At 40.5% G+C, this 144,179-nt stretch overlaps 1 pseudogene across 1 annotated transcript; it reads right to left on the bottom strand.

The window, feature by feature from the left end:
- Positions 1-58,836: 58,836 nt before the first annotated feature.
- LOC306799028 lies at positions 58,837-142,313 on the bottom strand (annotated as a pseudogene). The gene is made up of 12 exons: positions 142,226-142,313; positions 141,161-141,290; positions 140,597-140,609; positions 136,507-136,682; positions 134,356-134,416; positions 132,242-132,381; positions 128,785-128,967; positions 116,750-116,824; positions 100,509-100,579; positions 84,475-84,654; positions 71,832-71,919; positions 58,837-59,553 (listed from the first exon to the last, which is right to left on the bottom strand). The product of its transcript is annotated as an uncharacterized misc_RNA (transcript).
- Between the last annotated feature and the right edge of the window lie 1,866 nt (positions 142,314-144,179).

Genomic DNA, 144,179 nt, shown 5'->3' with positions numbered 1-144,179 from the left:
AAGCCATTTCATTGTAAATGAAATGTTGTGGTTATTTGCAAAAGCAAATCAGTTGTTGCTCCAATTTTTGCATCACTTTCTAATTTCTCTGGGATTCTCTTAATTAAAAAGTATCCTGAATATTGTCTTGCTGTCTATAATAAGAAAGATTCTTATTTTCTTCTTTAAAGACGGTCTAAATCCAGTGTAGTAACCAACTGACTAACACAGGGAAATCCCAATCTTTCAGCTCCATTGTATAATTTATACAATATGTTCAACACTTTCCCACATAATAAACGTGGGAATCCCTTACAACCAGTCCAAGGTCTGAGGTTTTTGTATGAATCATGTTCGCTGCATCCTGGCTTAACCACACCCCCAACTACTTCTGCTGGGAGCCAAAGAGTTACTGCAATCACCAGTGGTAGGAGATACCATGTGCAAAGGCATTATTTACAGCAGGATGCAGTGAAGATGAGAGACAGAGACTGATAACTTTATCTCAGGGGTTACCTGGGAAAGACTGCTCTAGGTCTATTTAAAAGACTAACTTTAAATAATGAATAAATTAAGAGATATTATCATTCAAATATTACTTCTTGCTATGACAAATCTTTCATGTAACCCTTAGCCAGGTTCTGTTTATTTAAGGTGATGCTCATTTGAATAGTTTGGGAAAGAAGTGCTTTCACTGTACCTGTTATTCAATTTGACAGTTCTTTGCAACATGGGAGAGTCATGTTTGAACTTGTACAGAGAAATGTCATTGTCTTGTCTTAGGAAAAGATATTCAAGATACTGCAGATAATGTTCACATGCATTTAGCCTCCCTGAGTGGAAAATTAATGTCTGGCAGAAGTTTTTATGTAAGGGAGAGGCAAATGACAATTTGCCATTATGTTGTCCCATTATTAATGCAAAACTGGAAATTTTAATCAGCCTTCAAAAACTAATGTATAGTTTCTGAGTTATGCTCAGTACTGCAAATCCAGCCAGACAGTTGCCTGTAACATAGATGTCTCCACTCTATGTTTATTCCTATTGCTCAGAGCCCTCAGAGATTCACAAACATCACACAAGACATAATCACCTCTTGGTCTTTTCTCTGTCGGACATATTTCACTTCTTTTATACTGTGTTGTCAGATGAATCCCAGCTCCACCTTTTGGCAATCGGGAACAAGAGTCTGTCAAGGCTTTAGGCATTCATTCAGCTCAAATCTGACCACCTGACTTGGACTTTTGCTCTGAATCATGCTCTGGAAGAACCTCCTAGATACACACCTGTCTGTTGACTCCAGAGGGAACTAAATCTAAAGGTCAGTCAGCTAACTCAGCCACCTAAATCAGAAACTGGATTGTGAATGTTAAATAAAGCCACTCACATTTACATAGGGGTAAAAAATTGAGGGCAGAAATTGCTCAGTGCTATGTTTGTAAGAATGAGTTTTTAGAGCATTTTCCTCTCACTAAAGATAGTTTTTGAAGAAAGAAGGAGGAATTCACAAAAGGGATTGCTTTTGCACTATCATGCAAAGGTGCTCTAGTCCACAATCCAACCACTTGTTGAATATTGTGAGTTTGCCATGTCTGCATTCACTGCATGAAACAAGGAGGTCCCCGAGTTTGGTTTTTATCTACATCACTGATTCTGTTTGTAATATTAAGCAAGTCAAGTAAGTGGTGTCAGGTAGGCATCACAGGTTTTCCCACATCACAGAAATGTTGTTTGGCTGAATTAATTTATGCTTATGAAGCACTTCAACTTTTTTTCAGAAGTCAACGTAGTAGTATGAAAAGGAATTTCTCACACGTTCCAGAGGTGCTGGGATCCAGAGGAACTGAGGCAATTAATCAGTGTTCTTACAGAGTGAGAGCACTGTGCCTCTCTGAAAGACAAGCATACACAAAAGTTAAGGAATTGTTTATTCCAGCCGTAATAGGAAACTTTTGTATATAATTTCCCTGCTTACTCAGAGGCACTTTAACATCTGTCAGGCCAGGCCTAGCACTTAGCACACAGATCTGAGGGCAGAAACACATGCCCCATTTCCTGATAGCAGCTCACCCGCCACTGCTGCCAGACTCACCATAAGACACCAGGCTTGGTTCCACCAGTGTGTAGTTGGGCTCCATGGACCAAATCCAAACTTGTGCAGGTGTAAGTGAGAGCCACACAATCTGTTCCATGCCTTTCATGAAATTGCAGTTCTGATTACATGGTACTCTATTCTTTTTAACCATTTGAGAAGGGATAAGGATTGAAGCCAAAAGCTACTCACCTTCCATTCCTTGCTTCTTGAAGACATGCAGTATTTCCATTAGAATCCTTCTCAACAGCTCCAAACATCATTCCCACCCCTTCCCATTCAGACAGTGCCAGTCAGGTCAAACAGCAATCACTACAACATTTAGAGCTGTTCAGGGGAAAAATGTGTAAGGGCATCCATTCTTTTCTTTTAAATCCCTGATTTCAGTCAAAATCTCTCCAAGCTCTGCAATAGAAAAATTGCATCTTTCACTCCAACACCACCAACCCACTCTTTTCTTGTATTTAGTCATAGTTCCTGTTCACTGAGTTGTTCTTTCTCCTGGGTTTATACACCTGTGCTCCTCTCTACTTTTACTCAATCTTTAAGCATCTGGTAACATCCAGTGCTGCCAAGTTTTCCTATGAGAGCAAGCACACTCAGAGGCCAATAGTGACAGTAATCACTGTAACAGACAATTTCAAATATTGTGTGTTCCTCTAGCACTACAGGGACTGCTTTCCCAGCCCAAAGGGAAAAAAATAAAAACTGAAACCTTAGAACTATCCAAAAATATGTATTTTCAGCTAGTCAGGAAAGACAATGCAGTGCTAGTTTTTTTTATTATTCTTTACACCTACAGACCCCTACATGTATTCACACATCTATACTTCAGAACACTTTATCACTTCAGTCATAATTTAGAATTTTTAAAAGGCATGCAGTGCAAGGCATTGCAACTGATGCAGTCCTTTTCTATCACCCAAAAAGTCTGGAAGCATAATCAGTGTTGTATTCCTTATCTGCTGTATTTCCTTGTCTCCTTTTGCACCCTGACAGAGGATTAATCACCTGATGGGAATACCACAGGCTGCAGAGATCTGGTGGGAAATATATTTCTGAATGACTTCACACTAGTCAGAAGTTCATGATGTCTATGATTTATTGTCTCTAGTGAATTTCTCATTGCTTTTGAGAATTTAAACTAGTTCAGCTGCTCCTAGTGATGAGGCACAGAATGCAAATACAAGGCCATGGTAACTCTGTGAAGTTCATATTTGGAAAGCAGCTTTTCCAAAATACGCAGAGAAATTATGACTTTAGACCTAAGGAGAAAAAGAGCAACTTACTTTTCAGCTGTTTCCACGTTCTCTTCTGGCTGTGCTGTAAGGACTCATACATAAGGAAAAAAATGTAGAGCTGTGGCCAAAATCTGAAGTCCTCCTTCCATTTTCATCACATTTTTACATGGCAAACTACCCCTCAGCATATTTCCCTGTAACAAGATACACACGTGGAAGAGCAGAAAGAAAAACAAGGCCAAGATGTCCAGACTGCTCTTTGGCATATTCAGGATGTACCAACTGGAAGCTGAAAATGAGAGCAGCTCAGGTAACAGACACTGTTGGACAGATGGGGTTTATATACCCCAGGAGAGTAGAAATGCTCAGTAGGATCATTCAAAAGCAAAGGCAGATGGCAACATCATACAAATTCTACCCTGAATAAGGATTTCAGGTTCAGAGCCCTGATGTGAAGGAGCAAATATAGTTTGGCTGCCATCACTCAATGTTTCAAATATTTTTAAAGCATTTTTGTTTCTTAATATCTTCCTCCCTGTTCAGTTTTGATATTCAGCACTATGTCTCCACTTCAGCCTTGAATATGGTTAGTCATTTATTTGGGATCACAAAATTATAAAAGCAATGTTTAGTCATGCAAAATAAACACTTAACATTTTACAACCTCAAAATACACTTCTGTAAACATAGACTATCTTCTTCAGCCCAAAAAGACTTTAAAGGCTGTCTTCACTGAGCAATGTGATTAAAAGGACGAAAAATATTCAATATATTGGCAGTGTTTTAAGTGGTAAAAAGTAAAACACATTTGAGCATGCATGTGAGGAAGGGTCTGACTGTGACTGGTCTGCCCCTGTGTAAAGAGGCATAAAGCCCTACTGTTTTGATATGAACAACTGCAATTGGCAATGCTATGCAAAAGTACTGGAAAACTAAGGTTATCAAAAAGTCAGTAAGCTATAACCAAGACAGTAAATCAGGCAGCTGTTTATCCATAGTAGTGTCTATATAAATACCAGAGACTAAAACCAGAGAACTGTCCTAATGCTTGACTCAGGAGAAAAGAGACACTGTGAGACAAATAATTGGTTAGGCTTTCTTCCCTTTGTCACTCCCCTAACAGTCTGGATGTGCCTGTCCTCCATTTTGAGAATTTATGTGTTCCTTGAAACGAAGAGAGGTTTCATCTCCTTTCAGCTATCACATTCACCTCTTTCAGAAGGTTTCCTTTGCCCAAGATCTTTGACAAGGAGTGAGTGAAATCTCAACCCCACTGAAGGCAGTGGGAAATTTGCCATTCACTATAACAGAGCCAGGGTTTCAACAGAAAGTTTATATCCGTAGAAGACCAGACTGAATCTGGTCCAGTGTTTGTGAAGTGCTTTGAAGTAGAGAGTGTTGCAGCACAGAAAGTATTGGTATTATTACTATTGCTATTGAGTGCATGACAGAGAAGAAAGGTAGAAACCTCAGAGTGAACTGGAAGGAAACACTGATTTTTGAGATCTTTCTCAGAGGTCAGTACATGGCATTTTTCTAAACAGTTTCCTTTAAAAGTGTCTAGTAAAATTCTCTTTCAACCTAAGTACTTTCTTGGCATGTTAATCAGAAGCAGATCTTCCTACCAAGCCCAGCCATCCTTATGGAAAGCGTCCTATCTTTTCCTTTACATACTTTTCCTGAGTTTTATTACTGTTCTCTAAAGATTAACTGAAATACTCTACAGAGAGGTTTTTTTGTTTTGTTTTTCTGTTGGTTTTTTTTGCAGAAGCACTGCAAAAGCCAACGCTGGAAGGGAAAATCTATGTTTTGCTTTCAGCCTGTCTGTTCTTCCTCTGAACTACAGTGTGGCCCATGCACTGCACTGGCCCATGGAATAGAAAGCCTGGGATCCAGTGTTGTTGTCAATTATAAACTCTTCCATTACTTGTGGTTGTGTATTTATTGCTACCAGACAAGACAACGGTTGGTCATCAAGGAAAATAAAGCCCTCTCCCATGATCTCACTAACTAGTTTATTCTGCCACAGACTCATTCAGAATTCTTTTCAAGTTACATGGACAACACTGCAGTCAGGAAATGTGTTAGCTGCTACCAAAGGAACTAACATTTGGGTCTTGGCTGTTGCTTTCCCCCAGTACTCTCAGATCACAGTCCCTGCAGTTTCCTCAAACATCTTGCTCATTGGAAAAAACACTCCCTGTAAGGTTCAGACACCCAGGGACTGATCTTCAACTGGTGCAGACTGTCAGGGCTCCCTTAACCTCAGGCAACCCAAAGTTTTAGGCTTCAGAGGATTTATCAGCAACTCAGCAGCTGTGAGAAGAGCACAGCGTTAGGTCAGAGAAGGAACAGGCCAGCAGTTGTGAATCAGCCATTGGCACACTCAGTTCAGCTGAGAATTCCCGACCACAGCCTACAGAAGGGAGTTGTTACATCTTGATTAATTTAAAATCACACTGTCTTCTTTCAGTCTCTACCTTTTTTGGTTATCTCAGTGCACAGCAATGGTCCCAGTGGTTGAGATCTGCTCAGTTGTGTTCTTGACTCTCATCCTGTGGCTGCGATGGAAACAGTGACAAATAACTTCTATCACTCAACTAAAAAGAAAGGACAAGCTTGTGTAGCCTTCTAAATTTAATCATCTACACTACAAGCCAAATAAAAGTGGTGATACAAAATATGCTATTAAATACTTCACTATTTAGTAGGTATAATTGCAGATACAAAGAAATTTGAAATACCATAACCTAGGAATCTTCCAAAAACAGTTTCTTCTTCTGTTTTTAACCCAGATGTCACTTACTAACAAGCTATTGCTACTGAGACACAGCACATTAGCACTGAATTAATGCACCTATACATCTTCTAGAATGGAATCTGGAATGTATCCCATTTCTATATGAACAACTGTGATCACGTCTATACACATGCAATCATGTCAGCACCTCGCTTGATGCTCATACAATTATTTTTCAAGAAGTCTCTTAGTCTCCCAGTGCTTTGGAAAATGAGATAACTTATTTGTAAACTGAAATATGGATCTGAATGCTCAAGTTTATACAGATAGATTTAAAAACATTGGCAACATTGAATAACTGCATTAACAAGAGCAAACCCAAACATAACCATCTATTTAAGCATTTGCTGCAAGTATATATGTATTCCCTATTTAAACTTACCAGTAAAACATGGTATGTTGGGATGTAACATTTCAACCAATAAACACATTCCTAAGGGAAGATATGGCATGCTTTTCCACCACTTATCACAGTCAAACACTCCAGCTGCATCTGTTCAGGGTAGTACATATCTCACTTAGTGCTACTTTTCATGGCCTGTGACATAAAAAAGAAGATACCTGGGCTCACCCTCTCTTCTTAGGAAGATCCACAACATTGCACAAATCAGTATTTCCTTCATGCTGCACTGCTCTTAAGCATCTGTGGGTGATTTCAACATATATTGGTTTTTGACTCCAACAGAACAGGGAGACAAGGGGAGAATTTAGAAAAGGAGAAAGCTGAACAGAGTATTGATCTCTTTCTGTGCCCTCAAAAACCACATAGGCAGCTTGAGCTAGAGAGACTTAGCAAAAGGGGTAGGTGAGGGTTTTACCACTCTCTGAAATCAGCTGTAACATCCCTATGGATTTAAGGGGATCATTCTGTTTTTTCCTGACAGAGAAAGTCCAGTGGTTTGCAAAATCAACTTTTAGTAGGGCTATTCTTCCTTTTCTGGAATTTGGGGCAGCAGCAGAGCTGGTGCTGTTAAAGCCCTTGGATGTGGCAGCCCTCTCCAGCTCCCTTGGGCTGTGCCTGTCGGGTCTCACCTGCTCAGCACCCATGGCTGATCAGCCCTGGCAGCCCTGCATTCCCTGCTCCAAACACACAGCACCCTCCAGCCACGCACCTCGCCTGCCCAGCACCTCTGGGGGCCTGTGGTGGGTCAGCTCCACTGATCAGCCACAGATTTTATTTAGAAGGCTTCTTTATGCTGTTTATGCTGCTGTCAACACCACAAACCTAACACTGCCACCTCCTTGTTTACATACCTCCACTCCAGGACACCCTCTGCTAACAGTGCCCGGTGTGTGAGGGCGCAGCTTCTCTTTTTTATTTGTATAAGGTTTGTTAACCACATCGCTATAAGATATTCATTCAGATTTCACCCAAACAGACCTCTTGCTGTCAGCATTTGATTATGCTTGCATTCCTATGTAAATAGAGTGTTAGCCAAAATAGAGCTTTTTATAGAAGATAAGGTCAGGCACATCTTTACAAGAACAGGAAGCTTTGGAAGCTTCTGTACTTCTGACAAGAATAAATTTCTAAATGCGAGGGAAAAATGCACAGAATTGAGCATGTTCTGTTGGTGATAAATCAGAGTATTGAAAGAAGTACTCTTTATATATCTTTATTTGAAGGCTTAAAAGTACATATTTAATGTGTGTTTATAAAATATGTCCTTGTAAGCTACAAAGTCTTTTCAGACTTCCATTGAAAAATACTGTGCACTTAAGATTGCTCTTTTTAATGAATCACAGTTCAGAAAAGATTTCAACCAAGTTTTTCTCCCAAGCTGGGTATCAAATTATTTGACAATCTCTTTTCTCAGTTTGGCTCATGTATGTAAACATCTGGAGAAACATTATGTTCTAAGCTTAACCACAGATTTTATATCATAAGATAAGCATACATTTTAAATAGTAATTTAAAGCTTAAAATACTGAAATCTCATAAATTCAAAAAGGTCCCTAGTCTTCCAAGTATAAATGTCCATTAACCTTTCAAATAGTTTCAGAAGGATAACACAATCCTTCGAACAAAAATACCAGACCCCACTGTGTTTAGATTGATGGGAACTGCAGCAAGCCTCATACAATTTTTCCTCACCACCATGAGTCTTAACTCAATTGTCAAGTTTGCTGTCACCTCCAATCTAGATTCCCGTGAAAGGTCACACAGATCTAGTGCATTGGCTCAGCTTTTCTTGTACTGGGACATTGTGGTTAACTTCAGATGTCCAGCCAGCATTCCCAGTAACCACACTGAGAGACAGAAATGAAATCATATTGAACAGAGCTATTTCCATGATAACAGCTTTTGAAGAATTTGTGCAAGTTTCTGGGTGATAAGAAACTGCATCAGCTATTTTGGCTCTTAATTTGGTCAAATTTGATGCAGCTGAAGAGAAATTAAGTATCAGTTAACCCGATGCTGCTCCAGAAATCTATATAGAACACAATTCTCAAAATGAGACTTGACAAGTTATTTTCTTGTGGCAAATTTGCCTCGACAATACAATTTTGATTTGTCCAAAGGTTCCTATGTTTCTAGTAGTGTCAGAAGTATCACAATAATTTGGGGACTGATAGTTCACATCGATCACCCAATTTCTTCTTCTTGAGACACCATTAGGAAATCAGAGAGAAGAATTTGTTTCACCATATTTTCACTTGAAAACCTTTAGGCACCCTAAAACTGCTTCATGAGGAAGACAATTAATGAAGCATTTGCAATTAACTTCTTTTATTGCTGAGTACTGCCCCAGTAGTGTGATGTAATTCACCTGTTCTGTTTGACCTAAAGGGGAATCTGGCACTGGAAGATGTTCTCACGGATCTGCCCTATTACCTAACTTTACCCACTGCTACATTAGAGAAGTGTAAAATGATTTACATATAAATATAAAATCAATTTTATACAAAGCACTCTGAACAAATGTCTTGTACTACATGATTTAAAAAAAAAAAAATAAGACATTTTATTTGGCTGGAGATGCTTTGATAAACAAAAGGTTCCACTGACTACACATTGAATTTTTAATATCTTTAGTTGTTTAACTGGATCTTATTAAAAAGAAGCTGAAGACACAGGAGTATGATGTTTCTTTCACTGGCACATTTATGAAATCAGTAGAGGCATACCAAGAAGATGTTTAGGTTCCAAAACTCAACTGTGGGGAAAAAATAAAAAGCATTTTGTTGTTGTTTCTTGAATTAAACTACTGCTGCTGATTTGAAATGTATATTACCCTTTCTTCAAACTGACTACACTTGGTTCTGTCCTTTACCTCCCTACTGGTATGATATTGCATCTGAGGCTGGCTGACAGGTGACAGAAACTGATCACTTTTGGAAACAAAGGTGAGAGATCTATTGCTGCACAGACAGTAGGAGGGAAATTCTGCTGTTATAATCTATGTGCCATTTCCCCATGAAGTTAAAAAACTTGATTTCCAAGATGCTGACATGCTTCACTTCTAGCTGCTATGGCCTGCCAGCTGCAGAGATCCTCCCTCTCTGCTTAGTAACCCTGTACTGATTAACAAGATTGAACTGGGAGAGTTCACCTTACACCCTTTTGTCAGGTCCCTCATTTACTAGCCATGTCCCCATGTCTGCTGCAGGTTTTAAATCTTATATGCACTCCCAAGCTATAGGAACTCAAGCACAATGAGATGATAAATCATTACAGACTCCTCTAGCACTCTGCTGTTTTTCTGGTGACCAACCCGCTGTGCCTTGAGAAGCCCCCCAGCCTGCATGGAGGCTTTCTTTGCTCTAAGAGCCTATGTATTATCACCAGCAACAGAACAATGGAGCTGGCTGCACAAGCAGTGGGAACCCAGTGCACCACTGGAGAGAAGAGCCTCTTGCAGAGCAAGGATCATGAGGAGTGTAACACAATGAGGCCAGCAGAGCACTAATGCACGTAGGGGCTGCTGTGCCAGGGCTCCACTCAACAGGCTGCTTCTCCTGGCAGAGTGACAGGGCAGGATTAGTGCTGATCAGAAAGGCAAGCTACTTGCTCAGTTTCCTCATCTAAGAAGGAGAGGAGTAATACAGCAGGGATAGGAAGAGATTCAAAGCCTGCAAGGACATAAGAACTGTTTCCACACTTAAAAAAAAAGGAAAAAAAAATGAGGTGCATCTTCCAGCAATTTCTTCTGAGCACATAGAAGAAGGTCCCAAAGTTCACTCGCCCATATATTTCCCTGAATGAGGAATAACATGTAGAAAGTGGGTGTCTTCTTCCCAGAACACACTCCAGAGTGTTTGAGAATATACCTCATCCTCCCGCACATTTGTTTGTTTTATCCATCTGTTATTGCCCCATATTTGATTATGAATTGAAAGCATTCTCCTGGAGCTGCACTCTCAGCTTTTCAAACTGAAGTGTTTGAATAAGGCTTGTCACTACAGGAAGGATAGAGGGCATCACATTCCCCAGCTGCCTCCCATCACCCTTTCCCCCTCCCTGCACCTCAGGGCCAGCAAGCAGCTTGGATGCAAAAGGGGAGAGCTCTACACAGCTGCTACCTCTTCCCTGTTTCTCCTGCTGAGCAGCTTCCATGCAGGAAAGTGGCTCTGTTGCTTGATTTCAAGTTGGAGGAGCCTGAGGGCAAACAGAATGGTTCATTGGGCTGTCTAAGCCTGCAGCAGCACATTAGTAGAGGATGGATTCCCCCCCCGTCCTACACAGCCACAAAGGACAGGAGAGAGAGGTCATGTGGCTCCCCAGTTCTCCCTGCCCCAGCCACAATGCCTGATTAAAGAAATTATCCTAATTTTTCCCAGATGAGTGTCCCAGGGAAATGCACTGTCTCACAAAGCATTTCTTCTGTTAAGAGTCTGCAGAAATAGGATGTTCTGGCAGTACTCTAAAGTTGGGAAGTTCCCTGTCTTCCAGAGGACTTTCCCAGAAGGGGCATTTGAGGGTGATTTTCACTTCCTCTGCACTAGCTGAACTGACACATGAAATAACCTATTCAAGTCCTGGGCCATGGAGGACTTTCTTTGCTCCAGCCAAGTGTCCTGCAGAACAAGCTAAAACTCTTCAGCTCTGCCTATAGGAGATCTCTGTGACACTGTCAGAGTGTGATAAAATCGATGGCACCCAGCAGAGCTGGGAGAATCCATATTGTTTGTGCACTGTTCTTGAGGGAGAAGGATATAAATCTTTTAAATGCCTATTTCTTAAGAAGTAGTTTTGGGATTTTTTGCTGAAATACTCCAAGAAGCCATTTGCATTTGATAATTTAACTGATACAGGGGCTGCTTCAGGTAGCAAATTTGCTGCTCTGATCTTTACAACAGGAGGAAATTTATTTTAAAAACAAGTTTTCAACTTCAAAGCTTTATAAACTGACACAAAACACAGCACACACACACCACCCATGCTTCACATTTGAGCCATTTGCAGAGCCCAGGAGCGCTGTGGAGACTGCTGACAGTGAGGGATTGAAAGAGTTTTTCTGTGTGGGCTCCTGCTGCAGCCAGATTAGCTGAGGGAATTAGAGACAGGGTGCGGTTCCCACCTCGAATGCCTCTCCTGCAGTTCACAGACCTTCACACTGCCTTATTAACACGCACTTCCCTCTCTCCTTCCAAACATGCAAACTGCACCCTCTCCCAGGTCCCTCCTTAGCTTAAGGGCGCTGGCATCTTCTCTGCTGACTTTCTGGAACCCAGGGATTTCCAATTATTTCCACATCCTCCTCCTGTTTCTCTTCTGGCTGTGGTGCCTTTGGGCTGCCTGCTTGACTTCCCACTGCACAGGTCTGCAAGGCAAGGGCAGGAAGGCCAAAATTAAGAGAGCAGAGTAATATTTGCACGAGGCAGAAAAGGAACAAATATAAATCGCCTGGGGCCAAATCTGCTTATTCTCTCTGTCTTGCTCCTTTCTAAAAGGCAGCCTTTGTGTCTCCTCAGGTTCTTGTTAAGCTTCCCAGAGCATCCAGCTTTGTCTCTCTCAGCTCTTTGGATGCAATGAGGAGTGTCTTCTTTGCTTTTAGGCACAAAGGGCTGCATCAACAAGGTGAGATACAGGCAGCATGTTTTATTGGAGTGTGGCACCACACTGCAGCAGATCTGAGAAGCCTTGAATTTACTATTGCAACATTTTAAATTCTTGCATTAGATGACATCTTCCCAGAGCAAAAATTGCCCCCATTCTGATAAGCAGTTGTTGCAGAGCCTGCCCCTAAGGCCTGTCCAGCACTCAGTCTAGCATTCCCTCACACAATCCTAACACACTCCCTTGGCTTTCCTGTGCTTGTTTAACTGCTCTTCTGCTTTGCTGTGTATCAGGGACACTCCTCACTCCATTCCTTCCAGGCTGGAAAGCTGGTGGCTGTAAGCATTCTCCTCCAAGCCCTTCCCTGGCCAAGGCTACAAAGGGTCTCCACCCTCTTGCTTGCTGTGGGTACTACCACAAAAAAAAACCCTTCACCCTGTTCCCAGGGCAAGTATTGCAGGGAGGGAAGGGGAAGGAAGGAAAAGGAGATAGCAAATGGACTTATTGTTCACAAGAAGGGTGGGGGAAACGTAGAGAAAAGCTGACCTGGGATGCAAGGCTCTTTTAGTTTCCTCCTTCTCCTGTAAGGATGATTTCTGCTATTTCCACTCTTCCTCGCTCTAACCCAACTCCTACTCTTCTCTAGGAGGTCAGTCAATCAGAGCAGCTCTCCACACTGGCCATGTGGTGAAGGGCCAGGGTGAAGCTATCCATAGCACTGCAGGTCTGTGTCTGTTACAGTAGGACAGACAGCAAGCATTTATCTGGTTAATTACTCCTTTCATTTTCTGCATTATTCCCGTTTCAGAATCTGTGTGCACACATTTGCAGCCCCTAACAATAGCATGTTTGTGTGATTCCAGCTGACCAAACACCAGAAGTTATTTATAACTACAGATGACTGGACTCTGCCTCTATTTTCATTTATGTAATTTTCCTTAGATCATGCATTGGAAGGGGTCACACTTTCATGTTTCTCACACACAGAGGCCCTGTAGGTTAGCACACAGGAGATGAACCTTGGCAGCCTGCTCTGCTGGACTGCCTGAGGAATTCTCACTGCAGCTGCCTGAACCAAGAGCACACAGGGGCTGGGGTGAGGAAGTTGTTCTCAGTGCCACGCCAGGCAGCAGGTGGCTGAAATGGCAGGACCAATGATTCTCAGATATAAAGCTTTTTAAAAAAACTACTCATTTGTGGGATTTTCTTTTGTCATGGCTCACTGGCATTTCAGAGGAACAGTCAGTGCCTGAGGAATTTCAAAATAAGTGAGTGAAATATGGAGAAGTGGCATTAAGTAAACAGGGTAAGTGACCATAAGGTGAAAGCTCTTATTCTCAGGTGGGAAACAGAGCCACAGCATGTCCATCCACAGAGCATAATTTCCCATCCACTTCAATGCACTGAATTAAAAAACACTTTTAATATTTATAGATGCTTCTCTCAGTACAAGCTTAAATGGGGACAGGCTTGAATTTACTTTGGTAGTTAGGACATCAAAGGGTACCTCTTTGAGCCCCTTCTACCTAACTTTTCACATTATATGGAAGGGTCACAGTAGGTAAATCACTTTCTGTAGTCCCATCACCATGCAATAATACTATCCAAGGCAAATTATTTTAAACAAACATACTATAACAAAAAAACTCCTACAGTTTGCAAAATCCCTTGTTTCTATCTAGTAAATAAGGCAGCTGTCCACAAGGCTTCTAGAAGAGGCAGGAGTCGCAAAGGGAACTGCTATGTCCAAGGTCTCCTTTTAGGGTTGCATATCAAGATTCAGAGCAGCCACATGAAGACAGCACCATATTTTACAGTACACTGATGTATGAAATAGGCCTCACAACTAATCCTAGCAGATACATACCCAGCCAGAGCATATCTATAAAATAAAGCCACAATATCTTTTCCTTAAAATAGAGAGTATTAAGGAACTTGGTGATTAGAAATACACAATAAAACTCAAAGATGGCAGTAAACAGGACAGAAATTAGTCATCGAGGTTTCATTCCTTTATGTTGAAGCACCATAGGCATTTTTAATTGGTCCAGCCCAAAGAACAGAGAAAAATGTATCCAAAGAAAAAGCAGGGGTCTTCTTTGGGGTCCTTTAATATTAACCTACACTGAGGAGGCTGTGTCCATGCAAGAGAATAGTGATGCTGTTCTCTAGTACAGAAACTTTTCCTACTTACAGAGGGTTATCTTTCCCATTTGATTTTCTTCTTTATCTGTGGGAAATTTAGGCATTTGCTGAAGATTGCAGAAAAAGGAAGTCGCCTGATATTGGGAATTCTGATATCACAGCCATGGAATGCCACACACTTATTAGCCTAATGTTTCCATCCCTCTGTATACATGACTCCTTCCTCAAGCCAATAATTTTCATAACCTTTTGCCCTTTCCATGGCATCATAGCTATTTAGTAATATTTACTTTTTTTCCCATCTTGTAAAATACATGACGCCCTTGCCTTGCTGGTTCGTGACTGATCTGCACATAGATCAACTCAAACTCAATGAGTAGTTCACAGAGTTTGTGTTCCCATGTATGTTAGTCAATAACCCCTAATTTATGTAAGGAAAAAGACATCCAAATGATTAAGGAGGAGATACCACAGCTTTTTAAAGCTTCTGTCTGGTGCCATCAGTCTCAGGCATCAGTCTCACAACTGAATTTCCTGGAAGAGTTTTAATCTTTTGGAAACCAGTGTCTTCTGGGCTAATATTGGGAATATGTACTTGGCACCAAACCCAACATAGGGCTGTAATTAGCAGCCAGTATAGCACTTCTGTTCAGCAAATAACCAGTTTATTATTAAGGACCTATTTGTAATATTACTATCTACTAAAAAGAGACATTATTATAACTGCTACATGGTCTAGGCCAGATAAAGTCCCATTGTCATTCTTATGTTCACTTGCAAGAACCATGACCACCAGCTAAAGTGCCAATTTGTCAACAAGTTACAGACTTTCTTTAGAGAAGAGCAGGAAAGATTCAACTGCTGTGCTTACATCAGAAAGAAGACTGAAGTTGCTTTTAGCCTAATTCCAAATGCAAAATGGATTGTGAATCATTTTTATCAACATGTGTTTTAAAATTGATGAGTTTTCTGAAGGACATTCAATTAATCAACTTAGGTGGCTACACCTTCAGTAAGAGAAAACTGTTGCCTACTGACTGTTGAGGAATCATCTTGTAGAGAATAGTGAACATTTAAGAATGTTCTGAAACGGAAAGAAAAACTGATTTGAAATACGCACACCTAATTTTTACTGAGTCCAGAATATGTCTGAAATAATATGTGCTTTAAAATGTTTATTTTGCCAGGAAACTCCAGGAATATAGAAATCCTATATTGCAAATCAAAACAGAAGGGCCACAAACCTGCCAAGCTCCACGTGGTGCCCAGTGAGTACCCCAGAAGCTTTGTGCTTTGCATCCTGTCTCCTCAGCATGAGGTCATCTGCAACCTCTGCTCTGAGAAAGGTCCTTTCCTCTTACTGCCTCTAGCAGACTCGTATAAGAATCTGAAGTACAAAAGCACAGTGTGTGAAGAGAGTAAATCAGAGTAGAGCTATTATCTCTCTAGTGTATTGGATTTTCAAAAGTGTGAAAACTTTCTTAGAAATCTTGCAGACTAAAAAAATTTACCGAATGAAGTGTAATACTGACCCTCAGTCCTTCTTTTTCCCTTGAGCAGAAAAAGTAAAGAAACAGTTGTCTATGGGGAGGAAGCTGTACAGAGCAGGGCCTGCATTTTCCTCCAGGATGCTCACACTTCATGACACACTGCCTCTGGTATTGCTGCTAGAGACATTCCTGAGAAGCCTGAAAGAACACAGCAAGTGTCTGGTAAAATATGCAGGGATCTCTGCAAGGTTCAGGCCAAGCACTGAACATTTTCTTTCTGTAACTCTCCTGCCCTTTTTTTTTTTTTTTTCTGATTGGTAAAAAATGTGCTCATTCTTCTCTGCGTGGCCAAAGAATAGAATCATAAAATCATAGAAACATTTTGGTTTGAAATGGCCTTTAAGATCATTGAGTCCAACCATTAACCCAGCACTGCCAAGTCCACCACTAAACCAACAGAGACTATTTAGGCTGCCCATCACATCTGGGAAGCCTTGGGTAGGAAATCTGTCACACAGGTTTGTGTAGCACCTCTCCCCCAGCTCCAGATGTCAGAGCCATACAAGACAGAGTTACAAACCTCAGAAATGTGCTTGGTCTTGTCTATCCCTCATCTGCCACCAGTACTAACACTGCAGATCTGTCCAGTGTGGAAATGTGAGTTCAAAAGCCTTTCCACTCTCTCTGTTGACTTCAATACAGCTGCTAAGCTTATGCATGATATGTTTATGTTAAGGGTTTGGTGTAAACGGGGCTTGTTTTGCATAGCTGTCTGAAAATGTCCCATCCCCTCCTTTTCAAAAATGGGCAAAAGACCAAATATTTCTGTAAAGCTTTTAAAATCCTATAGTCTACAGAAGACGTTAAACCTACTAAAGCAAAATTGAAAATTTGCAGAGAGAGGGGACACTTTTTTATGGTAGAATGTTACATTGTTAAAAATGCTGAGTTTAAAAGCTAATCCTAATCACCAAACTACACTAAAAAGTAGAAAGGATAATTCTGCATGAATTCTGCACCTTCCAAGTGGTTATAGATTCCCTTAAGGATTTGTCTAACACAGGCAGCATAGTGTAAATTCTCAGTAAAAATGAGGATGAGTAACAGCATTACACATAGTGAAGGGTTTGTAATGTACCTCCTGTTTATTTGGGTCTCAGACTCATCAAGAGAAGAGAAAGAGCTTGTAATTTCTTGATGAAGTAATTTAGTGAATGAGGGGCAAAGAAAGTAATTTAATTACTGGCTTAAATAATTTATGTGACAGCCATGCAGTTCTTTTATCTTCTGTTAGGCAATGTGTTCATTTTTTCATGTCTAAAGCTTTAACACAGTGTGTCACAGTGCTAAACTCAGAATGTGTGGAAAGCCCAGGGTCTCTGTGACAGAGGATCAGACTGCAAATTAATTAATTCCTCTTTGCTGCTTGGAATTGGGACTGATAAGCACAGCTTTTTCCAAGCTTGTTCCACCCTGAACTACATATGTACACTTAAGGGATTTTCCAGTGGGCAATACAGTATCACAGCAACCTTGCACTGAGCAGTACTGAGGAACTCCAGAGTCAAGGTGGGGATTGGTGTGAGCTGGGCTCACACAACCTCACATGCCTTTCTCTGGCCAGGGAAAAGTCTGGTGAAGAGGGCCACAGTTCAATGAGACCTCATAAAAAGAATCTAGATCAATAAGAAAATACCACAGGCTAATCCAAGGCCACAGCTGGCTGAAATCTCAGTTGGAATACCCCCATTAGTGTCATTAGGAATATTCATCAGCATCAGTGAATCTGGCTCTCTTTACCTCCAAAACTTGCAGACCCTCTACAGAAACAATTAATACCCATTTAGTAATTCTGGCCCATGGTTACTCTTACTCTGAAGTACAGACTGGATTCAGGAGGTCTTGTTAAAAAATCAAAGAAGTAATCCAGTGTTATTGCTTCTGTATTTATCTTCTAGGCAGGAAAAAATGAAGCACGAGACATCAGTGAACCAAGCCCCGCTACCTCTCAGAAAAGATTACACGGGAATTCACATGTCCTGGTATAATTCACAGATTCCTGAGTTCACATGAACAGCAGCAAAAGAGGAAAATTGCTCCATATCCTGTAGAGAGGAAATGAAAGGTATCTGGAAGAGAAGAATGTGCTGTGTGGTGCGAAAATGCTGTTTTGATTCCTGATGCTAAACATCTGCCATATTTTTATGTGGAATCACTTGACTTAGTGAGAGAATAGCATCTTCAGGATTGTGAAAAGTCTGTTCCAGACTCGAGCTGTCTGAATTGGCAGCTGTGAGAACACCCACAGGAAGCATGGGACCCTGGAAGAAAAAGTGTAGGAGTACATCCTGTGGGGATAGATAAAAGTCAGAGCCGGGCTATGGGAACCTCTTCAGAACAAACATGCAAATACAGTTTCGCAAGTCAAAGTCCCAACTGTTTGTTTAGGGATTTTTCGATTATTTGTTGCTTTTATTTGGCTTTCACAGAACAGAAACAGAGAAAGAATCTCAGAATTTAAAAAAAAAAAAATAGAAAAGAAAGAAAATGTAAATGAAATCAAACCTTAGATGTTTTCTTTATTGTTTGGTGTGGGTTCATGGGCTTCGTGTGCAGTGCCACAGTTTGCTTCATTTGCCTTGTGATAGGAGATTGACATAATGTACCTATTTCTGGTCTACTGAGTTTGATGGCACACACAGCCAATGTTTGTCTGCACACACAGCCAATAAGAGCAATGCCAGGGAAGAGCTGCCTGTAATTCCTCACTGTTGCCCTTTCATGGACAAATGCCTCCTCTCAACCACGTGAAATCTGACAGCTCATGAGGAAGTGTAACAATTGGAAAGAATTTAATCCATTTCTTAATTATTAAGTGTTCCCAGTTACCAAAATCAAATAGCAATCAGTATCATGGATACAGACAGCTTCCCATTAATATTGACAGGTGACTGAGAACTCCCCTGCCATAGAAACACTCATGTCCTTGTGCTCTCATCACTGTGGTAATATGCTCATCTTTCTTCTACCTTTATGTGCTCTACTGAATAAAAGTAGATGGATTTGGTTTTATCTTGCCTAGATGACATTTTCATTTAATATTTGTACAATATTTTTCTCAGTCTTTAAGGCAATTTTGTGCTGTTGCAATACCCTGCAAAATTGATGCCTATAGATTGATTGCACATTGTGTCAATTAATATTTCCTTTTCTTTCTGAACATTCCTAATTCCTATATCACTAAGAAGATTGAAAATGAGGTTTAAATTGGCTTTCTGCATACTCTCTATTATTTCTTGTGTGACACATGCTGTATGTAGGTTCTCTTGTTCTTTTTACTTCCCTGCAACAATAATCTTAATCTTTTCAATTTCTTCCTACAAGAAATATGTTCTATGTAGTTCTCTGCTATTTTCACTACCTGCCTGGAGTTTGTTTCTACTTCTACATCTGCCTGTTTTTTTTTTTTTTTGGCATGGGGTTACTAAAACGAAATGAAATAATGAAAATGAGGACATGGCATATTAGATGCAGCATGTAATACTCTCCATTTGATTGTCTATTGACTTCTAAAGTGCAGCTGAACAAGTTCTTTTTTCTGTTGCACACCCAGAAGAGACATTGACTGTGCTGTTCATGATAACTCCTTAAGCTTTTTTGTTTCCCAGGAAGTTACTACTACACTCAGAACCCATTCATATGAAAAAATAATTAAAGTGCATTTTCATGTCCTTCTGTTGTTAGCTTCCCCAAAAAAAAAGGAAAAAAAAAAAAGAAAAAAAAAAAAGAAAAGACAAAAAGAAACAAACAACCACCAGCTCAGTAGAAGTTTAAAGAAGTAAACATTTTACAAGTTATCATGCAGTGTAGAGAATTGGTGACCATCTCTCAAAGTGCCTTTTGATTCCCCAAATGCTGATGGGAAATATTCTGGAGGCACAAATAGACTGCAGATGTTGGAGAATACATCTTAGAATTCTGCTGAACATATTACCCTACTGGGAGGCTGTTTTGAGTCTCCAGGGACATTCCTCTGAGAGCCCAGCTGATTGTCTCATATTGAAACAACATGTCCAAGATACATTCCAAGTAAAAAAAAAATAGAACAGGGGTACTCTGACCAAATATAAATCATGGGGCTAAAGGGCAGTTTATCTTCCGTCCTTCTACCATTTCTTTTCTCCCCCAAAGAATATTCCCCCCAGGGAAACAGACCACTGGGTAAAGGACTGCCAAACATGACTCAGACATTAGGCACTGTCCCCAAGTGCTTCACAGATGGTGTCTGGATGGGAAACCCAGATCTTTCGGCACCATGAGCCTTGCTACTTTTTTTTTCCTACTTTTTCTTTTTTTTAATTCACTGCAGCACTACTTCTGATCTCATGTCAAGCCCTTATAGCACTGCTGCCCCCCACAATGAATCCTGATCCTGACCTTGTAACAAGTAATGTCATTGGCACATAAAAAAGATAGGAGAGAAATCCTAGCAGGCCTTGGGGAGTGGGAAAAACAAAGCTAAAATAAACATATTACTTAAAAGATTATTCTGTGTCCAATTGAAAAAAAAAAAAAAAAGCAAAAAGTCTGCTGCAAAATACAGGCATATTTTGAAGTACAGTGCCTTAGCACAATTGCATAATTGTAGGTACTCTGAAAGAAAATGTTCTGTGCACAGATTTTATTGGTCTGTTCCTTTTTGTAGAATCCTGTTTGTTTCAGAAAAATCCTGTTCCTTTCAGTTTGCTTTATGTTTCCCCAAAGCTAGCACATCTTGGGATGCACATCTGGACCTGGGCAAGCCTGAAAGCAATGGCATATTTCTGTGTTTCTCCAGTACTGTATGTTCATACTAGACAGTAGAAAAGTCCTCTGTGGGAGGAAAAAAAAAAGAAAACATTGCAGTTTTTCCTCCCATGAAGACAAGCTCAAGAAATGCTCTGTAAAGCCTTATAGATTGTGCACAATGAATCCAGCTATCACAATCCCAAACAAAACATATCATGGGAAATATGAAATACCCTTTCCTCTCTGTCTCCCCCATCTTGCACACACACACACAAATCCAGTTGCAAAGGATAAAAGAATAGGAATTGCATGATGAGAAGAAGGTCAAGCGAGTGGTTGTTTTTTTTCTTCCTCTTCTTCTTCTCCTTTTCTTCTTAAGGTTTACCACTAATATCATCCATAAGAAGCAAAAGAAGAATTGTTCACTCCAGCTGTAAAAGATAAATGGCTAGGTATTTTTGTGGGCTTCATTCTGTTGCAAAGGTTATGTAGCAATTCATTGAAGTTCTCCAACTTCAATTACACAAATTCAGCTGAGTAGTAATTCTCTTTAAATCAATTGAGTTATTTTAGAATGTATAAAAAAGAAATGGAATGCACACATTGTGTTTCAAAATTTGAATTAAAAGGTCCCAGAATTGAAAGCAGCAACTCTTAAGGCAATTGATTCCTCTGATTTTTAAGAAGGAGTGTCTGATAAAAGTTGATAGCACTATGCAGAGGGAATGTCCCTGAGTCAGGGGCTTTACAAGCAGCAGGAAAAGGGTCACAGAAACTGACCATCGTGGGATCCCTTGCTTGGAGACAATCACTTCAGAGTTACACCTGGAAAGATACACTTCTTAACAACCACTTGTTGAACTGCTAAGGAACCGACAGCATAAATCAGCATAAAACTAGCCAGGTTTCCAAAATGTGCCTAGCAGGCAGTTTTCAAGCCCTGCCTGGTTATGGAAGCAACTTTGTCAAAATTGGACCCTCTCCACAAAGTGCTTTGATGTTGATGAATCGGTAAATTCCAACGAAAACTTGTTTAGTCAGAATTTTTCTGACCAGCTCTACTTCCTCCTTCTGCCAAGCCTATTTACTCATTCTCAAACTTTCTGTGTGGCTTCAGGCAAAGGTTTTCTGACACAGCCATTCTGGCTGCAGAGTTCAGGCAGAGCTCAACACAATCCTTGCCCACCAGGGTCCTCCCCTTCCATGTCCCTATGGGAGAGGAGCTCCATGCAGCAGCACAGCTCCCAGCCTCCCTCTCCATCCAGCACAGCTCCATCCAGACCCATGTTGCTCAGGAACTAAATGTTCCCATGTTGTGGGGACTAAAGTACCACCAGCCCCACTTTACTCCATTATCACCCCAGAGAAAGTGAAGCACAAAGAAATAACCAGTGTCACAGCAGCATTAAAAGGTGAATAGGATGCCTGGCTTCACACTGAGCCCAGTGGTGTATAACATCTATTTGCAGTTTTGAGAAGCTGTTGAGAACTAGAATCCACCATGGATGTGGATGAACCTGTGCATAAAATGGGGAGGGAGGCTGGGGGAGAACAGGCCAAGATTATATTAAAGCATTTCTATCCTGGGCTTGCAAAAACAATGCACTGCATTGAGACGAGGTGTTATTGTCTGCTTTTAAGTGTACCCTCCCTTTCAAGTTTTTCTTTCTTAATAAAGTATCTGAGGTCATGCTATTGTCACTGGAGCTTGGCGAGTGCTCAGCAGCTGTCACCGTGGCAGCAGGAGAGTGCCTGGTGCCAGTCCCCTTTGTCACGACAGCCACAGCAATGTAAGGAGAAGGGCCTTGCAGGATGCAGGACAATACTGGGAAGGAAAAGGAGGGAATCCTCGACCTTGGGCCAGGGCCTGGTGGCAGACTATTGAACCCCGCGCATCTCAGCAAACCACAAGGAGCAAAAATTCTTGGAAGCTGCAAAGGTTGCAAGTGAAAACAAAAGATTCTATCATGTAGGAAATAGAACAAAACACAGAGAAATTTGTTTTGTTTTCAGAGATAAAACAAGCAAACAGCGCTCTGCAAGGGTCAGGAGCGCTACACCCTGCATGCAGCACTCACGGAAGGGAGGAGGACAGAAAAGCTGGAGGGAATCTGGAAGCAGGTGGGCAAGTGCTCTCTCTGGAACTTTCCAAATCTTGTGCTGTGAGCAAGGGACTCCCTCATGAGAAAAGGGGTGATGATGTTGTCCACTAAAATCTAAAACAAAATTGTCTATCCAAACAAAACCCTGATTATGTAATGCAATCAAATAATTGTCTTTTGAGCCCTTAGCAGAAGAAAGTGATAGAAGCAAATAAATCACCACTACTGAGTTTTGCCAGTTGGGTGATTGGAAGGACCAGAGCAGGATAATAGCACCAACTTCCTTGTGCTTCTGTTAAAGCAAGACTAAAGCCTGTGCCCATAAGTGGCTGCAGGAACAGACAGTGAAGATTGTGTTATTGGTCCTTGCAGGCTTGTTAACTTAATAAATGCTTCACAATTGACATGCTGGAGCATTTTGTCCCCTTTTTTATTTGTATATCAGCAAGACCCTTGACTAAGAGCTGCTTAGCTATTTCTTTCCTGCTCATTTCTGTTCTGAAGAACCACTCAGAAACATCAGCTATTACTAAGCTAACCCTCACCTAGCAATCAGTGCAGCCTCCTTTGCTGTGTACTCTGTGCACAACTTTCACAACTTTGTGGGTGTTCCTTTAGGACAGGAAGTGAAGAAATAAATCATATCCCAGTGGGATCACTGGTGTAGCTCTGAACTGGCAGGATGCTACCCAAGCTGCACTTTGGCTGGGATGCCTAGGCCAGCACCCTGTATTTTGAAAAATACCTTGACATTTTGAAAGACCACAAGCAGTCAGAACCTCAGCTTTATTCCTTATCCAAAAGAAAAATACCTTGTGAGGCAGAAAAGTCCCACAGTGGGTGAGCAGGACTCACAGTGCCACCTGCTGAAGCACCAGAACTGCTCAGAGCCACAATGTCCCTCCAAGAGGCCAAGGAAAGCCAGCTTCACCATTGCCATTGCAGTCAGCCTGGTATTAGCACCAGCTCATCCTGCCCAACCTCCTACATGTAAAAATCTCCTCTTGGAAGCAAAAAAAATGCACCCCAGTGCATGAAGGGGACAGGGGATGGCACACACTGGGTGCTGTGGCAGCAAAGGTTTGGGTTTTGTGACATGAGAAAGATGATTGCCTTTGGATCACAGCAATCTCTGTGCCAGCAGGCAGGCTGGTTATTACCCTGAGACAATACAAGTTGTTCTTTTTCTTTCTCAGTAATTTCACAGCTTCTAGCTCCTGATGGAGTCCTTTGCTCCCATTTTCCCTGCACTCCAGTCTGTGGATCCACTCAAAAGATAGTAAAGCCCTCTTACACCCTGAAAAGGAGTTTTGTACACAGACTAAGATGGTAAAGCTCCCTTACACCTTGAAAAGGGGAAATTTGCATAGACTAAGGACAAATCTTTTAACCAGCTCCTTTTGTGTTTTTTCCTGTCCTTGCTCTTGTCAGTATGGGACTGCAAGCAGCTAAGACCTGAAAAAGAAAGGACACCTGATAGAATGCTCTCCCTCTCCCAACAGTGTGGTGTAGTCAGTCCACCACCAGCTCCCAGGAGCTTACATCCATCACTAAGACCAACTCAAATATCCCCAACAGCAGGTGTATTATTCCCCTGAGTATTTACTTGTAATAGCCCTCATGTAGTCTGTCCCTCTCTAGTGTGATACCACTATCTGAAATGATACAAAACATCTGAAGAGCAGGAGAATGTCCTTGGTGCAGTCAAAAACAGACAGGAACAGACACCACGGATTGAATAAACAGGGCTGGTTTTGTCTAGACTCAGGTATTGTCAGCCTCTCAAGACAGCATGATAAAACCTCAAAAATGAAGCAGAAAGGTCAACATGCAGTATCTTCCCTTTGAGGGTAAGCAAATTTCATGGACCATCTACTGAATAAATGGTGCAGGCAAAGGGGGTCCAGTTGGTGGGTGATAGAGACAATGTGTTGTCTGAAATGACATGGGAGACATGACTGTGGCATGTATTTTTCCAGGCATGCTTACAGCAAAGAAGTTCACATGATACTCACAAATCAGCCACCCTTCCCCTTGCACCCTGCTGAAGTTTGTTTATGCTTACCATCTTTTCCACTTTTTTTTAGCATTACTAATAACCACAAAAAGAAAAAAAATATCAGTTTCTTGGCTGCACATAAACTGTTCTACAACCTTTCTGTAGAGAAGAAACAGAAGGGGGAAGGAACAAGCAAATGTGGCATGGGCTCTGTGACTGTGGTTTTTGTTTCCATAAACCTTAGAGCACAAGAATGCATGAGATATTTACACAAATCTTTTCCACAATTCCTGTGGCCTTTGGTAGCATTGCATTTGCATGACTTCACCACTGTGGCTGGTTTGTGCTTTCTCAGCAAGCCTTGCCTTCAACAGGGAGAAATCCTGGCTATTCCCAGTAGTTCTGTCTCCCACCCTCAGATACAGACACACCAGTGCACGTTAAATACAAGCTGTGTTAATGCAGAAGTTCCTGTCCTGCTTGTTGTCCAGTTTCCCAGGGATAGTACAGGAAGTTTCCCAATTCATCTCATAAATGCAAAAAGAGAAAAATGTCATACTAGAAGAAAATATTGGTCATTTAGATCTTGATGGAATATCAAGGGATATGAAAGGGAGGAGGATGCTTCTGAAAGGTTACTGAAGTTGGGCAAACACATAAGGAAAACAATGATTTTGCATCAAGAACTCATCTTTTATTTGCCTGCCCTCCTGCCATCACAGGATGGTGGGAAGCTGAGTGAATGGAGAGAGTGTTTCCAAGTGAATAGGCTACTGAGTAAGAATTTGGCTACTGAATAAGACCTTGGCTACTGGGGCTACGTCCTCTGCTGCCCTCATTGGGGACTTCCAGCAATCACTCTGGTCTGTCTGTACCTCATTTTCTCAATCCAATAAAGGGATGTTGCTCAACCTTTGCAAAATGCCTTGAGTCAGTGCACAAAAAGTGTTGTGGTAGGACCAAGGAATTTTTTGACTGAATGGGAGTATCAGGTCAGTCAACAGACAGGCTGCCAGTGGAGGAAACAAAGCCACAATGTCTTACAGGCCAAGCTGGTCTTGTCCCTTCTTACTATTGCAGCTGTGGCAGCATTGACTTCTCCAGTGTTAGGAGATGTCTTTAAAAGGGGGGTTGCATCCTAGATGTTTGTTATGTATGATTTGAGGAGGGAGACTAGTGAAGGAGAGCACACACCACAATGGTAAGTCTCAGCTATGTTGCTGTGGACTGTGCAGGGCAGATAGAAATTGCTTAAAATTGCACTCAAGGCTGTGCTGCATCTCTCTTTCCCACTCTGGCTGAGCCTGAGGGAGACACAGCCCAGAGGCAGAAGTAATAGCAGATTCATTTGCAGGAGTTTAACACCTGATATCAGAACCAGTGTGCAATGACATAAGGCAGAAGCATAACCACAGGCAGCTTGTAAAAATTCAACTTTGTCCCTCACTAGTGAATCCATAATTAAAACTGCAACCCTAGTCTGCTGTATTTATCCAGCAGAAAGACTCAACCCCGCTACTCCTTGAGTCAGCAAGTTTCTCTATTTGCAGTAATCCTTTACTTTGACTTTCCTTCATTATTAATAAAACAATTTTAAACTCTTTAATGTCAGCCAAATGGTGTTTCAAATTATATTTTCCAGGGAAAGGGAAAAAAAAAAAAAAGGATAGTTGAGTGTTCAGGGGAGAAAACTTAGTTATGTTATAGTTCAGCCAGGGAGACTCTGGTGACTCTTAGAAAGTGTTGAAATTACAGGTTCATGACATACACAGTGTTGAAACACCACGTTTCTGCAACACTTGGTCCAACGCAAACTTGCAATTTCAACACTTCCTAGGTCTTTTGTAAAACCTTATAACTGACCAGAACAAATGTAAATTCCCAAAAAGTCTAAAGCAATGTACTGCACAATAGGCAGACTGGAAAATCCATTTAATTTCCAGAGCTCCTACCCTTACACAGGATAATCATCCTCAAACTACATTTAATTTGTAAAAAACCTGTCATCCCAGCTTAGTTACTCTCATAGCAAAACAGTGCTCTCAAGGCACAACTGGTCTGATCTGAAATGGTAATATCAATATTCCTCCAACTTGTTAACTTTTCCCTTGGTGTCACAAAAAATATCCATCAGGAAAGTACCTGCCCAGCTTAAGCAAAGGATATTCACCAGCGACCTCCAAAATGTGCTGTCCTGGAGCTTAGCAGAGACCATAATAACAAAATGTTAAACACAGGGACAAAAGCCTCTTGACCAAAGGGAATCTTCAATTTCAAAACACAGCAAAATTTGATATTTAAAAATACACTATGGCATTATTTCAAAATACCATTTGTTAAACAAGCAGGAGGCAGAAGATCAAGCAGAATCAGGGCTCACACAGCGCTTGTTTGGAAGATGAGAAGAGTACAGGTTTTGTCCTTGACAGGTTACACTTAGCTCATTCTATTTCATTTTAAAAAGGAAAATAATTGTCACTCAGGGGATACACTGAGAAACAGCTTTTTGCCCCAGCTCCTGTAAGCAGCTTGGGTCAGGAGGCTCCTGCACTTGAAGCCATCAGAGATGCAGCCACCTGGAACACTTGGCAGGATGGGGATGCCCCAGTTCCTGCTCCTGGATGCAGACAGGGGACCATCCATGTGGACATCACTCAGGCACAATAAACCTTCAGGCTGAAAGTCCACACAAAAGCCAGGTCTCATGTGGATGCTACGTGGGACTGGGATGTGACGTGTGCCTGCTGGAGGAGTCCCAATACCAGCACATACCCTTCTGAGCACTTAGACAAAGCACCCTCTAATAATGAAGAGGAAATGGGAGTTTAACAATACATTTCTTTTTGTTTACCTGGCTGTGTTTTGAATATTTAATGCTAATTTTGGGCACTTGGAAAAGGGTAACACAGAATGAATATGTTGTATGTATTGGGCTGTAAATATAATGTCCCTTACATACCAGTCTGGGTCACTCTGCATCAATCAAAGCTGGAATGACAACAGAAACAGCAGCTTTGATGCTATGTACAACTGAAGTTTTCATTTATTTTTAGAGAGCATAATTTCTTAAGATAATTTGGAAAATCATGATAAATGACTACAAAAGTCTCTCTTCTCTGCAACTTCTTACAGAAGCTGGTGGGGTTTTTTTGGTGTTGTTTTTTGTTTTGTTTTGGGGTTTTTTTGGACCATTGCAGTGTGCTGTATACTAGGAAGAAGGTACTTAGGACAGGATTTATTTGTAGCAGTGAGCCAAAATACATATTGCCTTAGACAAGAGTCTGTATTATCACAAAGAACCATTCCGGCTGGGTTTTAATGAAATTGGACCTGGGTGTCAGATTTTAGCTTGGTAAAGTTAGCAGCTGGGATGAATTGGACCAGAAATGTGCTGTGTAACAGGATTTCGCTGGAATTCTTGTGAAAAAGAAAAGGAGAAAAAAAAAGGAAAAGGAAAAAAAAAAAAAGTATGTGGAATATGTCATGCAAACAGTTGACAGTGTAGCTGCAACACCAAACACCGAATAAATAAATTCCATACGTAACACAGGCACAGAAAAACTTTTCAGGAAAGCGCCTCAGAGCTGCATAGCCTCGCGTCTATAAATCTCCATTAAATCAGTTTGAGTGGGGCGAGTGTTAGAGACAGAGCTGCCAGAAATAGCTCTTTTCCTGCAAGATGTAGAAAAGATTACAGCTGAGATTGAGACGGTGGGGTGGGGAGGGAAGGCAGGGGAGGGTGGGGGAGAGAAAAGAGGCAAATGAGTCGAGCTGGAGGAGGCGGGGGAGCTGTGAAAGGCATCTCATAAAAGTCCCATTTGTTGGAAGGCTGCAGGAAGTGGAGGCAGCTTTGGCACACGTGTCCATGGTGCTAAATTAACTGTTAACACAAATAATCAAAGTGCAAGGCCCATCAAGCCGCTGGCGCCAGCGAAATGAGGGAGCGGCCAGGTCAGCGCTGCCTCTGGAGTGAGAGGCGAGCAGGTGGAGACCAAGCAGGGACCCGACAGGATGGAAGTGCTTACAGAACACACTGACCCACTGGCAGAGGAAAACGGGGCTACTCTCCTGCTTTCCAGCTATTGTGTGCACAGCGCCTTCTGCGTGTGTTTGCGTTTTGTGTCTATTTATTATATTTGGTGTAATTTTTTCCCTGTTTTATTTATTAAAGAAAAAAAAAACCGACAAAAACTTTTCTTTCACAGCACGGGAGTGCTTGGACACCCCAGGCTGAGTTGTAGTACAGCTCAGCCTTTATTTGGCAGCACTGATGGAGGAACAGCTGAACAGGACAAAGGAATAGCTCAGGCACAAAAGCACTGATTGCCCTCCAGCACTACCCTTGGGAAGGAAAAACTGCTCTTTAGAAAGACATCTGAAAAACAATGTGGGCAGGGGTTATTTCTACCTGGAATGTTCTCTCTCACTGTCAGAGTCCACAGCCCTACAGTGTACTCTAAGTATGATGCAGATACTTGAGGAGGTGTCACGGCATTGCAGCCACCCCTGCAGGGAATCACACAAACCCACCCCAGCTCATGCAGCTCTGTGCAGAGCAGAGACAGACAATGTGTCTGAGTTTGTGTCCACTCAATGTCTCTACTCCCTCTGAGTAGGATTACACTTGTAAGCAAGCAGGACTTCTCCAAAAATCAATCTGAGCATGCTGAGGTTCACGGAAGGTCTCAAAGAGTCTCGCTGTTTTGTACTGTGAAAACACAAATTGTTCCAACTATTGCCCAGCTCCAGTCTCAAGGAGATGGGGCTGGAAAGGATGCCTGGGGAGCAGCTTCCCCCACACTGAAACAGCAGGAGTGCTGTGCTGGATTCATTGGCTGCTTCATTCAGCTCTCTGACACAAGACAGCTGTAAACCCACTCTAACTGCCCAGGTTTACAATTACTTTGCATGACCAAAGCAATCACAGTGCAATGGTGAATCAGGCCCTGGAATTACTGGGATCTTTTGCCTCCTTGCCCAGGTAGAATACACAGATCTACACACCACAATGAATCACACATATATCATATACATGTGCTATGTACACACATATTTACATCACACACTTTGGTCTGGTGTGGCTTATGTTGGATGTCTATGCAAAAAAAAAAAAAAAAACCAAAAAAACAAAAAACAACCACTTGTAGTTAGAAGGTGTTACAATAGAAAATATGGATCATTGCTTAGCATAAAATTTCCTCCAGAGAACAAAACCCAGAAATGAATACTCCTGATGAATCAAATTATTTTTAATTATAATTATTTGATATATGATGAATAATATGGTACAGAAAGGTATCATTTCATAGAATCATAGAATGGCTTGGGTTGAGAGGGATCATTTATTTTAAACTCCCCTGCCATGGGCAGGGACACCTTCCACTAGACTATGTTGCCCAAAGCCCCATCCAACCTGACCTTGAACATGCCCAGGGATGGGGCATCCACTGCTTCTCTGGTCAGCCAGTTCCAGAGTTGGAATCCCTCACAGTGAGGATTTTTTTCTTAATATCCAACCTAAACTGCTCCTCTTTCAGTTTAAAGCCATTCTCACTTGCATCACATGTAAAAAGTCATTCTCCAGCTCACTTGCAAGGCTCCTTTAGGTTCTGAAAGACCTCAATAAGGTTTCCCAGGAGCCTTCTTCAGGCTGATCAACCTCAGTTCTTTCATGTTTTCCTCATAGGAAAGGTGCTCCAGTCCTCTGATCATCTTCATGGCCTTCCTCTGAATTCACACCAACAGGTCCATGTCATTTAAGTGAGAATACACATCTTCTGAGCATCTAAAACTTAATTATGTCTTCAATTCATATCTGAAAGTACAAAATTACCATGCATCTTTTAAAAAAACTCATTAATTTTTTTTCAGCCAACAGAAAGCAAAATGCCCAAGAAAAATATGGAGAAGATGGGTGTATAATAATCTTATTATAGGACACAGTCATTATTTTTAGTGAAGAATTTGCTCTTAACTAAAATTAAAAACAAAAATAATCATTAAGTGTGGCAGAAAGATTCACACATCTCATAGAAACAAAGTTTTAATGAGGTTTAAATCTAAAGAAATCATATGTAATATTCCCTATATTCCATAGGGCCACTTTGACATTGATCAGATATGAACTCTGGTAAATCCAAAGATGTATCACAGTACTAACAGTAATTTAGACCAGCACCTTTAATATTAGAGATCATCCTTAGTTAATGTTGTAAACTTTAACTGATCCATGGCCAGCTGCATGATCTGTATGAAGAACATTCAGGAACATTAGTGGCAGACATTTGATGTGATCCAAGGAGCAGGTATAAAGATAATTTGCTCATAAGTCAGATTTGTGTAGACTTTTACAGGGCAGGAAAATGTAAGTTCTCTCAGGAAAAGAATTGGTTAGAGACATAGAGACAGAAAAATTGATAGAGAAAGAAACAAAGCGAGAGGAAATAATATTGTCATAGGCCAAATGTACTTATTATTAGCCTCTGCCCCTTTTTGATAAGGGTTAAACCAACTTCAGTGAAACCTTCCATGTGTAAAAGTCAACTTGACACAGACAAAAGTCTTCTGTTAGGGGAATGAACTAAGTTACAAAATACTGAGAGCTGTGACTTACACCAGAGGTTGGATGGCCTCTGTTGTAAGTGGTTTATCAGATTTACCTCTATGGACATGCTATGGACCCCTTTAAAGATCCCATTGTATGTGAGTGGTTGATGGGTGGGCGAGTGAGTGCATGCATGTGCCATGGCAAATGACAAGTGCTATCACAGCCAACAAATTAATGGGGAAGCTACAATTGCTCTGAAAAATGTAAGCCAAGCACTTCCTGAGTAGGCAGGAAAAGGGTAATTGAAAATTTTAAAGACCAGAGAGTCCCTGTTAATTAAGCAAGAAATTGAAAGAAAAGCCCATTAAACAAAATGTGTATATTTAAGAACTCCTTTTCTGCCCCTAAACCAAATCAGAGAAAGAATGTCATTGTTACAGTTTGATAAAAACTACTGGAGATATGAAGAAACCAAGTCAGGAAAACAAAGTTCCAGACATATAAAGATGAGATCACCCCAAACACATCAAGCCTGAGTAAGAGCTAACTTGGCTCCTGTCCTACAGCTCATAAATCCTGTTAAAATTTGGAGTTTTCAGGGTGTATTATAGATAGGACTAGCTGTATAATGCTAGGCATTGCTGGTTGAATGTTATCCCTTTTCCAATAAACCCATTTGTGAAGACACCCCAACCCTGTTCTCCCTGCAGTCAAACCTTAGGGTAGGGCTCTCCACAGCATTTCTCTCTCTTCTATGTCTTCTGCTGCTTGTGTGACCTGCTGAAGCATGACACTGCTTCACTTTGGCCCAGGTTTTCTTCCAGGGAATACTCTGGCATGACTACACCAGTCCAACAAGAATTTGGGACATAACTGGGCCAAAATCCTGTGAGAAAAGATGGGCATGGAGGCACGAAGATTTCCCGTTAAGTGATGTGATGTGCATTTCTTTGACCCTGCTGCTGATTTACACCACTGTGGTATAAGAACGACATCCCTGTCCTCCTTGAATGTTTACATTTCTAAATTGTTTGTCCTTTCAACTGTCAGGAAGGAATTCCTCCTCCCCACTGCTCAAAGCAAAGACAACAAGAACTAGGCCCTCACTTCTGTGTGAGAGAAGGGGAACAAAAATTCCTGCTTGTCCTTACAAGGTCCTTAGAAAAAAAAACTCAGGAGATTGCTGTAGATCCAGACTGGGGAGAAAACAAATCACTCACAGGAAAGAATGTATTTTAGTCTAAAAGAATAAAGGTGAGGTAAAAGGATAAAGTGAGGCTGGGCCCATTTGAAAACCTTAGCTGGGATTCAGAGAGCTTTTTAATAACCATTATCGAAATATCAAGAAACCTCCACCAACATCTGTACAGGAAAATAATAGAAATTATCATTTGATCATTTCTTCTGTTCTTAACAAGACTCAAAATATCCAGAATAGGAAATATCAATGCATCAAATCAATAGGAAATAGCAAGACTAAATCCAAAACTAAAACAAGGAAGAAGGAAGCAGTAAGAAGAAACAAAGAAGACACAAAGAAGTAGGTGGGAAGGCACAAAGTATTCTTTGCAGAAGTAAGTTTTTTCTTTCCTCATTGTTGATTTAAATAATTTCTGAGTACCTTTTACAATATTGGTTCTAAATTCTCAAGAACGCAGAGCTGTAACTGGAGAACACACAGTGTAATGTGGTCAGTTCACTTGGGAACAATCTGTGATTTGGCCCTTATCTTCTACACCAGTAATGAATACCTAATCTATGCAAGAAGAGTCTCAAGCCCCATATGACACCAGCATTGTGTAATTCCCATCCCCAGTGAAAGCTCTTAGGTCACTGGCAACCAAGTTCCTGAACCATAGGGGTGCATGGACTGCAGAATTTGGGATGGAGGCCATTTACCAACACACTTGTCAGAGAACAAGAGTAGTAGCTTTCTGCTGATCATTTCTGTGTTTAATTTCCTTTAGTCATTCCCCAGATGGTATCACTGAAGTTTCTTCCTCTACAGGGTACTACAAGATCAGTGGCCTCCTGTTACGAACAAGTGGATGCATCACCACACCCCCCCAAAATTCATGTGTGTTGAAATTGGAAGTTCTCACACTCACATTAAATCCTTTCACTCAACTCCTCCAAATATATGTCAGTTCATGCAACACACCATCCAAGGCAAGGAGATTTCCAGATCTAGTTCCAAGGAAATTTTTGCCAGTACACTTCTACCATTCCAGAAATGGAAAAGTCAGAGCCTTTAGCTGATACAGAGAGAAGCAAAAGCCAAAGTGAGATGGCTGCTCAAAAGGCAGCTTCTGTCCCAGCACAGAGAGAGATGGATACACCCCATGGTACACTCACTCAAAGTTCTTATTTTCCCAGGCCCTGCCAGACTGTGAACTGCATTTCCCAGCAAAGGCATGAAAAGTGTTTGCATTTGACTCACAGGAAAACACAGCAGAATGGATTTGATGATGAAAGCTTTCCTCTTGCTCTGAAATAGATTGACATGAACCAGCTAAAACTTTCAAAAAATTACCATTTCCAGCTCAGCCCCATATCAGTGCACACATGAATAGTGAACTTGATTTAACTCTGACTTCTTGTATCTTCAGTAGAAATCCAAATAAAAAAATGATCACTGAGAATGCTAACTAAGACTTTGTTTTCTGGAGTTGAGTAACATGGCTACTCCTCTGGGAGTTTCAGAAAGGCTGACTGCAAACCACCATTTTTTAAATTTCTTTCTTCAAAACTGGCAATTCACTAAGTACTGACAAGCAAATTCAAGAACTGCCTGTTTCATAACCTAGGTGTCCACCTACACTAACCTAATGTGGTTTGCTGTCTTTGGTTTCCAGGCTACATGTGATCCTAGACTAACACAATAGGCTGTACTTAATATTGCCCAAGTGGCCTTAAATAATCCTTTCATTTTCAGTTGCCATTAATCCATGAAAGAAAAGAAGAGGCTGCCTGAGCTAGCACTTTCTCAGTTTGTTCTATCATGAACTGGTTTTTCTCAATGGAATTGTACACAAGAGGTAAAAGATAAGTATGCCAGGAGACAAGGAGGGGAAAAGAAACAGGCGTTTTTCTCCTGAGGGGTTTTACTCTTTCCTCATCATTTTCTGCATGATATAGCTCCTCTTTTCATTGCCCAGCAGGGAATCCCAGAGGCCAGAGGCAAATTTTCCCTTTACTCTTGGAGCATTCATGATGGATTCTTGTTTTAAGAAGAGGTTATTAGTTGTTTGCTCTTGAGTATTATATCATCACCATTACAGCAAAGCTGGTCTCATTCTAAATTTCGTTTATTCTTTGGCACTCATAAGATATCTTGGGTTACACAGCTAACATCCCTTTATGTGCCAAAGTCAATGAAACCCTTTCCATTGGCTCCAATGGTGGCAGATGAAAAGTTGCAAAGGTGCTGAAAAAATGATCTCTTTAGGGCTTAGTTCTGTTTCCACTGGTAAAATTCCCTCTGACTTTGACATGAGTTACTTCAAATCCACTGATTTAAATAGCTTTTTAGAAATCATGAAGCTATTCAGCTATCATATAAGCTTCTGCTTGATAAGGAATGCTCACATACCTTGAGGTCTGTTTATATTGTACCTTGTTAAGCTATCACTTAAAAATGTATTGGCTACTGTTTACATTTTCACTACTTACACTATAGTTCATATAAGTTCTTCTGGAAATAGCAAAAGATGCAATATTTAGAAGAGATCTTTAGTTAGTAACAGCATCTAGTTCAATTTTTAAAATACCATTTAAATACCACATTCCTAATAAATAATGGAACATTGGTAATCCTGATCAGAATTTTAACGAGTGAGGGCTTGTAGCTATATATCATCTTCTACAGCCATCTTTAGCCCCATTTTTTGTCTGCTTCACAGTTTGGGAAAGTATAACCTACACTCCTCTCAGCACTTAACTTCCCAAGGCTCAGCAAGCAGAATATTCCTTTGATGCTTCTACAGCTTTGTAATAACATTGATGTACAGGAAAAGATCCATTACTCAGAAAGACACTGTAGTAGCCATATTAATGGATTAAACATCATCTTCCTTTTTTCAATAAGTCTTTTCTTAATAAATTAAGACATTTAATCACACTCACAGAAAATCAATCGTCCATATACTTAAGATGTGGATAGGAGGAGCTTTCTTCCTTGTTTTCTTTTTTTTTGTTGTTGTTGTGCCTAAAGGATTGTTCTCCTCATCCCAAAATAGTTTGTGTTATCTTGTATTAACTTCAACAAGTTCAAGAAACTATAACCAGAAAACTCTCCATGTTCAAAGAAGAAAAAAGGCACCTTTTATCTTATCTGCTCCACACATACTTTTAATTCTGAGTCTGACATCATTGCTGGCTAAACCTTCATAGCTGCCAGAGCACTAGCAACTTCACTATGGTAATGAGCTTCAAAAAGTAAGTTACCAAATCTCTACTTACAGATGTCAGTAGAAGAGTTTGAAAATTCAGAGTGTTACCTGATATTTCTCAGAATACCAGTTTTAACATTTCCACTCTCCATTGCTTTGTTGTCTTTATTAGCTCTTCAAACAGAGTGTAAGAACTCCAATTCAAATGATCAGGTTCAATTTGTGAAGAGTTTCAGATCCAAGCACAATTAAAAACAACCTATCTGATTTCAAATTGCTTCAAAACTGCTCTGATAAAATTAACTGTCTCTTCAGTTCTGGTCCCACCACTATCCTCTGGGACTGGAGATTCTCACATTCCAATACTTTAATTCATAGTTCACAAATTAAGAGAAATTTAAAATGTAACTTTACACAAATATTTCAATAGATATTTTAAGATGTTCTACATGTCTAGGTTGGCCACTTGCAGCACGGATGATCTAGCTATGGTGGTTACTTAGATAAATTTGAAATGTTGACATTTATTAACCATCTAATTTTTGCAGGAAGTATGAAGTATTGATGCCTGATACTTGGGAATAAGTGTTTCCACAGAGAAATGGTTTGCAGTACTTTGAATTTTCTCTTCAAGGTTAGCAGGATGAGGTCGTTAAGGGAAATCTATGTCCCATTATGCATAACAGAGCACTCTCATCTGCTTTCTCTTCTTTTAAGAACAGTATTCCTGTTCTTACACAGATAATGCATACTGCAGGAGCCAGCAGCCAAATATGCCTTGTGTGTTTACATCCCAGAGGATGCTTGGACAAAATTTTAAAATGTGAGCACCTGCCACTACACACAATTAAAAAAAAAAAAAGAAATCGGCTTTTGAACATGTACTGAAGTGTTGGGATCATCAGAGGTGCCAGCAAGCAATCACAAGGTTACATACTACACTCCTCCTTGGGCTGTGAGACAACCCCATGCTCTTGTGCTGTCTTCTAAAAGTTCTAAAGCAAAGCAGAAGCATTGGCACAAAGGCCTGCAAAGGCAGAACTAACAGCAGCCTCCAGGGCAATTGGGATGGCACCACAGCAGAACAGCAGGTGTTCAGCTTTTCTTCTCCCACCCCACCACAAAAGCTCAATTTCTGTCTTTAGTAGTTTTTATTTTTTCTGAGTTAGTCATGCTTCGTCTTGACTTTGTGTTTGTTTGTTTTGAGGAAGAACAAGGCAACAGCCTTGTCAGGGCTTCAAATACTGCTGTTATATGCCACAAGTGGGAAGGATCTGGTTAGTCAGATGGAGAGGGAGCTGCCTGGGAGCAGGGGAGGCAAGAGGGAATACAGACAGGAGAGAGAAGCAGGATGGCTGCCTCTGGGCCCCTCGAGGCTATTACACAAGCTCCTCTTCTCTCTAAGCACCATGACCTCTCTGGGTATTAAAGAGGGTTGTTTTGTTTTCTTCGAGCTAGGATGATTCCTGCCACGTATTTGATATTAGAGCTTCTCTCTAGTGGTTTGCAAGTATTTGATCCCCTAGGGCTTGTGATGCTGGATCCACTAATGATTCACACAATGGCATTAATGTCATTCATGGATGAAACCACATTTCCTTACCCTACAGGATGAGAGCAAGATGGGAAGACTGTGGCTAACATTAGGAAGGCACTGGGTGGGAAAGAAAAATTGAAGTATTCAGGTCAAAAGACAGTGGGTGGCTAAATAAAAATCCATGATTTCTGATCATTCTGGAGGTGGGGTGAACAATAGAGATTTCACCCTCGAATGCCTGAGGACCCAGCACTAAAAAAAAAAAAAATAGACAATAAATGACCCCCCAAGTGAGCAATTTAAAACCATTCCCTTTGAAAACAGTTCTTGAAAACGAGTTGGCAGAACAGTTAGATCTCCCCACAGCAATGCATCATGAGATCACGTACAAGGAAACAGCAGAAGTATCAAAGCTTGCTTTACTTGAGCATGCCCTTAGTTGCTCTGCTCTCTTCAGCTGGGCAGCCTAGACTAGTGCCTAACAGCAGAGACTGCATGAGGAGCTGGGAAAACACTACCAGTTTAATGGTGGACTACATCCTTCTTGCCTTTGACTAGGAAATGGAGCTCTTGATTTTTAATTATTTAAAATAATCACAGTAGACTGAAAGTAGAAACTTACATTTAATTGCTAATGTGCACGCATAATTTGGAAGGAACATTTCACACACTCCTTTCCAGCTTCCACCAATAAATGGTATGAGGAAGGTGAGAAATAACACAGGAATGTAGGAAACAACTTCCAGGAGGACAGAAGGACTGAGCCAGCCAATTGAGGCTGGCATGCCAAATCACCTTTACCCACAACACAAGAAGAAAGTTTAAACAAAAAAGTGGAAGGCAAAATCAAAAAAAAAAGAATCCCTGAATAAGAGGTACCTCAGAATTATCTGCCTCAGGGGAGATGCTGAGAACACTAGCAGGATCAGTCAGAAAAACATGGCAGAGAAATTTCCAGCAGAAAGGCCCATTCCAAGGCTGGGACATAACTAGGTGACTCAGAGAGCCTTCCCAGCTCCAGGGTGGAAGAAAGAGGAAAATTTCCAGTTCCTCACAAGAGAAGAAACAACACTTGGATCAGATACCAGCCTAATAACCAAGGTGCACTTTTCATAATCTCAAAATGTCCAGCCTAAGAAAATATACATTGTTCACTGGTTAACAAAACACAATAACTGTCAAAAAAGGGGTTTGCATCTTGATTTGTGGATATAATTTATACACAGGAGAGTCTCGCTCTAGCTTCACTTTTGTTGGTGCCAATCCTACCATTTAAGGATTTGATCTCAGAGACAGCTACTTCTCCAAGCCACGCCACTGACGTCATTTCCCAGTGAAGTCCCTTTACACCCACAAATCAGGTGCTGAAATCCCTTTGTGGGATAGTAAAAATGCTGGCACAACTGGCTGCCAATGTAAAATTATTTCTGAAAATGAGAGGGACAGGTCAAAGCCCCTTTAAAAAACCAAGTTTTGGTGGCTATGCAGAAAAGGATTATATTATGCTTAGCTAGTGCGTGGGTGTGGAGAACAAGGGACAGAGACAGTGTTCCTCAGTATGCCCTTCCCACAGCCCCTTGCAAGGCAAAATACATAGGCAACATTTCAACCTCAAATCCACAAACAGGGTACACTGGGGGAGGGAGAGACAGATTTCTTGTTTTTTAATAAAAGGTAGGATTAGGAAAAGACGTAGGTGGGGAAGGTGTAAAACAAGCGGGCAGGCAGTCCTTATTCAGCTTCCTTCTTACATTCATTGCTCTGAAAAGTGGACAAGCTTTAGGAAGAAATAAGACACATGGCTGTGGGTAAAGGGGGGGAGGAATTAGAAACTGTAATTCAATCTAATATTTGAGGCTTGGCAAATGCACCTATGGGATTTCATGAAAACCCCCGAATCTTTTTCATTTCGGAGCAATTAACCAGATCCCAGCATCGCTGGCTCCAGTGAGCCGCTTAGCTCTCTGTTTTATTACCCATTTCCTTTCCCCCTCGCCAGCACTAGCTCCCATCCTCGCACTTGGGAAAAAAAAAAAAAAGGAGGAGGGGGAGGTAAAAACCCCACACACTGTTACAATGCCACAAAGGGGCCACCACAAACAAGTGCCAGCCAGTGCATTTCAGAGCAAACACAGAACACACATAAATGAGGCTCACATTTGGATTAAAACGCTGTTGTGTTCAGGCATTTATGTGTGGCATAATTAAAAACATCCAGCTGTAATTTAATAGTTCCCACCAAGCACAGACATAAAGTCTAGCAATTTTTTCCCTCTGCATATTTAACCCTTAGAGACAGTAGGAAGAGGAGGCAGGGGGCAGGGGGAGGGAGCAGGAAGCTGGGGAGAGACAGAGGTCTTTTGAACACATTTTTTTCTCCTTCCTTTGTGTTACTCTAGTTTGCTTTTTACCTCCTCTGATCTTTTGCTTCTACAAAGAGAAAGCAAGAGTCTTCTGGATGTCGTAGAAACAGGATTCACATTCTGAGAGCATTTCTGTAGTGCAACAGCAGTACAGCCGGGTACAGGATCCTTGGTTTCCAGAGGATAACATCTGTAGCTGGATGCACTGAATCACAGTTTGTGAATATGCCAGATTTTTCAGGCTTAAAAATCAACTACTAAAAAGACGAATTTCACCACCATTACTCACCCCGAGTACAGTCTTTCTATTCAGAGCGGCCCTTCTAAATCAAAGGCAGCAGTGACAGGACTAAGTACAGTGTTAGGACAGGAAGGGAAAGCCAGCATTTGCAGCACTAGCTAAGCATCTGGGACACCAGGGCGGGTGCAGTCCCTGCTCTGCCACGTTGCTCATTTTCAGAAAGACATCTCTAGGGGCATTTTCAAAAAATGTTCAGCTACCTGAGTAAGGGCCCACCTGTACCACTGGAAACCTGAATGTTTCAAAGTTTTTCACTTCTCCTCCTGTCAATTCCGTGTAGGCAGACTTGGGAAGATGATATTTTCCTCCATCCAAAAGTATGTTACAAAGAGAAATGTATTCAAGTTTGGGGTGTGCTGAAATCCCACAGCAAGGAAGAAAACTAATATAGAGGAGATAATCTGCTTGGCCCTCTATTTCTAAATGCATTCAGGCAACTGTCCACTACACTGACTCAGCTGAACAGCAGGACTTTACTACAGCAAGGAACACAGAATTCCACCCTTATTCTGGAAGAATGAAAATTGAATTAAATGCTCTGCATAAGTTCATAGTCATGGCCAACTGTGCCCTAATTTTCCAACGGTGTATATAACAATTGGCCTAAGACCTTATATCTACCCATCTCCAGAGACAGAAGACCACCTTTGCATATAAAGAACCTATAGGATTTCTACTGTTAGCTGTTCAGCTCTACCCTTAAACACGTACCTGCCCTACAGAAGATATGTGCAAAAATACAGAGAGAGGAAATGGAAAGGACTTCCAGAGAAGTGCTGAAAAATAGAGAAAATTGGAAAGAAGCCTCTTCTGTCCATATAATTTTGAATCTTAAGTTCTTTCATACTTCTTTGTCACATCCAAGTCAGTATCTACTGGCATGAAAACCTGCAGAAAGCATATGTCATTCTTGCCATCCTGAGGAATAAGAGAAAGTATCCAGCCTATCCACACAGGATTATGGAACCCAGCCATGCTGTGAATTCCTCCCAGCTCAATCAGAAACATAACCTTGACAAGGCCTCATACCTAGCTGCAAATCAGTAATCAAGAAGCCTGGTGATGGTTCCAGAACTGTTCATAATCAACATATAGAGAAAAGAACTGTGAAAGACAGCTTTTTAAAATATGCAAAGTAATGAACGTGAAAAAAAATATGATCAGGTCATGCATGTCTCATTTGTATTCCTGTCAATAAAATATAATGCATCAGCTTTGCTGTGAACTCTTTGCTCAGAGGCAGGAGCAGGTGAGCAGCACCACTGTCAGTATCAGCACTGTCCTACTGTGGGTACAGCCAGCTAACCTCGGCCATGCTGTGAAGGAAGGGATTACCTAGGGCTGCAACAGCAGCTCTGGGCTTGTGAATTGTAGGATCCCAGGATCATACAGGAATTCAGGCTGGTGCAGAAGGTACAACCAGCTGCTCTGAAGTAAGTCACTTGGGCATACCTGCTTTGTACATCAGAGCACCCAAAACACTCACAAGTCTGACCGCCCTGGATGACTGCAGTACAACATGGTGTGATGCAGAGACAAGAAAAAGTTCTCACTCAGATCTGGTAGCAAGAAAGCTTCCACTCCCAGTACATCCCTGAGAAATCCAGGATTCTCCTTAGGAGGATCATTGAATCTGGTTCACTGTGGCAGTGACGAAAATGCATTGCTCCTGCACACCGAGTCATTATTGCTGACTCTGTACTCCGTACCTGCAGTGCCCATATACCCTTAGCTCTCAGCATTTCCCCTTCCCAACATATTCCAGACTGCTCTAAGAACTAAATTTAACCTTTTGACAGCCTCGAGCCCTCCAAAGAGATGACTCCTGTAGGTTCTTAAGACAGATAGTGTGTGAGTGTGGGAGTGGGTTAGGTAAATAAGTTCCAAATGAAATCCCACAAACTGTAGCTCAGGACTACTGAAGCATTGTTTTTGATTGCCACTTTATTACCTCCTTTATTGCCTCTCAAATAGATTGCAGAGAGCATGGCATGCCAAGAGAGAAGAATGAGCCTCCCTGTCCTAGTAAAATCGTGGGTTTCTTCCAACTAGAAATCCTAACCCAGATCTCTTTTTATACAAATAAAAGTCAGAGCAGGTCTTGCACTGTAGCAATTTCTTACAATGTCATTTTAAAAGTGCTCTGCTGCAAACTTCCCTGCAAATGAAAACAATCTGTCTTCCCAAGGCATCCTGCAGAGTGTGTGACTTTTCAGGCAAGGTGGGAGTGGGTGATGTTGAAATGAAGATGGAACAGGGTAACACAGTACACCGGGACTTCATGAGATCTGTTTTCTGCATACTGACCCTTACTAATGAGAAAAAAGCTCCACTGTGTCTTAAACATCACGAAATCACAGACAAAAACAACTAGCTGGTGATGGCTGCCAACAGCACTTCTGTTCTGTCTCTGTACCTCGACACTTAGCAGTGAGTGCCGGGCTTCAGTAACACATGTAACAGGGAATAATGACAGGAGCACCCAGGCAGCTCAACAGCCAATCTGCCAACCTGCTGCTCTTGGTGTTCTGCTATAACAGTAAGTCCCAAGCACACAATGTAGGACAATAATGTTTTATGTTGCAAGATATTGCTGTCATAAAGTTTCCCAGATAAGAAATACTTGAAAGGCACTAAAAGAGTCACAGGATGAACAGTTTTCATGCTTGCCTGAGTCAGAGCTGATACCAAGGTTCTATTCAGTCCTAGTGAAAAGGAAAAATTATTTGTCCTGGTTTTAATAATACAGACAAGCTGGAAAGGTGCTGCCTTTGCACCACAGCCATTCTGCTTTACCTTTCATCCACCTTCCCCCTCCACCATCATTTTAATGCAATATATTGAATCTATATATAGTACTATAAAAGTGCCAAGAATGTTACAAATTAAAAAAAAAAAAAAACTTAAAAACACACCAAACCCAGCAATCATATCTGTTCTGTACATCTTATGTAACCTCCACATCACTATGATGAGAAGCATTTCTATCATACAGTGTGAACCAGTGAGCCCTAATGACATCAGCGTCAGGGCTTCACCATGTAACTCAGTGTTATATAAGCCAGTGGCCCAGAAATCTCCATCACCACCAAACACAACCCCTGAAAGTCAAGGACTGATTCAAATCTTGCTGCATCACAGTTACTGTGGGACATAATTAGAGCCAAGGACTCTGCAGCTAGTCCTAGGAAAGAGCATAGTGGCAGCTTTAATGTCAGCACAGAGCAGATGGGGACTGGGTGTTGGGCCCTGCAAGGTTGATTGAGCACCTGGGTAAGGCTGTGAGGCATGACATGAAGCTTCCTGGCACAGTGGGGGCAGAAAGGATGATGGTGAGTTCTGAGAAGCTGAATTCAGAGTAGGGCCCCCTGGAACTGCAAGCCTGTAGGTATCACCATAATTCACACTCATCTGGAAGGCCTTTTCCCTTTGCCAAACTGGTAACAGTATAAATCGGACTCAGGATACAGAGCTTGAAAGAATGAACCATTGTTTTTCTTAAAGCCATGTTAAAAAAAAATAATAATAATCCCCCTAAGTTTTTCTTCTGCACTTTGCATGCTAGTCAGAATGCACTTTCCTGGGAAATGCATTATAATAACAGGCAATGTTTAGCATCACATTTGAAGTGAGCACATCCCAGTGATTAAAATCCAGGCAACGGAAATAAACACATCAGCAGGACATGCTGCACAGTACTGAATTGGGACTTCTTTGTTTTATGGCTTTCTTGAGCGTTAAATACTGTGTGAGAAAAACATTGTTCAAACTTAACCATCTGTATTTGGTTTCTTTTGAGTGCATTACAATCATCAGTAAACATTTTAAGCCTAGAATCAGAAAACCTGCTTGTACTTGTGGGAGAGTAATTGTGACAGTAAAAGGTGTCTTCGTAGCAATAGGATTGTTTTGTTTATTTTTAAAATGAATTTATTAGAAATTTGTTGTTTGTAAATGGGGCTAGTTCATGCTAAAGTGATATAGTCTGTTATGTTAAGCTGAGAGAGAAATAATTTCTCTGTAAACAGTTTTCTGCATATCAATATCCCACTTCAAAGTGGGAGGAAATTTTTCAGTTATTGCAATTTTCAAAGCTAAAGACCTGGAATTCAAGGTCAGCATTTTGCTTCGACAATTTCAAAACATATCTTTTAATGCAACCTCTTAAATATATTATTAGGTTTAATTTTCAAAACAAAAAGTATTTTTAAATGAGAAAGCCATTCAGTTAGAAAATACCAAAACATTCTGGTGGTTCCAAAACTTTATTTCCACAAGAATTTTCAAGTCAAGATATTTGTGAGAGCCAACTCTTTCCCACAAACAGTCTCAATTTCTGTGAATCAGCATGTTCTGTCTCCGAAGACTTCATTACCAGCATGACACAAAGGCTCCCACCTCACAAGACCTCTTCTCCAAGGGCCTGTTACTCTCCACCCTCCTGGGATCTGCCACTGCAGCAAGAGCACTGGGTTTGGCTTCTACCCCTCGCTGAGAGACAACATGCTGCTGCCAGCTGTGGCTCTCAACACAAAGCTCATGTCTCTGCTGAAATCTGTTCTCTCTCCAGCCAAACACCAGAAGTTAAAAGGAGGAGCACAGGGTAAGAGAAACACTGCACCTGCATGCATCTCCTCATACCTACCTCTTGGAAAAGATGAGCATGAAGAGGAAGAACTGGCCACCTCACTCACAGTTCCTTGAAATCTCACAGCCCCCTGTACAGAAGTAAAACAGCAGCCATCAAGGTGGTAACAGAATCATATTTTAATCATCCATGTTGAAAAGCACTGAAATGGTCTCGCTCATTACTTGTTCCACCTCACTGGAAAATGCAACTCAAGCTTCCAGCTCATCCTCTGGGCCGCTCTGGCTCTGCCATGGCCACAGAAAGTCTGTTACCCCAGATATGTCACCTCAAGGCTCCCCAGGTCAGCCTCAGCACCACCCCATTGCAAGTCCAGCTTACAGCACCCCAGGGATCCTCTCCTCCCAGTTCCTGGTTCTCCAAACCACAGTAGGAGCTGCTGTCATTGCTCTTGAGCTCTACTCATGGAAATCCCAGGCAAAGGGGCTGGAAAAAACTGCCTTGATCCAGGCTAAGACTTTCTGCTCCACTCATTATAGGTACTCGGGTGCTGAACAAGCTGGTTGGATGTGCCAGCAACATTTTGCAGTCTTAGTAAGTTAACTGGTTGAGGCTGGAAGAGGCATGCAGGAGATACAGGCATTTCCATTCCCACATAGCATTAAATCAAAACTTGGTTTCAAAACTGAATGCAGAAATACTGCCCACACCATCCCACTCTTCCTTTCTCTAGCACTGTCAGCATCAGGGGCTTTCTGTGCCTCTTGGATGATTAAAGCCATGCAACCTTTGGCCTCATGCCTTATAACTCCACCCAAGGCATGCTGTAATTCCCTAGAAATGCACTGTTTGTCATGTTTTATTATTGAATTACACTTTGGCTTTATTTGATTTGAGACATGTATGTTTCTTCACTAGCTACAAGTGAATTTTATAAATAATAAAATATAAGTAAGTCTTGAAAGCAAGACTGAGAGCATAGGTGCCCTGCAAACCTTGCTGATACCAGAACTGCTTGTCCTCTTCCATTTGCTTTGCTCATGCTCCCACTAGGAGAAGCACAGCCCTCCCAGCCAGCAAAGTCTAATTGTTTGCATCTCAGAGTGGATAATGTTCTCATGTCACATTGTAGACCCCCAGCCTACCAGTTATGAGTTGTCCTTTACAATACCTTGGTAATTCCTTAAATAAACAGAAATGAGCAAAGGGAGAAAATGAGCACTTAGAAAAATTATCAAGTAGGAAGGTATTTTTCTTCATAGATTTTTATCCCAAGAACTGACAACAACATATACCAAGAAGAACTAATGAACAATAACCTAGGATGTTAATCAGAAAAAGGAGAAAAAAAGAAGAAGAAAGGTGAGTGATTTGGTCATTTCCAAGTCTAGGCATGAATTTTCTACAAGTATACAGTCCTTAGGATGGAGGAAAAGCAAATCACCTTGATGCAGCTTCATTTCTCAAGGTTTGGCCTAGCTTAGCACATGCAAAAATCTGTGGAAGTACTAGACAGGCTGACAAGTTATCCATTACCACAATAATTATTTCCATGTCATGAATGTCAAGGTCATTATTCACATGAATTCCATGGAAGTTAGTTGAGCAAAAGTTTGGAGAATTTCCTCCAACATAGGAAAATACCATAAAGATATTTACAGTAAATTGCATAATATAATTAAAGTTGGCTGGTATTCTGTAGCATCCCTCTCATTCTCACTAGCCCCACTGATCTTATTCCTCTATTTTAAACACTTGCTAGAAATGTAAGTGCTACCTAGCTAAGAAATCCTTTAAAATAAAAAACTGCATATTTAGAAATGTGTAAGGAAGAAGGAATAGCAAGCACTCTCTGTAAATATCCCTTACCTCCTGCCATTTTGCCCTTACAGAGAAAGAGAATTTGCCATTCAGAGCCAGCAAAGTCTTTTTGCTGCCTGTTTCTGAGTCCTAGTTGATCAGCATTTCCCAAAACACGGCACTGCTGTTTGAGAGTTGCATATTAGGCATCTAGAGTTCAACAATAACAGAATTATTTCTGTTTTGGCAGAGCTTGTCTCAGTTGGAAACTTTCTTCCGGAGTTTGATGTCACTAAGAGCAGTCAATATGGCCATCCAAAAAAGTAATGCTAAGTAAATGGAGTTCTGCAACTTCTGCTAACACAACAGACATCATAATGTGTCCCAAATTTTTTGTAGTCCAGAGTTAACAAACAAGATATACAGATTTCATTATTTCTATATGCATATATACATATATATATTTATTTAGTTTAACTGATGAATACTCCTAAATTTGTGTAACAGTCAGATCTGAAGCACAGGGCAGGCCAATTGTCCTTACCATTTCTGCCAGAGCTGATGGAATCTATGCTGACATTAAGGAAGTGGTAACAATAATCAAATCCTTCTGGCTAACTCAAATCCTTCAAGTCTGAAACCACCAAATATCATCCAGGATACATTTGTGAATCTGCAAAAGGAGATGCTGAAACAATAACTGACATGGTATCTCCCCTCTGTTAACTCAAAGGACTGCCCTAGGAAGCAGGGGGAGATATGAACCTCCTTCAAATCCCTAAAAGCATGGGAATAAGAAAAGAAAGCTAAGGTAACTGTTGATAAAATTCTGGATCATTTGCATGACATTTGCATGACTATATGTCTCCATTCCCTCACAAGAAAACCTTTCTGCTGTTTTTCACCTTGCATCTTTCTTTATCTTTCATCTTTAATAAAAATTAACACTGAAATTCACTGTCTTTAAACTAATGATTTGCACATGAAGTGTCATTTGCCACAAATCAATTTTTAGAGTTAGCTTGTAACCTGTAACATAAACCATTTTTAAACATCATTCCATACTCCATTTGACACTGTATGTCAAAAAATCCAGGCATGTTTGCCTGTTTGGTGGATCACAGACAATTTTATGTGTTGAGAGATATTGAAATGCCTCTGTAATGATTGTGGGCTGCTCACTAGACTATTTTCCCAAAAGCTTGACGTTTCTTGGTAGTTATAGTATGACACATCAATAACAATTATTTTTAAGTAGGAGGCTGTGAATCCCACAGCTGGAAGGGCTTGGAGAAGCAACTTGCAATGTGACCTCAAAAAAATTTATTTTTGAGGGGGAAAAGTTTCATTTAGACATTTTGACACTTCTGTCATTCTTTGGGTCTGCTGTTTTTAAACTAGATTGGCTTACTGTGAAATCAATCAATATTTAACTGTATAATAACCCTTAGTACACATCTATTTACTTGCCTTGTTACAAAGAACAAGAAATCTACCCTTCATTTAAGCAAAGTCAGGGCTGTTTTCTCTTTATTTGTCTGTCCCATTCCTATTCATTCCTAAAACTTACTTAGCTTTTTTTACTGGCTATGAGCTAAGATTTGCATAGACTTGCCTGCAACTATTTCAAGGCAACTTCCCTAAACATACAACAGCTTATGTGGAGTCTAGCACTGCATAACATACAGTCACAGCTGGCTTTCCACCCCGAGTGGATTACTTTGCATTTATTAACATAGAATTTCATCTGCCACTTTATAGTTCAGTCTTTAAGTGTTATGACATTTTTTTCTGCTGACCTGTAAAGGACCTTCTTCTTGAATAAGCCTACCTTGTCCTTCATCCTCTCATAAATACAGGAATAGGCCCATGTATGCAGACCAAACTAATAAGACTTTAGTGGAAAAACCCTTTACTGTGCAAAGCTAAATTTTTACTTCTCACATCATTCTGAGAAGGGAACTTTCCCACTTATTGAACAACATCATAATTTTATAAGAGGAATGGTGATGACTTTGGATCATGTTTCTTGGAGCAACATACAGCATCCAACCAGCCTACATTAACTCCTTCAAAAAAACTGGTAGAACAGCGAGGCAGGGTTACAAAACCATAATGTCAATTTTTTGTAATGCATATGCTTGTGCCTTCTCACCTAATCTTTATTACTTAGCTTCTAAAAATCTGCCTACCACAAAGCCAAAGACTCTAGACTGGCAACACAACAGCCACTTTCCACCCCCAAACAGCTAGGATGCATATTCCACTTAACAATCTGGCAATTTCATATTTGTATCATTTAAACTACTCACAAAGAAGTGCTTTTCTTTAGAATAATATAAAAATTATGCTATACTTAGCCTAAAACTATTCTGCCTCAATTTGAATATATCTTCTTTCCTCTCCTCCTGAAAAATGTTACAATAGCTGTAAGCTCCTCCATAGTGAACATTAGTACACTGCTATCACACTGTGACCATATTCTATAGATACAGAAGTAGACTTTCAACTTCTAAAGTGTTTGAGATAGAAAAGTGAATTTATATACATTTTTATCTTTCATAAATTTCTTCAAAATCTTCCTATGTTTTGGCATGTATCTTGGGAAAGTTAATTCTCCTCTTTATGTCCCTTATTTGTAATGACTTCCACATATTCAATTATGCCATTTCATTTATTCTTCTCTGATCTGTTTAAAAGCTAATTTTCACAGGGGAACAAAGCTAATTTTCACAGGGGTCTTCTCAAGAAGACCTTAAACCCATCCCTCATACTTCATGACATTTCAAGGAATTTAACATTTTGCCTGTTTTAATTTCCTTTCAGAGAGATTTCCTCAGTTTTATTTGACATCTCTCTGGCTCTTTCACACCCACAAGAATGTTGAGCTTCAGTACATGACAAACGCTACTGCACTGACTGTTTGACAGTCACCTTTTAGGAAGTCTGGCACAGGAACTTGGACATAAATTTCAAGCTGTTTCTCTTCTTGCTTCTTCTGTGGCCATTCAATCTAAAATTTCATTAATAGTGTAGCAAAAAAAAAATTCTGTCTTATACACTCATATGATGTTTGTACTTCCTATATAGAAACAGAGTTTTTCATTATTATTGCAATTTTTATCTTCTCTTATCATGTCACATTCATTATTAGTTGTCCAAGCAAGTAATCAATATTGTAACCACAATACTAAAATATTTCTTTTCATTCACACCACAGACACATTACAGTTAATTTATTTAGTTTCTTTGAACATGAATTTGAATGTACCAAGCTACTTATCCACCAGCAAACTACTTTGTCATTCCTGTGCATTTTCTGTTCTAATATTACAGCTATTTTTGGTCCTTCAACCTATTGACATACACTGACATATATATATTAATATAATTTCTGAGCTTCTAAATATGCCCAACACTAACAGGATGCTTCCAGAGGGCTGAATAAATTTAGGGCACTTCAGTGTAGCTGATGAAGGCAGTGTGCCAGCTCTGCCTATATTCCCTACAAGTGAGAGAGGTCAGGTCCAGTCCTGCAGCCATCCCAGCAGTACCAGCTAGGATGAGGCTAGATCCTTCCTAGCTGGAAGGGAAGCAAAATCCCATACTAACATCACTGGCATAATTTTGGAGATCCCTTATTCCTGCTTCCTGAATTGACAGTGAAAGCAAAGAAAGGGTGAACTCTTTGGTTTCTGAACAGTAAGGCCTGAGGTCAGGACCTGGACAATTTAATGAAAAGAGAGGGAAAGAGCTTTCCTCTCCCACACTACAACCTAAGGAAAGTCTTTCTAAAGTGCTAACCAGCACATTTTAACAGTTAGACATCATTATCATGTTTTTCTTGAAGAGAGCCTATTCTTTAGTTAAGAATGAAATATAGCAAAAAAACCCCACAGAGTTTAAACGTTCATTATTCTTGTCAAGTTGCAATCCATATTTGGCCTATTTGACAGAAAATTCGGAAGGTATTAGTCACTTGAAAAGAAACAACTTCCCTTTTTCCTTACTGCTTTCCTGTGGTACAACCTAGAAATTCGACAGAAGTCCCCATCTCCATTTGGATTGGGCTTCTGATCACACAGACTGTAACTTCTCGTTGATTTACAGTTAACATCTTTTAGATATCTTGTTTTAAAGGCATCCTTATAGACAGTCTACTATATACCTTAGCAATTTTCTACTAACTACTTAGCTTGCACTTATTTTTCAGTTTATTCCCAGGTTAAACCTGATTAGCTTTAAGTGTCCAGCACTTAGATTTTGTAAAACCACTTTATCAAAGAGCCCTAAAGTATTACCTATTTTTCCTCAGATATATACTTTAAAAATGGCAATCAAGCTATTTTTAGTATTTCTATTTTTTGTGCACATACTGAATTATGATGGTCTCCTGCTGCTGCATTGAGGAAAAGAAGTGAGAAGCTAAAAGACACCAGAAGAGAATCAAAGTGGGAGTGAAGATGAACACTGGTGATTCCAGTATCGATTTTCTCTTGCTTCCCTGAAGCAACTACTGTCCCAGTGTCCCACGACGCTGTGAGATGTGGAACACAACCAAACCCTCCAGCTGCTTCACTAAGTCCTTTAGGTACCAATGCCAAAAACAATATCATGGGTGTGCCAACTTCATTAGCAATGGTTAAAACGATCACACAGTTGAAGTGTTTTGCATGGCTCAGCAAAGGACTCTTCAACAACTTAAATCCCAATCAAAAACATCTTGTTTTACTGTTTGGCTATTATTAATTGCTTATACGATTACACCAGTGAATGTAGGATTTAAAAAACTACAATCAGGATAAGACCTGTTCTTTACAATGAAACATAATTTTAGCAAAACACCTGCAAAAGAGAAATGCTTCTGCATTCAAGGAAACTAGTAATGAAGCTGGCAACAGAGCAGATTTGGGCTATAAAGGCAAACACAGGATCTCATTTCCCCCAGTCCTACAGCACATGCATTATGGGTATATGTGCACAGGACATCTCCACATTACATCACTTGAATAAAGAAGGAACCTTTCACCTACTGCAGGAACACAAAAAAACTAATAATGGACTTGTTTGACTCTGTCCCAAATTACCTTGCTGTGCCTCCTTCTTTGGCCTCTGAGAGGAGGGCATGGACTTTGCAGTCTCTCTTTACTGCTCTTCTCATCATGTATATAGTTCAATGAAACTTCAGTAACAGAACAGACTCAAAGAGGGGCTCTGGACATCCTGGTTGTTGATAAATATTTTGATGTACAATTTCACATTGTACCAGGACAAGGAAGCACAGTGTTTTCAGCTTCAGCTCTCTAAAAGACATCATGCACTCAACATGGCAAAACCTAAGAGGTGATTCCAGGAGACCACCTGTTGAAATAATGAAGGCTTTTTTCCAAAGCAAGGACTCAACAGGATCTGCAAGATTGATCCAAGGTGAAAAAAAAAAAAAAAGAAAAAAAAAAGAAGAACTGATGACTATAAAATCTGCAGATTTGTGAGGAAAAAAGTAAAATAAGGTGGGAGAAAGTGTTGAGTATATAAACAAAATGACAGAAATGTACCACAATAAACAAAATAATGTTACACATGTTCCCAGAAGCAAGTGTGTTTCCTTCTATCAGTCATGCTACAGCAACCAACAAAACAAAGCAGATAAAACACCCTATAAGTTCTGCCTTGATTTATTTCTTTGATTTGTTGTTTTTTATAAAATAGGCATCCACAAATAAACCCAAATCAAGTCTGTTATTGCTCTTCAGCAGCAGGAGGGCAGACTGTAGGATTGGGAACTGTTCAGATGTTATTTCCCTGCAATGCTGGTGGTCTTAGGTTCCTGGCCTTTTAAAACTCTTTGCGCAAGCCAGACCAGCAAAACAGAGACTGGGAAGAATTAACACCATTACAATAGTAAGAGTCCAGAGCATTATTAGCTACAGTTCAAGAAATGGATCATATTTCCAAGCTACACTGACATATAAGAATATTCCAAGGCATTGTATAGAACCAGTTTAAATAAAAAATCACCAGTCACCATAAAGCATGCTGGTGTTTTCAGAAAGTATAAATTCAGTTTAAGAAAAAAAATACAAAACCCCATAAGAACATGAAATTTTGCTTTAGAAAAAAGCATAACCAGAGCTTCTGAAACCACTCTTTAAGAACATCATCTAATTTATAGAGCATAGAGATAATACATTTATCTGTTAATTATCTGCTCATGAAAGCTTAATTCTGTTTGACATCTGCATATAGAATTCCCAGTAACAGTGGAGAACTGGGACAATATATGAGAGGACATTAGTGTAAATAAAATGTTGATACAAATGTTCATTTTTCTAATAATTTCTCGAGAAACTAAGTTTTATGAAATTCTTAATTGACTATACTCTTTCTTGGTTATATGGCAGATTTTAAAGACTGCAAAAAATATAAAACTAAGGAAATTAAATTCTTGAGCATGAACCATGTGTGCAAAGGTTCTAAGAATGATGTAAAAGATAATGAGTATACACCAACGCTTTACAATTCCACCATAACTTTAAGGCTGACATCTGCTTGCTAAGTACATACCTCTTTCTAACAATACATGCAATTTGTGCTGAAGCAGCACTGCTTATCTTGTTATGTGCACTCTCCAACTCTAAAAATGCCATTTTATCCTGATTAAAATGCAACATAAGACAAATTTATTTTCACACTCTGCACTCCTAGACCTAAAATAATGTACACTGAAATAAGGACAAGCCTTATTACTTCTACATGCAGGAATGTCTTAAAAAAAAAAAAGATGAACAAATATTGAAATTATATCGCAAATTCTTGGAATCTTAAACTTTCGCTTCCTTCTCTGCATTGAACAGTTTCATGTTTTAGGCAGATGGTATTCTATTTCTGTTCCACTTCATGAAGACTGCATCTGCAGATCTTCATGTCTTAGGCAAAGATTTGATAAAATTTCAGTGATTTAATTTTGTTAATTATTCACAAGTATTTTAATGAAATTTCGTACAGGTGATCACTGTTAGAAAATAATCATCTGACATTTCACTCATTTAAGATGCAGTTCAAAATTAAAACACCAGTTCACTAACAATAACCATAATTTACCTTGTGCTCATGTTTTCAAAGGCTATTTAGAGCACATAGCCCAAACAGGTATAATTTGGTTTTCCCATCTTGTTAAAAGAGCATCAGTAACTGATTCACTTTTGGGATTAGTCTTCTCAGAAATGTACAAGCAAGCCTTCTCAGAATTTTTCTGCTATCCTTATCCTACATAAACATCTTAATCATGATATATTACTACTAAAAGCTAGACAATACTGAATTATTGCAAAAAATAGATGACAGACTAATAGTTAAGGCACTCTTAAGACCTCTCTAAATCAATGCTTGTTTTAAACACAGATTTCCATAGTCAAACTGGGGATCATTTTTTATATCTGTGGAAAGCTTCTGTCTGTCCACTGTAGGGAGAGTCCAGACAACTGAGATAAAATCAAAAATAGTGAACTCCCCTGTGGAAGCTGGGAGAATAAAAACTGTGTTTTGCCATATCAGCCAGAAAACACTGCTGAATCTGGATCTGTGTATGCTGCCTTCTCCAAATAAGGTCGTTTCCCTGAAAGGGAGCTTAAGCAGCAAATGCAGAAAGTTGATACAGGAATCAGAATCCTATGGTCTTCTCTTACATCATCAGTCCCAGAAAAAGGGCTTCATAACTGTCCTGTCAGGAATATGAAGGAACTATATCTGTACAGTCACTAGAGGTGAGACTAGCCACAAAAGTGTCAGCATGATAAGACACATTCAGTGGAAAGCTTTATTTCCATCATTTTCCTCAAAACACTCAGGCTTTTTGGAAGTTTCTTAGGTTTTGCTTCTTTTAAACACAAAGAGAAACATGGATCTCTTAGAACTGCCTGTTTCTCTGGTAAGAAACTACTGAATTCAGACAACTTCTAATATGCATTTTTATTGATCACCTGTTATCATAGAATCATAGAATAACTTGAGTCAGAAGAGAAACACAAGATTGTCAAAGTTCAACTCCTGCCCTTGCACAGGACAAGCCCAAGAATCACATCATGTGACTGAGAGCACTGTCCAAACACTTCTTGAACTCTGTCAGGCTTGCTGCTGAGACCACTTTCCTGGACAGCCTGTTCCAGTGCCAAAACACCCTCTGGGTGAAGAACTTTTTCCTGATAGCCAATCTACCAGGCCCTGATTCAGCTTCAGGCCATGCCCTCAAGTTCTTCTCTGGTCACAAGAGCGAAGAGATCAGTGTCTGCCCCTCTGCTTCCCCTCACAAGGAAGTTTCAGACTGCAAGGACTCCTCTTCTCCAGGCTGAGCAGACCAAGAGACCTCAGCTGCTCCTTGTATTGCTTCCCCTCCAGACCCTTCACCATCTTCACAGATCTCCTTTTGAAATTTCCAATACCTTTAATATTTTTTTTTTATATTGTGGCACCTAAACTGCCCCCAGCACTGGAGGTGAGGCTGCCCCAGCTCAGAGCAGAGCAGGACAATCCCCTCCCTTGCCTGGCTGGTGATGCTGTGCCTGGCACTGCTGACTCATGTTCAAGTTGCCAGTGACCAGGACCCCCAGGTCACTTTCTGCAGTGCTGCTCTCCAGCATCTCATTGCCCAGTCTGTGTGTGCATCCAGGGTTGCCTTCTCCCAGGCGCACAATCTGTCTCCTGTCTTTGTTAAACTTCATACAGTTGCTGATAATTTACTAATTTAGATACATATTAATAATGTTACTTTTGTCCTCATTTCTTGGTCAGATGACTAATAACAGACTCCAGTCCCACAAGAGATGGGACTGCCTTTCAGTTTTTCCTTCAGTGTTTACAGCACAGAAAATTCACTAGAAATGACAATAAAAATCTTATTTAAATCATTTCCCATACTTCAAAGACACCTCAAAGTGGGGAATAATAAAAATACTGAAATTTAGAATCAGAAAAATGACATGTTTTCTTGTTCACATGGAAAGGTTCACCAGCTCTCTTAAAAAAGCGCATCTGTCAGAGGTCCTAAGCAGCAGCAGAACCACCACAAAACACACAATCTGCCAAAGCCCTTGAAGAAGACATGAAAGCAAGAAGCTCCCTGTTCTGCTTTTCACAGTCAAACTTTCTCCTCCTCGCTCTTGTGGACACCCATAACTGTTCTTTTCTGCGTTGCAGCTGGTGAGACAGAGCAGATCTGAGCAGCCCCTGGCTCGGTGGTGGGCTGTGGAGGGCTCACCAGGCACCGAGGTCTCCGGGGCTGCTGGCCCCTGCCAGTTCAGACGGGCTGCTGAGGCCAGCAGGGCAGACCACACAGGCTGCTGCAAGCACTGCCACAGAAAACCTCGCCACTCTTGCAACACACAAGATTCCCATGCCTAGGGAGCTGCTGGTGTAAATAGGCAGTTGCTTTTCATCCCTAGACCCTACCTCAGCACAACGTTTATTATACGTAAAGAAATGCACACTTAAATACACTGCTATGCTGCAAAGCAACAAAATAAAAACTTGCTCAATCAAAGATTTACTTAGAAGTAGGTTAAAGTTTCAAGCTGTTTGATTTTTTTTTTTTTTCTGTAAAGATTAAAACTCAGCAAACAGTGAAAACACCACAGGGGAAAAAAAATCCATAAAACTACAACCAGAATCTTGCAGTAATTATTTCAATATTGATTGAAATACTTCACTGGACACTGGGAACTGAAGTGGATATGCAGTTGGTCCCATAAGCTTGTCCATCTAAATTATGGTGGACAATCACCTTTAATTTGTGAAATATTTGGCCTTTAGGATGAATATCATAAAAAGCTCTGGCTATTTTGCAGTCTCAGAATAAATTAGCTCTTACTAAATTGTACTGCCCCAAGTACTCCTTGAACAGCTTGGGTGAGCTGAAGGCATGCCTCTTATTTGTTTTCTATTCTGAGCAATTATAAAAGAAGACAAAAATCAAAGTACTGATGTTACTTAGCACTTTATGGTTCTAGTTATCAGAGACTTGATAGTATCTTATATTTGCTATGTGAACTCTTTCATTCTTATATATTTGCCTTATCATACACCACACATCATTTCATGCCTACAACTGCACATGGAATCCACAAATATCATAAACCATTGCTCTTTGTCTGCAAACTGATGTGTGCCAGCTACAGTGTATAAGATAATGAAACACTTCACATATTATTGGCAAAGTATATGAGCTGTTAAATATGGGACCTCACAGTGTTACAGCCAAACACCTGGCAAAGTTGAAATGAATTCCACAGGTTTGGTAAATGCTCAGGTTTTTTGTCACTTATTCCGTGTCTACTCACAGGAATTTTGGTTGTATAAAAGTCAAATATTTATGGTTCAGTGTCTGGGGAGGAGCATCTTTCTCATCAGCCTCCCCAAATAAAAAATGGTCCAAAAACCATTGCTTAAATTTCTGCCAAAATAAGCCTTCATTGGAGGCTGAAAAGGTTTGGCAAGAATGGCATCTCACAACCAGCATTTTCTCTCCTGTTTTTGCCCAGTCACTGAACTCAATGTGGATCAGCAGAATATGAAAAAGCTCTTTCTAAACTCCTTCAGTTAAAAGCAAGACAGGAAGCTCAGTCATATTTGAACCTGCTCATTGCTTCATTTCTTCAATCTGAGAAGTTCAGACAGCCTGGATGAGTCACACAGAAGTTAACAATCCCTTCTGGGGTATTCAGCCAAATAAATCCCAAATTTCATGTCCTGAAGCTGAACCATCTGTATGATGATCTCTTCAACCAGGCCATTTCTCTAACTTCAGCATTAACATTCCTAGGCTCCTTCATACACATGGACAGTCTGATTTGCAGGATAAAGTGTTTTGAAATTCTCATTTAAGTTCAGAAGGCCTGGTGAGTGCTAAACGCATACTAACATTTGTGAAAAGCACTCTTTTTCCAAACCAAACACTTCCAAGTCTATAATATATTTCATTGCTCAGGTATTCTCAGTCACACCCTACTGTCACCTTGAAAACAACACACATGTCCATAGAATAAAATAGAATAAATAAAATAGATAGACTAAAATTCTCAGCAACTTCAGCTCTTGTACCACTGTCCTGAAAATCCCCTTTTTGTAGCTTAATGGTTTCCAGACATAACCTTGAACAGCATAATGCATCCTGTCAAAATCTCTAAGAGATGGGACTCGACTGGTTAGGAGATGCGTAGAAGAACTGAGTGGATCCATAGAGATCAAATGAACTCCTGTCTAATTTACTTGAGCTCTGTAGGAGGGTGATAACCAACATGTTTTTGGGGGTTATTTAAAGGCCTACTAAGGGACTGAAAACATATAGCTCAGAAGGATCTAGTCAAAAAACAGGTAAGTCAGGCAAGGACAAAGGCATTCAGAACCTCTTGAATTTAGAACATTGGTTAAGACATGGGATAACCCAAGTCACTTCCATCTGACAGCTGCTCAGTAGCCCACACAAAATGAACACAGTGGCTTCAGTCAGTTGGCAGACAGATGTTTACAGTATAGCTGGAACTACGTGGCAAGCTCAGCCAAGTAGCCAAGCAGTTCTGCTAGGTTTAACACACCAGTAATAACAGAAGAAAGCATCCACATCCAACACTGCTCACCCTGACTTGCTGTTCATGGGGTCAGTCCAGGTCACAGCCAAGAAGCTGTGCAGGAAGTGCTTGTGCTTCTGCTATCTGCTCTGATTGCAAATACAGCAGTCCAGACAATACAGCATTCCATGCAGATGCTAAATTAGCAATTGTAAGCAATTTTTAAGTAATACAAACCCCTCTCCTAAAAAATCCCCAACAACTACATGTGACAATTGTTTACATTCCTTTAGATTCTAAACAATTTTGTATTTCAAACTGGCTTGGAAATATGAATAGTCCCAAAATCTCAGTGGCCTTGGCCTCCTTGAGACCCAGTCTGGAAGTGTGGTGTAACTGCTCTCGACTTTTTCCCCAATGAATGCACACAGTCATTCGGCTGTTAAAGCACAGGGCTGTGTTCTTCAGACAGATTTGCTCCCAGAAATCATGCAGTCAATGTATTAGTTCTTTTAAGGAGAATGCTCAATGAGGGAAAACCAAAAGGTTCAAAAGGGCAACACAGTTAATTTGTACTGAAATTCAACATCTAGTCACTTGCTGTTTGGTTTTGGTTTGTCTTGAAAAAAAAACATTTGAGATCATCACTTGTAATTAACAGAGTGCTTAGGTTTCAGTTACTGGCACCTATCCCTCTGTCACCGTAAGATAACCGCAGTGCTGGTGGCTCTGCTCTCCCTGAAGAAGCCTGATGAATCCTGGCCAACACCAGGGTCCTGAGTGCTTGAATTTAGCAGCCTCACCCAGCCTCACTAGCAGCCACCCCCAACCTGCCTGTAGCCCCATAGAACCATTTCACTGACACGATGAGGGGCTGGAGCATCTCTAATGAGGAGAGACTCGGGGAGCCGGTCTGTTGAGCCAAAGAACACAGAGGACATCTCATTAATGATATAAATATCTCAAAGGCAGGTGCAAAGAGGATGGTGTCAAGATTCTTTTCAGTGGTGAGTAGGCAGGATGAGGAACAATGACCATAAACTGCAACAGAGTGGGCACTGGAGCAGCCTCCTGAGAGAACTGGTCACAGTACCAGCCTAAGAGAGTTCAAAAGTCACTGGATAACACTTTTAGGCACACAGTGTAACTCTTGGAGATGGTGCTGTGCAGGGATGGGGTTGGACTCCATGGTCCTCGGGGGTCCCTTCCAACTCAGCACATTCCGTGGCTCTGTGAACTTCTTTACATTTAGGATGGCAGCAACAGGCTGCCCAGGGAGCCTCCCCCTCTGGAGACGTTCAAAACCCACCTGGACGCCTTCCCGTGTCACCTGCTGTAGGGGACACTGCCCTGGCAGGGGGGTTTCGACTGGATGTCCTCCAGAGAGCCCTTCCAGCCTAACAGCTCTGCGGCTCTGTGAGGTTCTGGACACGGCGCCTCTCCGGAGCACGGCGCGGCCGGGCCCGGCGCAGCGGGGAGGGCGCTCCGCGGGCGGCCGGCAGGGCCCGGGGCGGCGGGCGCGGCGCGGCGCGGCCGCCAAGGCGTTGGGCAGGGCGGCATCTTGCGGCCGCTGCCGGCGCTGCCGCCGCCGCTGCCGCCCCCGCCGGAGGGGCCCGCCCGGCGCCGCCGCGGGCGGCCGGCGGCAGCTCCGGGCCCGGCGGGGGCCGCGGCCCAGGCGCCGGGAGGCGGCGGGCGGGCGTCTGCCGGGAGCGGGGGGCGGGAGCAGGTGGCGCCTTTCCGCCCCGGCGGCGCTCTGCGCTCGGGGGTCTCCCGCCAGCCCCGCTGCCTCAGGCTCCTCCGGGCCGTAATGCGGCACAGAGCGTAGCCCCGGCTGTCAATTAACAGCGACGAGCGAGAGGTGCGAGCACGGCGCGTTCCGGCTGAGGTGCCTGTGCCCAGCTGCGATCTGACCGCCGGCCGCGGCCCCGCTGCTCTGCCCGCCCAGTCACGGAATCACGGAGTCAGGATGGATCAGCTTGGAATGGACCAGATCTGGCCCAAACTCCCTGCTCTCGCAGGGTCTTCCTACAACACATGGCACAGAATTAGATCCAGATGGTTCTGGAATATTTCCAGTGAGGGAGACTCCACAGCCTCTCTGGGAAATCTGTTCCGGTGCTCGGTCACTGCACAGTAAAGAAGTTCTTTCTCACATTCAGGTGGAGCTTCCTGTGCCTCAGTTTCTGCCGATTAGCTCTTGTCCTATTGCTTGTCATCACTGTGAAGAGCCTGGCCCCATGTTCTTGGCCCCCCGCTTTAGATACTTGCAGACATTGACAAAGGAATTCACCCATGTACCCTTCTAGTAAATGCCCATGTAACCACCATATACTGCCATTGGCCCCCTGTCAGATACATATTCTGCTTCTGATAAGCCAATCAAGTGTTACAGAATAATGTGTATTTAAAAGGTAAATAGAGCTGTTTAGCAGCGTGCAAGACACCTCTGGGTCACCATGCAGTGACTGACAAGAAGCAAGGCAGGTGCAAAACAGGGCTCCCAGCAGCAGGACAGAGAGCCAGGCCAGGCAGGAGCATGGAATATCTGCCCCTGCAGAGAGGGACAGCTAGAGAGCAGAGGCAGCCACCCACGCCCGGGATCAGAGCAGATGCGGGAGCTGAAATCCATGCTCTTAAGGAGAAACTGCACGTAACACTTGACAACATCAAATGGTCACGACCCAAGTTTGAAATCTCTTCTGAAGGAACAGCATCTCTGCTAATTCCCACTCTGAGCACACCAGGGCAGTGGTTCAAGGATGACTCGGAGGGAAGGCTGCCATTTCCTGACTCACCATCCCCATTTCCTGCAGCCTGGCCTTTCATGTCTCCGTCCTGTTACCAGCTCCTGAAGTGAACCCTCTTATCGTGTGAAGTGCAATGAAGTCACATTCCCCCCCCCCCCCCAGACTGTGTCTATAGGTACTCTCCCTCCTCCATGTTTTTGTCTGGAAAATTGTTGCTCATACTGTTAATAAGAACATTTTTCTCACTGAGATCCAAGTAAAATTATTCATAAAATGAATCAGGTTTGCCAGTAACTACATGGACTGTGAGACTTAATTAAACTATTTTGTACTTATCAATGCACTGATGCTGTAAAAAAGGCTTCCTATTCGGCTTTATTCATAAGAAGTTGAAAAGTCACCTGGTAGTACTCCTCCTGTCAAAAATACAAGTAGAATGAAGACAGATATTCAGTAAAGAAACCTCCCATTAGCAGTGGATTTGAGATAGGGATGATCCTCCCCGAAGTATTCCTCACTATCTCAGTGATACGGTGCAGTCTTTATCTGCCTACTCTGGAAAAACCACAGAGCAGACCTAAACAAGAACATACATTGAGAGATTTCACTGTGAGAGGTCACAATCTTATGGCTATAATCTCAACCAATTAGTTGTGTCTGTTTTGGTCTGTTCAGGCAAACCTAATTATCAACTTCAAATAGCATTTTGCAAAATGCCAAGCCTAATCTTAAAATATATAAATCACATGGGAAAACTGCACTTAGCCCCTGATCTGCTCTGTTTATTTCTGCAGAGACCTTTTATGCAGCTCTACCCAGCTTCACTCAAGTCTACAAAACTCTAATAAAAAAGGTGACATTCACTGGGGTATGTGCCTCAATCCCAGCAAACTGTGAGCTTGCCTTGAATAGCCTTAATGAGATGTATTCTGAGCCCAGTGAATGAGCAAGAAATGCAACCACACTGATCATACCTGCAGTGCCAGGCAATGGCAGTTCAGAGCCCTCTGTTTTAAAAAGAAAAACAGAAGCACTCTAAGCTTTGCACTAGTCTGGAAAAAATACCTTGGAACAAGGGAAAACAAGGGGAGATAAAAAGTGATTCAGTTTTTATGCCAATATCCTAGTTGTGAAGTAAAGCAAGCAAAATGTCCTAAATTTCTGCAAATAAATGGGGTTTTTTATGCAAAACAGTCAGTAGCGAGGGTGAAGAAATGATGTCCCACAGAAAACAAAAGGAAGGGAAGGGAAGGGAAGGGAAGGGAAGGGAAGGGAAGGGAAGGGAAGGGAAGGGAAGGGAAGGGAAGGGAAGGGAAGGGAAGGGAAGGGAAGGGAAGGGAAGGGAAGGGAAGGGAAGGGAAGGGAAGGGAAGGGAAGGGAAGGGAAGGGAAGGGAAGGGAAGGGAAGGGAAGGGGTAGAAATATAGAGAGAAAATAACAGTGAAATTCTTTGTGGAAAAATGCTGTAATACAACTGCATTGTAACTAATACACAACTAATAGGAAATAAAAAGGTGCTGTATGAGAAAGAGCAAGTCCTCAGAATACTGAAGAGAGAGCCACAAATGAACTATGAACTGATGAGACATTAAAGGCATCTGGCCTGCAGTACAAAAGAATAGTTTTAGCATGCTGGTCCATGCACCTATCTTAGCAATATCCCAAATCCATGACATAGGAAACTTTAGTCACCTCCAATCCTGCACAATAATTTGGACTCTTAGGAAGGAAATGCAGACAGAGGGGCCAAAAGGGCCCTGCAGATTGCCTTGATCTGGCCTCCACCTATGCCAGTAGCTTGCTTTTCAGAGAAAGGGCCTTACCGAACACAGATGGAGCCACAGGTCCTTCCTCTTGAGGTGCTCTGTAAACTCTTCTGGCTTGCAGTGCTGTGGTCACCCAACTGGAGATACCCTTAGTGGTGCTCGCAGCCTTATTTTCCATGCCACACACTGGATGGACCCCATTTTCAACATTTTCTGTGGATCTCTTCTTTATTTTATTTGGCCTTCCATCTCTGTTGCCACCAATATGCAAACAATTTAAGAAGAATTCTTTCTGGCTGAGGGAAGCAATATAACAAAGCAGGGAGTAATAGATACAAAATGAGCTTCTGTGGCTGAGAAGGGTTCCATGTTGGACAGACAAAATAACAGCAGCAAGCAAATACAAAATCAATTAACCCATACAAAAAAATTACCAGGGACTACATGGGAAACAAGTTGCAGAGGTACAAAGCTCAGTCTGTCCTAAGAAAGCCAGAAAGGCTGTTGACAAGTAAGTTTATCATTCTGTGTCCTGCCAACCTCCTATTACAGCATCCAGCAGCCATCGGCCCACCCAAGTCCTACTGTCAAAGGAGCTGTATGTTCTTGCTGACAAATGTAAAGAGTCGTGGAAAAATATGTCCAAACCCCAAAGCCTCACACACAGCACCTTACAGTTTTTAACTGTTACAAAACCACCCTGAGTAATTTCCAAAATCACAGCCAGACCCTAATGAATAACTTTTCATAACAATGTTGTGGATGTTTCTGTTAACATGTTGAGTGTATAATTCTTAATTTTTTCATTTGGAGCTACTCTGTGCTAATAGACATTATGTTCCTTTCAGGAGACAGCAGACAACAATGTGGCTGCACTCAGGGGGCATCTTCAAGAAGGAGGAGGAAATTGTGCTTTTCCAAGAGCAGTTGAGCAACTTTTCGGGGAAAAAGTTTCTGGAGTGAAGAACAAATCTTGACAGAGTGGTGAAACACACAAGGAGTAGGACCCTTCAGCAGAGGAGACATCACAACCAAAGGCCTAAGTTGATGTAAATACTTCTCTCAGGACATTGAGAGGGAATTGTGAAGGCTTCCATTTAGTACAGAAAGCCACTGAAAACTGTGGGCTGAGAAAAAGACCAGAATGTAAGGACACATTGCTTTATAGAGGGAAAGGTAGCAATGGATTAAAATCCTTACATTTCCATTGTCCCCAGGTTTCTTCCTTTAAAAAAATGAATGTTCTGGCTTATCTTCTAATGAAATCATGCTTTTGTTGGCAGAATCTATGCTAAAACTTGAATGATAGAGAAGATTAGCATGATGCCTACACAAGTCAATTTGGGGATGAGGAGAAGTCTCCACAGTACAATGAAAACATTGACATATTGGAGAAAATCCAGCAGCAGGACACCAGACTGGTCAAGGGACTGGAGCACAGGCATATGAGGAGATGCTTAGAGAGGTAACTCCATTCTCCTTGGAGGAGGCTCAGAGAAGACCTGACTGCAGAAACTACCTGTCCTCAGGCTACAGATAAGACAGAGTCAGATTTTCCTGCATGTGCCCAATGATAGGCAGACTTAAGATACAACATGGGAAACACTAATTTATAAGAAAATGTTTTTACCATAAAGATGGTCAAATACTGGAGTAAGGGATGTAGGTTTTCCTTCTTTGAGGGTGTAAAGGGCTTGAATAGCCTGAGATATCCAATCTAGCTGGACTTCCTTGGAGCAGGGTATGAACTAGATGACCCCCAGAGGACTCTTCTAGTGTAAACTCTTCTGTGGTTCTGTGAAACTCAGCTTTCTAAGTTCAAAGAGCTGATGTTTTCAAATGTTCTTCACCTTAAAGACAACATGCAAGAAAGATCCTTGTCAGAGACACAACCTGCCCAGGCTGATTAAAAAATGTCATGTCATTTTTGTGAGCAGTGTTTAAGTTCTATGCTGTGGTAGTCATATGAGAAAAGCAATACTTCTTATTTGTATATCCTGCAAGACACTGCTTTCTTGGGCAGTTGATTCTGTATGTTTTACCTCTATGTCTTGCTCTCAACCCTTAATTTGCACCAACACTAATCTCTATCCCAGTGCTTACCCCTTAAGGATTAAAAAGGTTTCTATAAGTAGTGGCCTGTATAACTGTAGGATAATGAAGCCCCAGATACACATAATTTATTTCCTCCTCCTTTTTTTTTCTCTCAAACTAAATATGTATCCTCATCCAGTGCTTTGACTGTCTTCTAAATTACAAATGATAGTTACAAAAGGGTTAGGCTTTTTAACCTGCATATATGCACATGTTCACATCTATACATATACATACATACCAGAGATATCCAGTTTTGTTTATTTATTTTTTTACATCTCATGCTTTTTCAGAAAGCCATACCTTGTGCATGTGCAATGCAGTGACTCAGCAGTGGTCCCATCCTCTGCTGTGCTGGCCCTGCATGTCTTAGGGAGACTTTCAGGATGCATTCTCAATGAGACAGAGAGAACTTTTACAGGACTACAGTGCCTGCTCCACAGGGGCAGTCCTTACAACCCTCCCTGTTGCATGGGTGGCTTTACTCTGTATACCAGGGACTGCCCTATCACACTAGAAACACTTCAGTGTGGCAAAACTGCCAAAATGTGAGAGGACATGGGAGTCACACAGCTTGCCATGCCTTCTCTTAGTGCTAGCCTTTGGGTTGACTTTGCACCAAAGAAATTATTACTGAGAAGAAGTGAAGTCAGGAGTATGAAGTTCTTCCAGTTCTGCCACAGACTCATTTTCCAGTCCTCAGTAGACTACTTCATATCCCACATCTCAGCTCCAGCAGATAAGAGGGGCAATTATAGCAAAGCCCCAGCAGAAGCTCTGGGACTTCACATGTACAGAGGTCTTTGCAAATGTAAGCTGCACAAAATTACAAATTCCTTTCTGTAACCCTTCAAAATAAAATATGCAGAAGCTGGTAATTCCTCCCCATTTCTCTACTGTCAGGGTGTAGCCTCAGTGGCAGAATGTTGAGTCTATGATCTGTGATCTCTGCCAAACAAAATTCACCAGTTTAATGAGATACTGCAAGTTAGTCAACCATTTCATTGCTTTGGCTCCTCAGAAGTGTCTAGGCATTGATTACAATCGCATAGTGTAAATAATTCTGGTTTGTAACTCCTCATGTGTTTGAACTCTGATGCTGGCATTCTCATGCCGTACCGTGTTAGACATTCAGACAACTGTGCTGATGACATATTTCCTCTTACTTTAATAGGCCTTTCAGGAATGAACAAGCATTCCCTTGTATACTACTACGGTTCCCATCACTTGATGGTCACACTTAATTAAGCACTATTTTAGTAGAGAGCTGGTTACACTTCATTTCATTAAGTGATTTCATAATCACCAGAGGTACACTGACAGCTCTGTTAGCTGAAGCTATGTGAAAAGGGGCAGCAGAGACAACAGTAACATTTTGCAGCACTTCCTCATCAGTGATTTTCCAAGCAGTACTCTTGCAGAGCACAGCTACATTTCCATTAGCATTTAGATTTTTGGCTCAAGGCTATCTGAGCCTTGAGGTATGATATCATATTACCCAGTACCTTTAGCAGTGCTGGTCCCTGAATCCTTAAAGTCATCATTTTTATATGAAGTAGATACAAAGAATTTCTTCATCTGTCTTCCCTCCTTTAGGTTTTTCTGTTCACAGTCAGCAAATAAATGTGATTAAAGGACAAAATCCCATTTGAAAAATGTAAGAAGGAATCCGTTGTGCAACAATGTTGAAAGGTTCTCCACTGTGATAAACCAGGCAGTTTAAAAACACTGGGCAATTAACTCTAAAGTATGAAAGTATCACAAGATAGGAAAAACACAACTAATGTTACATAATGGACATTGCAGGATACCTGTAAAACCATACATTAAAGCTGCACGCTAGAAAAAACTTCTCACTGCAGTTTATGTTCACTCATGAGGATATGTAATGCATAGATGGTTTAGTGTTTCTAATGTGAAGGCAGTTTTCCTAATTGAATTGGGAATTTTGCACGATTGTACTTCAATCCTAGATCTAAAATTCAGTCCACCTGTGCTTTAAGACACATTTCAGTTTAAGAGGGAGAGAAATTATTAGGAAAACATCATCATAATGGAGAGCAAGATGAAAGATATGGATATGTAGTAAAGGCAAAAAATAATGCCAAAGACTTGAATTTTGTTGTGAACCCCTTTGTCACTGAAGTTTGGATTTTAAAAATGGTGAAAATTTGATAGAATGTATCTTATTAAGCGTATTTGCTCTATGTAGCCTTTAGTTCAAAATAAATGGAGAAACTGCAGAACATTTACCAGACAAAAAGAAAAAAGTATCTTGTGCCTAAGAGTCAAATGATATGACTACTTGTTACTGTGATTCCTTAGAGACCTTTTCTATATCAAGACCTTGAGAAAGACATACTAATGAAAAACTTCCTACCAATTTCATGTTTTCACTTTCCTGTATGTATTAAGCTATTATGATTTGTGATACGATGGGTATGTCACTGGAGTCCATAATATAAAGGAGACATTCCTTTCAGTCCTGGGAAGAATTCTCTTTTGTGTGTCTTCACAAACACATATACAATACAAAAAAAAACCAAAACTAAAACTAAAACCAAACTAAACCAACAAAGAAACCTTCATCTAGCAATAAAACTAGATACATAATAATGTATGGAAAAACGCAGCTTGCCATGCCCCACCCAGTTCACAACACAGCTATGAGAAGTTCTATGTAAATTGTGTAAACTTTTGCTTAGAAATCACAGTTATACTAAAAGTGGGGGGGGGGGGGGGGGGAAGGGCAGCCCTGCTATGATTTTTACAACTGGACAGCCCAAAATACTCTTAAATAGTTTATATTCTTATAATATCTTTCCTACATATACTCTTTATAGTATCTATGGTGGATTCACATCATTGTTCCAAATTTAAAGGCAGAGTAAACAATAAGCCAAGCATTTAAGTGACCAGTTCAAAGTTGTGTAACAAGTTACTGTTATTCTGGCTGTCTCAAGCTCTCATACTCTGCAAACTACACCCCAAGTACAATTTGTACTGAGTCATTTAGCCACAGACATGGTAAGCAAAAAAAAATTTCATTACTCAGGTCTTAGAAAGGTGACACTCTGTGTACTCAATAAATCAAGGAAAAGGAAATCAGCAATGGGCTTTGAACCAAAAATGCAACTTCATGGCAAGGTTACTCAGATTTCAGAATCCCAGAACCACACAGAATAAGCTCACTTGGAAGGGACCTGCAAGGATTATTGAGTCCAACTCCCAGCCCTGCAGAGCACCATGTTCCCAAGAGTAGATTTGCTTATCAAGAGAAGAGATTCTCACTGTCTCAAGAGGAAATCACCAGTTTCTAAATAGTTCTGCTATCACAAAAACCCTAATTCCTTCAAGAATAATTTGGCATTTTCCAGGTAGGTGAGGCATGGCTCATTAGTGACAATGATCCTGCTAGTGTTCTAATGAGCAAAAGATTGCAAACTGTAACAGGATTTAAATAAACATCCATGTCCATATCTCCTGGATGGATGATTTGCAGAGCATTTCTCTTCCTGCATATGACACATTTTAAATTACCATTTCAAGTGCCTGTCTCATGTGATTTTGAGCATTTCTGGGCTGCCAGTTATATGCATTGACTGGACTCTTTAGTTTTAAAGTGCTGTGCATTCTCTCTGGTGCTACAAGAACAACATTATTAATAATAAAGACAAATTCCTAAAGGGAAAACTAGAGAACATCCTACAAATCTCTGATTTATAGGATAGTCAGAGCTGCATAATTCAAATACCAGAAATTCACTTTCAGGAATTTTGTCAAGTTTTTATAACCAATAAATTATTACTAGTTTTCCTTGGTATTCACTGTAACACTAAGAGCAGTGATTCCTTCATACATGTTTTGTTTTAATGTCCAAATATGTGGGAATCCCTCTGGTATTTAACATCAAAATCATAGGAGGAAATCTGAAACATTTTCATTTTTAATAGGTAGATAATCAGAGATTGAAGATTTAGTCTTCACTGAAAAGCTTTGCCAACATGAGTGCTGCTGATAGTTATGATATTTTTCAAGAGGCATAGACACAGCATGACAAAAGCATTCTTGACATCTGTCTTTCACATCTTATTTTATGCCTTCCATAAACAGGTGAATTCTCATGTTGTCTCACAAGCATTTAAGTTAATGAATTTTGCAGTCACCAAGCAGCTGAAGGGACACAGCTCTGGGGCTACAATCTCTCAGGTCAAGTTACTACACCTTTTAAACCTGTCTTCTCTGGAAGGAATCAAGTGGAAGAGCCCTGAGAATGTTTTCCTGAAGAAGAACCTGGGCTCCAAAACAAGTGGCAAAGCCTTAGAAGGCATGCATGGCCTTGAATCCATGGGCTGCTCTTGGGCATCAGTGCTCTGTGGTGCCAGCTGGAGCCTGAGCCTCTTCTCCAGCAGGAAAGGCTTCAAATCCTTCCTGCTGATCACCCCAAACACTTGGTTCTGCAGGTTCTACAGGATCCAATAAGAGCAAGGATTGTCTCCCTGCTTCACATCCTCAATTGTACCTAAAACATCAGGAAATACCATAGTAAAAGAACTTTATTTTTTTGTAAACCATAAGGTTCAGTCTAAATAAATTATTATGACTGGAATGTACTTAAATTTCACAATGTGGAAAAGCAAAATTGAGGCCTACTTTCTAAGTCTAAGACTTTTCTGGTCTAAGATTTTACTTGAAAATAGTCAGTGACCCCAATGTTTATTAAGTTTTAAATTTTTTTTTTATTGCTATAATCTTTTGCAGTACATGCTTATAAAAATCAATTCATGTAGAAACATAAGCTGCAAGGAAGAGAAACAATCACATGATGTGAGAAGAAGAGGGCCTACCAGTACTAAACTCTGGTGACTAAAAACTTTGAAGGCTTTAATGGTTTCTTGATAGGAGCAGAGCTCCAGAACATTTTATTGTCAAGAAAGCTGGTCTTTAAAGAGCATGTAGCTGTTCACTAAGACTTTATTTTTCTCATAATTCCACAATATTAGCCCTGTGACTTGGCCAGTTCTGTCATAGAAGGTGTATTGTGCTTCCCAATTGTATGTTTCCCCAGACAGAGGAAGATTGAAACAGAGACACAAGAAAACAACAACAATAAATGCACAGCATAGAAGGTCACATCTTGTCTCCCTCTCTTATTTACAGAACAGACAAGACATTCAAAGACATAAGGAGAAAAACAAATTAAAAATAAAGAGGTTTCCTCTTTCTATACCACATGTCATTTCGCTGTGGAAATCACCACCACAGGAAATCATTACACCCAGGAAACTCACCGGGGATATTTAAGTGGATTTTAAAAACAGAGTTTCCATGAGTAATAATGACAAGGTGTGGAAGGGGATACTAAACTTTGATGCTTCAGGGATCACATCAGTATGAAAGGTAATTGAGTCCCATAGGTTTCCTGTAATAAAAAAGTTGTGTGGCCCAATGGCACAAGCACTGGACTGGGCCTCAGCTTGAGCTGGCTTCTACTTCCAGGTGTGACCTGATCTTGAACTTTGGAAAGCCACGTGTCCTCTCTCCACCTCACTTTCCCCATCTATTAAAAGGAAACACTTCAACTAAACTAGATAATGCATTGTGGGTTTTGCAAATTTTCTCTCCTTCTAGCTATTCTCAAAGCAAGGGATTTAGACCAGATGGATCTCAAATGTAGTCCCATCATTTTTACACATGAATAAACAGGAGCAGGTTTTATATCTTTGTAAAGAAAACCCAACTGAATTAGGCATCTGAGCTGGATTTCTCAGTGTCACCCATCTCAGTTCCAATGACTGGGAATTCACTGAGGCAGAAACTGCATTTATTTTGTTTATCATGTGTTTATTTTAGGCCTTACTCTGTATACCAAACTTATTATTGCTTTTGGGCCCAGTATTTTAGTACAGTATTTAGGAAATAAATGTGGCGATGTTATAGCAGGGATTAAAAGGAAAAAAAAAAAAAAAAAAAGAAAGGAAAAAGAAATATAGTTTTATTTATAAGTTGATGTATAGGCACTGTACTGTAATGGAGTCTAAATCTCAAAAGTGTTGCTTTATATTTGCTTTATAGGACTGTAGGAGCCAAATAATGACATTTAAATGATCTATTCCATTAACATTGTATCATTTTGTCAATCTGGAATGTATTTTAATCAAAAGCCCCCTTGAAATGGTCTCCTTTGTTGTATTTTCTTTTTGGCTCATTTTATCAACATCTGTTATGTTTATACAATATGAATTAAAACTTCGGAATGCTGTTTGTACTCAGCTACTTTTGTTGAGAATGTAAGGTCCCAGGATTGGCAGTGTTTATGTAAATCAGTGCGGCTGACACAGCCATCATAAACAAATGAGAAAATATAACAAACACATTGTTCATGGAGGAAATGTTTGTTTTTAGAGTTGGCTTCAGTCTTACCAGATTGATGAAGAGTGGCTGATACCAGGGATCTGTAGTGCAGCCATTCAGCAGCATGGTTGGGCAGCTTCTCCACCGCTATCTGCAAAAGGCAAGAACTCATTTCTCTTTCCTTCTGTGCAGCACATTAGAACCCAAGGTTCAAAAGATTCCCAGTTTTACTCCTACAAAAAGCCTTCTAGCAGAGCTACACCAGCAGAACTTGTCCACACTTTTCTAATCCTTTTGCCAGTAAGGCTTAAATTAGCAACTGAAATTAGAGCACTCTTTAGTTACAAATTTTTGTTTTCATTTACTGTAACTGTATCTCTATTAAGACAATGTCAGTTGTATTGGCTTAGGGGTGAGGTTTTTCATGCTGTTAAAATTCACATACTAAGTGGTAATTGCATGATCACATAGTGCAGAAAAATGCAGCAAAACTGGTATCAGCCACCAGCTGAGCTTCAGACATTTTCCATAGGAATATCTATTTGTGTACTGGCACCTCATCATACATAACTGCCCTGCTCCTTCTTAACATTATTTTGCCAGCCACATTCCCATGTGCAGACCAAGTTCCAATAATACATGATGACTTTCCTGTTGAGCCTGTATAAATTCCTAAAACTACATTACTAGTCTTGCCTTAGGAACTTAAAATTTTCTTCCACTACGCTTAATTTACTATTCCTAAAAATCCTTTGGTCATCTATCAAGGGGAAGAATGCTACATGCTTTTCAAGTTTGAAAGCTTTTATAAACACTCATCATTCAGAGAGGTGCTATCCCATACTGAATTAAATATTGTAACAATTCTGCTATCCATAAGAATTGAGAAAGAGAAGACTGGAATGGCCTATCTCAGCAAAGAAATTTTTTACCAGCAGTCTTGCTCAACTTCCAGACTCTCAGTGGCATTACAGTTTATGAGATCTGTCCCTGTAAGGTCTGTGGTCATCCTTAAATTTAAGTTGCTCCTGATCAACTTCCTTATCTCGACCACATATGTTACATAATCTCTTCATTCATGGAGTACTCATCCTAAATCACCCAAATTTGCTTATTAAACAATAAAAGAACTGAAAGAAAAGAGGTTACCTTTTTATAGGAGAGCAGATGAGATGGGGAGAAAGACTCATTTGTCTCCAGTAGGGAGATGTGCTTGTTCTCCAGCAGCATGCACAGCCTTAACCCAAAGTTAGAGCAGATGACTACATTCATTATAGCAGGGAAATTTTAAACAACAATTACACAGTGCTTTAGCATCAGAGACATCATAACACAACTACTCTGTGTAGGTTTGGGTTCTTTATATAAGAAGGACATCAAACTATTAGAGTGTATCCAGGGGAGGGCAACCAATATGGTAAAAGGTCTCAAGGACAAGACGTAGGGCAGTGGCTGAGGCTGCTGCTTTTGCTCAGTTTGGAGAAAAAAAGGGTGAGGGGTGCACCCATGGTAGTCTACAACTTCCCCAAGGACAGCAGTGGAGTGGGAGGTGCTGATCTGCTCTCTGGTGACCGGCAGTAGGACACGAGGAAATGGAATGAAGCCGCATCAGGAGAGTTAGGAAAAGATTCTTCCCTGAGAAGGTGGTTGGTCACTGGAACAGGCTCCCAAGGAAAGTGGTCATGGCAGAATTCAAGAGTGTCTGGAAGATGCACTTAGCCATATTGTTCAGTTTTAGGTAGTCCTGTGGGGAACAGGGAATTGTACTTGATAATCCTTCTGGGTCCCTTCCAGCTTGAGATATGCTCTGATTCTAAAGTATTAGTGGGCTGACCACACATTTGACTTTCCTAAACATCCATCAGCAATAGCAGCATCACACAGATGTTTTCTGATTTAGGTTTGGCATATTGCATTAAAAAACATCACCTATCTTACATGTTCTTCTTGACCTCTCCTTGACCTTGTCCTTGGCAAGAACACCTCGTGAACTGTCTAGTTTGCACCCAACAAGACAACACCTGAAATAAGCAAATAAAATTATTTAGATACAAGTAGGTAGACTGTTGTTGCTTCCCTCATCCTTCTTAAGTATCATTTACATTAAAACAAGATCTGCCATAAGATTATGTCCTCTTTTAAATCATCAGTGAAACCTTTGCTCACAGTACTCCATTCTAGAGTTCATTAAGACATCTAATATTATTGCTGACTTAGTAATGTTAAAATGGATATTTTTATAAATTATTATATAATTTCAGAGTTTTACCTTTCTGCATTAAACAGATAAAGCCTTGATAAGCAATATACTTTAAATTGTCATTTTTATCTTAGTATTTGTTTGCTACACACACACACACATACACACACTCCATTCATACCATCCACTTCTCAACTTTTAACATGTTTTGATAACAGACATCTTGGGGACCACCACAAATCTTTTTGGTTTGTAGCATACTTAACATCATGCTAGCCCTATTCTGTGATTGCAGCTAGGAGCTAGGAATCAATACAGTGGTACAAAGTTGTGCAACACACTGCTGAATTTGTTGCTTGATTAACTCAGAGGAGAGCAGACTAATCTTCATTAGGGCATCAGAAAAAATATAAACATACCAAGTAGCTTTTGTGACTGGAGCACCAAGTATAAGCTGGGAATTTTTCAGCTGCATATTTCTGTGTCCAAAAATATTGTTTTATTCAAAACAAAATATGTTATAGGGATTTACTAGTTTTAACATAAATGTCTCCTAGGAAGGATTAGTCTGTTTCAAGGTGTTATTAGCACTCCAGAGCAGAGGACTTACAGTGAGGTTCTTCAGTACTTTTAGTGATTCTGTGACTCTATGATTCTAAGAAAACATGCCTGCCTGATCCAAAAGATTCTAGGGACTGGATATGGATGAACTAGATCCAAGTTCTTTATTATGAAATACCATTTAAAGCAGGATACTCTGTGGGAATCTACCTCTGCATTTTTGTACAGATCTGGAACACATATTTGAAGAAAATTTTTCTACCACCTCCACCTTCCACAGGTTAACATTGGAGAGTAGACTCCTTTCTTCTGAATGGTCAGTTGTTACACTATGTAGTCTTGAAACCTGCATTTTTTCAATGGCTTTGTTCTCTCATCTAAGGTTCTCAAAGGGATTTTTATAAATAAATATGGCTGTGTGAGTTTAACTTGTGGAAAAACATCAGTTCTGAAGGAAATTAGTGACACAGCCAGAAATTAGTGACACAGCCAGGAATTCTAGGAGTCTGTCGCCTGCTCCCACTTTTGAAGCACATCCCATTCACAGGACAAAGAAGGAATTAGGTATTCTTCCTAATTATTGAAACTTTATTTGTCTCAATTTAATATCTGACTAGATTTGGTTTTAATAAAATCTCTTTCAGGTTACTAAGATGAGTGCAACACTGCAGCAGAGCTAATGGCTGAGCAAACACTTTGCCCTGGGCTCACATCTCCCCTCCTGGGAAAATCACTGATCTTCTTTCCCTAAGCCTCCTACCACATGCATGTCATCATATGGACATGTAGCATAGACAATTAATGGACTTGGTTTTGAGGACAATGATGAGAGCACACTAATAAGGCATGCTACAATAGGCAAGACCTATTCCACTCAGACTACCTTAGGAGGAGGAAATGGAGAAAAACACAATATATTCAGAATATATTCACTGTATAGAGAAGAAGCTAATCCAGTAATTCTCTATGAATTACTTTTTTGTAATTCAAAGTGTTACACACTTTGTTCTGCGGGCCTCTCTAAAGGTTCACATTCTACAGTCTTTCAGAAAAAAAGTCTGTAATCATTCTAAGAGACATAAATACACAGATCTAAATTCTGCTCCGAATGCACAGCTCCAAGAAGTCTACTTCAAGAATGATCACTGGGCCAGGAATACTCCCAAGGCTTTAATCCTAACATATATAGACAGCAAGTGTGAAAGTTATGATCCACCCTGATCCTCAGCCAGACTCTGTATGCTTAGGTCCAAAACACTGTTCAGGTCTGTCTGTAGTCCAGACTGCACCATTTTCCCCTTGAATGTGATGCTGGGATTAGGGAAACAGTAACATTCACCATGAGCTACAAGAGCAGAAACATTTGCTCATCACCAGTGGTTTGTTGGCTGGTTTTGGCAGCCTGCAATTTGCTTGGCACCACTCTTAACTAAACCCAGCAGGGAGCCACTTAACAAAACTTTGAAAAGTGTGAGAGAAATTTGGATAGTCAAAAAAAAAGCACACACAAACACAATGAAGGAAATTATTGGAACATTTCTGATAAGAATCCAAGTCTATTAAAAACTGCCATATTCTGGAGAAAAAATGAACATACATTATTTCACTTGGACTTCCAGAAGTCAGGCTTCAGAGGTATAACAACATCATTCTTTGATGTTACATACAACATCCTTCCTATCACATCATCAAGCCTTAGAAAGCAGACCAAACATGTTTCTTGCACTATTTTGTGAGGTTTAACAGGAAGTGCTAGGATTCAGACTTGGACTCTGCAATTGTTCGTTTGCTCTTTATTTATTTAAGAAGGAAGAAAACTCTTAAGTAGAGAATCTCATTTCAAAGATACCCTGGCAAGGCACTGCAGTATTTTCATATGCTCTATCTGTTATAAAGCATGTATCATGAAGATACACCTAATTAAGATAACACATTATTATCCCAATATCCACATGTCAGTTTTGGCATGGAAGTCAGGAATGAAAAGTATCTGACAGCTGATTATGTCACTCTTCTTGTCAAGATGGTAATTATCTGAGGAAACTACAAATTCTAAATATTGGGTGAGTGACATAAAAGGAACTGCAGTTCCAAAGTAGCTGCAAATGAACAGAAGGAACATTAAAAGGTGATGCAACTGGCAAAAGCACTCAGGGCAGGACTCTCCTAAACTGAATGGATAAAATAGCTACACAAAGGGACAAGGGGAGAAGGGAGGATTAAATAACATAAAGCATCTTTTTTCATTTACTTTAGAAAGCTTTAGGCTTATTTGTGTTGCATTAATCTACCAAAAGTACCTTCCTTTTTTTCTTCTTTTTTTTTATTTTGTTCCTTTTTTTTTTTATTTTTTAAAACTGATTTTATCTGTTGTTTTGGCCAATGTCCAATGCAATCATTTGTCTGACTTCAAATAGTGTTGCTCTTTTTTAAACTTGTAAAAAAGAGTATTCTGCATATGGTCAACTAGACAGTAGATAAGGACTAGGTCATCACATATCAAGAACTGTTTTAAATCAACCAAGTCTACATCTTACACAATAAAATCTCAGGGTTACAGGGTTGTTTCAGGTTAGGCTGACTAAATCATTACTGTTTACTTAATATTTCGTTCTTCAAATGAAGAGGGAGCGTTGCATGAATTTTTGGCATTTTACCTGAAAGATGATAAAAAGGTCACTATCAAGTACTAGGCTGAGGTTTTCCAGATCAAAGATCAAATTCTGTCTATGCTACAGCTTTCCAAAGGACACTGAGCAAATATTTAATCTATGTACCTCAGTTTTTAAATCTACAATACAGAGATTTCTTCTGTGTCAAGGCTATGTTTTGAAATTAATACTCATTACTTAAGTTGCCAGTTGTCAGGTTTTATAGGAAACACCATCAGAGTGAATGAGCAGACAGCAAGTCAGCCTCAACACAGCAAAGGCAGCTGTTAATAAATTGTAAATGCAAGATTTATTTTTCAGACCTGCAGAAAGGCTAGATTTTAGAAATGTATGAAGACTTAAAATCAGATTTATATTTCCCTACAAGCTGGCTTGCTACTAGGCAGACTTTTAGTTTCAGAGGAGCCTACCACACATTTAAATGGCAGTACAAGTATGTGATCAGTCTTTCCACTCACACACCAGTTTTCCCCATGCCTATATTTGATTTCGACATTTAACAACACTCTGCACTTGCCTAAAAGCCACCCACATGCTGCTGTGTGGCTGCATACGTTTTTAATTTTGGGTTAGCACACAGCCTCAGCAACACTCCAGTTTTCCCTGCATAGGGCTCCATCACAAAGTCCTACAGCACCTGCACAATTATTTGTAAGGCTGAACAGGCCTACTTGTTTTAAAGTATCCTATAATGTTGTTCTTTAGGAGAAACTTTTTGCACTTTGGATATGAAATAAAATCACTGCCTCAGACTCCATAAACCTTCCTCCATCTGTGTTATTCATGACCTACAGTGCCCCAGGCCCCTGACAATGCATGGGAGGATCATAACATCCAGGGCTTTTGTTGAAAGTACTGAATTCCATTTATTTTAATAAGCAAGATTACTGTACAGGGTATCATTGAAATTAACTAGAACATCTCTTCAAAAGCAGAGGCTGGACAGTAAAAACAATCAATGTGCTGACAGACTCTACCCTCTAACATGAAAACCAAGTAATCACAAAGGCACTTTGGTATTGCCATCAGATATTGCTGTCAGCTCCCTAGTCTGCACACCTAAAATAGTTTTCAAGTATTTAATGGGCTTCCCCTCCCCTTTTTTCTTCTTTGCTGGCTAAGTTCAGATGAACCTTTAAACCACAGCCAAAGGTGTTTCTAGCTTTGATCAGACCTGGTAGAATCACTGTTGCCCAGAATTTATAGCCAAGGCACAGTGAAAAGGAAGAGGGAAAGTTGACCATGGTCCTCTGGTGAGAAACAAAACCCCATTTTTATCTCAATTTATTGCATGAACTTAGCAGACTTCTGTGTTTGATTGAGTAACTTTGCATTCTTGTGATCTAAACTTAGCAATCTCTCCATAGCAGTGCCAGAAGGAAAAGACTCTCCAACAATCTTTCAAACCCATATCAGTTATTTTGAAAGTGTCAGCAGCAAGGCTGTCACAATATTAAGGTAGATATCACTAGCTCAGTAATTAATTTATGAATTAAATGTTTCAGGTCTCCATTCATCTTTAACTTTCCTTCCTCTAAGCTGTTGCACCGCATCACTACTGAAGGCAAGTACCTCTCCTCTTGCTAAGGAAAACAAAAGTATTACCTCAGTAAAACAGTGTGTGAAGACTCTCTGAACCCATGTGCACGCACAAGCCTTGAGAGCAGTGTTTTATTAGTCCCAGCTGGGAGTGCAGATTAAAGAAAAATGCCAGAAACCATACCTACAGTCTGACATATCTATGATATGTTGCAATGCCTGATATGTTCTGTGGGAAAAGAGATCTATATGCTATACTCAGTTTCACTGAAGTGCTTGGCAGAAAGCTTTCCTGACTCACAACAGTGTCTGTTCACTGGACTGGCCAGAGGGGAGTCATACCTAATAAACTGCCATAAAATACACATACACACACCACTTTGGATCATTGATTTCACTGCTAAAGGATGTTACTGTGTATTACAGCTTTAAGTTTTCAACTTTGTCATATTTTCTAAACTCTGATCTCTTCAATTTACTTTCAGTTATGTGACATTCCCCTTTAGCAGAGTGAAAGCATGCATTAGCTAAACAATGTGGTTTGGATTTAGCGTTCCCATGCATCATTGTGAAAATGTTTGTCTCAGCAATAGTGTCATTATTGTTACTGGGAACAGCTGCTCTACTATGTCTTCTGATTGAGGAGAGCAGAGTATCTCCCTTCCCACACCACCTCACCAGCAGGGAATCTAAAGCAGCACCACTGAGTAGTTCATGAGCACACACTGTTCTGTACCTGGCTTCCTCCTACCACGGAGGAAACAGAAAATGCAGGAGCGCAGCAAAGAACAGCAGCAAAATAAATACTGCCAACAGAAATGAAGTTTGGCTCCCTCCTCTGGCAGTCCTTCTGGCTCTGGACCGGGGACTAACCTGAGGCAGAAATCCTCCTCACTCAGGTGCAGCTTTCTGGCAGTTCAGCTCCATTAGCCATGACATCCTTTGAGCGAGAGCTGGAGCGGGGAGCTTGCTGCTGATCAAGCGGATGTTTAATATCTCCCTGGAGTTCCTGAAGTGGAAAGATGTAACTCTCAGCATTCCTGCCAGCGCTCCCAGCCCCACTGAAGTCAGTTTCCACATCCAGATCTACAAGAGCACTGGAGTCCCGCCGGGTTCTCTGGGAGCATCCCAGCAGCAGTGCTGCTCCGCAGCCCGTGCAGCTTGGCTCAGGCCAGCTGGGCGCCTCAAGGAAAGCTTACAAAACATGTTTGTGTGGTTACACAGAGCAGCAGGCTTTAACTCACCTTTCACAACAAGGCCTTTGGATGTAATTAGGTTTTATTTCAAGATGGATTGAATTTGTTTTCCAGGGGATTGGACCTTTTTAAATGTCTTTGGACGGGAAGCCATATTTTCAGTCAATAGGCGTTTCTGCAAGTCCAACCTCTGGTAACATTTTAGCTACACAAAGATCACAGCTTTTGGATGTATTTTATCTTTTGAAAGGGTCTTAGATTCCCAATGTTGTCCTGAAAATCAAGTACTGTGAGCACTCATTTGTATCAAACAAACTTGAGTAAGGCAAACACATAGTCAATACACTCTTGTGTAGCATATCCATAACATACAATCATAAAAACATTGCAAGGGATCTTCAAGATAACCTAGTTCCAACCCTACATAGGCATGGACATTTCCCATAGACCAAGCTGGTCAAAGACCCATCCAGCCTGGCCAATTCCATGCCCTATCCATTCCAGGGATGGGGCATCCAACTGTGATAAAACAGTTTGAACAAACATGGTAAAGTACAAGGATTTTCTATAACTTTACCTTCAATATTTTATTTAAATTTCTTTTTGGCTTCAAAGTACCCATTGTAATCGACCACAAATGCTGAAGTTTCAGTAAACTTGATGGGTGGAAAAAGATGGGATTTCCTAGGTGAAAAAATACACACAAAAATGCAGACATAATGCCAAAAACGTCACATCCCCCACAGAAGTAGCAAAAAAACAAGTTTTACCCATTTCTGCTTAGACAGTCATATTCTGTACAGTCTGCTTACCATCAGAGATATTGTGGTTTCTGCATAATTACTTTATCCCAGTCAAATTAAATCAAGCAAAAAAAAATTCCTTCAGCTAAAAGATAGACAAACAGAATGCAGAGTAATGGCTAGCAGCTGTGTAGGTACAGAGGCAAACACAGGGAATCCAACCCTCAGGCTGACAGGAGGAGAGGCATGTATGGTACAGATCTGAGAGCCTCAGGCGTGAACAAAATGGCTTATTTGTTATGGTAAAATTCCCAAACAGGCTACTCAGTGGTATTTGTCAACCTAGTAGTTTCTCCAGCAAAATTGTCTTGCAGCTGTGCTCAAGGCAGAAATTAAGATTGCTGGGCAGCATTCCAGCTTTTGACTCTCTTCATCATTTTTCCTCAAAGGACATAGAGGGGACAGATCCTGGACTAACAGGACACCAGCGTGCACCTGCTTTAGTTCAATGGACACCAGGAGGATTTAACCACAGTATGGAAAAGCTGCTCCCTAATTTTCTTTGGCAAAAGTGAAGGCAAAGGCAAAAAAGGCCAGCAACACCACAACAGTTCCTGGGAGGAACATGGTATTTGTCAGTCACAAATATGCAGGAAACCTACATAAAACAAGGAATAAACAGCATCTCAGACAAAAAGCAGCTAGGTAGAGAGAGCATTGCCATCCATTACACATGCCTGCAGAGGGAAGCAACCAGAGGATGCAGAGCATGGCAGCAAAGGTGCTGCTGACCATGGAGTATCATCACCCTCCAAGTTGTGTCCCAGACATGTCCATAGACAGGGAAAAGAAATTCATTACCTACAGATTTCTCCTCAAATCCTTCATGTCTTCTGGTTTTACTGTGTTTTGCATTATAAAGTAACCTCTGGCAAAGAAGATGGAGCAGCAAAATACAAATGATGTTATATCTAATCTCTTCATCGTGTCAAAGAGCCACTTCATTGCCCCACAATGGCCCTGCACCAGTACATTGTAACATATGTGGAAATGAAAAAAATAGCTCTTTTTTTCAGATTTGGTCTTACAGAAATTAGTCAGAAGCATAACTCTATCTCTTCCCACTGGAGGAGGATCTGGAGCCACAGTCTGAAGCAGCCAAGACAAAAGAGAGCCAAGGGACCTCCCAACAATTCCTCAGTATGCATTTACAGCCTCATGCTGTTTCTCTGGCAGAGATGGCCTGGGAAGGAAGGCAGTGGTCCTATCCTCAGGTCACTCTGAAGAATGAATTCCACCAGGAAGGGCATGTCACTGAGGGCATGACATTTATAGCTCTCAGCAGACTCAGGGCTAGCACATTCATAGCAGCTCAGCTCAGCTGCAGTCACTGGGGGGCAACAGGGGAGGCATTTCAGCTGCAGTGCAAAAGAATAGCCTGTTTTATTCTGATGTGCAAGTATCATCACTACTGTGGGAGAAATGAAGGGGCCAGCCAGTCCCTCAGCCCTCTGCACTGCATACAGTAAGTCCATCATCCCCATCAATGCATCAAGTTCACTGGCCACATGCTCCTCAAGCTGAAATCTGCAAGGGTTTCCCAGGCATGCACAGAGCTCTGGCTGTGGCAAAGTGTCAAATGTATTACTCTAAGGAGATCTTTGGTTTGGAAACTTGCTTCTCAGCTACAGCTTGCTTCCTCTTTAACAATTTTAAAGCCAAGAAGTTTTCTTTAGTTGTTGCTTTTGTTTTTATTTTCTACTGCTTGCTCAGCTGGGGAAGATAACAGCTTCAGATTTAGGTCACCCATGGAAAAACGTGTTTGGTGACCTCATCTTGATCTCTAGTGGGTAACCATCCAGATCCAAAGAGTAGGAGAAAAATCTGGCCTCACTAGGTGGATCTGGAAGATCTTGGGGAAAGAGGAGACACGTCTTGAGTTTTTCTTTAATAAAATTGGAATATCTATGTGTTTGCTACAGGCCAACACTAAGGTGCATTTGTAGGCCCATGCAAATTCCAGCCAATATTGCTTGGCCACCATCCTTGCTTTTGTAAGAATTGGCATTGACCTTTTCTCTTCAAAGGGTCAGAATTATTCTTATGTGTTATGAAACATAACAATACTTCATCCTGTACAGCAACTCTCATTGCTACAGTTTTCAAGTGTGGCCAGGTATTAAATAACTTTTACATTTGGACCAAATTTACAGTGTTTTGTCCATGCTTATTTCATGAGAAAAAAATGGTACAAAAAACATATAAATGAGAAACGTTATTAAAATATTATGAGCTGTCACTGCCTTCATGCAAGCTTAGCAGATTGTTTATTTCTTTCCCTTCATTAGCTTGTTACTCCATTATTTTTAACATAATAACAACATTTTTCTTCCAGAGGGGAAAAAACCTAACAACCATATTTGAGAGTCAATAATTGCATCTAAGGCAACTCTCAACAAAAACATCATGGCAATTATTTTTTAATTTATCTTCCCCAAGCCACCTTCTTAAGATATGTTAGGTGAGCCAAATATACTCCACTTTAATATTATTGATGCACAAGATGAGTAAATAACTTATTATTTTTCTGTTGTGGATTCATATGTGATTTCCTTGGGTCTCATAGGGTAAGAGGTTGAACAGCACCCTTCTCCTTCAAGGAGTTCACAGCATTTGTCATCTTGGTCTTAAGAGTTACGTGCTGCAAGATCTGTAATTTTTATGAGTAAGATGGAAAACCTAAATCCTAGCTGCTTCTGGTCATGAATACACAAATTCCATGACACATCACATTACTGGAGAGTTGTTTCAGAGGATGACTGCAGAGCATTCCCTTCCCAGTGTTGGTGAGAAGAGCAGAACAGCAAAGTCACCTGTGGTCCCTGCAGGGGACAAGGCACTCGGAATTCATCATGAAAGTCCTCAAGCCACAGGGTAAACAGTGGGGCAAGGAGGAGTGTTGTCAGAGCACCCCAGAACACAATTCTTGCTCCCAGACAACCTCTGTGTGTGTGTTTCACTGGAGTGAGGTACCAACTAGCCAAAAAAAAGCTATTTGATTCTTCTTTGTCAACCATCTATAATATTATCCTCATTTTATTCAAAAGAGTCTAACAACAGCTCATTTATGGTGAAAGTGACAGGGAAACAAATTTCTTCCTTCATCCCTTTAAAAAGGCTCCTGCAGAATGTATCATGAGAGAGCTCTGAGGACTGAGAAAACCACAAGACTACCAGAATTTTCAGGGAGCATCAGCTTTTCTCTACAGGCACCTCTCTTTGGAGTGTCCTAGGATCAGCCTTCTTTCCCTCTTTTTGCTTCCTCCAACACCAATTTGCTCTGCATTATGAAGCATGACAGTATTTACATGAACTCTGCATATGCCTTAGCAGCCTGGGTCTGTAAAGTGAATTTTAGAGGAACTTTGGCTGTAACTGTTGCTAGTGTGCTTTCTAGTTTAATTGCTGTGAACAGCTGAGAACTAAAAAAGCACACTAGTTTATGCTCTATAATATCTTCAGACTGGTGCACACTGCAGACTATCACTCAGAAATTTAGGTTTTAGGGCCTTAGCTCATTTTGTTTTAATTATGTTTATGATAATATCACTGTGAACAAACAAGTATATGCATCATACACAAGTATACAACACTGCACTTATTGATGTCATTACTCCTCCAGGCCACTGAAATCTAAACAATTCCCACTGTACAATTCTCATTGCAAGCAGATATTTATCTTCCTAAAAGGTTTATACAAGCTGTTTCACTTGTCACTGAAGTTCACAATTTTTATTAAATATTCAGCTGCTGGTAGTTCATCCTTGAAAATTTGTTATAAAGTAGGCAAGTTGGCAAGTCCTAATCAAATCTCCACTAATGACACACGGATAGTTTTTTCCACCATCCACACTGACAGAAAATACTTTTATCCTTGTTTGCTCACAGGTAGCTCCAAGAGCCATGCAGTTAAGGCAATAAAACAAGAGTGGATATAAAAGAAAAGATGTAGAATACTGCAGTCAGTCATGACGAAAGAAACCATGAAAAATTATAATATTACAAAACAAAATCGGCCCTGTGTTTTTATTACATGACCATTTTTTTTTTTGTTGTTCAAAGCAGAATTCATAGGGCTTTTCTGTGTGAACTCCAATGCAGTAGGAGGTGCATATGCATCTTCTCCTTTCCTCTAGGATACTCAAGGTAGAAATTAAGTCACTGCCTCTCCCACTCATGACCCACCACTCAAAGGACAGTCTTAATATCCCTTCCTAAAAGGATGAATACACTCTTGCTGTCTTATGAAATACAGTACCATAAATACTTCATTTATCAGGAGATTTTATATGCCTTTTGAGAGTGCCCCATATGGCAAGGATTCCTTTAGTCTGATTCTTGTTTACCCTAGCATGTTACTTCCAGTGACTTTGTTGCTTATCTTGTCTGCAATATGATTTATGTTAACTCATTTCCTGTAAAAGCATGCACTAATAAAATGAAAAAAAAAAAGTGAAGAAAAAGCAGGCCAGCTTTGAATTGGCATGGGAAATGTCATGAGTAACTGAATTCAAATCCTTTTAAATTACTGTTTCAGTGAACCTTTAAGGCTCTGAAGGGCATTTTTCCCTTTTTCCTCTGTTCCCATAAGATCATTTCATTGTTGCTGTTTCCATAAATTCCTGATGCAATAGATGACCTTGTGCAAGAAAGGACCTGGGTCCTTTCTTTAAAGGACACCTGCTTTTTATGCTGAAGAAAGGAAGAACGACTTTCATATACATCCCAAATAATCTTCACAAACAGATGCTTAAAGAAAAAAAAAAAACATTGATAAATAGCCAGAAACATCACATGACATCAATTTGATAGCGTTTTTACCTTTTAATAGTTCCCTGGAACACCTCTGCATGTTCTGGCTTGGGCCTGCAAACCACTGGGAATTGGCTGTGGCTTGTATTTGCAAGAAGTCAAGCCAAGGAGGCAATGTTTTCCTTCAGGTGGAGGGCTCTGACGCCAGGCTCCATGACGTCCCTGGCAGAGAACAGTTCCAGGTCCAACCTGAAAGACACAAAGCAGACAGCCAAAGGATCACTCAGTAAACAGGAAACAGCACGCTGCACCACGTTAGTGTTTGATGAGTTTATAATGTGTTAGTAAATTACTTCAAGATGGAAATCAATCTGCTTTATTTGCAAATTAAAAAAAAAAAAAATGTAATTACCCAACAAAAATGCTTATCAGGCATTGCCTTGCCTTGTGTGAGATACGTGATAAACTCTACCATATGCATGACTTGGTCATCCTGGGCAGGATGTCGTAAGATCCATTTATCAATTTGCATGACTTTTCATGTTAAAAAAGATTTTTAATCTGAGCTGAAATCCTCTGGAATTCCGGATGATATCGAATAGATTAAAGTTAAGCACTTTGGAGAAATTCAGGCTTATGCTTATCACTGCAATAGGGTTGGTTTTTTGCAGCGGTAGCAGCTAGAAAAATTGCTCTTTCAAAGACAGCTCACAAATCATATGCGGATTCTTCCAGTATTTTCTAACAATTTTTAGGTTCTAGGCAAAGTTTCAGGAAATATGAACTACAAAATTGCAAAACATGTGTACCCACTATTTCTAACTGTTGGGTGAAATGGAAAATAAAGATACTTTCTGCAAAATTTAAGAGTCATTTCTACGGAATTATAGTAGGCCAGACTCTTACAAGTAAAATCAATGAACTGCTCTAGCTATAAGCTTGTTTTATAGCTTCTATTTAAAAAAAAAAAAAAATTAATTATGCTGACTATCATCTGGACACACCATAAGCCAAAACCTCCTGGTCAGACACAGGCTGACACAAACCACAGACAGAGACTACTTGAGCATACATTTGCCCACATCCTGTTTTACCATGGTACCTTTCATCCCTGTGGAAAAAATAACTCTTTCCATATGTTATTAATTATTGTCCTCCCTCCTGACAGACAGAAGGTTGTTTTTCGAGCCAATTATTCTGATGGTTTGTTATATGAGCACCTGCCTAAGAGTAAATGAGCTGAGAAGACAATGCATTTCATACATGACAACTATAAAGCTGAGACACGTTTCTTCTTCTAAACTGGATGGGTTTCAATGAACTCCAAAAAATGTCTTATGTGTATCAAAACACTTCATACCCCTCCATAATTACATTAAACAGATTGCAGGCAATGTAGAGATAAAAATACAGAGACATTTTTCAAGGGACCAAGAACACCAATATATGGAAACAATGAACCTCTCTGAACTGCATTTTGCTTCTGAGTTAAAACAAGCAGTAATTTACCTTGCAAATCAAAGCAGCTGGGTGCAAAATTTAGTATCAACTACTGAAAACAAAATTTTAAAATTCCCGAGAGATGGGTTTTCTTCATTCTTAACCTCATTGAGTGCAACCAATTAATGAAATAAAAGTGGTGAAACTCAAAGGGAACCATAGATGCTGACAAGCTGCTGTCAGAACTGTGCTGCTGTGGCTGCTTGTTGTATAAAACACTCCACCAAAGGAATTTCATTGTTCCTAAATGAACAGATTCCTGCTCATCCTCTGCCTCTTTTCCATTTCCATAGGCCAGATAAAAATCTATATTTGCCTGCTTTAAGCCTTGTCTAGAAATACAATAGACCTATCACAGTGAACACAATGTGAAAACTTGATTAATGATAATAGCTACTTCCTGAATCACGTGAACTATGTACAAACCCCAAATGGTTTTAAAATAAGAGTAATGTGAATACTGTTTTGTTCTAGCAATTTCTAGAGTGTAATACTTAGCAGGGTGTATATTTTCAGTCTTCACAACTTCACAGTTTTTCTCTGTTGCACAGAAAGCAAATATTCCACATTATTGCAGAAACCTATATGTTTTGCCAAATCAGCCACTTAGAAAAATGTGAGGGATATCTCATTATAAACTTCTGTGATCTTGGTTTTGTCTGGGATTATGAAGTGTGTGTATTGCCTACACCCACTGTACACCTTGCATTATCATCAGTGAGCTTTTGCAGAGGTAAGAAGACACTAAGGACTGTGCTGATCCACTGCTCATCATCAGTGACATTCCTTCCATAAAGTCTTCTCTCTGTCAGTGTAAAGAACAAATTTGCTTTGGGGATGTAGGAAACAAGCAGTGGTGATATATGTTGATTCTGTTCAAAGCACACTCCACTGTCTCCTCCAAGTCATTTATGGAAATGTTGAACAGCCAGTTCTGGTGATAAACCCTGCAATGCTCCCCTTGTTAGGTCTCCAGGCAGTGCATGACCCATTAATCAATGGCCTCTAAGGCAAACCACCCCACCAGGTATTTATTTTACCAACTGGTTGTTCAGCCTCTAGACTGAGCACATTGGGTACAAGAACATGGTGCAAAAGAGTGTCAAAAGCCTTGCTAACCTTCACAAGCACCAGCTTGCCCAATTGCCTCCCAAAGGACACTTTGCTCAGCTGGTGAGTGTCACTGCTGCTGTATGCTTGTGCTGATGCAACAATGGCCTTGGCTTCAAAATGCAATTTCAAGCAAGGACATTTCATTTACCATGCTGAAAATGACTTTTTATGGAATAATACAGGGTACTTACATTTGGATTTTATCAAGTAGGTCTGTCTTACTTTAATAAATTTACCTCAAAGAGAGACACAGGGCTGTAGCCATACTACAGAAATAGATCCAGTGTAAATTTTTCTTTTATAGGACATGTGAGAACATTTTCTCCCAAAACATAATTCACTATAGTAGCGTAATGTGTTAAAGTATTAGGGCTATTTCACCAAAGTTATGATATTCAGGTTTCAGGTTGCTTTCAAGACCACATCCATGGGACTGGATATAACATGGAACAAAGACAATCTGCCTTATGATCTAACTAAAAAAGTCATTTGGTAAGAAGCCAATATCCCTGAATGGCAAACTGTCTTGAAATGATTCATGAAAATGTAGTTCAGACCTTGTTGTTATTAAATCCAATGGAAGTTTTCCCACTGAAATAAATTGTTAAGGATCTAACCATAACAGATCTAATCATAACATGGAGGTTTCCTTAGACAACCTGCAGTACAAGAGAACTTTTCTTCAACTAGATTTATTCCATATTTTATGTAAGTTTCAAATTATTAAAAGGACTTAAAGGTGGGTGGGAGAGAAGCATAATCCTAATTCAAACACATGACAAGGATTAAGGTGCATGAGAACACAGGCAGTGCTGCTTTTCTGGATTTATTCACAGACTTGCCTTCTTCCATTTCAGGCTTCTTCTCTCTTCTTTTCTTTCTGCCACTGAGAATGTTTACCCATTGACTCACCAAAGGCCATCCTGCTCAGGACAGCCCTAGGTTTTATTTGGGCTTCTTGTAAACCACTGTGTTACTGGCCTGACTGACCACTGCATCTTGTATAAATAGTTCTCAGGAGGATGTTTTGGGGGTTGCTTAATACGTGCAGTGGGTTTTTTTGTCTGAGTATGGTCAGAAGTTTGAGCAATTAAGAGGACAGGCTCAGTAGCTAAGAGGAACATCTCAGTTTGGAGGATACTTACCTGTGTTATGAGCATTAGCAAGTAGTAGAGTTATTCTGTTCCAGTCTCCACTTTCTGAGACAAGAAAGTTGTTGTTTTTTTTTTTAAATGCATTTCATTTTGCTGGAAAAACAGAATAATCATTCTAGTATTGATCAAGCCACACTGCAATGACGACCTGTCACTGCTACTACATTATAAATACAGTTTATTTATTTACATTAGCTTTCTTACTATCACCTTTAAGGTTACCCCACTGTGAACAAACTCACAGCATCACAGGAAATTGCTTACATTTAAATGCAAATTCTTTTTTTCCTTGCCTTAAAAGTCATAAAAAAGATTTCTAAATACTTGTCACAGGCCCACCAATTTTCTTTTCAACAAGACATTTAGTGAAAACAAACTATGAAAAAGCTTATCCAAAAATTACACACCAAGATGGATCTCACTGTGTAACAGAATAGTACATATGTACTGCAAAAATGTTAATCATGTGCAGATGACTGAATTCACTAGTTTTGCAAGTAAGTTGTGTGGAAAAAAATGGGGATTTTAGCATGTTCATAGAATACCATTGAGATCAATAAAGGGAAACAGAAAAGCCTGTAAGACCTCCTTACATTGGAAAAGAACACCACTTTAATTACACTTTAAATTGATTTGCTCCACTCAGTGCTAGCCCATGAAATAGACACATTTAAGCTGATTTAAAGTTAAATTAAAGCTATAAAATCTGTGTGCTTTGATGTAAGTGCATGCATGCTACTGATGTGCTTTTGTTTAATTAGCTCTATTGAAAATCAGTCTTCAGCAGAAGTTTGCACGGCAGACCAGGCCTATGACTCCTTGCTGTCTCTATTTTAGCTGAACACTAAACTGAGTGAGAAATCCTTATGGTTAATTCAGGAGCCAGAAGTTTTGCAGGGTTCAGACTCCCCTCAGAATATCTACAAATATTTACATTGACTGTAAGACAACAAGCTTCCCAGCATCCCCTGATCCTGGCTCCCTCAATATCCTTAAATTAGGGGACATTTGGCTATTCAGTCTAAAAGCCTTTTGGTAGAACAGCACTTACTGTGAAATGTGTTGTTTGGGTTAGCTGAATGTCTCTCTGTCACTTATTTCCCAGAGAGGATTTGGAAGTCATATATGTTGAGCAACTACTGTACACTAAAGAAAAATGGATTTCCACAAGGTCTCATAATCTGCTGGTAAATTGTCTCTCTCTAATGCTTGAAAAATTGCAGAACTAGAAAGAAACAAAGGTCAGAGATAAAAAGGTCTTTGTGTTTTGGAAAAGAGAGGGATTAGGGCAAGGAGGGTGAAGGGTCAGAAAGATGGGGAAAATGTTGAATGTTTGGAGATTTTCTTCCAAGAGCTTGCTTTTCTGTTCCATTATCCTTTTTTTCCCTTCATTCTTATGAAGTTTTTCCCACCAGCACCATCAGTATAAAATGCTACTAACTTAGAAGAACAGCAGCTTCTACCCACTTTGTATAGAGGCAAGGGCATTTAGCTACAAATAAATGAATTAGGATGCACGCTGGTTTGACCTTGGGATAAATAGGTAAAGAATCATGGAAGTGGGTCCACGTGCTTGAACTATACAAACAGCAAATTAACCACTACAACCTCAACTCACCACGTGCTAAAACATAGGTAAAAACATAAAAGTCATAGTTCTTGACTAAGTTTTCACACTGCAAGTCCAAAAACAAATTACAAATTGTAATTAGCTGCTTTCATTAGCCATGTCAGTGTATAGGGGAGTACAGCCACCTAAATATTCAGAGCTGTTGACAGTGCCTGCTCATTGCTTCCACCCAAACCTGAAGGCATCTAAACTCGGTTGGGTTTCTGTCCAGAACCAGGCATTTCTCCACGTGATGTGATTAGTAGCAGGCGTGGAAATGTCTCATTTCCAACAAACAGCTCTCTGGCACACATCTGGTCTCACCAGCTCTGCAAGTCCAACACGAGGTGCTGCACTGTGGCCTTTGAAGAGTTGCATCCAGCAGACATGACCTGTAAAAGCCCACTTTTGGTAGAAACATCAGAGAATCCAAAATGGGTGCTCACCTCAGCTGTGGGTATTATGAGCCCTCCCCTGGGATCCCCAGGACAGCGGGGATGATGCAGCACCCAGGCCAGGAGCAAACACCCTCCTGCCAAGGCTGCTCAGCTGAATGGTCAGGAGAGGTCAGAAGACAAGGAGCCCTGCAAGTAATGAAGCACCAGCCCAAGAGAGAACATATATGAAGGTGTATAAGTGTACACAGACAGAAGGATCAATGTCAGATTGATACCTCAATGTCTAATGGGCTAAGCCTAGAAGGCATTACTGATTATCACTGCATTAAGAATGGCAATAAATCAGCTATCCTTTATTTTCCAAGTTATTATCTAAGCCTGTACTAATCTTTTCCAAAAATAAAAGTGTTAAGCTTATATTCAATCCATCTGCCCTGGCATTATAACCAACCAGAGGCAAAGAAAGTAATTTCTCAAAATGACGCCAGTACAAGCTATGTAAATTCAAAGAAATATTTCAAACAAACTTCCATAGGAATGAAGAAGAGAGAAGTGAGAGAAGCAAGTAAATTGAGCAATAAAATAAATGCCTTGTGATCTTGCTTATAACCAAACAAACAGGGAAATGCATCTTCTCTGGATGGAGCATTGCAGAGCAAAATCCAAAGGAAATTCAGAAAGTACTAAGCAGGCTTTTGCAGTTTCAATGCAAAGACATGATGAGTTTCTTGCAAATGGATGCCAAAAAACCTAATCCAAACTGGAAAGAGGAGAGGAAATCTCCTATGAGACAGTTTTTATAAAAGCTTCATTCAGGGCCTCCACCCTCATGTACTGCACCAGCCACCTTAGTTTTTCCACTCTCCTTGGTCCAAGAAAGCACCGACTAGTATATTAAAAATTCTGGCTTTAAAATGCTTGGGAATGGACAGAGACAGCTGTATATGTTTTAATAATGAGGCACAGGTTATCAGCTGATGTTTAAGTCAAAATGGGCATTAAGATTTAGGTCTAATAGATTACAAAACAGGTAAACTAAAGTAACATAGATAGAAAAAAAAAATATGACAAACATTTCAAATTTCTCAGTCCCTCCAAGAATCAGACACTTTGTAGTGGAAAAGTGTAGTCAGGTTATTAAAACACAACATCAGTTACCTAGAGATACAGATTACACCCTGTTCCCAGTCCAGTAAATAGAGGGATTTGACATTTTTATCCAGAATTCCAAGCAAATGCACTTCTCCTTCCAGCTGTACAATCAATTTCCTTGGGAAAGGCATTTAACCCCTCAAACTTCAACATTCCCTTTTCTGAAAGAAATATATCCCTCATATCTTTTTCACATTAGGAACTGTAATTATTTTTTCATAAAAATACTTTGAGCTACAAATTTTTTCTTCATACTTTCATGATTTTTAAAGAGATTCCTTTAACTAACTCCCCTGCTTTCTACATACCATTCATGCGCAGCACATGTTTTTTCCTAAATTATGATTTATGGCAAGGACCCCCCCTACAAGTGCAGAATGTGTTAAAAATAGCACACTGGATGCTGGTATTACTTTCTGCCCTTCCAGGAAATAAGTGGCTGTCTCTCTGCACCTGACAGTGTATTTATAGTGAAATGTGGTCAATATATGCACCCCAATTCTGGGAACAGATTTTTGTGTGTGTGACTTGCTTTCTCTTTCTCCTTCCTTCTTTCTTCCCAACACCAGGATTCAGCTTCCTCAGGCTTTTTCTGTCTGAAGTGACTTTTGTGTGCCATTCACCTACTGTCAGAACTCCATGTATTGAATGGCAGCAGCTAATAAAACTATGCTCATCTCTTCATGGCTTTTCATAAAACTACTCCACTCAATGTCTTTTTTTTTTTTTTTGCCCTACTTCTGCTGTTACTTTATGTACACACAGTGCTGAATGAAAATGCTTCCTTGCAATTGTGTGAAGTAGCATTTAACACCTTCCCAAAACTGATACTTCTAAGACAGGTATTTCATTTCTCACACATGTTGAAATTCATTGAAGTATTCTATGCCATCTGTTTCTTCTTTTTAAATAAATAACTCTTTTAATCATGGCAACCATTATGACAAGCTATTTATGAGGGCATAGCACACTCACAGGAACAGAAAAAGTAACATATATGTGATCAGCAAAGAGATTCTATTTCAGCTTAAGGTGAACTTGGAAGGAGTCCCTGGTGCCAGAATGAAGATGATATCCTTACATGCAGCTCAGGAGCACTGAGGTGTAACTATTTCATCAGTGGATGTCTGTATTCCCACATCCAGCAAGGACCCCGGGGGGTTCCAGCCTGCCTGGAGTCAGACCCACCATTTCTTGGAGGAGTTCAAAGGGCTGCTCAATGACATCTTCATGAGATCAGCCGCACAGCTGGCTTTCTGGTGAGGTTGGCTGGCTTCAAGTGGAAACTGTCAGCATCTGCCAAATGGTGGCCAGACACCAGAACAGACTTCCCAATTAGTGGAATACCCCATTTGATGGCTGGATGTGATTTTCCCATGTGTGTGTGTGCACTCTCCACCTGCCTGCTACCACATCTGAAGGCTGTGGCCATGCCCTTGCAGGGAGCCTGTGGTCCCAGGTGAGCCCAAAGGGAGTCAGGCAGTCTCCTCCTCGCTGGGCCAGCAGAAGCTGTTTCAAGTTTCCCACAGCTGACAATGAGTGTGTGCAGGTTTTACGTAAGGGCTCCCCTGCTGCCCACCAGCGAGCTGTGAAACACTGCTTATTAGCTCCAGATGCTGCTTCAGCGCCTTCCCTTCTGCAGAGAGTGTGCAGAAGTCACTGCTTTTGGTTTCTCAGGGCTCCCCAGAAATAGAAAACACCACCAAAAGTCACTGTGGATTTGTTATCCCTCCTTCAACATCAGGCAGAGAGCCTTGTCCGTGAGCCAGAAGGGATCTGTGTTACACTCACTGTGGACCTTACAGCCGATTCACAATGAACCTCACAGCAAGAGCCAGAGCCTCCTATTAAGTACCAAGCCATTGTCACTGCAGGCCTAATACATGCAGCAGGTGTGCCAGCTCCATGACAGTCCCATTCACACTCGAGCAGGAGCCTTGTTTTGGACAGAAAAGAGAAGTGCCTTGTGACAGAAACCAGAGGAACATGTCAGCTGCTTAGAAATTCACTGTGCTTGATCTGTGTCTCATGCCTCCAAATTTCCACCCTAAAGTTTTAAAAAACTGCCTCAAACCTTTCAAACTTCTTATAGGTTTGTTTCTCTCAAAAATCTCTCTACAGAAAACTCATTTTTCTTATCACTTCTTAATTATAATAGAGGCAAATACTGTAGATGCATCTTTTTGCCAATTTATGGTATAACATTCCCTTGTAAATTCAAACCATTTTCTTCTTACCACACTGTGATCATATTCAATACATAATTTTGGTAGAGCTCACCATTTACATTCTGCATATTTGGGGGTAAAAAGGAATCCAGCTTTAATTGTTCATGAGAAAAAATGGGCCAATAGAGAAGCTAAGCCTGCAGTTTTCAGACATATCAGAAAATATAACTTCTTAAAGCCTGAAAACATTCCAGTGTAAAACATTTTGGGCTCATGGAAAGGTAATTGTGAAAATATACAGGCCCTGTGTAAACATTAAAGTATTTACGAGGTCCTTCAAGGATTTCAATCCGACAGATTGTTGGCTCATCTTCACTATCCCTGTGTTCATAACTTCCATTGTATATCCGTGCTTGTGAGGGGTGCAGTAACTACCACTGCGCTTCCAAGGGCAGTAGGTCAGCAGTGTGTAAAACTCAGCTTCCAGCCCTTCCAACCAAACCCCTCCAGCCCTTCCAATCCCTGACCTCAGCCAGCTCCACACTTGCTCCTCACCCACCCCTCTGTGGAAGCCTGCAGCTCCAAACCTGGGGGGCACAGTGCCAGCTCTCATCTTCAGCATTTTAGGGAAGGGAATGGCTAAGATTGGGAAAGGTTTATTTTAGATTGGAGGACGGGTTATATCTGTTGGTATTTACTATAGCATGGGAAAGGCAATTTGTTTTATTTGTTCAGAGTCTGCTCTAAAAATAAACAGTAATGCAACTGGAATCTTGGGCTTCTTTTTATGGTTTCACCAATAAAAATAAACAAAATCATTTTCATTCATGTAGAACCCTTTAGGTAGTAGCTTCATTAAATAGTCAAAATGAGAGCAGGTAAAATCATCTTCTAGAGTTCACGAGAAATTTTGCCTTTACATAAGGCTTTTGTTTAAGAAATTGACAATACTTGGCAAAGACAACAGACGCTGAAAGCCACATGAGGCATGGAGACATTGTTTTCCCCTCTGTAACTGAGAATATTGAAAAATGAATTGGTTTGGCCAAAGCAACGTGAGAAAATGGGGCAGGCCTGAACACAGAACTCCTCCTGCTTCCTTCCATATAGCCTCCCTGTCTCCTTTGAATATTCACAATAACACAGTTAAACTGTTTGCATGTGACTCTTTTTCCTAATAGAGTTGGACACTGAAACCACTTCATGAAAAATTTGAAACTTGGAGTGAAATTTAACAGTAGAAAACAGTGTCTCTGTTCTCAGAGGATTAAAGCTGAAAAGGCCCATTAGTTCATCTTTGTAGCTCATTCAGTGTCACTGAGTTTTGGGGTTTTTTTCAAAACTCCTATAAAGAGAGAAAATCAGGTCTCCTGGAAACTACAGAGCTAAGTAGCCTTGTTTGCCACCACCTGTCAGAAAAGCATGCCTCCATAACATAAATATTTGGCTTAATATACAGCAGTAACTCTGCCCAGCTGGAAGTTTGCCTTCCATTCACGTTCAGATTAACCTTCTTCACACAGATCCATGTGCACCAACTCTCCTCTTTGTTTTTCTGCTTTGAGGAGCTGTTCTGGATAACCTGGCTGCAAGCACAGGCTGGAGGCTGGTGCACAGTGAAGCAAGCTGGCATCAGCCCCTGGCCAGGTTAAGAGATATGAAGGGAGACAAGCTGGACTGTCCCACAGAGAGCTGGTGTAGGTGCAGGAGGGAGCAATGCATCTTTTCACCCATCCCACAAGGGCACCACCAACAGCACCAGGCTGAAACCAAGGCAGGGCTGCACTGCTTCTCCTCCCTGCACATAAAGCAGCACCTGGTTTTGCCACAGTATTTTTGTCAGGGGTTCAATTCCACTGTTTATGGCTCATACAGCTGCTTCTCAGGTAATGGGATCACCCCAAACCCAAAACCCAGCACAGGAGAATAAGCAAAAAAAGGAATAAAAATGGCTCTTTGCCATGTTTTCTTAAACCTGACATAGGCTTAAAGCCCAAACGTAATTTTAACAAATCTCACCCACATCTTAACACCTTCTCTCCATCTTTTCTGTGGTAGCCAGGATTCTCCTGAGACAAAGCATGGCCTTGTTACAGCAGCTCCCTTTTTCCCTTGTGCAGCCCGAAAAGGACCCAGCTTCCTCCACAAACACTCTGAAAGAATGGGCTGGATGCCCTCTGATGCAAAAACTTTGCCAAGTCCACCACCTAATGATATCTGTCAGTAAGAAAGCACCAAGCAGTCATAAAACACACATCTTCTCAAAGAGGCAAGACAGGATTCACCACAAGTTGCACCATGTTGGCAAGCTGTCTTTGAGTGAATACTTATGTCAGCAAGATGAGAAAGGAATCTTTTCATGTAGTAGTTACTAGTGCAGGCCCAAACCAAAAGTATCCTCCCAAAAGTCTGGCGATTTTCAAAATCCAAGGTATCATCTAGAAAAAAACAAAAAATCACTAATTACCCAAATTTTATTACAGGCTATACCAAGACCTTGGAACCCGAGTAACCCTCAAACTTGGGTTGGCTCAAATTCTGGATCCTATGCCTGCCTTGTGGGCTAAGGCAAAACTAGAAGGGAGAAAAAAAAAAAATCAGCCTTGCTCCATGGATCTTTAATATAGGGCCACCTCTGATACACTTTAGAAAAATATAATGAGACCACTATAATATATATTCCAGCCAAAATTCTTGGCTCCCAAAACCAGCTTTATATGGCATGCAATACAGAAACACCCAGGAGACACTATAAGAACTTTGACAAGGCTAATATTAAGCTAGAACAAAACAGAACTACTGGCACCAACTCCACTCAGCTCTTAAGTAAACTTGTCCCATTAAAAAGTAGCCTCTAAGATATTTTCTCTCTGAAGTGTATAGTAGCTTATAAAAAGCAGGAAGGGTTGCCAAGTCATAGATGTGTTCAAGTACTCCTTACCCTCATTAAGGAACATTCCCTGGCAGCCAGCAGCTTTGAGTGTTCCAGTGAACCAGATTTTATAAGGGGGGTGTTTACAGTGGTGTGCAATGTAGCTGGAAATCACAGTGCACTGTAGCAGCCCTGTACTAGATACAGCTGTGTTTGGAGCCTTATCACCCTGAGCACAGAATAAAACAGGCAGGGTGATCAATGAGGTTCCAAAAATATAATGAGTATTAAGAAAACAAATCTTAAGCCTTCCTGCTCCATAGGAAGCAGAGCATCCAGAGATGACAGTGCCCAAAGACAAATTAGGCAGTGAAACACCACTGAAGACTCAGGTCTTCACTTCCACCAGTTTTGCATATAACAGTATTTACAGAGATGTCTTCACAGTCAGTGTGTAGATAATGTAGCTCCTCAGTGTACCCACTGACTGTGCAGCAGTTAGGAGTCACATTCCTTTGTGGAGCTGGACCTTAATGCTGTCCCCCCACCCCTTGTTCATCTAAGGGTTGTTTTTGCTTCTCCATTCAGTGTGTAGCATGTTTGCTGCCAAGAGATATTAACCAGACCTGTAAGAGGAATCACAAGATGGTTAAACACAGAAGGTCTCATCATCCTTGACACCAATGAGGAAATAAATAAGAGAAGACCCACACTTTGACAGTACCAGTGCTGAGGACCTAAAATAACATGTTCTCTTGAGTGTCGCTTTTTCTCTCTGCTACCAATCAGGTGCTGTTTACCAAAGGTTTTTCAGTTTCCATTGAAGAAGGTTCCAAATTCATGTGGCATTTAAGCAAGCTGCTAGTTATCTGAATCTTTCACTTTGCATACACAAACATAATTTATCACCTGTTTATAAATACATGCTAGCTACCAGTTCCTACATAGCTGACCCCTGTCCTTGTTTTGATTTGGGGAATCCAGCAATGCACAGTTTATACATTTTGTGATCTTTCAGAATAATACTGAACAAAGAAGATGCAGAACATGGCACAAATTTAGCTGTGTCATCCACACTTTCCCAGAGCAGCAAACCCTCAACCAAGCTGTTAAAACCAGTGAAAGAGGACAGTCTCTGCAAAATGACATCTGAGTATAGACATTTGAAGATAAAAATACTACTAAAGTGTAGCAAATGAACTTAAAAACAGCAGAGCCTTACATAAACTGTGTGGTCACTGAGATAGAAGACTAAAGAAGTAAATAGGCAGGCTCCCACAGCATCTTGTTAGCTGCAGGATCAGTCAGAGAGAAAAAAAAAGAAAGAGAAACCTTGGTCCACAGGGAAAACATATGGAAAGTAAAGTTCATTGTCAGACACCTTTCTGTAGAATTTCTGCTCAAGAACTTCTGCTAAAGTTTCAAGGATGCTCAGAAGCAATGAGGAATTGTCTTGCCTTACTCTGTGTATTTCCCACACTAGGTGAAGTAACAAGATCTAGGGCTTGGAATTCTTAGAAAGAATTTGTTTCAATTATTATATTTTTACTTTAAGAGGCAGACCAGAAATGCCTTGAGTCACTCTTCAGGGTTTGGGATGCCCAAGCTATAAGAGAGCTGGGGATCAGTCCAAATCCCAGAGGTCTAAGGTGGCTGAATGGTGAAGCTTCATTTATTTGAGAGAATAACAAGGTAACAGAGCATCCAAGAAGTATGGGGGAGAGACCATGGACATGGAATCATATACTTATGGAATTGCCTGGGCTAGAAGGGTCCTTGAAGATCATTTAGTCCAAACCTTCTGCCATGGGCAGGGACACCTTCCACTAAATCAAGTTGCTTCATCCCACCTGGCCTTGGACACTGCCAGGGATGAGGCATTCTCATCATAATAAACGTCTTCCTTATGCCAAATCTAAACCTATCCTTTTAGTTTAAAACTGTTGCCCCTTATCATACCACTACAGGCCCAGACAAAAAGTCTCTCTCCATCTTTCCTATAAGTCCCTTTTAAGTATTAAAAAGCTGCAACAAGGTGTCCCCAGAGCCTTCTTTTGTCCAGGCTGAACAACCACAACTCTTCCAGCCTTTCTTCCAGCCATCAGACCATTTCTGTGGACTTTCTCTGGACCTGCTCCAAGAGATCCATGTTGGATCTCTGAGGGTTCCAAACCTGGATGCAGTGTGCCAGGTGGGGTCTCACAAGAGCAGAGTAAACCTGCTGGTCACACTTCTTTTTACACAGTCCAGGATAAAACTGGTTTTCTGGGCTGCAATTACACGTTGCTGCTCATATCTGATTTTTTGTCAACCAGTATCCCCCAAGTCTGCAGGACTGCTCTCAGTCCATTCACTACCTTGTCTGTACTGGTGCCAGAGATTGCCCCAGATGTAGAATTTTATTGAACTTCATTTTTTTGAACTTTATTGAACTTCATGAGGTCCACAATGACCCACGCCTCAAGCCTGCCAGGGCCCCTAAGGATGGCATCATTCTTTCCTTCAAGCAGACAAACAGCACTACTCAACTTTTCATCATCCACAAACTTGCTGATCCCACTGTCTATGATAGTTGAGGGGGTCTGCCTTTTTATCCTTCTTAACAATGGGTATGAAGTTTCCCTTTTTACAGTCACTGAAGACTTCACCTGAATGTCATGACTATTTAAATATGATGGGGAGCCGTTTTAGCAACTACATCTGCTATCTGAGATAGATATCAGCCTATTCAGACTATGTCTAAGAGGATTTAGGCTAAAACTTGGCAGTCTGTAAAGTGTCTAGCTATAAAATCCTTACCAAGTTGTGATGCTATGTATTTTGCTTTAGAGTATTGATATAGTCTGTGATCAGGTTATACAGAAATTTCTTTAATATGCTTATAGAGAAAAAAAAGGAGTGGGAGGAAAATGAAATTTTATATATTTATATATATAAATGTGTATATATATATATATGTCCTTCAAGTGAATAGGACCTCCCCCTGAACCAGAAAAGCAGTTATAATTCTTTCCATGGGCTTGTCATCAAATTGGAATACCATGGGAAACTTTATGGCTTTTTCCCTTCTGTTTTATCTGCTGTGGTACATATAGAAGTCATCCATAATGTCACAGATTGTTTTTATTTCCTCCTACTGCATTGCTGGCAATTTTTTCTCTCATGATAAATAGTTAGATTTTACCCAGCATTCAATGTGCTTGTTAAAACCTTTCAGACATGGCTACATTTGGAAGAAAATGTGAACAGAGTGAGTCGCCAACTTTTTATTATTCTAGAGGGTCATTTGAAGCTAAAGGATTGTCCAGTAGACCTCAAGACTAGGAGAAAAGTGAAGTGTCCTGCAAAGAGCTTTGGCTGTAGCTATATACCTAATTAATTCCTAGAGAGCATCTCAAAGAATCAGCATTTCTGCTAATTATTTTATAGGAGACAGTATTACAGAGTTGTCACTACCAAGGATAAATACAGACCCAGCACTTGCACTTAGGAGAGGAAAAGGTGCTTATTAGCTGACATAAATGCCATGAAAAAAAATGAAGCTTTGGAGACTGGTTCATACACTAAAAGACACACAGAACATGTTGGATTAATGTAGGTTGAAAAAATAAAGGATACAACTTTTTTTCCAATATATTCACTTAGTCTTAGTGCAAGCACTTCCAGAGAACAATTCTTAACTCCCTTTAGTTGCTGTCCTTGGATGGTAGGAATCACCACCTGAAAGTGTACATCTTATGGTACCCAACACACAGGAAGCCCAGGCCAGTCATCCAGAAGTCAGACCATACTCTGTTATTGTTCCTCTGTTCTACAGCTTTTGCTCACAAGAAACAGTGACAATGGTCTGTGAAAACCTCCACTGGATTCCCAGTTGGACCACTAACAAACAGCATCCAACTGGGATTATGAAGCACTTACTGCTCCCAGGACTGCAGTAGTAATTCAGATCCTACTATATGTCTGAAGAGAAAGGGAGACTTTCATTCCCTTTGTACAGCAAAGAGATCCTTGCTCAGGATCAGGGTCTTCATTTTCCCCTTTTTGTCTCTAAGCTCCAGGGCTCAGAGAAGCCACACAACCTCTGCAAAAAACATGGCACAGAAAAATTACAGATCAGCAACATGAGAGATTCACCATTTTCTCCTGTAACGAGCAAAAGTCTCCACATCCAAGTAGGGAATACATTTCAGCTTCGTGAGGGAACCCTACAGGGATACAATGAAAATTCACCAGCTATCCTGGGCAGTATGACAGCCTGCACTGTCAGGGAGGACTGGATACCATGTGTAGGCTCTACCTAAAGAAAAAATGGAGCAAAGGGTTTTGCAGGTTTTGTTGGGTTTTTTTTTCACATACCTGGAGTGAAGGCAGTGGTTGCACAGGACAACCTACTTCTTTCACAAGGGAATGTAAAGAAACTCAGTCCTCTGAAAGGGAAGGGTGCTCTCCTCCTTTCCCAGGTATGGGTTATCAATCCACACTTCCATAAGAGAATCTTGGCTAATGCAGTGACAGTTGCCCCTCCCATCCCTGTCAGCTTACATTAAAACTGACATCTGATTCCTATATTTCAGATGGCTTGTGATAATTCTGATGTAGAAGAGGATAGTAAGTAGAGATGGAGTAGACAGATTGCTTAAAATAGCTTGGCATTGTGTCAAATATTTAAAAATGCAAATAAATCCAAATATCTTTTCTTTCTTGCTGAGCTCAGGAGATATAAAATTGTTTTCCTTTACTCCTGCTTCCTGACAGAGCAAGCTCCTTGTACAAACGTTGTCTTGAAGAATGCCACAAAATGGATGAAGCAGCTTCCAGCAGAAGTCCAGCTCAGGAGATCAAGCAGAAGGAACAACAATCACCATGCAGAACAATGTTGGGCAGTACAAGGCATGGTGCAGGGGTCCCTGTCCCCACAATGACAAATCTGTGAGTTGGGATGAAGTTCTGGTTGTAGAAAATCATATGCACAAATTATGGTATCTCACCCAAAACACCTCTTCCTTAGTACACTTGTCATTTCTCCCCATGCAGTGACTGTATGTTCAGGTGAGTGGTGAGGTATGTAGTTTGTTTTAATACTTTTTTACCCTTGAGCTAATTGGCTTTACCTTCATGGTTGCCTACAACCACTATAACTGAGCACAAGGTAGACCAAGTTCACCTGACCTGCTGCTACAGATGTCTTAAGCAACTTAAAGCACACCACAACAGCTGCCTTTGAAAAAAGGATTCAGAGTGAATCCTCCTACACCAAACAGAGAGTAATGTGAATGTAATTAATGTTGTTTAGACCCACAATTAAGTGGGTCTCCAGCTCAAAATAAAGTCCAATATTTTTCATGGTGAAAACCACTGCACAGAAATATTCTCCTTACTCTCCTATACCTTACTAAGGCTTTTGAATGAAAATTGCCATCTCTTTTCACATCCCACTATTTCCCCTATCACTGCATCCCATTAAACAGATATATTCATTAGCAATTACCCTGGGACTAAATATACAACCTTTCCTCATAAGACTAAGAGGCTTTTGCCCAGGAAATTTTCTCCAATTCAGACAAAGTAAATTACAGCACATGGCCATTTAATAGACCTCATCAGTTAGAGATTGTTAAGCACTTCAAATATCTGCATTCAAAGAATGCCAATATACACATTTCTGCATGATAAGCTGTAGGAAATCCAGACTTAAGTTTTCACCCTCCTTCTGTCTCTGTTCTGGGTTTGAAAAGATAACATTCAGGGTGATTTACAGCATATCCCAACAAAGGACTCATATGGCATGGTCAGCCATGTACAACAGTCATGCAACTGTCCTTTCTGCTTGGACATAGCCAGAGATTTCCAATAACACCACAGCATTCTTTGAATTTCTCCTTAAACCTAGCATTCATAACTGTTTTATTTAAAAACACGAACATGCCAGTTGAAAGGAAAACAGTAACTGTGGGATTTTAAGAATTGCTTCATCATATCTGCTGCAACTCATTCACACAGATGGATACTCCTTTACTGTGGATTCCTTTTAAGGTTTTTTTAAGTATCTTGCTGCAGGAAACTCTTCTGGAATAAAACCAACAGTAAAAATTACTATAAAAAGCTATAAAAGCACTCTGAAACTCTGAATATAAAAGTTCTTGTAACTTAAACTATTTCTCATACTTTCAAGTGATTGTTTTAACCTATACAGAGTATCATCAGAACAGCCAGAACTGGATCCTGGCTCTCCAGTCACCTCTTCTTGGTTTTCATCCCATTTTATCCCTTCCTCCTACCCTTCTATCTCTAGGAGGAACAGTCAAGCTGACCTGGCCCGGACCCTCCTCTTTTATTGTCAGAGAGATTCAGCCAGCATTTTACATCTGTGACTGAGAAACCCTGAGGCTTGTGCTGATTTTCCCAGCCCTGCAGCCCTCCTGAGTGCTGGGATCTGGAGGGAGGATGGCTCCTCTCTACTCTGAATGCTCGGGGCAAGTGTTGAACTTCATTTCCTCCAAGGGTTAACGCCTGCCGAGCAGAAATGCTGTTTATCTTTGGCAGGCTTGGATGGCTGAGGTCATTTTTAAAGAGACATGTTAAAAGCATTTTGAGCAATATCTTTTGTATGGAAGTAAGTTTAAACTTCGGCCACAATAGTGCCGATGGAGTTCTTCTGAACTCTCACTGTAGATGGAATTTGGAGAGGCAATTTCTGTGATACAAAATTTTCTTGGATATAGGCAATACTGGAGGAAAAACATAAAGAAAATGTGCAGATGACTTAAAAATCAATTATATATTTGAAGCATAAGCATAAGAAAAACAGATAAAATAATTTATAAAATTTCAAGGAAACTTTGCATAAAAATTTAATCCATTACGTGATTTTAAGATAAAGTGAAGTAGTACACTAATTATAGATCAATTTATTTATGAATCCCAGCCTAAAGCAAAGTCTTATCTAAAAATTGACTTAATTTCACACTCAAATACTTAGAGACCTAGCGAAAACCATTAATTGAGAGTTCAAATAAATTCTGGGAAAGGGAATTACAACAAATAAAGATTCACACACAAAAGATGCAGTCATTCATACAATAAAATGTATGCTGTCTTAGTGCTGAGGGAGAAGGAAGAAATCACCAAAATCTGCAGCTAAAACCCCAGTCTGTTAATGGCAAGGACAATGGCAATTCAGCAGCAAAGTTCTCCTTAGGGTATCTTAACAAAAATCACAGAAGCAGAAGTTAACCCAAGAACTGGGATAGATTCAAGTAATCTCACATAAGCACATGGACAGGCACGACTCTTCATGCACACATATCTGTGCTCCTCATAAGGCTTTATTGGTATTCCCTGTTTAGAGAAGGGCCATCTGCTCCCTGCTGAGAGAGACAAAGTGCAGAGCCTCGGGATTCGGCTGCATGAGGAAGCTCATGCTCAGTGAGCTGGGGTGTGAATTTACTGCATATTAGCTACTCTGCTCTAACAGCCTGTTTGGGTACCCTTGGTGCTTGGGAAGTGAAAAACAGCATATTTCACCTTCAAAAAGGAGCCAGCCTAACTCCCACAAATGCACTCTTGAAGCTAGCCTGCACAAAAGCGCTCTTAGTAGGTACTAGAATCATCCACCCAAGGGAATCTGTGCCAAGTGACTAGCAGGCTGTAAATCCACACTGGAGCTCCCTGCATGTTAATTCTCCCAGTAGCAGGCCCTTGTGAGCCCAGAGCAGCAGCCAAGAAAGCCCAGCCACAGCCCAGCACCATCAGGAACCCATGTGGTCCAGGGCTAGAACCTTATACACCCTCTCCTTTAAAAATACCTATGTGTACAAACCAGTTCCTAAAGATTCTCAGAAAGGAGCAAGAGAGAGAAAACATAGGGAGAAAAGCAGAGAAAGGAGGGAGGGATGTTGGGGGCAAACACAAAATGCCTAGAGCTCTTCAGCCATAAAGCGTGATGCTTCATTTATTGATATTCATTCCAAGACTGCATTCTGGGGGCTCCTCTTTAGGATGCAATTTACTCTCTGTGCATATTGCCAGATTTTTTTTTTTTTTTGTTCCTTTTGATCCTACGGGTGAGGCAGGCTGTGCCAAAAATGTCTTTGCCTAGGGCACCCGTTTATGCAAAGCCAGCAGCTCTAATAGTCACTGGCGCTGACACTTCATACATCAGCAGCCTAGTAAATTGTACCTATTTCTTTTTCAATAATCTCTCTATATACAAAATCCTGAAAAATGCCATTTACACACAAAGAGGCCACAATTAATTTATCAGCACAGTTATTCAAACCTCTTTAGACATCATCTTTGTCACCAGAGGAACTTTTCAACAACCCCCAATAGTCTTAAGTTTCTCAGGCCTCCACATCATTATAATCTATTAGGCACCTTCATGTTAGCTCTGTTTTATTATATAACACATAATTATGCATTTCATTAACAGCATCACCAGACACAGTACATCAAAGGGAGAAAGGCAGCTGCCCAGGAAATTCAAAAAGATGCAGTTTACTTAAAGCTCGCTGTTAAAAACCTCCCCCACTTTCAGTTAAATCATGACTAACATGTTTCAAAGATTTTACTCTGGCTCAGAGAGCAGAGTCCAAACAACCTCATTAGACACAAGGCTGCTGACACAGTGAATATTCCATGAACCCTTGATATTTCCAATAATATAAAAGAAAAAAATCATCAGCTAGCTACACAGTGCATGTCAATTTTCTTTCTTCTACTGAAAACCCACTTAACCAAAGATCTCACTTGCTACTTGCAGCCTACAAGGACAAATGCAGAAGTGAGGGCCCATTAAAAAGAGAAAACATATATATATTTATTTTGTATTTTAATTATTTTTTCAAGATTTGTTCAAATAGAAGAGCTGTCTGGCTAACCAAACAAAGAAAAGGCAGAATCTTGTTCCTTCAGATGATATAAAAATCATCATCCTTGGAAGAAGCAAACACCTCAGAAGAAATAATTTTGTCATTTTTCACAAGGTTACACTAAACTAAGAGGCTTGGAATTAAGAAAACATTTAGGAAAAGAAACAAGTAGCTTCAGGACAAAGGTAGAAGACAGTATGTATGGGAGCAAGTTTAAAAAGGGGGTGGATGGGAAGGGACATGAAGTGTCAGTACTACCAGCCAAATCAAATAGTTTTGGAGTTGAGGCTGCAGCTGGCACAATATACTACCTCCAGGCACAGTTCTCCAGTCTTCTCCCAGATTTTGTGGAAGAGTACACACTCCCCCTGGAAAGCACCTTTCAGTTCTCTCGTGTAAAACCAGAACTTCCCTCACTGGAAATTTTTGCTCCTATTTATAAAAAGACACCAAGAAAAAATTGTTCATGGTCAAGAGAACATTTCCAAAGGGTAGAAGGCTTGTAGCCAGAAGAAAACTTTAGAACATTCTTCTCTTGGAGCAAATATGAACAAGGCTGTAAGCTAATCATTTGATGTAAAGAATGGAAGGAGACTACAATTCCCTATTCACAGAAGTAAAAGAGCTGTGCATGCAGCTTTCTTGAGAATAGAAGTAACATCAAACAGGATTAAGTTACTTGTATTGTCACAACCATTTCACAGACAATGTAGATCTGCATTTCAATTTCTTTTATCTTGGCCTTATCATCTGCTGGCCCTCAGCAACCTGTGTGTTGGAACACTTGAGCCACTTTAATTGCCACTTAATAATGTCCTGACAAACTATGAATTAAAATGCCATTATCATGATCCACTATTTCCATTTGGGATTATGCCAAAAGAGGCACCTTCTTCACATATCGATACAACTGAATACTCCCTTCCTGAACTTGCATTAATCTCTCTCTTTAAAACAAAGTAAAAAATATTCTTTTCCTGTGCACTTCACCTTTAAAGAAATCCTTTATAATCCTAGGACTACATTCATTAACTCAACTCGCTTTTCTGTCTCCTTATCACTCACCACCATCACCGCTAAAAATTTTTGGAAAAGTGGGATGCTGCATTACAGTAAACATAAATCTCCTGAAAAGTCACGATTGTCATGCTAGCCCTGAAAAGTTATGCACTCAAGTTCCCTCACCCTGCTGAAAATGATGATTTCTTGCAGCCTGAGGCACACAAAGCTGTGCATCACACTCTACAAAGGGCGGCACACCCAGCGTAGGTTCACTGCGAGGACGTCCTGCCAAGCCCTAGTGCCAGGAGGATTGCACAATTAGTGGGATTCTTCCTCTTCCAGAACTCAACACCATTAACTATTCCAAACCATTACAAGGAGTAGGCAGCCTCTAGTACCCTAGAGCTTAATTGCTGCCAAGACAGAGCACGAAAAAATATCTCAGTGCAAGGCACATACTTTTTAAGCAAAATAATTCTAATGAATCACACTGGTACACTGCTTCTTAAATTTAACTTAATTCATAGTGTTAAGTAAGCTCTCATGCCAGTTTTCTGCGATCTGAATTTAAATATTTTGGTGAGTTTTTCTGAAGCCAACCAGTATTATGTTAATGATTTCGTTGGTAGAAGAGAGAACATTTTTTTTCTAGGATCTAGTACAGAAGTGGGACATTGACTGCTAAGAGAGCACAGAAACACTCAGCACAGCTAAGTAATCCCTGGAAACATATCAAAATCCTTGGAGTCTCAGTGCTTGGGAACTTGATGGAAAATGCTGCACAAACGTTTGATTTCTTGTTTCAGTCCCTCAAGGCCTATAAATACACCTGTTTTGGCAGGTTGTGGCAATGGATGCATGTGGTATCAGAAACAGTATTGGTGATAGCAGTGGCTCTTGCCAAGATCCCCTGGAAAGACATCTATCAGTGATTTTTTCTGTAATCTGGCTCTTCACCTTATGTACACAGCAGACATGAAACCCTGAAAGGAGGTTTCAAAGCTGTCTAAATCTGTGTCAGAAAGGTAACACTGGTGCGTGTTGTGTCAGGTGAACTTTCTATTAATAAAAAGAGCAGCATTGTGTATGTGTGTTGCTGAATAAGCCCAAACATCCAGCAGGCTCACATATTAAATCTTTTCAAAACAAGCTCTGTACTGTATAACAACCCAGCTAAGCAACCTGGTACTATATAAACTCATGGTATTGCAGAATGCTTTTAATTATAATTCAGGAACATTTTTTTAAATAAAGTAGATAATTTCAGTGAATCTCTGTCATATTTAAGTGAAGCTAAAGCCAACATCTTCAGAACACCAGAATTCTTGATGTCCTCAGCTCCTGAGGTCTAGAAAAGGCTGGAGAAGAAAGAGACACTGAACTACAGACAGCACAGACTACATAAGGATTTATTGAGGCTTTTTGATAAATGCTCTACACCACAGGCTGAGAAATTAATTTCAACTTTAACTTCAGTGGGAGATTAGACCTTAAGTAACAGAAAACTTAAAAAATCTTGCTGTTGTCTAAACGAGCCCAGGTATTCATTCACTGCCAGTTTCTTAAAGAACTGCATTACAAAATCTGAGGTCCTGAAACCATTCCCCTTCCACAGTGAGAATAGTTTCACTTATTTCATTTTCCAGAAAAGCTAGTGCCAAAAAATACACAGTGCTCTTCCCCTAGTTGGAGTAAATTCAACAGAAAATAGTAGACCTAGTGTATTGCAGAGTTTGCTGATTATGCATTGTTATTCCAATTATTTTGGGACTAATTTGAATAAGACTAGAGTCTGTACCACAATACTCTGCATCTCCTTTTCTTTCTAAAAGGGTTTCAGTCTGAGAAGGTGTTAAGCCTTTGTTAAACCATTTGAACACACTCACAACAGGCACTGGAAGGACAGCAAACGCTTACCCTGTTAGGAATATCTGCAGGCTTGAAGATTTTGAAAAACTGTTTTACTTAGGTTTAATCTTTTCATTAGAAAAAATATCAGGCAGCTCAGTAACAGAAAGCTAGGCCTTGTCAAAACAACTTCTGTGAACCATCTCAGGTGTAATCAAAAGCAGTAAGTGATCTCTAAATGGTTTAAGTGTGACAGGCTGATGCATTAAACAGTCTAGCTCTGGGAAGAATCTGCCAAATTATTTTCCAAATAATTATGCACTTCCTCTGCCTTCTTTAAGGAAACATGATGTGAAAAATCTTAAATACTAGTCATTTGTCCCAGCTTCTGCAAAAGATTTTCCTTTCCCCCACAAAATCAGATGGAAAAGCAGCCTTGTGGCATTCTTTCATGAGGAGTTAAAATTAAGACTGTGGCCATGGAGAGAATCCAAAGCTAAATTCACTATTGAGTAATCCTGCTGAAGTAACAGCATTTAAGGCATCTATTTTTGAACTATTTTTAAGCAACTAAAGAGGAGACAATTTGAATTTGCCTGTTGGGTGGGCACATATGCCTTCCTGCCCTTTTAGTAAGGACTCTGTAGGACATGCCATGTTAGCCAGATGTGCAGAAAAATGCTCCCTGATCCAAAGCATGCACATGTGTACTCGTTCTGAAACAAGGGTCAAAATCTTCTCTCATCTACACCTGTGTAGCACACCATGACCTGTCATGAGTCTCTACTGCATTCTCACACAGCAATGCCTCTCCTGACAGAGAGTGTGCTCCCTATCATTTTCTCTCCATGTCTGCTCCAGGAACACAATGTCCCTTTCACACCATCTTGAGCAAGTCACAGGAAGGCACAATCAGAAATCTCCCAAGGTCTGTGCTGCCAAAGTGTGCTGTGAGGATGCAGCCAGTTGTTACAGCCAGTTCTCCCTTGTCTTCCTCTGTTGCCTCCCAAGTATTGCATACACTTTGCTAAACAAGTGGGAGAAAGGGAAAAGCATGACTCAAGCCTTCCAAATAAATTATCTTTTCTTTAAACAAGGGTCAGACTGAGGAACAGGGTGAAATGGGAGCAGAATAACTAGAGTGGCTTGATGTCGAGCATTTGCTACATGATCTGAAGCACCAGGCAGAACAACTCCAATTATCTCCACAGTCTGTGCAACTTTGTCCTTTCTGAAATCAGGCACTGCTGTTTCACTCGTTGCACCAGCAACTGCAGAAATCACCTGCTGCTGCACAGCTCACCAATGGATAACAGCCTGGTTGGCCACTGCCAGTTTGGGGTGTTAGTGGGATTTGTTTTGGAGATACAAGAAAAGATCTCAGGTCTGGCTCTGCGAGCTCTTCTCTGCCACATCCATCAGGCACTCAGGAGTTTTTCCATCATCATTCTTTGATGAGAGGACAGGTCCCATTTATGCTCCTCTTTTCCTCAATGCTTCTACTTTTCCATGTAGCTTTTCACATCTTCCCCCTAGTGCCCATCTCCATTCAGTCTTGTTCACGACAGCAGCACCCCTTTCACCCACTGCCATCACCTTGTGTGTCCTGAAACCACTCTTATTCCTCTTCCAGAAAAACAGAAGACATGTAAAAATTGTAGCAAAAAAAAAGTTGTTTTGCCCCAGGGGAGACCATGGGGATTCTTTGGGAATTTACCTCTCTCTGGATCTCAGTAGGAGCCTCCATCCCACCAACACACCATCCCCAGTCCAGAGCTGCTGTGCTGTGTAACCACTTGCTCCTGTTTCAGCAGGTCCAATAATCAAATGGGGATCTCTGGGCCAAGCCCCCATTCATCAGAACACCCAGTTACATGGGGAGTTTCATTCAAAGTTGTTATAAACCCCTCATGCCAGAACAAACAAACAAACAAACAAACATAGGTTTATAGTGGTACCTTGGTCCCAAAGATAAATATTTTTTCCAGAATCTGTGAAAAACACTCTTGGCAGCATTATGAAGGTTTAAAGTTAAAATTATAACAACATTTAATGGTTTCAGTTGCTTTTCATGTCAATGTATCTGGAAAATACCTTTAACATGGAAACAAATTAAATTTGGCAAAGAATTAGTACTTAAGACATCCCAATTGCATTTTGTAATTCAAAAAAACTGAAAACAGATAAGATACTGTGAATTAAAAATAACTTGTGCACGTTAAATTCTTGTGAACTTTCATTAAGGTTTGTGTTACATGTCCCAAATGTACCACTGCATGTTGTAATACACTACATCCCTTTATTTATAAAATACTTTCAAAGCTACTGATAGCTAGAGCCAGAAAAATGACTATATAAAAATCTTATCTACTCAAATTACAACTTAATTTCCAATGTGTGTATATAAAAGAGAGATGCAATCTCAATTTCAATATTTCACATGCACAACTGAACTTTCAGTGCCAATTGAATCCATGCACAATTCAGTTGTGTCTGTTTATTTTACTGATAAAACTTGGTACCAAAGCTGACACAGCTATATTATAGATAGAGCTGGATTCTCTTCTGGTTTGGGAATTACCTGCAGACTAACCAACTGTCCCATAGTTGCAGTTCTTCTTCACAGATGATGAATGAAGGAATCAGAGGGGACTTGTTGTGACCTTCTGGGCTGGGTTCACAAGGCTACCATCCAGAAAATAAAAAGGGGCTTGTTTCATTTTCCCTGCAAGCATACAACCTTTATCAAATGTTCCAGTGACCTGACAAATTGTTTATCATCCCTATAGAGCAGTATTTTTCAGGTTAGAACCCAAGAAACTTTCATTTGGAATGCTATATTGTCACCTCTTGAGAATTTTAAAATTGGATTTGGCTTGGCCTCTCAGATTAATCTATGTCTCCCACGATGCACCATGTATTGGGCCTCCAGTTTCTTTGGTGTTTCATGGCAAATATTTCATTCCTAAAAGAAAAAATGTTAACGTGGAACAACAAAGTTTGTAAGTTTGTAACAAGATAAGTAATTTAATTTTTTCTTTTTTCTTTTTTTTTTTTTTCTTTTTTTTTTTTATTTGGGTTTTTCAGATGTTCAGCTTTCTGATGAAATGTCCAAGATTTTTGTAAAAAAATAAAATCTGAAGTCCTCATTTTTGGTCAAAAATAGAGATGAAGCAAACTTTTTGAAATCATTCTAAACTGGGTGGTGGTGAAAAACAAACTCTTGCAGACTTCAGTGTTTACCATCACTCCAACTATGGAGTTATTTTACTATATTTGACCATAAGATCATATTAATCTTGCTTGACCGTAAGATCTTTCATATGAACAAGAAATTAATGTATTTCAAATGTGTTCTCCTGCTTCCTGGTATGCCAAAAGCATATTCAGCTCTTAGAGAATTTTTCTCCTCACATCTCAGCAAATTATAATCCTTATCAAGGAAAGGATCACATTTTGGATGGCACTGTGGGTTTGGAAGGGAAGTCCCTCCTCTTCAACTGGCCAGATGTAACACCATGTTTTATGTGCTGAAAACAAGACTGGTTTCTTTTAAGACCAGAAGAACTGATTAAAACATTTAATTTGACATCTTGCAAAATATCCTGCTTCCTGTAATTACTCATGTTGTGGGACCTGCCCTGGAAACTTGTCATGGACGAAGATCCAATAGTCTCCATTTTCTGAATCTCAAAGCACAGCTGTGCCACAGCTCTTGAGCCCATCCCTTCAGGGTCAGCTGCTACTCCATTTGCAAGAACATAAGGGCACTGGCACAGAAGCCCAGCTTTGTGCCAGCACTCACTTTGACCATTTAATAATTTGCAAAAAGAAAAAAAAACTAGCTTAAGACAAAGTAGATGGAAACTGTACATTACAGAAAGGCACCTGTAGTCTAGCTGACTCTAAACTCAGCTGTTTAAAGTGTATTTTATTGTTTCCTTCATAGAATGGTTTGGGTTGGAAGGGCTCTTAAAGACCATCCAATTCCAAACTCCTTTCCATGGACAGAGACACTTTCAACTAGACCAGGTTGTTCAGAGTCCCATTCAACCTGACCTTGGCCTTTCCCTTACCACGGCAAGCTAAAGGCAGTGAGTGCATGAACAGGTCTCACATAAGACATGGTTTGCACTGATAACCTTTTGCCCTCCCAGTCTGGCCAGCTCTGCCAGAGCCCCCTTGCAGTAACACCCAGCTCCCTTTGCAGCCTCTCCTTGCTGCCCACACAACACAGCAAGCACCAGCAGGCACTTATAAACCAGGGAGGCACAAAACACTTCATACTCTGGGCTGCTTTCTTCCTTACTTTCCAGCTCAAGGAGCAGATGGGAAGAGGGAAAAACAGGAGGTCAAGGTGGCAAAAAGAGGCCTCACCCAAATGGAGGTAGGGGCTGCTCAAGGCAAAGAGGCCCTGTTGTTTCACATAATGAGGAATCACAGAATACCCTGAGTTGGAAGGAACCCACAACAATGCTCAAAGGCACAACTATACAGACCTTTTCTAGTATCCCATTTGTGAAGAAGAAACCTGAGAACTTACACCCAATTAATATTCACATTTAATCCAAGCCTGATATATATCACTATTTTGTTGCCCAGTTAATGTACAATCTATCTTTGCCTGGAGCATAGAGCTGTCATCCATTAGATCTGAACTCCCTCAAGGGAAATTTGATTTAAAGTCAATGAGGATTCTTGGCCTCCTGATGATCTCTTTAGCAGCCAGATATTGCTTTCACTGTTTGGTCTTCAAACATCAGCTATGCACTATTAGCTTACTCAACTCAAGAAGGAAAGACACAGAATTTATATTTGTGTTAGCATTTTCAAAAACATCCTTCCTGCTTGCATCATCATCCCTGCAAAGGGTTTCAAATGTAGCATCTTGTGTCCTACAACAAATGAGCAACTCTCTGGTGAAAACCCTGCACTGGCACCAGGCAGATTTGATAAGCATTTTAGAAGTTTTGTGCTTATTTTTCTAACATCTTATATCACCGTTCTGATTTTGTTAAATTTTCCTCTAGTTACCCAGATTGGGAGGTTGTCCCCACATCACATCCATAAAATAATGTCCCACTTAAATTTCTTTTTAAAGGACTTAAGCTTCTTGAGAGCTTCTCTCAGAGGAACTGAGAAGGATAATCCCAGAATCTGCAACAATGCATCCTGCCTATAATTTCAGGAAAGTACATTTTGCCTAAATCAGAAGTACTGAGAGTGGAGAGGTAAGGATTTAGTTGTCACTACGTGCTGTCAGAGCAATTTCATCACACTCACTCCAGATGACCTGTAGCAATGCTGTGAAACATGTCAGAAGCATACATTACAAGTGAGGTATTCAAATTATGAAGAAAAAAAATATAGAGTTCATTTTCATTACTAATGGAATGTGTATAACAAATACATATCAAATTTCCTAACCATAGGACAGCAGTCACTTACAGCAGCATAGTTTTTTACATACAGTGTTCTGCCTGTCTTAATGTAGGCATCAAGCATCAGAAAGCATGAGCCAACCTCATTTCTGAGCCTTCATTAGTCTTAAGAACCAGATGATTTTACACACAGCTTTTTATTTCTGCCATGTTGCAGACTCAGATAGACATTAACAAGCAACTTTTCATAATGGTCTGAACCCCCATCAAATGGTCATATTTCAGTGCCAACATTGTGCCCATTAGCACAGCCCGTTCATTCACAGCAGCCACACCCAGGACACTCTGGGACAGTCTGTCCTAGGAGAGTCCATCCCCTGGAGAGATTTGTCTTTGGTTTATATAACATTGTATTTCCCCTTCCAAATCCTAAGGAATAGTCTCTCTTCTCCTTCAGTCCACATCTGTCAAAAGCCTGATATTCCAGTGTTTCACACTCAGAGAAGGGTTTAGAGTCTTAACCTTTTCAGAATTAAGTGCATTTCCTGCATCCATCAGAAGAGATTTCTTGGAGAAATAAATTTGGCCAATAAAGTGATATGTTGCTCTAATTCTGTTTGAACAGAATAGGAAAGAAAGGTTTGAGAGTCAGGGTTACTTTCTATCATGTGTAATAGAAGGAAAAACAACTCATAGGACAAAGGATCCAAATTGGTGCAAATGAAACTTCTCTGAGCTTGCACATAGGTACATCAACAGTACTGGACATAGACACTGAAACTAAACTAGCCCAGAGCCACCTTTCCACTTTAACACTTGTGAGACATTTTTATTGAGAGGTAAAAATAAAAGGAATGTTAAAAATACAGAATTAGCCAGAGGGCAAACACACTGTAGAAAGATGCTGTTCCTCTTCACATCTAGAGCACTCTGAGGCCTGCAAGCTCAGGACACATGACATTTTAAATGACATGGGAAACAGAGGCTGTGGGAAGGCAAGTCATAAGGCTACTCCTTGTACTTGCCAAAAAAAATGTCACCACATCTACCCTTTGCCACAAAAAGCTGAGGATGAGGGTCAAGTGTCAGCATGGGGGGTAGAAACAGGCAGCCAAGAAAGAAGAGGTGGGCAGATGCCTGTGGGGTCTGCCACGAGGGAAATGAAAAAAAAAGCATCTTACAAACCTGTTCACTACAAGTCCCACATTCATAACTGTTTCCAAATGGAAGGCTGTGAAAAGCCAAAACAAACATTCCCAATTCTTTTTGAACCCATCAGACAATATAGGAAAAATATGTGCATTTTATGGTTTGAGGGCACAACCTTTTAATTATGTGTTTGCATTGTCATGTCCAAGACCTTTTTTCTCCCCAAAAATTAATATTTCCTCAAGCAATGGAGCTATTTATCTTGGATGAACATAAATTGAAACAGAATCTGCCCATGCAGAGAGGCACAGAAGGGTTAGAACATGACACCTAGGGGAATTCAGAACACACTGCAATGCAATCCTCATTTTTCCAGGGCCTTTTCAACTCAGTTCCCTACAGTCTTAAGAGTTCACAGATATTGTTTTTCATACACTGCATCTGCTGTGCAGAGGCACTTAGAGAACAGAGAACAGGTACAGGTAGTGGGGAAGGTAGGGAGAAACTGAAGAAAATAAAATGTAGGGATTTTCTCTGTGCTGGAGCTAAATGAAAAAGAGTTCTTGGCATCTAAGACCAGCAAGAGTTCTGGCATATAATCACCTCTCATTTCTCTGTGATAAAGCACAGCCTCATGAGCAGAGGAAAATGTATATCAACTGCTTTTGCCCCTAAAGACTTATACCTGAAGAAAGACTGTAAAGTAATGGTTTACAAATGATACTTAAATAAAAATATATTGAGGCATTATGAGAAAATCCAGGCCTACTTTGGAAAAGACATTACAATTAGTTATAATTTGGGCTCTCAGAGAACTTACATTTAGTGTTCAGGCATCACCTTTTCTTCCTTCAAGTCTTACAGACTTAGTTGGTTGACAATTCACACAGTAACTTCTGAAATACGCATAACAACAATAACAGAAGCAGAAACAGCAGAGTTCATTTTTACTTAATTACTAAATTGATAAGTAATTATCAATTACTGAAGCACCAAGAAGACACTGAAGGAGGACATTATCCATAATCAATCTAATTATTATTTCACAACAGAAAAAGCTTTTGGTGCACACAACACCTTTCAAGCTAGAACATTAAAAAAAAAAGTGCTTCCTACACAATTTACACAACCATCACTAACCTGGACCCAGCTTGGTGTGAGTGCCAATGAGCACTTTATCAAGCACTGTGCAACAGTGTGCTAGGAGGGAAAATCCAGGCTTAGTCACTCTGTGTGAATTCTGACATCTGCAAAGATTTCAGTGAGATACTTTTGGGCAAAACCAGTTGGGCAGCCAAGTCTGGGTTTAGTCATGGGTGAAATTTCCACACACACACCAACACTCACAGGCCTTGAATGTCCTGCTGAGGAAGGGTGAAAACTTCCCCCTTGTGACCTCAACTTCACTTCTCTGTTGTTTAAGCTGAATTTCAGCCTTCCAACTCACTGTCTCCAGGTGTTGCAATCAGCAAAGAACACCCTAAGTAAAAGAATATTTGCAAATACTTCAGATTTCAGAAGTTTGCCTGGAAAGTATTGTAGTGCAGGCTCAAGATGTTCTGTTACGAAAGGAGAGGGGAACAAAAATATGAAATGTGGTCCAAATGAATCCCAAAATTTTGAAATCTATGAGGCAAAACTTGACCAGAGAGACCTGTGAGGTTTCCCATTAGGTCACTTGCCTATACTGTAAATCCTTTACTTACTCCATCCAGGAGGCCACACTCATCCCCAGCATGAAAAGGTGAATTTTACAAGGCCCTTATCCCCCACAGAAGTGAATTCAAAAGGCAAGCAGTGTGTTTTGTAACCCAGCAGAAACATCCCTTTTCTTCAATGGCATTATCATTTCTGCAACCTCAAAAAAATTAAAAATAGGGAGATAGTCAGATTTATCAGTCAGTCTTACTTCCAGACTTATAATCCACAAGTAAAAGTTTCCAGACAAAACAAAACAAAACAAAGCAAAACAAAACAAAACACAATACCCTCTTTGGGCAAACCAGAGACAGGCAGACCAATAATTTATTTCTCTCTACTTCAATGTGCATGTTCAATAAGATGCAGCAGCAAAAGCTCAACTCAACCTTGGCCACAAAAATACTTGCAAACTCTACACACTTGCCATTATCACAGTGAGGGGGATGGTTAGACTTAAAACAACTCTGAAAAATGAGGCAGCTCCCACGGCAGCAGAGACCTGCAGTTAAGGAAACAAGGATTAATCCCATCATCCTGCCCTACAAAGCTCCTCTGCACCTGTATACAAGAACAAAAAGAGCAATCCTTTTACCAGTGATGGTGTTTTCTGGAAATGCTTTAATATTCTCTTCATCCCAGATTAATTTTGTCAGGTTCTGTAGCGATTCCTTTCCCACAAAAAGCTCTAGTATCCTTACTAAGTATGACCATTTACTTAATGCCAATCACAACCACAAAGCTGCCTGATTTACCACTCTGAAGAAGAAGGACTACAGCATGCCTGTCTTCATGTCCTTCTAAGAACAATGAGAATTAACCTTATAGCAAAAGTATAGGTCACAGAAATACACACTGGGACATTTCAAATTAAAAGGCCACACTTCTAGAATTCCAGCCTTATAATATTTCTCAAAATTAAGTCTGCATTCACCCCATAAACCTGGCAAGTAAAATATTACAGTCAAATAATAAATGGGCAAAAAGGAGTAATAGGTATTAATGACTTGGCCAAAGTAACCAGGAGTGAAGCTGTGAAGAGAACCCAGGAGTCCTCAAACCAACCTACACTGAAGAGCTAAACCAAAACATAGCACAGTTGTGCAGGTAATTGCCGATGTGATGCACAACATTCCATCCCACATGCCAGGAAGTAGATAGACAGACTCGAGTGTCAGACAATGAACAGGATTTGTACTTTCACTTCCCAGAAACCATGAACTATTATTATTATTGATCCAATAGCAATTTTTATGGTATGTACTATATAGTTATTTCCTTTCTGGCCGAGCACAGGGGAATTAGCTCAGATGGTAGAGCGCTCGCTTAGCATGCGAGAGGCAGCGGGATCGATGCCCGCATTCTCCAGCGCCGCCTTTTGCTGAGCAAGGGGCTGGGGAGCAGCGCTGCAGGAAGGGCCCAGGGGCTGGTGGCAAGCTGAATGTGAGCCAGCAGTGCCCTGGCAGCCAGGAGAGCCAACCCTGTCCTGGGGGCATCAGGCACAGCATCACAGCCAGGCAAGGGAGGGGATTGTCCTACTCCACTCTGAGCTGGGGCAGCCTCACCTCCAGTGCAGTGAGAAGTTCTGGGCACCACATTATCAAAAAGGCATTAAGCTCTTTGAGAGTCCAAAGAAGAGCCATAAGAATAGGAGAAGCCATACAAGGAGTGGCTGAGGTCATTTGGTCTGTTCAGCCTGGAGAAGAGGAGACTGAGGGGAGACCTCACTGCAGTCTGAAACTTCCTTGTGGGGGGAAGAGAAGGGGCAGACACTGATCTCTCTGTGACCAGTGACAGGGCTCAAGGGAATGGACTGAAGCTTTGACAGGGAAGGTTTAGGCTGGATATTAGGAAAATGTTTTTCACCCAGAGCAGGATTGGATACTGGAACAGGCTCCCAGGGAAGTGGTCAGAGCACCAAACCTGACAGTCCAAGAAGCATTTGGAAAATGCTCTCAGGCCCATGGTATGATTTTTGGAGTTTCCTGTCCAGGGTCAGGAGGTGGACTTTGATGATCTTAGTGGGTCCCTTCCAGCTCAGGATATTCTATGACTGTATGATTGAGGAGCATTATCTTGCACCATTCCACAACTTCTTCTCATTTATTTATACAACTGATCTATTTGATTGATGGATGCAGATCTGGAATGGTTTTTAAAACTTTGTGTAGTTCTAGACTGGTTATAAAATTAGGTTATCAGGTCAAAAACGTGAGTGCTGACTGACAGACTTAATTGTCTCTATCTATTCAACCAAGTACATGCAGCAACCACTGCATATTACAATTTGATTTAGACAACAGTTTGTGGAGTGCAGGAGGTGGATACACGGGGTAGGGCAAAGGCAGGAGGTTGTGCACACAACTAATTATTTTTATATTTTTTCAGTATTTTTTTAATGGCATTATGCACTCTCCAGCCATGACACCTTGCTTGCTGTACATTAAACTTCTCAGCATCACTACAAGAACCTTGCTCTAGTCCACAACAGATTTCTAAAAACTATGACAAAGACCCAATTGAAGTTTTCTCCAAAGTTTAGGTTGTCCAAGAGTAAGATTCAGGCTATTACACACATAAGAAACAGATGAAAAGTCTGGATCTGAACCCACAGCCCTGCAGTTACAGAGATGGAGCCAGAAGCTGAGACTCTTTCTGGATCACCAGAGGATTCAAATGATCTGCACTTGGAAAGTCCACAGTTTTGGCTATGTTCCTTCCACAGCTATTCTCAGATGATCTTTCTTCATTCTTTTCCCCAATTTTAGCTTCTATTTCCAAGCAACCCATCCTGTTCTACCTATACAGTTTTCTCCAAGCACTCTGTGCTTTGCTATTGCCAAGTTTCAACCTACAGTTCAGATTGTTGCTGCTTGACACACGCCTTTCATACACAAAGCACAAACCAGGACTGAAGTGAAGAACAGGAGTAACCAGGCCACTGTCAAGGCCAGAACTTGCTGTTCAACAGCTAAGGATGAAATAAAATGCCAAAGAGATGTGCATCCAGATTCTTCATGAGTCTCACTTTTAAAAAGCTATGTGATTCCTTGCTTCTCACCTTCAACTGGAAGCACAGCATCTGGAACACGGAGGAAGAGACATGCAGGGATATGAAACATTAAAAGGTCATTTTACAAAAATGCAGTTTGTGCCTTAACCTTATTTTTTAAAAGCAATGAGTTTACATGACAGCTTCAGCATCTGGGGCACTTCCAGGAAAAAAAGGAATATGTTCTCTCCAGTCTGGTCTGTGTGATGTTAATCCTGACCCAAATGAGGAGAAACTGCAGTGATTTAAGCCAAAGAAAGGCAACTGGACTACTTGAGCAGGACTCCTTCCCCCTTTCCTTTCAGAGGTACTCAGGATCTTCCCAGCATGTTTGTCTCAATTAGTTCTGATATGTCAGAAGAGAGCATTACATTACTTTAAATAAAACCTGCCTTGTGAGTGAATATGCTTCAATATCCCCTCAAGCTATTTGAGTTTCTTCTCAAGTATCAATCATGTAACTCCCCTTATCTTGATTGAAGGATTGATTGGAATATCTGACTTCATCTGTACCAATCCATGCACTTGATGTACAGCTTGTTTCTGAAATTTCCCTCTTGAGCTGATTTATGCTTAAATATTAAAAGCAAAACAAAAAAATATTAAATGGATTAATATAACTTGCCTTGCTGCATGTATAGAATGTGTCGATTTAACAAAAAAGCCAACTTTCCCTTATATATCTCAATTAAGTTGTTTTGTTACCTAATAAATCTAATTTACTAGATCAGTTTGTCATTTATCCTACTAATCTATCTGGTTTATTAATGCTTATATTTCTCATAAGCATACATAAACTTCTGGCTGCTGAAACCCCAAAGTCCCAAAACCAGGAACTACTTTATGTTGTCTAAATGCAGAAAATGGGGGGGAAATCAAAATGCATAGCCTGGTCTTGGCCACTTTGCCCACAAAACATTGTTATTCTATCAAAGGGGGATTAGCTGATCAAGAGTGTATCATTCCTGAGGAGCACATTGGTGGATAAGCACAGCACTCAGAGCTAATGGATGCATTTGCCATTGGAAAGCTTTGCACTGGAGAGCACCAAGAAGAGCTGGAAGGACTTAGAGATTTCCTCTTCCACAGCAGCACAGGTTATACTCAAACCACTCCTCCAAGCTGTCTGTCCCACACGTTCCCAAAGCTCTCCTTTGGTAAACACTGGCACCAGTTATTTCAACATTTGGCAGCTCAGACTGCCAGTTATCATGCTGACCACATCCAGCCCTTCTGTACAGCTCTGCTATTCCTGGATGCTTTCTCAATCTCTGTCATCTGGAACAACTGAACTCTCCAAGCAGGTACAACTTCCTTCTTCCAGTCTGGAAAGCACTTGGCATGTTTTGGACACCACCACAATTTAGACAGTAACCACATGAACTCTGTTCCTGGAACAAAGAGCAGGAGACCTGTGGTATTTGACCCACCTGATCCCTGCTCAGAACTACAAGGAAAAATTAAAATGCAGCCAACATCTAGTGCAAGAAAATTTCTTCCAGACCCCAGATTGGCAACGAAAGGGACACAAGATACTTCCCAATCTTGTATTTGCTTTTTACATTATTCCAACCTCTCAAACAAGAATATAGTCCAAATTCATAATGGTCAATAAAAGAAGAAAAACCTGATTACTCTGCCCTGGTTTCGAAGCCATATGATTGTGCAACTCACTTATATCAAGGCCTCAAGTTCCACACATGTCTTTGCTACCATTAAAGAAATGCAAACTCAAAAAACAGCACATCTGAGAAGCAATCCAAACCTTGCAGCAATGCCAAAATAGCTGAGAAACAACAGAAGAAAGTGGGGGTTTGCAATTAAAGCACAAATGGTTGAGCAAGAAGAATAAAGCACAGAGAGTGGAGGTGTAGGGCTTGTTCACAAGCAGGGATTTGTACCATTAACTCTTCCTGTTTGGAGTCAGTGCATTCACTAAAGACAGATTTCTCCCTGGTGGCAGCAGGAGGGCTGCACTGCCACCCTGCAGGAATACATGTGCAGAATCACACTTGCTGATGGAAAAAAGCCATTGATTCTTAACCCCCTTCTCTTGCCTTCCTATGACCTCCTGTTCCTCCTTCTCCAAGGAATATCAATGCCTGCTGGAAGAGCTACAAAACACTACCAAAAGCACTGTTCAGTGAGGAGAAGCTGTGATAGATGGAAGTGCTGTCATGCTGGCATAGCCACATGCAGCCCCATCTGGAGCTGCAATCTTCCACTACTTCTTTGTTAAAAGTAAAACCATACACTTGACTGAGTTGGATCAGTACACAAGACAAAATTCAGGATCTTACAGTTTCTTTGTTATTTGGTTCTCATTGCATCTCCTGTGGCAAGACTGCCTATTATTAATCTGCTGTATCTCAAAAGGGTAATTATATTTATCTGCTTCTGGAGCACTGACTGATAAGATCACATTACTCTGAGATGAGCCAAATTTAAATGATCCTTACTGAAGTCTTATAGCTGCAATCATAATTCCCTTTTTCAATTCTAAGTAAAAGACTGAACAAGCTTCTTTTCCACATTTAGTCTTATTACAAGCTCATTAGAGACATCATCACTACCTTCAGCATGTGCATGACCTTACAAAGTCCAGAACAATTTGATGCTTAATTCCTTTCAGATCTATCCAGTTTCAACATGATGTACTCTTTATAATTTGTAGCCACACCAAATGAAAAGTTGGCACTAAGACCATCCAGCCTCTAGGTTGGATCAGCCTGACTAGTTTTGATTCAGAGACAGACAAAAAAAAATCATCGTGGTTTCAGATGTTTTTCCTTAACAGAAAAAATAGTTTTGTTTTGAAAAATAACATTTTGCAAGCATTTAGTCCTTAAAATAAAGAGAGGGGGTGAAAAAAAACTATGACAGAGTGAGGGAGAAAACTTTTCCTGTAGCAACCCAAGTAGCCATAGATACCAAGTCCTGATACTAAGTGACAAAGGCTGCTTTAATAAAGAAAATGTAAATACCTGTAATAGCAAACAATACTGAATCATGTATTACAAGTTAAATAACAGAATTGGTGAATAGAATAGAATAGAATAGAATAGAATAGAATAGAATAGAATAGAATAGAATAGAATAGAATAGAATAGAATAGAATAGAATAGAATAGAATAGAATAGAATAGAATAGAATAGAATAGAATAGGTGGCAAGCACAGGAAAGCATGTGTGCTTTCTATATACTTAAATAAGCTGTTTAGAATTGTTCTGGTTCTGGCCCAGGTTAGTGGGATGGGGTGTGGCAAAGACCTTGTGGAATTCAATACCATTTTACACTTGGGACATCTGAAAAGCCAGGGACAGGGGAAAGGGACCCTTTTCTTCCAAGAAGGAGTAAACATGGAAGGCATGGGGTCTGTCCACCATTGTTTTCCATTGACTTGGGCTTCATGTACATTTGGCATGCAAATTTCCCTCTCTCTGTATATTTTTGCTATTACTGTAGTTCTGTTATTATTTGTTTCCTTATCTCAGAGCTATTTCCAGTAAATTGTTCTTATCTCAATCTGTGATTTCTGCTTTTTTCTCCCACCAGAGAGGGAAGGGGAGCAGCTTGTGTTTTTTAATGAGAGTACTAAATTGGGGAATACCATCCTAAACCATGAAATTACTCTAGTCACTAATGGCAAGCTAGCCAGTATTTAAAGTTTGTTTTATGCAATGTGTATATGATGCTGCCCACATGGAAGGATGAATAAATATATTTTACAAATTTATGGATTTGCAAATCTAGAAGTTGGCAGTGGCCATTTGCAGTGGCTGTAAAATCAACCTGTCATTGTCTGAGCAAGTGTTTTCTACTTCCTCTGGATTCCTCATATGTACTTCTTAAGAAATATACTTGTATTGCAAAGCCTGTATCAGATTCCAGGACCTCTTCAGATGTTTAACCACAAAATCCCAACATTCCCTGCCTGTTTATTAACACAATACTTGCCAGTATTTAAAATAATCCAATATGTATTTATTAAAATAAATATTACAATTTATTTATTAAAGTAGTTAATAAGTAATTTTAAATTCTTGGATTACACTTTGTGCTGGGTTACCTATTTGTGTCCCCACAGAGACAACTGATCACACCATGTCCCTCAGCCAACTGGAGCTGAGAATAACAAATATTTTTCATCTGTTTCCAGTTCCAAATTTCCAGTTCAAGCACAGCCTGTCTGCTATAGACTTATATACCTATCTACAAGTCCTTTACGTTTTGTAAAGCAGAATTAGGATTCCAAATTGAAGAAGAACTTGTGTGATACATAAAGCCACTTTTCATTCTCTTTTACTTTTGTTTCTTTCCTTCTTTCTCCTTTTATTCCCCCTTATTCTGACATGCTGGCAAATGCCTCTCACTGGAAAAGTTTAGGCGTGATTAAATTTCAGTGATTAAAAGATTAAGTGTGACTTTTGTCTCTACAGGAATTCATCTTAAATACTCAGGTCTGACACACCTTTGGGTATTTTCCATCTGAAATCTTTGTAACAACTGACTGGAAGAAATTATTAACAACTGTATTCACATAGATATGCTCATGGTGCTCCTCCCCACTTATGTTTCTGAGTTGTTTCTCATCTGGCAGTTTCTCACACTCAAGAGTGCAAGGAAGGAAATACAGCAAATATACTGTCATAGTTGTCATACATATCTGCAGGCATTACGTAAACACACTGTGAGATGTAAGAATGGACCAAAACTAAGAAAGAAATGTGCCTAAACTCATGAATGTCATCATTTACCACAAGAAAATTGCCCTTTTGTCCTGCCCATGTGCCCCACATTTGGTCACAAGCAGTGACTAGGGCTGAGATTCAGCCAGTCTAACTTCAGGGATGGGGCTGCTGTAACCAGGATGTGGCCTCAGACCCAGTGGCCAGCAGAGAGCACTGGCAGCCCCAGGAAGATGTGGAGCACATGGAGTGCTCTACACACAGCCAGCCTGCCCTGCACCATGGCAGATGGTGGAGATGCAGCCAGACCAAGTTTTTTGCAGGCTGCCACACAGGAACTCAGGAATCTGTGGGTCTTGCATTATTTTTTTTTCCATTGGTACTTAAAAGTATGCTGTGAGTCAGAAAGGGTCCATTACTTCTATTGAAATTCCTCCCCTTTTATGCAAATTTGGTCAGTATGAACAGTTAAATATTTATTTCTGACTTGCAAACTTGTTGCTTCCCTTCTCTCATGAGGATGTTATGACAGGATTAGTACTGAAAGATATTAATCAACAGAAAGAAGTTCCTAGACATCCTAGCAGTACTAGACAGCTATAAAGCCTAAAGCTAATTAAGTGATACATGGTAGAGACACAGACATTGCAATCTAAATGGCTGAAGATACTTTCATTTACTCTCATTTTCCATATACCCATTTTGAAGTAAACATGAATGAAACCAAAAACGTTTGAAATAGAACACAGCAGAAGGTGTTTTCACTGGCTGCTTTGCATTCACCAAAAGCAAAGGGAGTTTTTACATGAGGTGACAGCACTGCATTTCAGTGCTGCATTTTCCATCATAATATAGTTCAGTGTGACAGTTATACTTCATTCAAAACTGATGTTCAGGGTTTTATCTTAATTGAGATTAATTTACAAAAAATATTTCAGTAGACATCTGGAGAATAATTACAGGAACACACAGCCAGAGTAAAAATATATTTTCCAAGCACAGAGTTTCATCCCCTCTGTGGATAGCTATTATACAGGTCAGATAGCACATTTATGGAAACCTTTAAGCCAAGATTCAGCTGGGTGCAGTTGTGACAAGTGTCAGACGATTGTATCTCAGGCCTTTGTTCCCCTGTATCTCAAATATTGTAAGCTTATGGGCAGAGCACATCTACAAGAGATAGATGAAGCTGGGAGTAGTTCAATCTTCACAAAGCTTAGGTCAGGTTTTGTTTTTGAAAACTTGACTCTGGGACAGTTCAAACCCAGGTCAGCCTTTTGCCAAAACTCCAAAGTCCAAAGGGAGCTAGAAGGACAGCTAGCCTGGAGCCAGTGTCTACACATTTAAAGCAGTAGCCTATGTTCACAGCTAGGCAGAAAGGAAAATAATCCTCTCAAGTATCCCTTTAAAGTTTTGACAGCTTATATATTAAGTATATATGCATATGTCCTTAAATTGTCCATCCTGCCCAAGGAAAGACTGAGCTTTTGGAACAGAAGCATTATTCAACATGATTAAAAAAAGAAATAGAAAAAGAAAGATAGCTCTGCCAGATTCTTGGCAAACCATTATCTACACTGTGATTTCCTCACAGAGAGAAAGGTGATGAATTGAGGAGAAGCAAATGCAGGCCAAGGGGCAGTAGGGCACTTAGAAGACAGCTTTGTCTAATCTATGGGTTGAAGATTAGATATTCAATTCCAGGCAAAGGAATGGTACTCTGGGTTAGGTTGTGGGTGTGGAAGATACTGTGATGGGTTCTTTCCAAGTTTAAATGCAAACTGGTTTATACAAGATTATTTTTGGTTAAAGTCACTGTGACATAGTTTCTTTCAGCTGCCTCATTATGTGAGTTTATTTAAAAAAAAAAAAAAAAAAAAAAAAAAAAACATGGTTCTCTCTTAGATCAAACAGTTTCTTTCCTGCCTTTTTCTGCCAAGTTATAATAAAATAAGGACTGTGACCTGAGCAGGATCTTCTAGAGCTAACAGAAAAGGAAAAGCAGTCTGAATAAGAGTTTATGCTACAACGTTAAGATGAAAAAAAAAAAAAAAAAAGAAAAAGAAAAGAAAAAAAGAGGCAGAATTAGAAAAAACACAGGATTAAGGCAAGAATATATACAGAAAAGCTTTATTAGCACCACAGCCCTACAAAATAGATGCTGTTCTCCCATTTTCAGGTAGAAGCTGGCAAGGTGCTAATCACTCCATGAATTTTTGGAGTCAGCAAGGCACCACTTCCTAAACAACATAAAACAACTCTTAGGAGTTTTCTTAGTGTTTTCTTTATGTCTGGCACTAAATCTCTGCTAGATGATCTTACATTTAATTCTATAGTGTCTTCTAACATACTGGCTCTTACTGGCTTCTGTTGATGAATGTTTTGGTTTTTACTCCAGAGACTAATAAGCGGTGTTTTTTATGTGCTTGAGCAGTTTGTGCAGTGTTTCTGTAATGTACCATGAGAAAGCCAAAGGCTTCCCAATGGCAAGGGAAATGGCTGTCAAACATAGAACTCTGGCTCCAAATTGTTAAAATAGTAATTGTCACAAACCCAGCTCTTCAAGCAGAGGTCATTTGGGAACCATGGCATTTCCACAGGACTAATGGGGGTCACACATGGGACTCAGCTCCTTACCTTGCTGGGTTGAAAACTGGATTTTGGTTAAGATATCTCCCTGCAGTTCTCAACAGCACAGAGCCATGAACCTGTAGAGATAGGGGAGCAAAGCTGTAGCACAATATGAGAAAGCTGGCAGGGGAAAGATTCTCCCTAAATCTGAGAAATCCTGTTTTCCTTACTGACCTTACGCACTCTGTCAAACCTGGAAGCAAAAAGCTTGAAGTGAGCTCCACTGGGGTGTGTTCCCTGAGTAGATGGTGAGCAAACTCAGCTGCCAACAGAAATGCCAGCATCCTGCCACTAAGAGGAGCTGAAATTCAGCTGTCATCAACAGCACAAGCATGCTCCAGCACAGCCCTTTCACCGGGTCCCTCCTCCTCCTCTTCCTCCTAGCCAGGTGAGATTTCACCTCTGATGTGCCAACAGAGAGCCCAACAGCAGATTGCTGCTCTGACCAAGAGCAGGACTAGGCAGAGGAGGTGGTGGGCTGCCAGAGCACACACAGAACTTGCAAGAACTGAATGAAATGCACTCTTTCTGACCCTATGGTAAACCTTTGGGAAACATGCATCTGTACCAGTCTGTGGAGAGCTTGCAGAGACTTGGCCATGTGCCTCAACCTACAGTTATTCACACTTTTAGCTCCAAAAGTTTCCTCTTTCATATTTAAAATATTGTTTTCCTCCCAGTATCATGCAGGCTGTCAGTGCAAGTCAAGGTGAATGCCTTTCCCTGAAACTTATGTATTTTTGCTGGCTCAGAGTGGAAGCTGCTGAAGGGATGTCTGGGCTGATGGGAGAGCATCTCTATAGCCAGCTCACTGGTCTTCAGTTGAGCAATCCTCTCTCCAGCAGGGAGAGAAGAAAAAGCAGGATATATTAAAAAAAATAGATATGGCATACATAAAACATACTGGCAAGTCTGCCTGTAAGAGGGCAGAAGAAAGGGGCTTTAGTGTGCACCAGTTTCCCTAAAGATAGGTTATCTTAACACTTAAAAAGACTAGAAAAATCCTCAGAAAAAAGTCCTCAAAATAATGGAATAAAGAAAATTTATGACACTAAAAACTTGCAGATAATCTCAGATTTGCACAGTGCAAATCAGTGCAGTAGAAAAGTTCTGAAGATTTTCTTTCTACACATGTAATCATGGAATGGTTTGCATCCAAAGGGACCTGAAAGATCATCTAGTTCCAATACCCCTGCCATGAGCAGGGACACCTTCCACTAGACCAGCCTGGCCTTGTGCACCTCCAGGGGTGGGGAGTACACAACTTCCCTGAGTAACCTTGTCCAGCATCTCACCACCTTCACAGTCAAGAATTTCTTCTAATGTTTATATTAGACATTTTTAAGTTTGCCCTTTTTAAGTTTGAAGCCATTGCCCCCATTCTGTCACTAAATGCTCTTGTAAAAAGTCCCTCTCCAGCCTTTCTGCAGCCTCCTTCAGGTATTGGAAATCACTCTAAGGCATTGCCAGAGCCTTCTCTGCTCCAGGCTGAGCAAACCCAGCTCCCTCAGCCTGTCTTTATAGGATTATTAAGTTCATAATGTTCTTCATTACAACATGCTTAAGCTATAGCCAAAGCATAAAACTGAAAAGCATTAAAATACTCAAAATACAGGAACCCTTTGCCTATACCCTTTTTTTTTTCAATGGCATGACTCTCTCCAAAGACCTATGGTACCAAATGGAAACTCCAAAGTCTAGGTGTAAAGTGGCCCCATCATGTCTTATTCAAGTTCTCCATAGATTGCAAATAAATGCAAAAGCACACCAACACAACTGCAATGTGTCACTAAACTGATAAAGTATCATCAGGGTAGAAGAGCAGTGGGAGAGTAACTTTACAGGTAAAATACTTCAAGCATAAAAACCAAACCAAACCAAGAAAAAACATCTTCTCTATTCTTATATACTAACAACATTAAATACATATATGCATTTTGAAAATCCACATTTTCTTTCCTCTGTTGCACATTATTAAGTACCAGCAGGTCAGATTTACTTTCCCATCCAGCAGTTTGTGACCTGCCCTCATTAGTCTCTGTAAATGTTATATAATTAAGAGAAGCATATTATTTACTTATAAATAAACACAGTCTCCAAATGGTTGCTTGTTTTTCTAAGGGATGACTTTGGAATTGAATTAAAGAACTGCACATGTAATTGATTAATCTTTAAATTTAGGGAAATAAAGAAAGCTCCTAGAAGACCTCTAAACACTCCAAGGAGGATGATTGGAATGAAGGCCAAGATGTTCATGTCCAGCAAGTTCTTAATCTGAGTCAAAGAAAGAAGAAAACTGTTCTGAGCATCCTGCCAGTGACAAGAATTATTGCATCCTTTCTCATAAAACCTGATACCTCAAAGTAATTTCCATGGAGGAAATAAATCTTTCCTTTTGATTTAGAGAACTCAGCTAATTCATTTAAAGCTGATCTCTTCTTGCACACCTCACAGAAGAGGGATCAAACAGGTAGACACTGCTATTGGCACAGCAGTGCCAGAAAACTATGATGTACTGCATTTACCACTGGCACTCAGCACTTCAGGTTACATCTAAATAACACAATATAATGGCTTTAGTGAGCACTTCAAAAGACTTTTCTGAATCAGAGCTTTGCAGAATGTTCATTTCTTAAGTGTCAATCTGCATCCATGTGCATTGAGATAGTTAATAAGTAAATTTATTTAAGTAAGACTGTGGATATTCATGCTGAGCTAGAACAAATCACAAAACAGCAAATCACAGGCACAGAACATAATCTGGCAGCTATAATAGTAATTGAATTTTCTGCTTGACTCCTCAACAAGCAGCAAGGATGAAAGCAATATCACATTTTAATTTTATCTTCCAGGCAACAAAATGGGGTCAATAGGTCAGTGATAATTTATTAAAAGCTGTGAGGATATTATTTCCCTAACCCAGGTTTAGAGTTGCACAGCTTTTTGTCATGATTAGGATCTGAACAAAGCTAGAGACCATAAAATGTATAAAAAGCTACCTGCCAGGATGTGGGAAGGTCATGTGTCAAGAGTTGCCAGCAAAAAAACCCTGAACTTGTGTAATCTTGGGGTTAGGGGATTGGACAAACTGTCAGCTGTCAACCCAACTTAAATTGCTTGAGTGTGAGGCCCTCTTATTGTTCAAATTCTTTTTTCCTCCTTCCTTTTCTTCTTGCCCCTAATCTTATTTTTGTTCTTGCTACAAATACCCTAGAGTTTAACAAATTCACCAGGTGGTTGTACTAAACATGGATGGTATTTCCTGACTAGAGAAATGCCAGGATCAAATTCAAAGTTCAAGACCTGCTCCACAGAGTGCTGCAGACAGAAAAGCTGGATCTGGAAGAGGGAGAATCCCAGCAGCCATTCCCTGGCACCAGAAAATCAACACCTGCATGAAGAGTCACAGGGAATAGGGACAGATTTAAGGTATGCCTTAGAACCAGGATTACAACAATCACCTGGGTACACCTAGATACTCTGTGTACTAAGCAAAACTTTAATAATGCTGTCTTTACCAATAGCTGTAACAATACCCATCTTTTTCCAAAGGATTTCAAGAGATCTAATATTTAAGGTGTTGGAATTCAGAGGGAACAAACTTTATTTGAAGTAGAAAGAGGATCTGGTTTATTTACTTCAGGATCCAAATATCTTGCATTATATTCTACTTAATTCCAATCCTGCACTAAAACTAAGAATAGGCATACATGATTTTATTGTTTTTTCACCTTACCTCCATCTTTCCTAAGGAAAAGATATACTGAGATATTTGCTTTCAAGTAAAATATGCACATTACACTGCATGTGTGTGGCAGTAAAGGCAAAGTCAAGAGAGTATTCCACTGGCTGGAAATGAAAGGTTCCATAGTATACGCTTTGTTTTTGTTGCAATATAAACCACAATCTTTGGCCAATCATCAAAAAAAAATGGTACCTACAGAGCAAGTTTCACCTTTAGAATTAATCCTATGGTCTACGTAAAAATAAAGGGAAGTTTCCTGAAAATCACATGCTCTAGAGTACAATAAATTCCCCTGGTAACATTGTGCGAGGTAGAATGAAACTTTAAAAAAAATCAAATAATTTCTTGAGAAACATAACCCACAAGCTTTCAGCTCAGTTTATTCACTGTAAACTGTGTTTTGTTAATGCCACAAAATATACAAGAAGCAAAATTTCCCTTGAGCCTCATGTTCAGTGAAATGAAAATGTTTCTGCTTATCTGTACCACATTAAGAGCCAAAAACTTATTGAACCCTGACACAAGTTATGTTCTTAATAATTTTAACTAACTTTTCCCTCTAGTAACACTAAGAGAGGATAGGAAAGAGAATCCACTGCTCTTTTCAGAAAATATTTTCAACTGAGTGTTAAAAAGCAAAGTTTTTTGTTAAATAGCTACAGAAGGGAATCCACTTTCCCCTCTGCATGCAGCTTTTCATTACACAATACTTTGGTTTCAGCAGTGAATTTGGCTCCAGCAGGCTTGACCTCTTCCCTGCCCACATAGCCTCACCTTTCAGCCACAAACTTTTATCTGCTTGGTGTGTAACTGCAGCTGTTTGGGCACCTGTACCATGGTCCACAAAAATGATTTGAGTGGAAGGAAGCCCAATATCTTCTCCACTTTCCCCTGATAAACCTGATAAAACAATTCTATCAGGCAGCATGTATGCAAACATTGCCCAATTTCCCAACCAAAGTACAGCTATATGTGGAAAATGCCCTGGTCTTTAGTTTCTGCATTGTAAGGGGGATACAAGCCAGGAGAAATTCAGAGATCAATGAAAGTGATTGAGCAATTATTTTAGGAAAAATTTATTACAGTAAAAAGGAGCAAAAAGTGGATTGGATTCAGAACAGCAGTTTATTACTACCTCACTAATTGATCTCCAAGTCAAGTACAAAGAAGGGTATTTAGGCTGGAAGAAGTGAAGATCCTGATACTTGCACATCGCTATTGAATCATCATTAACATCATGAGCAATAAAAATGAATGAAAGATATGAAAATAAAAGCAACTACTTTTAGGAGGACATTGTGTCATGCTGGAAGGAATACAGCAAAGGCAGCTGAGGCTGAAGGTCACCTCCATTTTGCAACTAGGAACAAACAGTGATTGCATCTTTTCAAATGTTTAATCTGTAAGCACCAAGGAACAAGGACACAGTACAGCAATGCCTGCAACAGCAACAGAGTGCTTGAGCCAGCTACAGAAGGGGAGGACAGTCTATTTAAAAGCTTCTCTGCTTTTTCCTTTATTTCAAAGTATCTTCTTCCAACCAGCACCAACACAGAAAATTATCTTATGAATAGCTAATAAGCAAACAGTAGGTGTTTTGTCTGTTCACTGTAATTTAGAACAAAAACTCTTTGTTGTATGTGATTTCCAGATGTAAAGTGTGATGGCTTCCACAACCCACATATCTGATAACTGTCCATATCTCAGCTCTGCCCCTTCTCTGATACTCTCCCAGCAAAAACACTGAAAGAGACAAGCCTAAACCCCTGCATCTACTTCCTCCCACACCCACACAGTACATACCCATAATAGAACTCTTTTCTCTGCTTCAAAAAATCCAAAATGACCGCTGTAAACAAACATAGAGAGAACAGTAAATGCATGGTGACAGTGGCCACCAAGCAGCAGCAGCAGGTTTGCCAGGCCAGCCTGTTGTCCCACTTCTAAGAAGAACAAGAATGACAACAAGAATGATGACAGCACAAAATACCAGAGCTACACCTGCTTGTGCACCAGCTGTAATGAAACTGTGCCTGCAACAGGTAGGAGAGACAAAATGTGGGTAACAGGGTAAAAAAAGAGAGACAAATCCACCATAGTTTCCTCTCAAGCCTGCTGGTATATTATGGGGTTATTACAGTGCCTTGCCCCTCTAGGATGTGAGTTCAGACATGTTTGCCTTGACAAAATCCTCAGCCCCATTGCAGGGTTTGGGTACCACGGGGACCATGTGACAGTGAGCTGCTGAGCTGGCACCAAACAGCCCAAGAACAGGCAGAAAATAATTATAGTATTATAAAAAAATGCATTAATGAGCAGTCTTCCTCAAACATTTATATTATATATTTTCCCACACACAATATAATTTTCTTTACAAAACACCCATTTTGTTTTATTAAAACAACATCCTGCATCAGACAAATGTTACATTTTTAAAAGAGGTCACAGTGTACAAAACAAAGGAAGGCTTTAGAAACAGGAAATAAAATTATGTTTGAAGTCCAGCCTTTGTGGGGGTTACTGAAGTGATGCTGATGCATCTAATGAACTAATCAATAGTGCTCAGAAGCTGATAAAACTTGCATCCTCTGGATGTGCTACCTGGCACTTCAGGGGTAATTTGTAAACGTGCTGAGCATTCTACACCAGCTGAAGCCAATGAGTGTAAAAAACACTTGAGTATTTTAAATAGTAACAAAAGGCACATTCTCAGGAAAAAAAAAAATAAATAAAACAGAGTCATCTCTAAACATCTGAAGGCCTTCCTAACTTCTCTGTAGTGTTCATAAGTTTTATCAGTACAAGGACAGGTAGCAATGAGGATAATGGAGAGAAAGTAAAGGAAAAAATTAGAGATCACATCAAAGCTCTAAACAAAGCCCACCAGTAAAGTCACACAGGTAACTTCATGTCTGATTTCCCAATTCACAAACGTTAGGACACTTCTGTGCATGGATTTTTACTTTCACATAGTACTTCCCCAGTGATGTTGTTTCCAGCAGAAGGAAACTCAAGATATACTGCATGCCTCAGCATTTTCTCTTCTTCTTTTACCACAATTGTTGATTTCTTCCATGAGTAATGTTTTGTTTAACCAGAACATCTCAGATTATTTAAATGACTGATCTAAAAAGACTGAAGGCAAAGGACATCCCATATCTTCCCTCAGATGCTTTTTTATTTACTTTTAAGCTCCAGGTAGTTCACAAGTGATTTTTGAGTTCATTTGAATTCTATTTCTTGAGGAAATTAACACACAGGATCTTTTTTAAATCCTTACTTCAAAAAACTAAACATGGCTTTGCATGTCAACATGGCAATAAATATCATCCAGAAGCCATAAAATGTTTGCAATTTCTTTTCCTGGAAACTAATGTCATTAATTTGAGTAGAAGTGTTCAAAAGAGATAATTTACCAGCATTATGTCAGAGAGACACATGAGCAGAGAAGAGCCAGACTAAAATGTGTCACAAACAATTCACTTTTTCAAAACTCAAAACTAAAGCAAAGACCCCCTGTGGATACTAGGCAATCCCATAATCACTTTTTTCCTGGGACAGCATCATTAATTTAAGGATGAAGTCCAGGTGTAAAAATCCTGCTGTTTCTCCCTCTTTATATAACCCAGAAAGCAATGGGAAAATATCTTCTGTATTAATGTATTAAACAACCTGTGAACTTTCTTCTAATTAAACAACTTTCTTCTAATTGGAGTGGGCAGCTTTTGCCCCATTCCAAAGTGACAAACAGCAGGAATGCTGTAAGATTGCTGGTGCAGCATCTCTGTTTCCCTTCCAGATGCACTGGGCTCACCAGTGACTCACCAGACACCCCTGGGGCATCGAGGGCAGTGGTGGGGTGGCCCTGACAGAGCCCCACATCTCTGCCCATCACTCACCCATCAGGTGGTGCAGACCAGGAGGTGCATGCCAGTGGTGCCCAACTGCAGCTGCCTCAGGCCACAGCCCAGGAGAGCACTAAAAGTGATGTTGTATAATTGAGAGCACTCTTTGGTAAATTATTCATAAGGCAGTTAAAGGCAGATGGGGACAGAGCCCTAGCCAGCGTGCAGCAGCAAAGCCAGATTGGTTTCAACAGATTTAAACATGGAAAATGCTGAATGTGTCTTTTAAATATGCAAAGTCCCATTGACATAAAGGAGGAAGCTACTAAAGAATATCAGGTTCTTGACTCAGAGACTTAAATGTCTCTTTTGCAAAGATGATGGCAGTCCATGAAATGCCTTTGAAGAATTGCATGTTAATGTCTGCCCAAGTGTGGTGACACATCAGACTAGAGCTCACCATTTCAATCATCTGGTCCCAGGTTAACAACCACGGCAGCCAGAACAGCCCTACTTCTAACAGAAGACGTGTGATGATTTAAATTATTACAGTGTGTTCCCAGGCAGCACTTCAAATTACATTTAAATGGGGAAAAAAAATCCAAACTCTTAATGGAATGAAAAATCTATTCATTGTATAATCTTGGAAGACTTTTCTACAAGACTTAAATTAGGAGCCTTAATAAATCTCTCAGAGGCTTTTAGCAACTTACGTTGTGTTTATGTTTAATAAAAATGGTGGAGGGTTCCAACTAAATTAAATTAAACTAGCTCTTAATTCCTGTGTTTTGAAAAGGCATCACGTTGATACTGTGATGACTTTATTCATGGAAATATGATTCAACTTTTTGGCTCACAAATCACTGTTACCAACCCCGCACGGAGGAAAAAAAGGAAATCACAGCTGCAGTCTCTGAGCTCCTGGAGACAAATGTCTGAAAGCAAAGAAAACAAAAGAAACCAAAAGGGAGAGCTAACCCCTGGGAAGCATTGTCTAGAAGGTTTGTGGCCACCTCTGACTAACCATGCACTCCTATTTTTGAACATCTGAGTCATCCCTTAGGGTGCTGCACCTCTGTGCAAATAAATAAATAAATAAGCATAAACCCACAGAGCAACAGAAAATCTGAATGGCTGGTGGGAAGGAACACGTTTGGTCAGGGTGGTGAAGAGGGGAGAACAAACCTCAAGGATGAATACTTTCCAACCCCAAAAAGGATCAGAAATAGAACAGCAAAACAGCCAACAAATAATCTATATCCTTTTAGCAGTGACTAGTTTTACCATCTCTATTCAAGATATGTTTCCAGATAGGTAATGAAGCACAGCAGGATTCCCCTCTGAATGATGAATAAAGGAAATTATGTCACTTTCCAAAACAAACAAAAAACCCCAAAATCTGGCCCGCAGTTACCGAGTTTGATTGTATTGCAACATAATAAATTTTAAAATCACTCTGACCTACACAGGAGGACCTGGCAAGCGTCATCTATCCCCCTCACAAGGTCAAGGACAACAGCAGGGTGATGGGGATTATCTTCCTTTGTACATAAGAAAGCAGCATAAAAACATTATGGTTCAGAAAGACTATAAACTCCACTTTTCCCCACCTAGAAACACAGTGTAACAGCACTGCAAGAAAAACAAGCAGCTCCAACCCAGCTTGCAGTCTGCCACCTACAGAGCACCTGGTCCCTGTGGTTGCCCTCAGCTGGCACTGGTGGCCACCGTGTTCCTAAGCTGGAAACACAGACCCCATCAGTCTGTGCCTTGCACAGCCACTTTGAGCACTTCTGCAGGCAACTTTAAAACTACTGTCCCTGCTGTGTGAAACCACCCAACACTCCCTTTATTTTCATACAGACTTCACACAGGTAGAAGCAGGTACACGAGATGTAAAGCAGCAAGCTGTCCATGGCTGTGTGGCAGGTGGCTTTTAAGGAACAAAACTGACTGCAGTTATCCAGATAACTGCTTGTTGAGCATCACTCAGGGAATAGTACTAAGGAACCAAGCCAGTATTTCAAACACACACCAAAAAAGTCCTTTCCTCCACTGCATGGCATGAATAGTTGTGCTAATGAAAAAGGCATGGGAAACAGCACAGGTGAAAAGAGCTCCTAGTGCAGGGTATTTTTTAAGCCAGTGCTGTTACTGAGACAGATGTTGCAAAGCCATACCCTTAGCCTGGTAGCTTTAACATTGAGAATTGCTATTTCTCACCCCAAACGGATCATGGGAATTTCTGGCTGACAGAGAAGCCTGTAGGCTACAGCCAGCATACATGAGAGAAATGTCCCTAAAAATGTCATGATGTTAAAATGATGTTGAATAGAAGTGCCATTCAAAATACCCAATGATTTCTGGCAAGCCAGACAGCAAAGCTGCTGGCAAAACAACTGCAAAGGGAACAAAAACAAGAAACAGTCAACAATTATTAGATGTTGATGTGTTAGATGCATCTATGGACAATTTTTCAGTGTGACCCTCAACCTTGCTCTGTTCACAAACAAACTTTCCCAGAATTAGCAGACAACACAGGTGCCCATAAAGCTTCTGGCAATGCACAAAAATTCAAGCTCCTGACAGTGGTGCTATACACATGCTGGGGCTAATGAGAGAGGAAAACAACTGACAAGGACCCCTTTCCCAATTCCCAGCCTCCATCCTGATGCCTGAAGCCCATCAGCCTCTCATCCTTTTCGCACAGGCTGTCTGTGGATCAAGGTGTGCATGTGAACCCCTGTGATTTGTCCCCTCACTTCAGTCTTTAGAAAGCTTAAACCTGCTCAGTTATTGTAGGCATAACAGCAAACTCCCTTTTCCTACTGTTGGATTTTGGGGTAAGTGTAGTAAAATACTCACTTTTTCTCTCACCTATGCTGTTAATTGCCTGTCTATAATTAAATTGAAAACAGCAGGACAGTAAATGACAGGCTTAATGTTTCAGCTTTGGTGCCTCATAAAGTACTAACCTGGGCCACATGCAATACCCACATAGCACAGCTAAATGATCAATCTAAAACCAACAGGAACTTTTATATGGACTGATGGTCTTTGGCTTAGGCCCCTTCCAAACACTGAGTTTTCATGAGTTATACCAGCTGCCACTTGTATTTATTTTATAAACACCACATGTTAAGTGTAAATTGCATCGCCACCACCACTGATTTCACCCCAGACACTTTTATACAAGTTATGGGTGGTGGAATCCAGGCTTAGGCTGAAGGCCAAGAAAGACCTATCCAGTGGGGTTGTATAATTGAGGTGGGGTTTTTTATTGGGTTTTGTTTGGTTGGTTGGTTTTTTTTAATAAAATACTGAAACAACAGGTATAAGGAAGAATAAGAGATTTGGTTCATCACAGTGTTATTGACTTGTTGCACAGCAGACCTAACACTTGCCAGCACAGAACCCAGAGAGAGAACCATCAGCCCAGAGAGAAGCACTCACAGCCAGGTCATCAGCACCCACAGGCCAGGTCCTGCTTTTCAGTCACCTTTGTACTACAAATTTCTGCAGGCAGAAGATACATCACAGGGGAAAAACAAAATAAGCAATGCAGGCTCTTTAGGAGGGAGGGACTGAAGAAGGGCAAGGGGAATTATGACTTTCAGTGTCAACTCATGGGATTTTTCCCCAGGACTTCCTGCCCATTTCTAAAAACACTACATAGGAAATGTTACTCGTCAAGGCCCTTTTCAAGTCAGAAGTACCTTAAGAATAAGCACAAAAACTAACTCTTTGTTGTCTTCAGGCATTTTACCTGATCAGAGCCTTCAAAGTCTTAGATCAGTAATTACCTTAATGAATTCGCAGCTATTAATAGCAGACAGATTATAAGTGAACAAGCTGTTTCCTGCTTTATTTTAACCAGAAGGACATCTCCCATACTGGGCATTCTCACATTCAAAACACATGTTTTGGTCACCCCAGGTTTTTGGTTTGTTTGTTTGTGTTTGGGCTGACCACAGGCGTGCTCTCTCCAGACCTCCTCAGCTCCCACACACTTTTCTGCCTTCCACAGGGCTCAGCTGTGACACATGGTGGGTGCAGGTCAAGCACATCCCTGGTGTTCCTGAGGTCACAGGGTCACAGCCTTCCCAGCAGCCTGTCACATCAAGTGTTCTGTAAACTCACCGTGCAGCACGGCCAACCAGCAAAGTGCACAAAAATAGAGTTCTGCTCATCTGCAGCTGAAGGAGGTACTCAGATGGGAAGATCTTCCAGGGCAGCAATTACATGTTTGTACTGATGTGAGAGCTTACCTCCTGCCCTTCTGTATTAATAAAACAATAGGACAGATTTTAGAACAGAACAGGACCAAGAGTGTGTGTAACAGTTGTTTTGATGACCTGGAGTCAAAGTGTGGTTTCTTTCTGTGTATTATTTACTTATACTTCAGTATGTATATATACACACATGCCTGTATATACATACAAATGCATATATACACATTTGCATGTGTATTTATCTACTGTTTATATATTTTATAAACATACATGTAGTTTGTATATTAAAAAAAGGGAAATAATATTCCAAGAGGATTATATATGCTTTCCTCATGGAAAACCTAAACTTTTTCATTTTTTTAATATTTCCTCTGATAAATTCAGCTTCCATCTGTTCTGCAGAGTAAGTCTTCCCTTGCATTTCTGTGCAACTGATTGAGATCTGTCCTTCAGCAGTTGGCAGTATTATTCCATTATCTTGAGTCCACAGAATACTGGAGGACACATCCATGTCTCTGTTGCACTGGAGAGCCCAGAAGTGGGCCCAGCACTCTAAATGTGGCCTCACCAAAGCAGAAGAGAGGAGAAGGATCATTTCCTTCAGTCTGAATGCAGTCCAGGAGGCTGTTGGCCTCAGCAGTGGTCTATCAAGCACTGCTTATTTTTATTTTTACTTTTGACTACAAGTTTGCTGAGGGTGCACCAAAACATTATCCCACCATCCAGGTCATTAGTGAAAATATCCTACAGTATTTGACCCCAGCACTGACCCCTGGGCTATACCCTTGAGGACCAGTCTCTGGCTGGACTTCATGCCACTGACCATAATGCTTTGAGCCCAGCAGCTCTGCCAGATCAATCCATCTCACTAATCTAATCCATACACCGTTGGTTTGACTATGAGACTGTTGTGGAAGACAGTGATGGAAGCCTTATTAAAGCTGAAATAAAGAACAGCCACGGTTCCAGTCGTGTCATTGTAGAGTTGCTGTCCACTGTAAATCCTTGCTTGATTTTGCTTGATTCACTCACTGGAATGGACAGCTCCTCACCATGGATGAAAACCAGTCTGCCCTCTTGGACCCCAGTTCTCCCCAGGACCATCTCCTCTGGGATTCTTCCATGCAAATCCCTGAGCAGACCAAAGTGCTGCCCTGAAGTCCAATCCCTCACCTTTCCCTCCTCATCTCAGGATCCCACACACCCCAATCTTATGGATACTGCTGCTCTCAACCCTCACATTCCTGACCAGTCATTCCTTCTCTGCAAGTACAAAGTCCAGCAGAGTATATCCCCTCATTTGCTTCTTGAGCACCTTATCAGGAAGTTGTTATCAATGCACTGCAGAAACCTTGTGGGTTTCTTGTGCCCTGATGTGTTAACTTTCCAGCATGTAATGGGATATTCAGCTAATCTCCCACAAGGATCTGGGCCAGTGACCACAAGACTTCCTCCAAATATCTGAATACAGCTTTGTCTAATTCCTCTCAGTTTACAGCAGACATCCACACCACCACCCCATGTGTTGTTGCCCTCTAACACTGATCTGTAAGCTCTCAGCTGCTCTGGTCTCCCCCAAGGCAGACCCCCATCATTCCCACTTGTAACTATGGTGTGGCCTTCCTAAAGAGCTTCCATCCAGCCACTGCAGTGCTGCAGCAGTGCCAGCTGTCCCCCCACCTGTGTAGACAGGGAGCTCATCTGCCTTGCTCCAGCCTCACTGAGAGATCCCCAGCCCCAAATCTGCAGAGCTGCACCTTCAGCAGCTTGCTCTGGGCTGTGGCCTCTGCTGAGTCAGGGGTAATTTCTCTGCTGGGCACCAGCTCTGGCAGCTCCCTGCCACTGCTGCTGAGCACAAAAGCACTGCCAGCCCACACCCTGGCCTCTTCCTGCACAAAGTGCTGCTGGCTGCATGCCGTGACTGATGGTGTACAGGCTCCCTCCAGCACCAGCTGCCAGGATTCCTGACCCTGCCTGGTCAGCATTCAGCTGGAAAAAAAGCTCAAAAGCCCCTTCTCACAAAAAACTCTTTAATATTCCTACCATCACCATAGATACCACAAGCCAAGTGAAAATTTTACCATCTGCTTCTTTCTACAGGTGAACAAAAGCAAGCAGTCAGGGTCAGAGATGCCTTAACAGTATATTGGTTTTATCCATTCGATGATTTCTACCAGGACCATTCCAATTACCACAGGGCTAATGACAGCAATTCTGCAATAATCTATTACTGAAAATATAGCTGACCTATAGAGTGAAATAATATGTCTTATACCAGGTCCACACTCATTAAGTACATTAATGAAAGTTAATCCCTTCCTTTGGATATCACCCACACCTAAAGCAGCACGTCACTGCCATACAAGGAGGAAGAGGAAGACTACAGTATATGAAAGACTGCTTCCATCAATCCCATAACAAGGACAAAATCAGGTACTACACTGTATATTATATAATATCAGACATTATACTATATGCCAAGTTGTAGCAAAGGACACCAATGTGTGTGTACACAAAGGGCCACAAGAAGATCTGAACTCCACACTCATCTCCACAGGCAGCACCTTCAGGCAGTTAAAACGTGACACTGTGCACTTGCTAATAAACTAAAGCAGAAAATGTCACTCTGACTTTCTCTTGCTCACCTGTAAGTAATTTTCCACCAGGTTCCATTTCACTTTGATGAGAGACTTAATTATCTGATGAACCAAAAACCCCAGCAGCCACACTGCTGTTCTGATTAGTGCCATCAGCAGCCATCGATCTTGCTCTTTTCTAGAAACAGGAAGACACAGTTACCTCTCAGACCAAAACACAGGATTATTTGAGATGCTGCCTCTCACAAAGACAAATTCCACTTTTAGAACATTTTGATTATTACCTGTGCCTGCCTGAACAACAGGCTGCTCTTGCCAATATCTCTTTTTAAAGTGTGCACCCAACAAAGGTTTACCTTAAGGTGAAAGCCATTTTCATTTGGGTATGGAATACAGTCAGATTTTTTACTTTTGGATTTGTTTCTTATAGAAGTACCAACGCAGTCTGGTCTCTGATGTTTAATGCCTGATATCATATCAAAATCAATTATATGACCCAGTAATTAAACATTTGGTAAAGCACTCTGAACACATTTCAAAGTAATCCCTATTTTCCTTTGACTGCAATAATGCACTGATCACCCATCATGCAAATGTGCAAACTTTTACCTTCAGTTTCTGTCTTTCCTAAATTTACACTTCTAATAATAACTGCGCACCACTAATAATGACAGATTTATTTTGAGTATCACCTAGGACTAGGGCAGGCCTACTGAGATTCAAACACCACTGTTCCTGCAGATTATGCTGAGAGAAAAAAATAAAATTAATTACTTTTAACAGTAATTTTAGAAAGTAATTAATTAATTTCAAGAAGTCTCAGTAAGAGAACATTTGCCCAAACTTGTGCAAAGCCTCTCCCTTTTAAGTTGTATACATTGAGAAGTTAATAATTTAATTCAGTTTTGCATATTCACTAAACACTGAAGAGCAAAGACATAAGCACTCACAAAACATGCTTTTAATCTCTTGCCCCACTTGTACATTGAAAATATTTTCCTGTATACAAAGACAATAACTCTTTTCATTCCTTCTGATATCTCCCTGCATCTCCCTGGAGTGTCCAAGTTACACATTTTAGAGGCAAATTAACATTATTTAAAGTAAGTTTACCTTTATGTTTTCTCTTGTAGCCACTTCTTATAAAATTTTGTGTGTGAAGACAAATAACCTGGACTTTCATGGGCTAGTAGGTGTACTCTCTACCAAAGGTACTACAGCTTGGATGCTCTACCCAAGACAGTTTACAAGTTGGGGAGGAGAAAAAGACTCAATGCATGTCAAATGCTTAAATCAAAATCAGCAGCATGCTGTGTGTTTGCCACCTCCAAGGCATGATTTCGGTAACCAAAGAAAGTGTACAAAAGGATTTCTGCTGTTTTCCACTAACTGGAATTTGGACCAATTTGGTAAGGTCTCATCTCAATCACAGAAACACAGACCCACAGAATGGTTTGGGTTGGACAGGACCTTAAAGATCATCTAGTGTTCTCTGCCTTGGACAGGGACACCTTACACTAGACCAGTTTGCTCAGAGCCCCATCCAATCTAGCCTTGAGCATTTCCATGGATGGGGCATCCACAGCTTTTCTGGGCAACCTGTTCCAGTGCCTTACCACCTCACAGTGAAAAATTTCTTCCTCATATCCAATCTAAACCTACTTTCTGGCAATTTGAAGCCATTCCCCCGTGTCCTGTCACTACATGCCCTTGTAAATAGTCTCTCAATCTTGTAAGCTCCCTTCAGGTACTGGAATACCACAAATGGGTCACCCCAAAGCCTTCTCTTTTCCAGGCAATGAAGAAACAAACAGTTCCTGGTAGTGAATCAGTGAGTACTAAAGGGCAAGAGAGAAGAAAAGTTCTTTATACAAGCCACATGCCAATTACCCAAAACAAAGTCTTTTGGACCTATAGTTTTGCATCACTGAAAATTTCCTTGTAACCCACTGCACACACTTCTCAAATATAACAACATATGGTCAGGAAAGAAATACTGCTCAGGGCAGAGGGTACATCCATGTCAGGATATAGCAATGGCCTAATCCCAATTTCTGACACCATGACTGGGGGGTTTTGCCAGCTCAGCCAGGCATTTCATTCTAGAGACTTCAAAAGTACTATGCAAATTCCAGACCTGGCAACATCAATCTGACAAAAAAGAGAAGGAGCTGAAGGGAATTGATATAAGTGGAAATCAAAGACTGCAGAAAATAATTGTTGCTGGAAACTGTGTGAATAGCTACGAGCAACTGGAAATGCATTAGAAAAGTTACCTTCCTTCAGGTATGGGGAAATAAATGTATCTGCCATCAGAACCTCCATAGTGAAGTTATCTGACAACAAATACACACTGTGTGATCAATTAAATCCCTCCAGTCAAAGGTGTATTAAGGAACAGCAGGTGTCTGACTGATTATGTACACTAAAAATGTAAAAATGGTACTTCACAAACCTAAGCTCAGACCTTGGTTTTGTGTTTAAGCACAAAAATGATATTAGACTGCTAACTTCTGCTTGTACAAAAGCTGGGTTTAACTACTCCGATTTCAAGTTTAAAATGGAGCAAAAGAAAGCAGAAGCCAGGCAAGAAAAGCAGGCACCTGAGCAGAGCTCCTGGGGGAGATCCCATCACCATTTCATTCAGGTATACCAGACTGGCTACCTCAAGGTCTCCATCTAGCCCTTTTATTTCTGGAACATGGGAATTTATATGATGTCATTTTCTAATTCTGTTAGACAAAATGGTATATGTGAATAGATCTGGGTACTACAAAGATTGCAGCACAAACAAAAACACAAAATCCACTGAACAATACACATGGGGGATGGGAGAGGAACTGAAACTAAAGTTACATTTCTAGGGGAAACAGATGAGGCCAAGTCACACTGCTCACAGACAACACAGATATTCCTCATTCCATGTCACAATGACTTGTTGCATCAACAGGATGGCTGTTTTTACCCAAATAGGTATATCATTCCCATCCATAAGAGCACACCTGAGCAGTTGCCTTTGCTGTCCCCAGCTGCCAGAAAACCAAAGCTGACAACTGCTCTTCCACTA

The sequence above is a fragment of the Erithacus rubecula genome, assembly GCF_903797595.1.
Source record: "Erithacus rubecula genome assembly, chromosome: 3".
NCBI lineage: Eukaryota > Metazoa > Chordata > Aves > Passeriformes > Muscicapidae > Erithacus > Erithacus rubecula.
This window is presented reverse-complemented; position numbering and strand designations above follow the sequence as displayed.